At 43.9% G+C, this 112,234-nt stretch overlaps 1 protein-coding gene across 9 annotated transcripts; it reads left to right on the forward strand.

Annotated features, from left to right (window-relative positions):
- The first annotated feature begins 48,545 nt into the window (after positions 1-48,545).
- Positions 48,546-109,338, forward strand: LOC144498872 (uncharacterized). Of its 9 annotated transcripts, XM_078220680.1 has the most exons (9): positions 48,546-48,955; positions 57,204-57,299; positions 69,174-69,217; positions 69,531-69,594; positions 82,135-82,183; positions 100,282-100,425; positions 101,810-102,067; positions 106,349-106,471; positions 107,040-109,338. In XM_078220680.1, the coding sequence occupies exons 7-9, from the start codon at positions 101,848-101,850 to the stop codon at positions 108,482-108,484; spliced, it is 1,788 nt and encodes a 595-aa protein (XP_078076806.1). In that variant the 5' UTR covers positions 48,546-48,955; positions 57,204-57,299; positions 69,174-69,217; positions 69,531-69,594; positions 82,135-82,183; positions 100,282-100,425; positions 101,810-101,847; the 3' UTR covers positions 108,485-109,338. The 9 variants fall into 9 exon arrangements, with proteins under 9 accessions (XP_078076806.1, XP_078076804.1, XP_078076808.1 ...); XM_078220678.1 differs by lacking the exons at positions 69,174-69,217; positions 69,531-69,594 and adding an exon at positions 62,818-62,895; XM_078220682.1 differs by lacking the exon at positions 69,174-69,217.
- The last annotated feature ends 2,896 nt before the right edge of the window (positions 109,339-112,234 follow it).

A 112,234-nucleotide genomic window follows, 5' to 3' on the forward strand; every position in this document is an offset into this window, starting at 1 on the left:
AGGTCTGTACTGGAGTTCAGGGGCTTTTAAACATTTTAAATCTTTGGGTCTTTGTTAGAATGTTGCGTGCACAGAAGGGTGTAATTACCACATGATACGTTTACATATAAAAATTGCATTAAAAATATGGACGTAGTGGCCTCCATATATCCATTGCCCTTCCAGCATACTGCTGCTATAACTTCAGAAGGACTCGACTGGAAGGGTTAGCAATCTGGTCGGGTTTGGGATAATGACAGGACCATCCTTTTGTGGATGTGGAATCCTACAAGATTATAGTGTAGAGCCAGTAAGAAGGAGGGGAAGCAGTGACTCCCCATGTGGCAGTTCTTATGCCTTTATCCTTCAGTACTTTACAACATCAAATTTTTTAAAAACACCTTTATAAAGGGGCCATGAGATAGTCTTGATATATTTCTAGGCATCATCAACAATCATAGAATACCATAGAATACCTACAGTGTAGAAGGAGGCCCTTTGGGCCCATTGAGTCTGCACTGACCCTCCGACAGAACATCATATCCAGGCCCAACCACCGTCCTATCCCCGTAACCCCATGATTTACCCTGATAATCCCCCTAACCTGCATATCTTTGGACACTATGGGACAATTTAACATGGCTAATCCACCTAAGCGGCACATCTTTGGATTTCCTGAACCAGTCACCTTTTCATAGTCTGAAAATATGCAGCCTTTTTCTAAATTGGTGTCCGAGTTGTGCCCCAGTAATGCAGATGTATACTGACAATAACCTCTCCCTTACTTGGGCCAGCAACAGAGCTTGTCGGAAAGTGCATCTCAGCAGGCCATAAAAGATTTTCAGGATCTGTAATGTATACCAAAGAAGTATAAATACAAACAGGTTAAACAAATTTAAAACAAGAACTGAAAAACATCGACACGCCCTCATCTAAATATCCACTGGCCTCAAACCACAACTCTTCGCATGAAGACTGCATTTGGATTTCCCATGTACAATATTAGGACAGATCAGGATTTTTTTAATGGGGCATGAATGGTTAGTGTTGATCTCACATTTGGATGGGCCTTACCTCTGACTCCGCACCTCCCAGAGGTATTACAAGAATTCATCTGAAAGGGAATTCTGGGCGATGTTATCAGCAGCTTGGGCAGTGATCCAAATGATGCAAATTCCAATTCTCTTCCCACACCTAATTGTGCACTAAGGTAGACTTTCATCTGTTTCCATAGCTAGTAATTCCTGGAACAGGTCACTAGTCTGTCGCCAGAGGTTTATAACTTGAGGGCTGCCTCTCCACATCAAGTGTGGCTGACCAGGGATCTCTCCAACACTTACTGCCAGCCATTGGCATGTTGGAAGGAATTGCAGGCTGGCACTCAACTTGTTTGGCTGCGTTATGAATGCATCTTCCTTTGCCATCAAGCAATGGATGGGACTCGAACCCAGAGCTTCTGGCTCAGAGCCAGGGAAGCTACCCACAGTGCCTCCTGAATGATGCAAAGCAACTACCTTAACGACTATGATATAAGACGTTAGGGGCGATTCTCCCAAAAAAATTCTAAGTCTCAAATTTGTGTAAAAACTGGAGTAAATCCCGCTGGTTTTTTCAGCAGGAGTTTCAAAATGAATCTCCCACTCTGTGCACTGCAGAGTGCAGTAGCTTAAATCTCGCAAACAATTAGTGGGCAAGGCCTATTCCCACTGGAGAGGACGGCAGCATAGCGCTGAGCAGACCACTGCGCATGCACCAATCTGTCAGTGCCAAGATCAGCACATGCACAGTAGCTCTGCACTGCCAGCCTCCCGATCGTATGCCCTGCGACCACCCCCCGCCTCCTCCCCCCACCACGATGGCAAACAGCAAACACGTCCGGGCCAGCTTCGACGCCCCCTCACCGCCGGCCCACCCCAATCTCTGCCCCCAGCCTGCCCTGATCTCCCGATCCCCTCCCCTCAATGGCAGCCCAACCCTCTCACTTCCAGCAGCCTGGGCCACTCCCCGCAGTCCTAACAACACCCCCTCCCTCCGGCAGGCTGACCCCACCCCTTCCCACCATGCCAATGCCCAGCTCCGATAGCTGACCTCCCTCCCTCTGCTCAAGATCTCTATGTAGAGTGGCAGTAGGATCCCCCACCCCCAGCGATCTCACCCCAGAGGGCACGACCCCTTAGGCCACATCCCCATTAGGCCCCACCCCTTTGGCATTGCACGTTGACTGGTGGGCAATGCAAGATGCCCCCTTGGACATTGCCAGTTTGCCACTTGGGCAGTGCCAGGGGGCCAGGCTGGCACTGCCAAGATGGCAATGTCCAGGAGGCCTTCCCCCTTACCCTCAACCCTCTGGAGGGCCTCAATTGCCCCCCTTCACTCCAGCGAGGTTGGGCCGCTAGCTCCCCGCAAGTGGGAAGCTATGGTAAAATCCGTTGGAGTGAACTACTCCTGGCAGGGGGGAGAGATGCTAGTGGGCCTGGAGGCTTCAGTCCCGGGCCCGCTAATGATATTTAAATTACATCTAAATGCGTATTTACATAAATTATGCAACTCTGCACCGATTTCTGCCTTGGAGATGTCGACGCTGGAAATCTGGCTGCCGGAGACTCGCGGAGGCTGTGGTACCCAGCAGGGAGCCTGCGAAATGGCCTCCGCTTGAGTCTCCCAGCCCGCTGTGCTACAAACGCAGTGCAGCGGGCTTGGAGAATCACCCGCACTGATTTAAATATTTGAAAGGAAGAAAAAGGTTGATTTTGCAGAGCTAATAAACCATTATAGTCAATGATGAAAGCAGAGTAGAATTATTTTAGTACATATAATCAGTAGAACTTGATTTTCTTTTTTTAGTGAATAACTTGCTATTCTATATGACACTTTCTTAACATCACCATAGGCAGGTTTTCACCAAAAAACGAATTCTTCTCGATTTAGATTTTGATTGCTAAAATAAGCTCTTCATTTCATAAAGGCAGATAAATATTTGATTTGAGTTGATATTGTCACACGTATTGGGGTACAGTGAAAAGTATTGTTTCTTGCACGCTATACAGACAAAACATACCGTTCATAGAGTACATAGGAGAGAAGGAAATGAGAGGTGCAGAATGTAGTGTTACAGTAAATGCTAGGGTGTAGAGAAAGATCAGCTTAATGTAAATGTAATAACTCCACGAAGGCGAAGGTCCCGTCACCAAAAGTTCCTTTATTTACAAGACAGACTATACAACAGAGTGCTTGCTCCCTGTGTGCTCCCTGCTTCAGCAGGCAGAGAGACTGACACACCTGCTTTAAATAGGGAACATGAGGCTCCTTGATTGGGCCATCAACTAGGACTCAATCAGGGACATCTTTTGGTGAGGACTCAATCAGGGACATCTTTGTTGAGAGGACTCAGAGAGTTCATACTCCAGCAGGCCAACCTCATTCAGCCTGACTGAAGTCATCACAATACGGTAGGTCCATTCAAAAATCTGATGGCAGCAGAGAAGAAGCTGTTCTTGAGTCGATTGGTACATGATCTCAGACTTTTGTATCTTTGTATCAATCCTAGTATTCTTCTTGAAACTTTATTTTGCAATTCATTTTTACTCAGTGCATCGCAGTGTTGAGCACTGAGGTGACTCAATCGAGAAACAATTATATAAAAAATTATAAATGAGATGTATGTTAGGACTGTACAGACTTCATGCCTGAGGCTCAACTATCCATTATTAATTGGCGGATAGTTATTAAAATTACTCGATCTGTTTAGCTGACAGTTGACTTGAATCTCTAATAAGAGTTCTGCATTTGAAGAACTTAATTACATAATAATGATAGGGAAGGAACAGAGTTTCCGGTTCAGTGCTTCAGAACAAATGCAAATCCTGTGAATATCCAGTCACTGGAATAAATTGGACAGTTCCAGAGGTTTCTATAATTTTCACCTGCACTCACTGCATCTTCAGTCCCGTTTTCATGTTTTTCACTGTCCTGGTTATAGATTTGCCAAGATAGTCATTACACAATCTACTGGTGCTCAGGACCCCTGGGACTCTGGTCAGAGGAATTCATTGCAAGTGAAAGTTGCAGGGTGACAAGAGGAAGCTGACAGCCCAGGGGACTGCTCAAGTGACAGATAACAGCTGGTGACTGCACCAATCACAAAATGCCTGGTACCACAGTGTCTCTGTGAGAAAACTGCTACAGCACCAATAAATGTTCAACTGCACCTAACTGCCTAGCACTGAGCAGTCTTTGGACAAAGAATAAACTCCAACAGTTCTGACAAAAGGTCATCTACTTCAAATTTTGGGCTGAAGTTTCCCAGGAAAATAGGGTAAGCAGCATCAGGAAGCTCCCTGGTACTTTCCTGCCTCAGGGAAACTTTCCCGGGTTGGGCTGGGAACAGGGTTGGCTGTACACCCCAAAAAGGCAGACAACAAATTAATCTAATTACGGTCCCATATAGACCATTTCACATCAGCAATTTATTGACACTGGACCATGTTTTCCAGATCCCTCACCCCCCTACCCACCATCCCACCAGCCCCTCCCCCCTCCCCCCCGCCCCCTCCCCCACCATATCCCTGTCATGTGTCATAGAATTTTTACAGCACAGAAATAGGCCCTTCGGCCCATCGCGTCTGTGTCGGCCATCAAGCACCAGTCTATTCAAATCCCATTTTCCAGCGCTTGGTCCATAGCCGAGTAAGCTACCGTGTTTCAAGTGCTCATCTAAATACTTCTCAAATGTGGTGATCACTAGCTTGGTCAAGGCAGCCTCCCATGTCAGGCTATAGGGGTGGGTATCAGAGCCAGAAGCTCTATGGCTCAATGAAGTGGCAAAAAGGGTGCAAGGCTTCAGCCTTCTCTGTGACCAGTCCTGCAGAGGGATTTCCCTTTCAGCCTACAGGCTGGGCTGCCTCATTTCATGAATTCTGATCAAGCAACCCGTTATGAGGGCCACGAGGGATCATCAAAAGATCTCCCCGTAGATCTTGTTAAATATGAGCTCCCTATTAGGCAAGTGGAGGCTCGTCCAATAGAGGAGGAGCAGCGGGGAGTTTAAAATCAGCTGGCCCTACTCAGACCGGCAATCGATAGACTCGGGACTGCTCTGCACTCCCATTGCTCAAGTATCACTGTAAGTAAAAGGGTGATTGGTGATGGAAGATTGGCCGTGATAAGATTATTACATTGGTGACAAGGAGTAAAGTGAGTTTTTTTTATTCCCTTCAGATCATCTTTACTATCAAGACAAGTAATCCTCCTGTAAGAAACATGCCTCTTTTTGGGAAACTTGAAGCCTACAAAGCAAGCATAGAAGGCTGGTCCCAGTACGTAGAGCACATGCATTACTTCTTTCAGGCCTACAGTACTTAAGGCGTTCAAGAAACAGAAAGTGATTCTGTTGACACCATGTGGCATCCCGACCTTCAGTGTAATAAAATGTCTGGCCTATTCGGATGCCCCTCCAAAACCGTTCATGAATTGGTGGACTTGGTTAAAAGCTATGATGACCCTAAACCTTCGATCATACTCCAACGGCACTGCTTTAACACAGTAGGGTGAACCCCTGGGGAATCTGTTGCCGAATTTCTGACCAGGCTGCGAGAATTGGCAGAGCACTGTGAATTCGGGCCTCCCCAAAATGACATGTTGTATGATAGATTGGACTGTGGAATTAACGAGGTGACAGTCTAAAATAAATTATTGGTGGAATCCAATTTGGATCTAAAGACAGCCATTAGATAGCTCTATCATTGGAGGATGCAGAGAAAGGCACTCAGGAACTACACGGAACGCCAGATAGCAGTTTCCTCCAATTGGGGGGAGGGGCCTCATGCAAAAACCATCCCTCATCCGAAAAAGATGGTATCAGTAAAATATCCCTGCATTCCTGGCACCAGTGAAGCCCAGGTTGCATCACCAGGCAGTCAAAGGAGTTAGGGACAGTCTTCAGACTCCTAAGAAGCATATTCCACAATGTTATAGATGCCAAACTATTGCAAGCATTACACAGTCAAAGCTAAGATACAGGGACAGTCAAAATGCATGCTATTTTGAGAAAAGGCCAAGGCCAGTGCCGGAACATATCTTGCACATAGGCCCACCACCAGGGACAATGAACTAAAATTGCATCTCCATTACAAAGGTTGCCCCCATAATGGTGGAGTTGTTAGTAAATGGCCAACCGTTAAAAATGGAAGTGGATATGGGGGCTGTGGTCTCCGTTATCGGGGAGCAGACTTATCATCACTTCCAGATTGTATTCAACTCCTTGCAGCTCCAACAGTTCTGGGATGCCTGGGCCCAGGGGCACAACTTCGATCAAGGGTCAGCAGAGTCCTGGCCTCTGACATCCCTCTGGGTGCCGGTTCCCTGGGACATCCCTGCCTCCACTTGCTGCGGATCTTCAGCAGTGAGGTGCTCATCAGTGAGTGACCCAAAAGCCTGTCTGCTTAGTGATCGCACTGAGGTGTGAGTATCTGCACTGGTGTTGGGTATAGGTGACAGCTGTGATACCTCTACAACAGTGGGTCTGAGAAGTCTCCCTCAGAGCGGCTCGAGTCTGTGGCTCCAGGGGGCTGCAAGGATAATCCGGCCTGTTCACCTGCTTTGCCTGCAAGCGAAGGGAGATGGCATTAGCGCATTACAGGAGATAAATGTGGGGACATTGATTACTCACTTGAGACTTGAGGAATGACGGCATGTCTTGAGGAGTCTCACGTTTTTCTGCTGCCCCCACTTCACCATCAGCGCAGGTGTGCTCTTCCTCCTCCTCGAGCCAGCTCGAGGGCTCCATCCCCGAAATGCATGAGGGTTCTTAGCTCCTGCATTACTGCGACTGGGCGTGCTTGTTCATGCTTGTTGTGGTTCAGATAGTCCTGCATATATAGGGAGAGTGTATGCGGCAGAGTTGACATTTAAGATGGTGATGAGGTGTAGCAGGCATAGGTCTTGAGTGGAAGCTGGAATGTGAGAAGCATGACAGCGAGTGGGGCGGTGGGGCAACATGATGATTGGGGGAGGGGGGAGCAGGGCCTCCTTACTGGTGTTGGCAAAGGCTAAAGTGGCTGGATGAGAGATGATGGTGGAGGTGCGAGGGCTGTGTGAGGGGGTCCAGAAAAAGGCTGCATGACGCTGACTTACCCTGGCTGAGCACAGAGATTGTTCATCTTCTTGCGGCACTGCTGCTCATCCATTTCTGCAGCGAGCTTGTACTCACCAGAGCTGCCACTGCATCCCAGGCAGGGGTGGTGACCTTGGTGGGAGGTCTTCTCCTGGAGCGTGGATTGAGTGCATCCCGTTTCTGCCCAACTCCATCAAGCAGTCTGGTCTGGGCCCTCTCTGAGGAACGTGGTGTGGACTTCCTGGCTGCCATCCCCTGGAGTCACTGTGGAGCCAGTGCTGGGGGGTGCTGGGAAGCTGGTTATATGTAGCTCCCCAGTGACCGGCACGATTAAGTGAAGTTATGGCAGGCGAATCAGAGGGAGGCCGTCACAGGCGGGGCGTTATTCTCGTGGCCATTAGCTGCTTTGTCAATGAAGCTCAAGATTCAGTCAGAAATTACACGGGAGCCATTGATGCAATTCACTCCAGTTTACTCGCTGGAACTGACACTGCCAAATGCTGGTAAGATCGCCCCATAGTCTCTAAGGGATACAGCCATCAAATGCTTCACAATTGTTTCAATTTTTTATTTCATAGGCTGCAGTAAGATATCACCAACCTGAGGAGTGCTTCTGATATCATTGGCTTTTCACTAGCGAACTCCACCAGGTCTGCACTTTTCAACTCTGATTTTAATGTCAACAAACAATACCCTGTTCCAATGGCAGTTCCTCTTTGTTCCTTTTTACTTCAATCTTCCTCGAAATTTCTCTTCATTCTCTAGTTTCTAGAACTAACTGTCCTTTAGATTCTGGACTTGGTTTCTTGCCCATTACTCCATTGTATGGGTTTCCTGCTTCTAGAAGGGCTGTGAGAGCAACTCTGTCTCTCATTGCTAAGCTCCAACTGCAATGAATTCAGCTAAAACTAAACTCAAAAAAACCTCCTACCCTAAAGGTGCCTCAGGTTGCTATGCAACAGCTCATTCTTTCTCCAGGCTCATGTTTACTTTTAACATCACAAACTCTTTAAGCACAATACAGACACAGCCTGAACTGAAACCAAAAACCCCATACATACCCCCATACACCACTTTTGTTTGACATGAATCTAATTAGAATTTTACCCTTTCTTACACAAAAACACTAAATGAAACACATTTAAATCTATACCTAATTTCTAATATCCAACAAGACAACCAAAGATCACTTAAAAACTACCTGTGCTTCCTGACAACAGAAAATGCTGGAAAAACTCAGCAGCTCTGGCGATATCTGTGGTGAGGGTTACAGTTAATGTTTTAAGTCAAATATAACTCTACTTCAGAATGTTTTCGGAAGTCAGTCCCAAAGTAGACTCATATAGGCTCAAAACAGTAATTTTGTTTCTCTCTCCACAGATGTTGTCAGAGCTAGTGAGTTTTTCAGCATTTTCTGCTTTTCTATTTGAAAAACAAACTGTCTGATATAATTTGCTGCAGTTAACGATGTCAGGCCATTTATACTCCAACAAACTTCTGAAGTTTATTATAAGGATGAGGTTCGATTATAAGGATGAGGTTCGATTCCCGGCTTGGGTCACTGTCTGTGTGGAGTTTGCACATTCTCCTCATGTCTGCGTGGGTTTCCTCCGGGTGCTCCGGTTTCCTCCCACAGTCCAAAGATGTGCGGGTTAGGTTGATTGGCTATGCTAAAAAAATTGCCCCTTAGTGTCCTAGGATGCGTGGATTAGCGGGTAAAATATGTAGGGATATGGGGGTAGGGCCTGGGTGGGATTGTGGTCGGTGCAGACTCGATGGGCCGAATAGCCTCTTTCTGTACTGTAGGGTTTCTATGATTTCTATGATTCTATGAATTACTGCAGATGCCTATGTGGTCACTCAAATAATTTGGTTGCTAATAACTGGAGTTTCATTTTAAAAAGAATGTGTGGCTAACTTGCCAATATTAATGGAAACCACCACTAGTATCTATCACTGCATGCAACATACGGTATTGTGGTGGACCTCCTACCTTGGCCCTGCTGAAAACAAAACGTGCCTCTCCATCCAACTCCAGCGATGATACTCATTGGAAATTGGGTGCAGTTCAAGCATTTGCCACTGCTCCTCGTGATCCGACTGGGGCAGAAAGCTCTTGGAGGCCAGACTTCCTGTCCATCTGAGTTGGATATTGCGCCCTGAGCCTCTGAACACCCCTCTAAGCATTAAACAGCTGGGGGGTAACTTGCTGGAACAGGGGCAGTTTTGCCATTGGCATTTTCGCCAGAGGGTCTGAGAATCGGCAGCACAGTGGTTAGGGTGGCACAATGGTTAGCACTGCTGCGTCACAGCGCCAGGGACCCAGGTTCAATTCTGGCCTTGAGTGACTGTCTGTGTGGAGTTTGCACGTTCTCCTCGTGTCTGTGAGGGTTCCCTCCGGGTGCTTCAGTTTCCTCTCAGCCCAAAGATGTGCAGGTTAGGTGGATTGGCCATACTAAATTGCCCCTTAGTGTCCCAAGATATGTTGGTTAGGGGGATTAGTCAAGGCAGATGTGTGGGGGTAGGGCGGGCGTACCTCTGGATGAGGTACTCTGTGAGAGAGTCTGTGCAGACTCAATGGGCCGAACAGCCTCCTTCTGCACTGTTGGGATTCTATGATTTCACCCCCGCCCCGCCAGTATTACATTAATGGATCCATGGATTTCAATGCCAGTAAGCATCAGGTAACGCACTTAGGCACAAAGATTTATGGCAATAATTATGCTCTACTTGGAAGTATTTTTTGTTTTTGGTACATCTTCCACTTCAATACCTGACTCGACTGGTTGGAGCGGGAAAAATTAGCCAAGATTGGTTTACCTTACCCAATTTTCTTGGAATTGCCACTGCTCTGTAGCCACAACATTGCGAGAAGTGCAGCAAAAACTCCATTTACATTTATGAAAGAGTTTTTTGTCACACTTCCATCACAGTTATGGTGGAAAAGCGGAACTGCGTGGAAATTTCCTCTTCAATTTTAAGGGCAGGAAAAGGAAGGCAATAACATAAATGCAAAATAGTGCAGATACTGGAGATCTGAAATAAAAATTGAAAGTTGTTGGCCAAACTCAGCTGGGAAGGCAGCATCTGTGGAGAGGAGACGGAGTTAAAGTTTTGAATTAAATATCTTCTTTGGAAATGACCGCTTCCAAAATCCACAAACAGGACTGCCCTGGTAGACCCATCATTTCAGCCAGTTCCTCTCTCACTGAACGTATTTATTCCTGTCTGGACTCTATTTTCTCACCCATTGTCTAGTCTCTTCCCACCTACATTTATGATTCTTCTGATGCTCGACATCATCTCACCGATTTCCAGGTTCCTGACTCTAACCCCACCTCCTATTCACTGCAGACGTTCAATCCCTGGGGGAATCTCCACTTCTTCCTTAAACAGAGGCCCGAACAATCCCCATCCACCACCACCCTCCACCACCTGGATGAACTTAATCTCTCGTTGAACAACTTCTCCTTTAACTTGTCTCGCTTCCTTCAAATAAAAAGTGTGGCAAGGGCCCTCGTTACATCTGTCTTTCTGTGGGGTATGTGCAACATTCCTTGAGCCTGTCCTACTCAAGCCCCCTCCTCCCACAACGCTTTTTACCAGTACATTGATGAGTGTATCGCTGTTGATTCATGCTCTCTCCTGGAACTGGAAAAAAATCATCATTCAATTTCCACCCCTCTCTCACCTTCACAGGGTCCATCTCCAACACTTCCCTTCCCTTCCTTGACCTGTCTCTATTACTGGAGGTGGACTGTCTACAAATATTCATTACCCGTCCTCAGACTCCTACAGCTTCCTCAACTATGCCATCTCACACTCTGCTTCCTGTATTAAAGCAAAACACTGCATCACTCTAAATTGAGAAAAACAATAAACATCTGAGATATGTTCTTTGAACATGGAGGGAGGAGATTTCTGGGGTGTTCTCCTTATCTCAGAAGAACAAGAGTAGATCCTTCAGCCCTACAAGTGTTTTTTGTCACTCGAATAGATCTTGGCTGAACTGTGCATCAACTCCGTTAACCTACCTTGATCCCATCTCTTTTAATACCCTTACCCAATTAAAAAACTTTCAATCTCAGTTCTGAAAATCTCAATTGACCTTACAACTGCAACCTTTTGGGGTAGAGTTTCATATTTTAACTGCCCTCTGTGTGAAAACATATTTGCTGATTTTCCTCTGAAATGGATTACCGATAATTTTAAGATTCTGCTCACCAGTTTTCACCACTGGAGAAAATAGCTTTGGTGTATCTATCCCAAAAAATGATTTTATCTCAGTGAAAGATTGGTAAAAAGATGTGGAGACATAGGGAATAAATGTTAATTTTAAGTCATTTTGAACTATTCCTCAGGGAGTTCTATGGATCACCGACTGATGAATCTTTGTGAATCTTCCAGACGTAGGTATCAAATAAGAGCCTGTGGAATAATTTCAGGAGACTAAAATCTGAAGGTACACAAGCTGAGCTTGCATTGTAAAATGTGTGAAAGCAGGAGAAAGTAATGTCTTCCGATATTGAATTGAATTATTGAATCATTGAATCCCTACAGTGCAGAAAGAGGCCATTTGACCCATTCGAGCCCGCACCAACAACAATCCCACCCCTGTAACCCCATGTATTTACTCCGCTAATCTCCCTAACACTAAAGGGCAATTTTAGCATGGCCAATCAACCTAACCCACGCATCTTTGGGCTGTAGGAGGAAACTGGAGCACCTGGAGGAAACCCACACAGACACAGGGAGAATATGCAAACTCCACACAGACAGTGACACAAGCTGGGAATCGAACCCAGGTCCCTAGCGCTGTGAGGCAGCAGTGCTAACTACTGTGCCACCATGTTGCCCATATCACGGTGCCTAAATATTAGCCGGAACTGTCCGGCTGTTTATGCCGGCAGGATCTTCTGGTCCGACAGTACACCCCCACAGCAGATTTCCCAGTGGCGTGCGGTGGAGTCAACGGGAAATTCCATTGACAGCCGCGGGATCAGAAGATCCCGCCACCAGGAAAGGCGTGCCACCTCCTGCCACAAGTAAGAAGCCACAGGGAGGTCAGAGGATTCCATCCATTATATTCAATTGTTTGATTGTTCAGTGTTCTCTGTTCTGTCTGCTATTAGTCAAGGCTGAGTGTGGCCAAAGAGAAACTGAAACTAAACTGAAGCAGGCAGCAGTAAGCATGAGAGCAGACATTTTAAAGCATTGAATAAAATGCCTGTTCATACACAGCATCTAGTGTGTCATCTCTGCATATCTCCAAGACATAAAACACAATGGCTAGCAATGAAAATGATGGAGAAACGTTTAAATTTACTGGTTCCAGCATCATTCCTTTCTTCACCAGGAGATACACAGATGATGATGCGGAAATGATTGATTTCGAGTTCAAGGCAGACATGCTCACACCCTGGGATAGAGAGCCCAGATGTAACAAAAAGTATCGCAAGAAGGCGATACTCATACATTGTCTCAGAGCAGAAATCCAGTGAATGTTCAGGCAGCGAACAGAAGATACATTTGATAGGGCAGTTAGTGCTCCTGGAAAATACTTTGGGCCAAAGAAAATTGCCTTGATTGAATGACATATATTTCGTCAGAAGTGCCAGAGAACCCATCACAGTCAAATTAAGGAGGTTCCCAAATTAAGGAGGTTCCGAAAACCACATCCAGCTCAAGAGAAGAATAAATGTAACTCGTGCTCAATGTGGAATCACTTTGCAAAGGTATGCACGTTGAAGAAGACTTCATCAGTTCAACACATGAAGGAGTCTCTACCTGAGAGGTACAACATGTGTATACCACCATGGACAGTAAATTACCAAGTCATCTTAAAGAACACTTTGTCAAGCTGGCGGATATCTCAGTGTTGTTTCCAATCAAAGTTGGTGCGAAAGTATCTACATTAAACGACAAACTCTACTATTGAGATTTTTTGCAACACCTGTGACACTCTTCAAGCTATTGATGACTTACCTATTCTGGTTTTGGAAATGATTGCAATTTCAGTGCACAACAAAAATGTCACCCTGGAAAGGCTCATGATAGCCAAAGGTAGAAACCTTTTTGGTAAACTTGGCTAACTCGCAGACCCCGCCAGAACATACATTAACGGGGTTAATGACACAGACTGTTCCCAATGGTTTCCTCCTTACTTACTAGATTTGAGATTCAGGAGTACTATCAAGTTCCTTGCACTGATCCATTAATTTTGCAAAATTTGAGACGGTTGCCATTTGTAATTGGTGCAGAAGGGTCACAGGGGCTGAAACACTGAGTAGCAGATTATGTCATTGAGCGAATCAATTCATTGCCACAGATGTCGAACCTAGTCAGTGTGTGATGTAAGAATTGCCCTACTTGAAGGTCAACCCACAGAAAGCAACTGGCCCGGAAGGGGTACCCGGACATGCACTCAGATCCTGCGCGGATCAGCTGGCAGAGGTATTCACAGACATCTTCAATCTCTCGTTACAATAATCTGAGGTCCCTATCTGCTTCAAGAAGACAACCATCATCCTGGTACCTAAGAAAAACCAAGCAGCGTGCCTTAATGACTATCAGCCGATGGCTCTGACATCCATCATTATGAAGTGCTTCGAAAGATTAGTCACGAATCAATTCCAGCCTCCCGGACTACCTGGATCCACTACCGTTTGCCGACCTCCAGAACAGGTCCACAGCAGGTGCCATTTCCCTGGCCCTGCACTCAACCCTGGAACACCTAGATAACAAGGACACCTATGTCAGACTCCTATTTATTGACTACAGCTCAGCCTTCAACACTATTATTCCCACGAAGCTCACCTCCAAACTCCGTGGCCTGGGCCTCGGCACCTCCCTCTGCGACTGGATCCTGAACTTCCTAACTCACAGACCACAATCAGTAAGGGTCGGCAACAACACCTCCTCCACGATCATCCTCAACACCGGTGCCCCACAAGGCTGTGTTCTCAGCCCCCTACTATATTCCTTATACACCTATGACTGTGCGGCCAAATTCCCCTCCAATTCGATTTTCAAGTTTGCTGACGTCACCACCGTAGTGGATCAGATCTCAAACAATGACGAGACAGAGTACAGGAATGAGTTGGAGAATTTGGTGAACTGGTGCGGCAACAATAATCTCTCCCTCAATGTTAACAAAATGAAGGAGATTGTCATCGGCTCCAGGAAGGTAAAGGAGAACATGCCCCTGTCTACATCAAGCGGGACGAAGTAGAAAGAGTCGAGAGCTTCAAGCTTTTAGGTGTCCAGATCACCAACAACCTGTCCTGGTCCCCCCCTGCCGACACTATAGTTAAGAAAACCCACCAATGCCTCTACTTTCTCAGAAGACAGAGGAAATTTGGCATGTCAGCTACGACTCTCACCAACTTTTACAGATGCACCATAGAAAACATTCTTTCTGGTTGTATCACAGCTTGGTATGGCTCCTGCTCTGCTCAAGACCACAAAGAACTACAAAAGGTCATGAATGTAGCCCAATCCATCATGCAAACCAGCTTCCCATCCATAGACTCTGTCTACACTTACCACTGACTCGGCAAAGCAGCCAGCATAATTAAGGACCCCACGCACCCCAGACATTCTCTCTTCCACCTTCTTCCGTCGGGAAAAAGGTACAAACGTCTAAGGTCACGTACCAACCGCATCAAGAACAGCTTCTTCCCTGCTGCTGTCAGACTTTTGAATGGACTTACCTTGCATTAAGTCGATCTTTCTCTACACCCTAGCTATGACTGTAACACTACATTTTGCATTCTCTCATTTCCTTCTCTGTGAACAGTATGTTTTGTCTGTATAGTGCACAAGAAACAATACTTTTCACTGTATGTTAATACGTGTGACAATAATAAATCAAATCAAATCAAAAAATCAAATTACAAATTTAAACAATATGTCGACCTTAACGTGGTGAAAAAGGCAATTGTTCCAGGCAAGCATTTACTTCCTACAATCCAAGAACCATCAGCATCATTTGACGCCACAGTATTCGCGAAGTTCAACATATGACATACCACTAGTGAAGCAAAGCCAATACCTTACAGCTTTTGTTACTCACAAAGTTGGGTTTCAGTATTGCAGATTGCCCTCTGGACTAAGTTCAGCACCTAGCATTCCAAAAGATAATTTCTTCAGTCTTGTCAGACGTTGAGGGGACGTTCAACCTATTCAACAACATCATTGTCCATGGAAGGCACAAAGCAGAGGAAGATACGATCAGCGACTTTCAGCAGTGCTCACTCGACTCGCACAACATAATTTGATGCTTAACAAGAATAAATTCACAACCTGGCTATTGGGTATAGTCTGTGTCATTAATCCCATTAATGTGGTGTCTGCGAGTTAGCCAAGTTTACCAAAAAGATTTCTACCTTTGGCTATATATAACATGAGCCTTTCTAGGGTGACATTTTTGTTGTGCACTGATACTGCAATCATTTCCAAAACCAAAATTTTGCTTAACAAGGATGAATTTACAAGCTGGCACCTGAGAATTATTTTCGAGTCAGCAGAGTGACACAAGACAATGTCAAAATTATCTTATTTATGGCTTCCCAGCCATATCTAATGTGAAAGAACTGACACAATTCCTCAGTACTACCAACATTTACAACAAATGCATTCCTAAGCACCCCAAGATTGTGGAACATCTTTGAAAGCTAAAAATGCACAAATAGAATGAATAATCACAAAGCAAAAAGTGTTTCCCATATTAAAGGTCAAGATAGCATCTCCACCAGTCCCCACGCATTTCAACCCACATGCAGAAACACATGTCACAACAGATGCATTGGGTAATGTTATTGGGGCTATATTCTCTCAATGCATTGAAGGAGTCGAACAATTAATCACTTCAGTGATTCTGACCCATTGTCAGAAACTGAAGGCAAATATTCTACAAAAATTTTAAGGCTTGATCTACTGGAGGAATGCACTCCCCAGTACACTAAAACCCTGGCGTAAACACAATGCTGGATCTCTCACCCATTTTTAATTGTTTCATAATTTCCGTACAATAAAAAATAACATTGAAGTATGATCCTGCCTCTGAAACTTTTACTGCTGTCAGATAAGGAAACTGCATTCTCATCATCTTGAGTTGATAAACAACCTGCAATGAGATGGAACATATAACATTCATAAACCAGTTAAAACCCCAGTTTCCAATATTATCTATACGTTGCCATAGAATTCTCTGCAAATACAATTTTGTATTAAATGGCCACCCTATATATTTGGGACTTCTTTGTTTCGTTCTTTCTTTTGACAGACAAAAGAAATGGATGTTGTATGCTGTGCAGTAATCATATAGCTGGAAATTAAATACAGCGGGTCACATTACTAATGGATGGCATCACATTAGAGGCTAACACACTCCACTTATAATTGTGCTTTTTTGAGGCTGATACAAGATCATAATTAATCATCAACCTTGATTATCAGGAATGTAACCTAAGCTGCAGGAATGTGGAACAATAGTAATGATTTTTAAAAATTTATTTTGAAAATCTTTATCCTCGATACAAGAATTTCACTGTGCAATACTCCTGTGTAATCACCACAATTGATTGTCAAAAATGTTCCCTTTTTCCTATCTGGGATCAAGCTTGCTACAGAAACTTATGTCATTGCCAGGGCTCTTCAGCTGCAACACATGGGAACAGCTTTGAAAGTTGCAGGTCAACATATAAAAGCTGTTGCATTCTGCTTGATATAGCTGGCACCAAACAACCCCATCCAAGTCTCAGCCGACATTCACCATCTTCCTACCAAACAGGATCATTTTAGCCCTGACTAGCAATATAATCCTTCACACCTTTCCCTGTATAATCTACATGAACTCGATAGGTCAAAGCCTTGACTCTATGAGCTCAATTTTACAGCAGCCTTCATTACCCTGCGTTAGGCTGAAGGCATGTCCCGAGCCTGCACTTGCCAGCAGCAGAAGCTGCTTGCAAACCTCCTAATTGGCTGCCGGCGGGCCCCACATGCAATTAAGGATGGTGGGTAAGCTCCTAATGCTGCTAGCCCAATCTGAGGGTTGACAGCTCTGAGGCCTTGGCAGTCCCGCTGGAATAGATCTGTGCTGCTGAGGCAGCTCAATAAGTAAAAATTAAAATTTAGGAAGCAGAGGGCAGCACTGGCCAGGCCAGCATTTATTGCTCATCCCTAATTACTCTTGAGAAGGTGCTGGTTAACTACCTTCTCAAACCGCTGTAGTCCATGTTGTGTTAGCAAACTAGAGTGCTGTTAACAAGGGAGGTTGAGGATTTTAACCCAGTGACAGGGAATAAACAGCAATATATTTCCAAGTCAGGATGTGAGTGGCTTGGAGGGAAACTTGCAGATGGTGATACTCCCATGTATCCGCTGCTCTTGTCCTTCCAGCAGTTGTGGGTTTGGAAGGTGCTGTCTAAGGAAGCCTTGGTGAGATCCTACAGTGCATCTTGTATACACATACAGTGCTGCCACTGCGTGTTGATGGTGGAGGGAACGAATGTTTGTGGATGTGATATCAATGAAGCAGGTTGCTTTATCCTGGATGGCTTTGAGCTTCTTGAGCATTGTAGGAGCTGCATCCATCCAGCAAGTGGAACGGATTTCTTGTAGGTGGTGAGCAGGCTTTGGGGAGTCAGGAGGTGAGCTTCTCCTCACCAGACTCCTGACGTTGTATCCGTTTGATATAATGAAGTCACAACAGCAACTTTCGTGTTGCCTGCTCATTATCGTGATTTCTGTGTGCAGCCAGTTCAAACCACATTTTACACTAGCTACGCATAACAGTAGGGGACCGAAAATCATAATTTGCAAGCACTACTTCAAGCTAGCATGCGCTGTTTAAAGCTGGCCTTCACCTCTTAAAGAGGTGAATGTGGCTGGAGCAGATGCTGGAAATCCTTTATAAAAAATTATTTCATGGGATGTGAGGATCGCTGGCTGGCTTGCTCATCACTAATTGTCCTTGAAAAAATGGTGGTGAATCACTTTCTTGAACCGCTGTTGTCCATTTGATGTAGGTACACAGAGAGTGCTGTTAGGAAGAAAGTTCCAGGATTTTGACCCAGCGACAGTGAAAGTTCCCCTCCAAGTCAGGATGGTGTGGGACTTGGGAGGAGAACTTTGTGAGCTGAATCTAACATGGGAAAGAGAGATGAGCAGCTAAACATGGGAGAGCACTGGGCACCTAAGTTTTCAGGCACTGCACTAGAGGCCTTGATGGAGGAGGTGAAAAGAGGAAGAGATGTTCTGCATCCATTGTGGAGCAAGAGGCTCTGCAGATACAAGATAAGAAGGCAGTGGAAGTAGATAGCCACAGAGCTTAATGTCAGGCGTTTAGCCCTGAGGATCTTGATGCAGTGCCACACGAAGTTTAATAATCTTACACAAGCGGTGAAGGTCAGTGAACGCATCTTCAAATGTATTATCTTAACAAAATCACTGCTCAATTAATCACATTACCATCACTGAACTACCAACAAAGTTGATAGGTCAAGACGTAGAGCTAAGATTCATTTATTTCACCTCGACCGTACATACTTTGCATGATTGCAAGCCTTCCATCCACATCTTACAGATTGCATCTACGGCCAGCTATTCAACCATGACAGATTGCATGATACTCAGAGACACACTTCACTCTCTCTCCCTCTAAGTAGAAGTGGTCAACATTCTGAGGCAGCAGGAGTTAACCAGAAGTGGAGAGCAGTGCCTGGTGTTTGAACCCCCATGGAGGTGTCAGTGCATTATCAGAGGGACGTCACTGAGGCTGTGGCCAGCAGTGGGGCTGAATCTGTTGATGATGCGAGTATCCTCATACCTCATCATCCTCCTCACATCCCACTTCTCCCACATTCCACAATCTCTCCTGATTGTAATCTGCAGGTGGTGTAAGCATGCACCTCTTCCCTAGCCCTCTCCACAACCCTCTCCTTGTCCTTGAGGCAGAATCTGCAAGTAGTGAGATAACAGACATGAGTGGCCCGAAGCCAGGTCAGGAGATGAAGGTGGTGCATGTGCCAGCTTACCAGCAGGCTGAGTTACACAAGTTCCACCTCAGAGGGTTCAGGTGAGAACTTTGATCGACCAGGAATAATAAAAGCAAAATACTAAGAATGCTGGGAATCAGAAATAAAAACAGAGAATGCTGGATAAACTCAGCAGGTCCGGCAGCATCTGTGGAGAATGAAACAGAGTTAATGTTTCAAGTCCATGTTATCAGTGGAAGGGTCATACGGACTCAAAACATTAACTCTGTTTCTCTCTCCACAAATGCTGCCAGACCAATGGGTCTAAACATGGAAATGTTTTGTGCACTGGGAAACCTGCCAGAAATCCTTCAATGTCAAGGAGCACAGAGGAGTCGAGCACACATGGGCCACATGGGTTTGACAGAGCTTGTAGCCCATACTTTCCATCATGGCAGTGATACTTAACACCAACATCCTTGTGGTCCCAACCATGATGCAACATCTGACAGCTGATGTCTCAGCTTCCCTTGCAACCCAATGAGCTGCCACTGAAAGTCAGAGTGCTGCAGTTATCATGGCAGTACATTACAGTGTTCAAAGGGCTTGCAGGGCTGGTTTAAATTGCTGAGGTGCAGCTCCAGGGGCATGACAGTGGCTCGGCGACAGCACAGTGGTACAGTGGTTAGCACTGCTGCCTCACAGCTCCAGGGACCCGGGTTCGATTCCTGGCTCGGGTCACTGTCCGTGTGGAGTTTGCAGGTTCTTTCCGTGCCTGTCTGGGTTTCCTCCGGGTGCTCCGGTTTCCTCCCACAGTCCAAAGATGTGCGGGTTAGGTTGATTGGCCGTGCTAAATTGCCCTTTAGTGCCCCGGGATGTAGAGGTTAGAGGGATTAGCAGGGTAAATGGGTGGGGTTGTGGGGATAGTGTCTGGGGTGGGATTGTTGGTGCAGACGTGGTGGGCCAAATAGTCTCCTTCTGCACAGTAGGAATATATGATGACCACCCCCCCCCCCCCCCCTCCACACCAAACCATCTCTCTCAGCCAGTGTCCTTGCTGTTGTCTGTCATCCAGCCAGCCCAGACTTCTGCTGCCCAAACTAAAATGATGCAGTCTGAACCTGGGGCATCAAGGCCCAAAGAAGCTGAAGGTCATCCTCCAAGGCCACCTGCAGTTCCACTGAAAGACAGCAACCTTCCATCAGTCATGCTGTTGCCATTGGGGAGGTACTGTATAGGAGCTCGAGGAAAGGCACAGGAACACAGAAGACAGGGAAAGCACAATGCAAATTAGTTTCATTTTCAATGTAAAATGGCCTGGATTAATTGATAAATTTGGTTTGAAATGCCTATTTAGTACTGGCTTTATTTTTTGATTCCCGGCCGAGAGGACGATGTGATGGTCAGTGACACAGGAAGGGTGAGGTGTGTGGGAGGGTCAGTGGATTGGAAATTGGGGTCGAACAAGTTCTTCAAATATAATCCAGGAAGAAATGGACTGTATAGGTTGCAGGTTCCCTTCTTTCTCCTCATTTTCTGCTTTCTCCTTGTCTTTTTTCCTCCTCATGGTCCTCCTACTCCTCAGCTTCTCACTGATAGCTGCTGGCAAGGATGGCTCCCCTATGATGTCAAGATTGTGCAACACACATTGCGTTTTGAACATTGAAAGAATCACGCAGTTAGTTCAATATTCCATTATGTGACGTTAGTAACAAATGCAATAATGATTAGTGCCAAACCTTGTGATTCATAAGTGATTACTTGTTAATCTGCAGCTAACAAATAAACACAGCACAAACTTCATCATTAAAGCAGCAAGATTTGGATATTTAACTGATATTTTGTTTCATAGTTACTAGAAATGGCATGAAGAGTAACAATGCTGCCAGCGGTCAAATTTCAATAAAATATTATATAACTGACATCAAACTCTAAGGTTTGTAGCGGATAAAGACAGCTGGTTTGTAGATAGCCACTTACAATCTTTCAAACAATAACTCATCTGTTTCCTCCAGCAGGACTACCATATACATAAACTTTAAATATGCACACAGATAGGAATAGCTTTGATTCACAGTATTTATATCAATGCTATCACAGACATAAATCACAATCTAAATTACAGTAATTTCTGGCGCATGGTCATGTGAGGGCAGTAAAATTATAATGGAGGACCGAGAGTAAAGATATTGCAATGAAAATTTAAGGGTTTATGTATTTTCTGGTCCATCATCCTAAATAAATCCAACAATCCCCCACCCTACTGAACTTTGAGGCCTAGGAATTGGACCAAGCCCACGATGGCATGGGGTGAGGGGGCCTTCCTGTAGGCTGGTGCTTTGCTGCGATGGATGAGTGAGATGCATGAAACACGGAGTGGCCCAAGAATTGCATGGGAGAAAGCAGAAATCCACTGAGCAGGTCAAAATCAGGAATCTCAATTCAACTGTACCAATTATTTTTGGATAAGTGGCCAGTCCAAACTGCAATTAAGTATAGTCACATATAGGCTAGACCAGATAAAGACAGCAGTCCTCCTTCTGAAAGCGCCAGGGATCCGGGTTCAATTCCAGCCTCGGCTGACTGTCTGGGTGGAGTTTGCACCTTGTCCCGATGTTTGCGTGGGTTTCCTCCGGGTGCTCCGGTTTCCTCCCACACTCCAAAGATGTGGGGGTTAGGTGGGTTGGCCATGCTAAATTGCCCCTTAATGCCAGAGTGATTAGCAGGGTAACTACATGGGGTTAAGAGGATAGGCCCGGTGGGAATGTTGTTGGTGCAGTCTCGTTGGGCAGAATGGCCTCCTTCTGCACTGTCGGGTACTATGATTTTATGATTCTATGAAAGGGAATTAGTGAACCAGTAGTTCACGTGGTCATCATTACTGAAACTAGCTTTGTATTCCAGGTTCAGTAATTGATTAAATTTAAATATCCCTGCTGCCACAGTGGGATCTGAACACATGTCTCTAGAATATTGGTTCAGGCCTCTGCAATAATAGTCCAAGAACATAACCAGTATGCGACTATGTCCACAGGATGTTTAGAATAGATAGTGATGATGAAGTAAGAACAGCATTCAGATTTAATGCTGACTCAATGGAATTACTGTTGAATACAGTCAGGAGCAGGCAGTATATACTTTCTCCAGCAACGAGAGGGAGAAACCTCCAGCTCTCATTAAGAAGACGTAGCTCAAGGTAGCCGACGAGGAGAAGAGCAGGAGTGTGGTGCTCAGGGAGTGGATTTGACAGGGGTGACAGATGAGTCACCCCCGCCCCGAGATGAAAGCCAGTCGACAACACACCAACTCGAAATCCGCCTGTGCTGCGGCGATAACACATTGGGGGCAGCCTTTATAGGGTGAGAATGGGACCTCTGTCTCTCAGGGATAGGAGGTCCCACCCTAGGGATTGGCCAGCAACTCTGTAGCCCCCTATTCATGACAGAAGAGAGTAATGGTCACTGTTGAGGCTACAATCAATGTCCAGCAAAGAACAGAAGGTGAATTCCAGACTTAGTTAAGTCCAGGGATGTTGGGAGGGCTTAGCTGGGAGACCCCAGCAAGGAGAGGAGAGATGGGGATCAAGTTAGAGAGGCGAGTGGGGAAGGACAAAGGGAGGATACCATCTTGTTCGGGGGGGGCGGGGGGGCGGAGGTTATCTCAAAGGAGGTACTCCTCTCCCTCTTCCTGCCCACCAGCAGACATTAAAGCTTCAAGCTTTTAGGTGTCCAGATCACCAACAACCTGTCCTGGTCCCCCCATGCCGACACCATAGTTAAGAAAGCCCACCAACGCTTCTACTTTCTCAGAAGACTAAGGGAATTTGGTATGTCCATTATGACTCTCACCAACTTTTACAGATGCACCATAGAAAGCATTCTTTCTGATTGTATCACAGCTTGGTATGGCTCCTATTCTATCCAAGACCACAAGAAACTACAAAGGGTCGTGAACGAAGCCCAGTCCATCTCTCAAACCAGCCTCCCACTGATGCACACTATCTACACTTCCTGCTGCCTCAGAATAGCAGCCAGCATAACTAAGGACCCCACGCACCCTGGACATACTCTCTTCCACCTTCTTCCGTCAGAAAAAAGATACAAAGGTCTGAGGACACGTACCAATCGACTGAAGAACAGCTTCTTCCCTGCTGCCATCAGACTTTTGAATGGACCTACCTTGCACTCAAGCTGATCTTTCTCTACACATTACCTGTGACTGTAACACTACATTCTGTACTCTCTCCTTTCCTTCTCTATGAACGGTATGTTTTGTCTGTGTAACGCGCAATAAACAATACTTTTCACCATATACCAATACATGTGACAATAATAAATCAAATCAAATTTAGTGAAAGTGTAAGTCTGGTTGCATTCCTCCCGTCTTCCCCTGCAGACCGAAAAATTGTGGTGGAAGTGGGATGAGACCTTTAATTGGGAGTTTGATGTCCACTCAATAGGTATAGGGATGGAGGGGCTGCCTGGTGCCTTACCTGCCCACTGTAATATGGGGGACAGGTTGGACGTGGGTGAGAAGGCAGCGGGTGCTCATGATAATTGTACCCATGAAACTTGGAGGTGAAAGTTGTTGGAGAGGATTTCTGACCTACCCTGCATGAATAAAGATTAGCATATTGTGGAACTCTGTTGTTACATAAAGCCATACATGCTGAAGGGAGATGCTAGTGGTTGTGTAAGATGTATCTTTGCTTAAAGTGAAATTTACCTTTCTATTTAAAGTATCTGTTAATTTATGTTTAATTAGCAGTGGTTCTGATTCACGTTTCAGAAAAAGTTATGAAAAGTTACAGGTGCTCTGGTTTCCTCCCATGCTCCAAAGATGTGTGGGTTAGGTTGATTGGCCATGCTAAATAGTCCCTTAATGTCAGGGAGATTAGCAGGGTAAATACCATGGAATTACGGGGATAAGGCCCAGGTGGGATTGTTGTCGGTCCAGGCTCGATGGGCTGGATGGTCTCCTTCTGCACTGTAGGGATTCTATGATATTCCATGATGATGATTCATTTGGGGCCATTCAGTAAATATGGTTATTTTAGTTAATGGTTTCCCCACAGGGAGCAAGCATATCATGGGGAACTCAGTGGCTCCCAACCCAGAAAGCATGAGCCAAAAGCATCTCAACTGTCAGGACAGGGATCTGAGCAACCTGCCTCTATCTCTGCTGAAGCAACACAGGATGTAACTGAGGGAAATAAGGAGGAAAGTATAGAGAGTCCAACCATAGTCTTCCAAATTTCCTTGGATATTTGGGTGGTACCAAAGGAATGGAGAATAGCAAAAGTCACACCCCTTTTTAAAAGGGGGAGAAGGATAAATGCAGTAACTATAGGCCAAAATTGATTAATATTAATGGCGGGGAATATTTTTAGAGACAATGATGCAGGACAAAAATAATTGGCATATGGAAAATTAAAGCTCCGATTTGTTAAAGGAAAATTGTGTTTGAGGAACTTGATTGAGCTTCTTGATGAGGTGATGGAGAGTGTTCATGTGAGTACTGCGTTTTATGGTGTGTATATAGACTTTCAAAAGCCAAAGAATGGACTTGTTTGCACAATTGAGGTGCATGAGATTGAAGGGATGGTGGTAGCATGGATACAAATTTGGCTCAGGGATAGAAAGTTGATAGTAGTAATGAATGTTTGTTTTTCAGACTAGAGGGAAGTATACAGATTGTGGAACTGGAGGAGATCACTGAGATAGGGAGGGGTCAAGGCCATGGAGAGAGTTGGAAACAAGGATGATAAATTTAAAGTCAAGATGTTGCTTAACTGGGAGTCAATTTCTCTATCAGTATACTTTTTTAACTGCCTTCAAAATCCTGCCACCTTGCTGTTCTCCAAGAGTCGGTAGTAGGATCACTTTTCGCTTTGTTAATATTAATGACGGGGACTCGGATGTGCAGAGTATAATTTCAAGTCTTGCAAATGATACAAAACTCGAAAATGTTGTAAACAATGAGGAAGATGATAATGGACTTCTGGAAGACATAGACTGGTGTAATGGGTGGACACAGGACAAAATAACTTCTAACAAATAGAAGTGTGAAGTGATATGTTTTGGTAGGAAGAATGTGGAAAGTTAATAAAAAATAAACTGTTATGGTCAACAACAGAGACACCTGGGTGTATGTACATATATGAAATGGCAAGGCTTCAAAGGCAGTTAAAAAATATGCCAGATCTTTTTCTTTATTCACAGAGGAATTGGCTCCCAGTTAAGCCACGTCTTGATTTTAAATTTATCGGCTGGAATTTTACTGCCCTGCCCACCACGGGAATCGGGGCGGACGAGCGGCGAAATAGGCTTCAGGGCAAGCTAGGCCATAAAATCCCAACCATCATCATTGTCTTCAAATTCTTGATGGCCTTTCACCCTCCCTGTCTCTGTGATCTCCGTAAGAAGTTTAACAACACCAGGTTAAAGTCCAACAGGTTTATTTGGTAGCAAAAGCCACACAAGCTTTCGGAGTCTTAAGCCCCTTCTTCAGGTGAGTGGGAATTCTGTTCACATCTGTGAATTCTCTCCACATCTGTGATCTCCTCCAGTCCTACAACCCTTCAAGATATCTGCTTCTCCAATTCTTGCATCTTGAGCAGCCCCGATTTTAATGCTCTACTGTTAGTGGATCATGTTTTCAGTTGCCTGGGCCCTAAGCTTTGGAATTCTCTCTCTACACCTCTCTACCTCACTTTCCTCAAAAATACACTCCTTAAAACCCACCTACCTATTCAAACTTCAGGGTATCTGACATTGGGTGTGATCTTACCTGCCATTCATGCCACATTTCTGCTGCAGCGAGATCGGAGAATATGGCAGCTAGCCAAATCTCTGTTCACTGCGGCGGGATGGGAAAATCCCACCGGCGTGAACGGTGATAAGATTCCGGCTATAGTATGTCCTTGGCTTGGTGTCATATTTTGTTTCAAAATGCTCCTGTGAAGCATCTTGGGATGTTTTATTACATTAAAAGCACAATCTAAATATAAGTTGTTCTTGTTGGAGCAGAAGTAAGGAAGTTATGATAAACCTTTATCGAATATCGCTTAGGCCTCAGTGGGAGTTTTGTGCCCAATCCTGGGCACCACACTTTAGGAAGGATGTTAAGGCCTTTCAGAAGAGATTGACTAGAATGTTACCAGAGCTGAAGGTCTTTAGTTATGTAGAGGGACAGAAATTACTGGGGTTGTTCTCCTAACAGCAGGGAAGGTTAAGAGGAGATTTGAGAAAGGTGTTCAAAATCATGAGTGGTTTTGATAAATAATGAGCGACTGTTTCCAGTGTCAGCAGCATCAGTAGCCAGAGGACAAGATAATTGGCCAAAGAACCATGAGGAAACATCCATTTGGCACATTGAATTTTGATTTGGAATGCATTTTCTTAAAGATTTCTGCAAGAAGTTTCAATAGTAACATTGAAAAAAGCATTGGATAAATACCTGAAGGAAATAATATGCAAGTTGGGAAACAGCAAGCGAATAGAACTAATTGGATTAGTCTACCAAAGAGCTGGGTTGAAAGGCCTCTTTCTATGCTATAACATTTTGTAATTCTATGATCCTGGGCTCCTATCTCCTGTGCATGTGCTGATCCTACCACTGTACTACTCAATGTGAAATCAACCAAGATTGAAAAAAGCTGCATCCACAAAAGCCTTCTCTGCCAAATGCTTGCCATGGGAACTGAGGCAGCAGCTGCAATAAATTAACTTTTATTCAGATGGGACAATGACAAGTTTAAATATCCACCTGAGCTGTTGTATAAATGCACCTCCGTTTTCCCTGGTCAGTTTCCTGATTCCGGGGAGAAAAGACTAAACCAATTTGCAAAGACCCCCATTGACATCTAAGGATTCGTCAATAAGCAACCCCCGCAACTGCAATAGTTAAATCCCTGAGCCAAAAGCAAAAATTCTGTGGGTGCTGGAAGTCTGAAATAAATACAGCAAATACTGAAAATAGTTAGCAGGTCAGGTAACATCCGTGGAGAGAGAAAGAGTCAACATTTTAGGTCTGTAACCTTCCATCAGAACTGGAAAAAATTAACCAGTTTTAAGCAAGTACAGAGACAAGGAAAGGCGTGTGGTGGGTTGCCGTTGAAAAAACAAAAGGAAAGATTTGAGATAGGGTGGAGAACAGGAGAGATTAAGTGAAAACAGGGGTGATTATGCAAGTTTAAATGAAATGTTATTGGGATAAGAAGAGAAACAAAAGATTGGTCTGGAGCAAACATAAATAGCAGAATTATGTCTAATTGTAGATGTCTGAATAAATGAGGACAGAAAATACTGAAATCAATAAGTCCAAAAGACTATAAAAGGGCCCAACTGAAAGATGATGTGATGTTCCTTGAATTTATGCTGAGCTACATTGGAACAATGTATGAGAAGAAAGGACAGAGAAGTCTGATTGGGAGTGGATGGAGAATTGAAATGACAACTGACTGGATGCTTGGAGTCATACATATGGACTAAATTGAGGAATTTCTCCCATGAAGAAACAGACAAGAGATGTAACTGGATGGTCAAATGTTGGAAGGACTCCCAGGAAGATAGATTTGTAAACTGCAGCATGCAGAAAGAATACTTTCAACTGCGAGTCACATTTGGTGAGTTTTGTCTCCCTGTCCCAGAGGTGATTGCATTGTGATAGGCAAACATAAGAAAATTATGAAAAATTACAAATAAATCACTGTTTCACCTGGAAGGAGTGTTTAGAACCATGGATGGTGGGAAAGGAGGAGGTAAAAGGGACGTTGTTACTTCTCCTGAGCTTGCATGAGGAGGGAAGGAGTTATTGGGGATCATTAAGAAGTGGACCGGACTCAAGTTGGAAGACTGAAAGAGGAGGGGAAGATGTGTTTGGCATTGTGCTGGAGATGGCAGAAATGGCAGAGGATGATTTGTTGAATGTGGAGTCTGATCGGTTCTGTAAGGCTTGTGGGGAATAGAATGTACATGGCTGATGATCCTGTCAACCAGGGTGGAGAGGAATCCTTGGTTGAGGAAAAAAGAAAAATGTAACAAAGATATGGCAAATGGCATCATCAGAATAGGTGCGATAAGAGATGGGGAAACTGGGAGAATGGAACAGAATCCTCAGCAAGGTATGAGGAACTGTAGTCATGGTAACTGTGGGCTGTTGGCAAAATATTGGCAGAAGGACCATGAATACTGATCAAATGGAAATGAAAGTCAAGGAAAGGAAGGAAAGAGTATGAGATGTGGAGGAGGAAGGGTGAAAATTGGAAGCAAAGGTGATTACATTTACCAGTTTAGGGTCAGAGCAGGAAATGGCATCAAGCCATCAGGTGCCAAAAAATCTTACACTTTGCCATGTTTTCACTATTCCCTCTCACCATCCTCTCTCTGATCCCAATTAGTCCTAAAGAAAGGCCACAGTTTTGTTACCTCATGTCCTCACCTCAAGCCCGATGCGATATGCACCTGTAAATTACCTCCGTGGTGTAAGATGTCAAAATTCCTTAATTTATTCTCTCTATTAGACATCATTTCTGTCAGTGTAATTTGCATGAATATAGGTAAGACATCACATCTCACAATGTGATCTGTTTGTCAGAATTAATTCATTTCATCCAGAAATCTTTGCCCATTTTCAGGGCTACCTGCATATTGGGTAAATCTGTTTTTGTTGCTTTGGTGAGCGGGTATGCTGCAATTTAAACTACCAGGGTGACATGCTCTCTGGTTGCTATCACATCTTCACTCTCAAGCTACAGTAAGGGTATTATGAAGCAGCATGGCTTTGGCTTGCCCTTCTCTTGATTATAGATGAGGGGGAAACAAAAAGAGCAATGGACAGCCAGGCAGGAAAGAAGGACGAAATCAGCCTACTTTTAATATTCACCCCCATTACCACCACCCCAGTGCCCGCCCTTCATCTCCACTGCAACAATAATAATAGGTCCTGCAGATCTTGTGAGGAACTCTGTGATAAGCTCTGCCTTCAGCCATATACTTGTTTAGGAAAGTACTAAATGAATTATGCAGCCTTCTATATTGTAACCAGCTTCCCCATTCAAATGTCAGAACTGTTCTGCCCATGATGGTCAAAATCTTCACACTTCTCAACTTCGTCACAGGCACTCTCTAAACTGTAGGCATGGAATCTACAATACCAGTCAAGGCTCCCAGAAGTCAGCGACAGCCGACACTGGAAATGAGTGATGACCAAAATCGCTTCTCTTCCCTGGATCATCGTAGCCTATTCGTTGAAATATATTAACTCAGGGTTACGGGATGCGAGCACGGGAATAGATGTGTTTCTGTGAGCTCGGGTGCTACTCATCCTTTAATCCTTTCATTTATCGCCCTCATGCAACCCATACTTACCTAATCTGGGAGTGAGAACTCTATATTAATATCTCTAGAAGAATTCAGGCTGAATGTTTTGTGATAAAATGCCGAGAAATATTAAGAAAATCACCAACAAAAGAGAGCAGTCAAAATGAACTGGGGTGGAGCCGACTCCTCAACATGGTGACTTAATCTACAGTCTTTCGATCTGGCACTCTATAAGGCTTTACAGCTGATGACTGTGAATATTCTTGTCATTGATGAAAAACTTGGCTTGTTCACGCAGAGTAACAGTCCTCATGCTATCGAACAGTAAAATACTTGTAAAAGACTTGATGAAGCGAAGTAGAGAATCCTAACTGTCAAAAATGCAACTTCCTCATTGAGGCCCACTTAACATTTACAATCCTTGGAAAAACAGCTACAAGGCATGTCAGAATTCCAGGACAATCTGGAGAACCGAGGCCAGAAGAAAAATGTCCAGGTTCTTGGTTTACCAGAAGGAGCTAAAGGTAAACTCCCAGTTCAATTCTTGGCTACCATATGTTCTTAATCTGGATACGAAATCTGGACATATTAAGTTAAAAAGGCGCACCATATCCTATTGCTGAGGCCAAGGAACAATCAACAACCCCAGCCCATAATTATTCATTTTCATAACTTCAGAGATCACCAAGGAGTATTGGAGGCAGCTAGAGATAACGGGGATTTGCTCTATGATGGAGCAAGGGACTCTTTCTTCCAATATTTCTCAGCGATACAACAGAGGCATAGGGATTTCAGTAAAGTTGGAAAATGGCTGAAGGCTACTGGAGTGCCCGACTGGATCCTGCCACACTGAAGGTGACATTTGACAACTCTATAAAGACATTTGACAATCCATCTAAGGCCATGGCTCTTGTGAACTCCATGGAAGGCAATACTTTGGAGCAACAATCTGCAGTTCACTTTAAATTCTGGACTCTATTCTTGGTCAATATAATGCCTTCTGATTCTGTGTTGTTCTTTATCATGCTGACAGGGGTGATCGAGTAATTGAGCGCTACAGTGAGTTTTTTAATCCTTCAGAATACCAAGGGCTTCCATTTGTCATTAATGGAAAACACTCCTCAGCATGCTCCTTCTAGTTAAAGTGTGCACTGTGCAGATATCCAATGAACCTAAGCAACTAATCAGCAAGTTTTATGACACTTTATGTTCCAGGTCCTATGTGAATGTATTAAATACTCTGCGGTCTTGGGAAAAATACTTTGCAGTGAAAATTGGTGAGGAGACTTGGGGCGATATATGGGAAAATGCCAATAGAATCTCAGTCTGGAATAGAATGAAGGAGACTTAGCTTAAAGTATTACACCATCTGCATGTTACACCAAGCTTAAGACACAGAATTGACCCTACCATATATTTGCTGTGCCAAAAGTGCAAAGTAATCAGGGGAGACTACACATATTGCTTCTTGCTTCTTGGAAGTACAGCAGAGAGGGAGAGATTCGCGAGAGGAGTGCTGCGGGTAAGCGCTTTTATTTTTTAACTTACTTTTTCGCGGGTTTTTTTTTAAATATCTAAACCCGGAAGTGGTCGCGCAGGGAGGTCTGGGAGAGAGAGATTTATTTTTTTTCCCCAATAAATTGGAACAGAGAGGAATCCCGATACTCTACACTTGTAGAGTATCCCACCCTCCCTCCTCCTCTAACCTAAAAAAAAAGACCCAGTGAGAGCAGGGCTTTGGAGAAAACAGGAGGAGGAAAGGTAAGTTTAAAATTTTCATTCACTTTTTTTTTCCCTGTGTGTTTAAAAGGGCAATTATGAGTGTGAGGCCAGTATGTTGTTCCCAATGTAGGATGTGGGAGGTCCTGGAGGCTCCTAGCCTCCCGGATGACCATATCTGTGCTGGGTGTGTTGAGCTGCGGTTCCTAAGGGACCATGTTAGGGAACTGGAATTGCAGCTCGAGGACCTTCGCCGGGTTAGGGATAGTGAGGAGGTCATTGACAGGAGCTATCGGCAGGTGGTCACACCGGGACCACGGGAGGAGGGCAACTGGGTAACAGTGAGGAAGGAGAAAGCTCGGTTGATGGTGAGCACCCCGGTGGATGTGCCCCTTAATAATAAGTACTCCTGTCTGAGTACTACTGGGGAGGACAGCCCACCTGGGGGAAGCAGCGGTGGCAGTGTCTCTGGAGCTGAGCCTGGCCCAGTAGTGCAAAAGGGTAAGGAAAGGAGGGTAGTGCTAATTGGGGACTCTACGGTGAGGGGGTCAGATAGGCGTTTTTGCGGACACAGACGGAACTCTCGGATGGTGGTTTGCCTCCCTGGTGCAGGTGTCCGGGATGTCTCTGGTCGAGTCCCAGAAATCCTGAAGGGGGAGGGAGAGGAGCCGAAGGTCGTGATGCATATAGGTACTGCTGACATAGGTAGGAAGAGGGAAGGGGTCATGAAAAGAGAATATAGGGAGTTAGGTAGACAGCTGAGAAAGAGGAATGCAAAGGTAGTAATCTCGGGATTGCTGCCTGTGCCGCGGGAGAGTGAGAACAGGAATCGGTGGAGAATGAATGTGTGGCTGAGGGACTGGAGCAAGGGACAAGGATTTGGGTACTTGGATCATTGGGACCTCTTTAGGGGCAGGTGTGACCTGTTTAAAAAAGACGGGTGGCACTTGAATCCCAGGGGGACCAATATCCTGGCGGGAAGGTTGGCTAAGGCTACTGGAGAGACTTTAAACTAGAAAGGTTGGGGGGAGGGAATCGAAATGAGGGGACTGAGAGCGAGGAGGTTAGCTCGCAAATAGATAAGGAATGTAGACAGGGTAAGAGGGAGGTTAGACGAGTGATGGAGAAGGGAAGTGCTCAGGCTGAAGGTCTGAGATGTGTCTATTTTAATGCCAGGAGTGTAGTGAATAAAGTGGATGAGCTTAGAGCGTGGATTGCTGCTTCGAATTGTGATGTGGTGGCCATTACGGAGACTTGGATGTCTCAGGGACAGGACTGGGTGCTTCAGGTGCCGGGTTTTAGATGTTTCAGGAAGGACAGGGAGGGAGGCAAGAGAGGGGGGGGAGTGGCACTGTTGATCAGGGATAGTGTCACGGCTGTAGAGAAGGTGGACGCCGTGGAGGGATTGACTACGGAGTCTCTGTGGGTGGAGGTTAGGAACAGGAAGGGGTCGGTAACTTTGCTGGGTGTTTTCTATAGGCCGCCCAATAGTAACAGAGATGTTGAGGAGCAGATGGGGAAACAGATCCTGGAGAGATGTAGGAATAACAGAGTTGTCGTGATGGGAGATTTTAATTTCCCAAACATAGATTGGAATATCCCTAGGGCTAGGGGTTTGGATGGAGAGGAGTTTGTTAGGTGTGTCCAGGAGAGTTTCCTGACACAGTATGTGGATAAGCCTACTAGAGGAGAGGCTGTACTTGATCTGGTGCTGGCTAATGAACCTGGACAGGTGGAGGATCTCTCGGTGGGTGAGCATCTTGGGGATAGCGATCATAATTCTATCTCCTTCACGATAGCATTGGAAAGAGATAGGATCAGGCAGGCTAGGAAAGTGTTTCTCTGGAGTAAAGGGAAATACAGTGTCATCAGGGAGGAAATTAGACGGGTAAATTGGAAGGAGGCATTCTTGGGGAAAAGTACCGAAGGAAAGTGGAGGATTTTCAAGGAATGTTTGTCTGGAGCTCTGCATGACAATGTTCCGATGAGACAGGGGGGTGTTGGTAGGGTACGGGAACCGTGGTGCACGAAGGTTGTGATGAACCTGGTGAATAAGAAAAGAGAGGCGTACAGAAGGTTCAGAGAGCTAGGAGGTGTTAAGGATTTAGAGGAGTATACGGGATGTAGGAAGGAGCTTAAGAAGGAAATTAGGAGAGCGAGAAGGGGTCATGAGAAGACCTTGGCGGGTAAGATTAAGGAGAATCCCAAGGCTTTCTACAAATATGTCAAGAGTAAAAGGATGAGATGTGAAGGCATAGGACCCTTAAAAGGTGAAGGGGGAAAAGTTTGTGCGGAACCGTTAGAAATGGCGGAGGTGCTTAATGAATACTTTACCTCGGTATTCACGGTGGAAAGGGATCTGGGTGGTTGTACTGCTGGTTTGCGGTGGACAGAAAGGATCGAGCATGTGGACATAAAGAAAGAGGATGTGTTGGAACTATTGAATGGCATCAAGGTTGGTAAGTCGCCGGGACCGGATGGGATGTACCCCAGGTTACTGTGGGAGGCGAGGGAGGAGATTGCGGAGCCTTTGGCGATGATCTTTGCATCGTCGATGGAGACGGGAGAGGTTCCGGAGGATTGGAGGATTGCAGATGTGGTCCCTATATTCAAGAAAGGGAACAGGGACAGCCCGGGAATTTACCGACCGGTGAGTCTAACCTCAGTGGTTGGTAAGTTGATGGAGAGGATCCTGAGAGACAGGATTTATGATCATCTAGAGAAGTTTAGTATGATCAAAAGTAGTCAGCACGGCTTTGTCAAGGGCAGGTCGTGCCTTACGAGCCTGGTTGAGTTCTTTGAAAATGTGACCAAACACATTGACGAAGGAAGAGCGGTGGATGTGGTCTATATGGACTTCAGCAAGGCGTTCGATAAGGTCCCCCATGCAAGACTTCTTGAGAAAGTGAGAGGGCATGGGATCCAAGGGGCTGTTGCCTTGTGGATCCAGAACTGGCTTGCCTGCAGAAGGCAGAGAGTGGCTGTGGAGGGGTCTTTCTCTGCATGGAGGTCAGTGACCAGTGGAGTGCCCCAGGGATCTGTTCTGGGACCCTTGCTGTTTGTCATTTTCATAAATGACCTGGATGAGGAAGTGGAGGGATGGGTTGGTAAGTTTGCTGACGACACCAAGGTAGGTGGTGTTGTGGATAGTTTGGAGGGATGTCAGAAGTTGCAGCGAGACATAGATAGAATGCAAGACTGGGCGGAGAAGTGGCAGATGGACTTCAACCCGGATAAGTGTGTAGTGATCCATTTTGGCAGATCCAATGGGATGAAGCAGCAGTATAATATGAAGGGTACCATTCTTAGCAGTGTAGAGGATCAGAAGGACCTTGGGGTCCAGGTCCATAGGACTCTTAAATCGGCCTCGCAGGTGGAGGATGCGGTCAAGAAGGCGTACGGCGTACTTGCCTTCATTAATCGAGGGATTGAGTTTAGGAGTCGGGAGATAATGCTGCAGCTTTATAGGACCCTGGTTAGACCCCACTTGGAGTACTGCGCGCAGTTCTGGTCACCTCATTACAGGAAAGATGTTGAAGCCATTGAAAGGGTGCAGAGGAGATTTACAAGGATGTTGCCTGGATTGGGGGGCATGCCTTATGAGGATAGGTTGAGGAAGCTTGGTCTATTCTCCCTGGAGAGACGAAGGATGAGAGGTGACCTGATAGAGGTTTACAAGATGTTGAGAGGTCTGGATAGGGTAGACTCTCAGAGGCTATTTCCAAGGGCTGAAATGGTTGCTACGAGAGGACACAGGTTTAAGGTGCTGGGGGGTAGGTACAGAGGAGATGTCAGGGGTAAGTTTTTCACTCAGAGGGTGGTGGGTGAGTGGAATCGGCTGACGTCGGTGGTGGTGGAGGCAAACTTGTTGGGGTCTTTTAAGAGACTTCTGGATGAGTACATGGGATTTAATGGGATTGAGGGCTATAGATAGGCCTAGAGGTAGGGATATGATCAGCGCAACTTGTGGGCCGAAGGGCCTGTTTGTGCTGTGGCTTTCTATATTGTGTTTGGCCCTGTGTCAAAATTAAATCTGACTGTCTGGCATACTTAAAGAGTTTGAGAAGATATTTGAAATGATTTAGAATTTGATTCTTTGTTTTTAATTCTGGGGATTCCAGATAGAAAGATAATTGACATTAATGAAGACAGCTGTATAATATCCTAACATTTGCAACTCGCAAGAATATCTTAGCGATAAATCTCCTTCAGTTCAGAATTGGCAGAAAATTATAATGGAATGTATCTCAATGGAATTCCTAACCTGTATACTCCAGTCTAAATCAAATGCATTCCAAAACGTATGGGGGCCCTATCTCAAATATATAGGTTCTGGAATGTCCGCTTTGCTCCTACAAGGTTTTTCATAAGCTATGTAGTATTGCCTTTAACATGCTGTGCTCGAAGGTGTGCACTATTTTGACATGTTTTCATGGCTTTATCCTCCTTTCCATCCCCCCCCCCCCATCTTCTCACTTGCCCTTTCAATTGTTTTTGTATAAATGGAAGTGCTGGGTATAATGAACAAGCTGGACCAATTACATTGGTGTCCTCCTGTATTTTTCTGCATTCACATATGGAGAAATGATTGTGCTGTACTGTACCAGTTTTGAGGGTATGTTGTGTCATTTGTAAAAATTGAAAAACTCCAGTAAAAATATATAAAATGAAATATATTAACTGCCCTCTGAGGTCTCGTGGGCTGCCTCACCTGGGCATTTGTTGTATCTTCTACTCTCAACAGGAGTAGCTGAAGGTAAGCATCAGAAGGGAATCTCCCATGCAGTAACAGGCAGGGGGTGTAACTGGAAGGACTCCCTAGAAGATGAATTTATAACTTGGCACTTGGTTCCCCCATTCCGGCTGTCCAGCATGCGCATCCCCCCCACTCCACGCCCCCCCGTCCCCGTCCCCCCCCCACCCCGCCCAGCCTATATGCTGCCAGCTCACCCTGAATATTTATGTGAGGGCAGAGGAATAATTTCTTGTGATCCTTCAGCCTCCGACTTTGGGAACTATGCAATATCTACCCCATCCGCTTTGAGATACTCGTCGAGTACCATAGACACGAGGCCACCCTGTGCTCTACAATAGGCTTTCCCATTTAGTCAAAATAAAGAGCTTAATTGGTGTGCTATTCTGCAGGATTAGTGAATTTGTACTAATGTTTCTGCTGCCCAAATCCTTCCAATATTTAAACATAAAATTCTTAATGTTGAAATATCTATGAATTATTGATTAAGATGTGGAGCTATATCCTGGTTATTAGCAGTACTGAACAAGAAATGCTATCTGACTGCTGATGTGTGTGACAAGATACAACATTTCGATATGCTCTGTATGTTACACTTACTGAAAGTGTCTGAAATTTACATTAATTTTACCATTGTTCTTGCACGATAGCAGTTAAATATATATAGTTTTAAAATCATTAAACTGGCATCAATCATCTTCTCCGAATTCTAATGTTTCAGTTAACAAATAGTGGTGAAAGTGAAGTGATACTTGACTCAAGCAGGCAGCTTATAATGAGCAGTCACCACTTCATTCCAATGGCCCTTTTGCACTGGAAACCATCCAGAATTCTGCCAGCTCCTGCCAGTGCCAAGCACCCAAATATATTGCAGAGCCGGATCTGCAAAAATTGAACAACCGTATGTTTCTGTGGATCGTGATCCCTATGGTTATGTTGGGATTCAGTTTTTGATGCATTGACCTTGCCAGGGCTTTTATATGGGGTTGGCGGCAACCCATGCAACTGGAACAATCTCCTGCATCCATCTGCTCCCCCGGTCATGGGGTAGTGTTGCACCCACCCCCCCCACCCCACCCCGCCCCCCGCCCCAAGACGGAGTGGAGGAGGGAATGGTCCAAGTACCCCTGTACACTTATAGAGAGAGTGACTAGAGAGCAACCAAAGGGTCACCACAGTGGGAAAGAAAAGCCAGCCTTGCCTCACTGGTTCAGTTCCTGCAGATCTGCACAGTTGAGGAAATTCTGCTCCTTACAATTAAGACAGGTTGGAGAATTCCCAAAACAGCAGAGACCTGACACAATCAGATTCCTACAAGTTTTTGCCCAACACAAGTATGGCATGAATCTGGTGTAAACTCCAAGGAAATTCATGCAAGAAAGGCAAAATCTGTGTTCAGCTCACCAATAGCTCAGACCCAGCTATAGGTCATAAATAAGCAATATCAAACCTAGATTTTATCAGCCACTGGCAAATATAAAAAATGCCCAAAGGATTTGGCTAGTAGCGCAATGAATGAGTATTTACAAAACCGTAAACAAACACAGGGCATTCTCTTCAAACTAGACTTGACTGCAGGCAAGCAGGTGCGGATTACATTATTCTCAGATCCTTGAGACAAAAAGAGTTGAATCATTTTCTCATTGATGAATTAACAATGTGACTGGACCCCACCCACCTCAAAGAACAAAGAACAAAGAACAGTACAGCACAGGAAACAGGCCCTTTGGCCCTCCAAGCCTGTGCCGTTCATTGGTCCAACTAGACCATTCGTTTGTATCTCTCCATTCCCAGACTGCTCATGTGACTATCCACGTAAGTCTTAAACAATGTCAGCGTGTCTGCCTCCACCACCCTACTTGGCAGCGCATTCCAGGCCCCCACCACTCTCTGTGTAAAAAACGTCCCTCTGATATCTGAGTTGTACCTCGCCCCTCTCACCTTGAGCCCGTGACCCCTCGTGATCGTCACCTCCGACCTGGGAAAAAGCTTCCCACTGTTCACCCTATCTATACCCTTCATAATCTTGTACACCTCTATTAGGTCTCCCCTCATTCTCTGTCTTTCCAGGGAGAACAAGCCCAGTTTACCCAATCTCTCCTCATAGCTAAGACCCTCCATACCAGGCAACATCCTGGTAAACCTTCTCTGCACTCTCTCTAAAGCCTCCACGTCCTTCTGGTTGTGCGGCGACCAGAACTGGACGCAGTACTCCAAATGTGGCCTAACCAGCATTCTATACAGCTGCAACATCAGACTCCAGCTTTTATACTCTGTATGGAGACTGTATCTCCATCCTGTTCTAGTTTCCTGGTCTGGCCTCATTAGTTTTCTGGAATGGAAACAGTAAAACCACTGCTCATTGTTTGCCTGCTGCGAGGAGGGAGAAATTCAGCAGGGCTGCTGCTGCATTTAAACCATTGATGCTGATTTAAAGGGTACACTCTTTTTGGCAGAAGGTGAGCAGCAGAGAGTGAGGAAGGAGCAGCACTATTGGAGTCAATAGCAGTAAGGGGTTCCTAGTTTATTGATGCCTTGGAGAATTTCCTTCTCACCAAAATAAGATCCAGATGTGAATTTTTGGGGGGAACTGAGGATGGAAAACACTATATTTAATGGAGAAGGATGGCAGAAGCAATGGCAGAAAGTTCAACCATCCCATGAATTGCAAACGATGCAGAAAGTGGTGTAATGACTTCAAAGTTGGCCAAAGTGATTGAAAAGACCGTCCTGCACTCAAATCCAGTAGAACAAATAGGATATGACAAACTTCCTGAGCTATCATCGCCCAGGTGACAAGAAGGAGATAGTCATCGACTTCAGGAAGCGTAGTGCAGAACATGCCCCTGTCTACAGCAATGGGGATGAAGTAGAAATGGTCGAGAGCTTCAAGTTTTTACGTGTCCATATCACCAACAACATGCCGACACTATCGTTAAGAAAGCCCACCAACGCCTTTCAGAAGCTTTTCAGAAGACTAAGGAAATTTGGCATGTCAGCTACAACTCTCACCAACTTTTACGGATACACAATAGAAAACATTCTTTCTGATTGTATCACAGCTTGGTATGGCTCCTGCACTGCCCAAGACCGCAAGAAACTGCAAAGGGTTGTGAATGAACCCCAGTCCATCACGCAAACCTGCCTCCCATCCATTGACTCTGTCTATACTTCCCACTGCCTCGGAAAAGCAGCCAGCATAATTAAGGACCCCACGCACCCCGGACATACTCTCTTCCACCTTCTTCCGTCGAGAAAAAGATACAAAAGTCTGAGGTCACGTACCAATCGACTCAAGAACAGCTTCTTCCCTGCTGCCATCAGACGTTTGAATGGACCTACCTTGCATTAAGTTGATCTTTCTCTACACCCTAGCTATGACTGTAACACTACATTCTGCACTATGTCCTTTCCTTCTCTATGAATGGTATGTTTTGTCAATATAGCATGTAAGAAACAATACTTTTCATTGTATACTAATACATGTGACAATAATAAATCAAATCAAAGAAAACCAACCAATTCACAGGGAGTATCTAGATACAATGATTGATCTTGTTAAACCTAAACCACTGTAAGAACTTACATTGTGTGCAACAATAGGTTTTGCTAGCATCGAAACAGAGGTGTTTAAAGGAGTCTCCATCTCTAGTCGGAGAGCAATGGTCTCCAGCAGGAATATGGTGTTCTTGCCAGTCACATTGTTTTAACTCTGCCTTTTCACATTCAAAAGGAACAGGTCACACATAACCAGTGTTGAACAAGTTCTATTGGTGGAGGAGCATCAAAAACGTTAAATCCATGTGAGAATTAAGTTTTCTAACTCACTGGAAGCCAAATAGGGGAAATACTCTGAGACAGAGAAATAGAAGGCTGCACAGATCAGGTTATTAGGGGCAGAGCAAGGAGAAACAGAGGTCCTTTCAGCTTCATGTGGATTGTCAAAATATATCATTAGTGGTGCACCTAGCCAATGAATCATATAACTATTTGCACTCTTTAAATCCTAAGACCTGATTTAACAGAAGAAGTCAGATGGTCAGATAAGTTCACCAACTCTGTATAGCCTCAGCACCAGCCTGGATACACCACCACCTTGAGAGAAAGTGGTTGGTGAGTCACTGAGATAAAGGCAAAATGCAGTTGGAATCTGAAACAAAAACAGAAAATGCTGGAAAATCTGAGCAGGTCTGACAGTATCTGTGGAGAGAGAATAGAGCCAACGTTTCGAGTCAGGATGACCCTTCGTCAGAGCTGTTGCTGTAGTGAATCACTGAGTCTGACTGAGAAGGTTGAAACGGGAGTGGAAGTTTGGGACAGTGCATTCCTTCAGAGTGGTTGGAGAAATTACTCTCCTCACTGAAGAATCTAAGGATCCAGAAGACAAGGGCACAGTTTTAAAAAAGAATAATGATTCAGAGCTCGAGGTTTTATATGAAGCCGGTGAAGACAGTTTACACGGTAATGATTAAGAGAATGGAGAATGAGGAGGAGTCCAATACCCACATTTAGAATATATTGCAGGAAGCCTCTCATGAACACCTGGAGACTGTAACAGCCTGGGAATTTCTGAAGCAACAAAATCCCAGAATGAGTATTGCAGATTTAGAATCTGCCAATTGACTATTTTATCCTTATGTCCAATTTGAAAAATCTTTATGTCCTAATTTGTGCTCCTTCTTCTTCAATTTCTTTTATATGTTCATTCAAGGGATGTGGGCTTTGCTGGCTAGGCCAGCATTCATCGCCCATCCTTGAATGGCAGACATCTCATCATCAGAACTGTACAGCAAAAAACCCCAAAATCTGACTCCTGTTTCCTTTTATCCCTATTTTATAAATGTATGGAACTGTTTTGCATGTAAAAGTTGCTATATGAATTTTGGCTGCTGATTCACAACAATGTTCAATCTAAAATCATAGAACATAGAAAAAATACAGCACAAACAGGCCCTTCGGCCCACAAGTTGCGCCGGTCATGTCCCTACCTACCTAGGCTTCTATATAGGCTTACCTATAACCCTCAATCCTATTAAGTCCCATGCACTCATCCAGAAGTCTCTTAAAAGACCCTATCGAGTTTGCCTCCACCACCACTGACGGCAGCCGATTCCACTCACCCACCACCCTCTGAGTGAAAAACTTACCCCTGACATCTCCTCTGTACCTACTCCCCAGCACCTTAAACCTGTGTCCTCTCGTAGAAGCCATTTCAGCCCTGGGAAAAAGCCTCCAAGAATCCACCCGATCTATACCTCTCAACATCTTGTACACCTCTATCAGGTCACCTCTCATCCCTCGTCTCTCCAAGGAGAAAAGACCGAGCTCCCTCAGCCTATCCTCATAAGGCATGCCAACCAATCCAGGCAACATCCTTGTAAATCTTCTCTACACCCTTTCAATCATTTCCACATCCCTCCTGTAATGAGGCGACCAGAACTGAGCACAGTACTCCAAGTGGGGTCTGACGAGGGTCTTATAAAGCTGCATCATTATCTCCCGACTCCTAAACTCAATCCCTCGATTGAAGAAGGCCAGCACACCATACGCCTTCTTAACTACCTCCTCTACCTGCGAGGCCGATTTAAGAGTCCTATGGACCCGGACCCCAAGATCCTTCTGATCCTCTACACTGCTAAGAGTCTTACCCTTGATATTATACTCCTTCATCCCATTTGACCTGCCAAAATGGACCACTCACATTTATCCGGGTTGAAGTCCATCTGCCACTTCTCCGCCCAGTCTTGCATCCTATCTATGTCACGCTGCAGCTTCTGACATCCCTCCAACCTATCCACAACACCACCAACCTTCGTGTCGTCAGCAAACTTACCAACCCATCCCTCCACTTCCTCATCCAGGTCATTTATGAAAATGACAAACAGCAGGGGTCCCAGAACAGATCCCTGGGGCACTCCACTGGTGACCGACCTCCATTCAGAAAAAGGCCCATCTATCTACAACCATCTCTGCCTTCTGCAGGCAAGCCAGTTCTGAATCCACAAGGCAACAGCCCCTTGGATCCCATGCCCTCTCACTTTCTCGAGAAGTCTTGCATGGGGGACCTTATCGAATGCCTCGTTGAAGTCCATATAAACCACATCTACCGCTTTTCCTTCGTCAATGTGTTTAGTCACATTTTCAAAGAACTCCACCAGGCTCGTAAGGCACGATTTGCCTTTGACAAAGCCGTGCTGACTACTTTTGAGCATACTAAACTTCTCTAAATGTTCATAAATCCTGTCCCTCAGGATCTTCTCCATCAACTTAGGCTAGACTCACCAGTCGGTAATTTCCTGGGCTATCCTTATTCCCTTTCTTGAATATAGGAACCACATCCACAATCCTCCAATCCTCTCCCGTCTCCATCGACGACGCAAAGATCATCGCCAGAGGCTCTGCAATCTCTTCCCTCGCCTCCCACAATAACCTGGGGTACATCCCATCTGGTCCCGGCGACTTATCTATCTTGATGCTATTCAAAATTTCCAACATATCCTTTTTCTTAATGTCCACATACTCAATCTTTTCAGTCTGCCTCAATCCTGTAGTACAACCACCCAGGTCTTTTTCCACCGTGAATACCGAGATAAAATATTCATTAAGCATCTCTGCTATTTCTTCCGGTTCTGTACAGACTTCCTCACCTTCACCTTTTATTGGTCCTATTCCTTCACATCTCATCCTTTTACTCTTCACATATTTATAGAACGCCTTAGGGCTCTCCTTAATCTTACCTGCCAAGGTCTTCTCGTGACCCCTTCTGGCTCTCCTAATTTATTTCTTAAGTCCCTTCCTACAAGCCGTATACTCATCTAGATCCCTATCATCGCCTAGCTCTCCGAACCTTTTCTAAGCTTTCCTTTTCTTTCTCACTAGGTTCAGCGCTGCTTTCGTGCACCACGGTTCACGTATCCTACCAACATCTCCCTGTCTCATGGGAACGTTGTCATGCAGAACTCCAGACAAACATTCCTTGAAAATTTGCCACCTTACTTCAGTACTTTTCCTCGAGAATGCCTCCTTCCAATTTACGCCTCTAATCTCCTGCCTGATGGCTTCATATTTCCCCTTACTCCAGATAAACACTTTCCTAGCTTGCCTGATCCTATCTCTTTCCAATGCTAGCGTAAAGGAGATAGAGTTATGATCACTATCTCAAGATGCTCCCCCACTGAGAGATCCGACACCTGTCCAGGCTCATTAGCCAGTACCAGATCGAGTGCAGCCTCTCCTCTTGTAGGCTTATCCACATGCTGTGTCAGGAAACCCTCCTGAACACACCTAACAAACTCCTCCCCATCCAAACCCCTTACCCTAGGGATATTCCAATCGATGTTTGGGAAATTAAAGTCTCCCATCACGACAACCCTGTTATTCCTACATCTCTCCAGGATCTGTTTCCCTATCTACTCCTCAACATCCCTGTTACTATTGGATGGCCTGTAGAAAACACCCAGCAAAGTTATCGACCCCTTCCCGCTCCGTACTTCCACCCACAGAGACTCCGTAGACAATCCCTCCAAAGCTTCCACCTTCTCTACAGCTGTGACACTATCCCTGATCAGCAGTGCCACTCCCCCCCTCTTTTTCCTCCCTCTCTGTCCTTTCTGAAACACCTGAAACCCGGCACCTGAACTATCCAGTCCTGTCCCTGTCCCCAAGTCTCCGTAATGGCCACCACATCACACTTCCAAGCATCGATCCACACTCGAAGCTCATCCACTTTATTCACTACACTCCTGGCGTTAAAATAGACACATCTCAAACCTTTGGTCTGAGCTCTCCCCTTCTCCATCATCCGTCTATTCTCCCTCCCACACTGTGTACAATCCTTCTCTATTTGCGGGCTAACCTCCTCGCTCTCAGTCACCTCATCACGATTCCCTCCCCTCAACCTTTCTAGTTTAAAGTCTCCCCAGTAGCCTTAGCCAACCTTCCTGCCAGGATATTGGTCCCCCTGGGATTCAAGGGCCACCCGTCCTTTTTGTACAGGTCACACCTTCCCCTAAAGAGGTCCCAATGATCCAGGAACCTGAATCCCTGTCCCCCGTTCCAGTCCCTCAGCCACGCATTCATCCTCCACCTCACGCCATTCCTGCTCTCACTTTCCTGTGGCACAGGCAGCAATCCTGAGATTACTACCTTTGCGTTCCTCCTTCCCAACTGTCTACCTAACTCCCTATATTCTCTTTTCATGACCCCTTCCGTCTTCCTACCTATGTCAGCAGTACCAATATGTACCACGACATCTGGCTCCTCTCCCTCCCACCTCAGGATATCTGGGACGCGATCAGAGACATCCCGGATCCCAGCACCAGGGAGGCAGACCACCATCCGAGACTCCCGTCTGCCTCCGCAAAAACGCCTGTCCGACCCCCTTACTGTTGAGTCCCCGATTAATACTGCCTTCCTCCTCCTTTCCTTAGCCCTCTGAGTTACAGGGCCGAAATCTGCTCCAGAGACACGACCACTGCTGCTTCCCCCAGGTGGGCTGTCCCCCATGTCTTGATTATGTTGTGGTTGCCAGGAGGATCTATAACTCCATCTGAATCCAGCTCCAAATTAAGTTTAATAACACCTTTCCCAAGTCTTGAGAGCATGATTGGGGGGTGGAGAGGTAGCATAACCGTTTAAAATGACCATCCTTCAAACTGCCCATCTGAAAATGGGATTTTGTTATTTAATTAAATATGGTGTGGATTTAACGCCTTAAAAATGTTAAAATCTGCTGGGTGCTGTGTTTATATTCTTGAATATAGGGGTAAGAAGCAATCGGGAAGACAATCCCCTGGGGCGGTTCCCCTCCATAATAGGTTTTCGGTGCTGGAGGCTACAGTTGAGGAGGAATCAACTGAGCATAGAGAGCAGATCTCTGGGGGTGAGCCGAGTGAGAAAGCTCAGGTGGTTAGGGGCTGTAAAAGACTGGGCCTTGTGATTGGGGACTCCACAATTAAGGGGACAGATAGGAGGGTCGGAACTAAAGGTAGGGACTCAGGGTTGGTGTGTTGCCTACCAGGGGCTGGGGTCCGGGATGTGTCTGACAGGGTATTCAGGACTCTTAGGGGGGAGGGAGATAAACCACAAGTTATTGTACATGTGGGGACACACGACATAGGGAGGATAGGGGAAGGGGATATTAGGCAGGGATTTATGGAGTTGGGGTGGAAACTAAAGGCCAAGACTGACAGAGTGGTTATCTCTGGACTCTTGCCTGTACCACGGGATAGTTTAGAGAGGAATAGGGAGAGGGAAGGTTTGAATTCATGGCTGAGGGGATGGTGCAGGAGGGAGGGGTTCAGGTACTTAAGCAATTGGGGCTCGTACTGGGGAAGGTGTGACCTCTATGAGAAGGATGGTCTACACCTTAATCAGAAGGGGACCAATATCCTGGGGGGTAAATTTGCTAAGGCCATGCAGGGAGGTTTAAACTGATTCGGGGGGGGGGAGGGATCCTGAGTAGTGGGGCTGAAAGTGAGGGATGCATGGATGGGGACTGCAATGCACGGCATTGCAGAGGTGGGGTGGAGCAGGGTTTGAAATGTGTATACTTCAATGCCAGGAGTATTCGCAATAAAGTGGGTGAACTTGCAGCGTGGATCAGTACCTGGGACTTCGATGTTGTGGCTATTTCAGAGACATGGATAGAGCAGGGGCAGGAATGGATGCTGCAGGTCCCGGGGTTCAAATGTTTTAGTCGAAGTAGGGAAGGAGGTAGAAGAGGGGGAGGGGTAGCATTATTGGTCAGAGATTGTATCACAGTGTCAGAGAGGAGGTTTGATGAGGACTTATCTGTTGAGGTAGTATGGGCGGAGATTAGAAATAGGAGAGGAGAGGTCACCCTGTTGGGAGTCTTTTATAGACCTCCTAAAAGTTCTAGAGAGGTTGAGGAAAGGATTGCGGAGTCAATCCTGCTTAGGAGTGAAAGTAATAGGGCAATTGTTATGGGGGATTTTAACTTGACTAATATTGACTGGAATTGTTATAGCTCTAGCTCGTTAGAGGGGTCAGTTTTTGTTCAAAGCGTGCAGGAAGGTTTTTTGACTCAGTATGTAGACAGGCCAACTAGAGGTGAGGCTATATTGGATCTGGTGCTGGGAAATGAGCCAGACCAGGTGCTAGAATTGGAAGTTGGTGTGCATTTTGGTGATAGTGACCACAATTCGGTTACGTTCACCTTAGTGATGGAAAGGGATAGGCATGAACCTCGGGCCAGTGGTTTTAGCTGGGGGAAGGGTAATTATGAGGCTATTAGGAGAGAATTAGGAAACATAGGTTGGACTAGGAGATTACAGGGACTGGGAACGTCCGACATGTGGAGTTTTTTCAAGGAGCAGCTACTGCGAGTCTGTGATAGGTATGTCCCTGTCAGGCAAGGAGGAATTGGTAGGGCTAGGGAACCGTGGTGCACCAAAAAAGTTTCTTTGTTGGTTAAAAAGAAAAAGGAGGCTTATGTTCGGATGAGACGTGAGCACTCGGGTAGTGCACTAGAAAGCTTTAGATTGGCTAAGAGGGAGTTGAAGAGCGAGCTTAGAAGGGCTAAAAGGGGACATGAGAAGACTTTGGCGGATAGGGTTAAAGAGAATCCTAAGGCGTTCTATAGGTATGTCAAGAACAGAAGGTTGGTTAGGGCAAGTTTAGGGCCAGTTATAGATGGCAGAGGGAAGTTATGTGTGGAACCGGAGGAGATTGGTGAAGCATTGAACCAATATTTCTCTTCGGTGTTCACGCAAGGGGACATGAATATAGCTGAGGAGGACACTGGGTTGCAAGGGAGTAGAATAGACAGTATTACAGTTGATAAGGAGGATGTGCAGGATATTCTGGAGGGTCTGAAAATAGATAAATCCCCTGGTCCGGATGGGATTTATCCAAGGATTCTCTGGGAGGCAAGAGAAGTGATTGCAGAGCCTCTGGCTCTGATCTTCAGGTCGTCGTTGGCCTCTGGTATAGTACCAGAAGATTGGAGGTTAGCGAATGTTGTCCCATTGTTTAAGAAGGGGAACAGAGACTTCCCCGGGAATTATAGACCGGTGAGTCTCACTTCTGTTGTCGGCAAGATGTTGGAAAAAATTATAAGGGATAGGATTTATAGTTATTTGGAGAGTAATGAATTGATAGGTGATAGTCAGCATGGTTTTGTGGCAGGTAGGTCGTGCCTTACTAACCTTATTGAGTTTTTTGAGAAAGTGACCAAGGAGGTGGATGGGGGCAAGGCAGTGGACGTGGTATATATGGATTTTAGTAAGGCGTTTGATAAGGTTCACCATGGTAGGCTTCTGCAGAAAATGCAGATGTATGGGATTGGGGGTGATCTAGGAAATTGGATCAGGAATTGGCTAGCGGATAGGAAACAGAGGGTGGTGGTTGATAGTAAATATTCATCATGGAGTGCGGTTACAAGTGGTGTACCTCAGGGATCTGTTTTGGGGCCACTGCTGTTTGTAATATTTATTAATGATCTGGATGAGGGTATAGTTGGGTGGATTAGCAAATTTGCTGATGACACCAAAGTCGGTGGTGTGGTAGACAGTGAGGAAGGGTGTCGTAGTTTGCAGGAAGACTTAGACAGGTTGCAAAGTTGGGCCGAGAGGTGGCGGATGGAGTTTAATGCGGAGAAGTGTGAGGTAATTCACTTTGGTAGGAATAACAGATGTGTTGAGTATAGGGCTAACGGGAGGACTTTGAATAGTGTGGAGGAGCAGAGGGATCTAGGTGTATGTGTGCATAGATCCCTGAAAGTTGGGAATCAAGTAGATAAGGTTATTAAGAAGGCATATGGTGTCTTGGCGTTTATTGGTAGGGGGATTGAATTTAGGAGTCGTAGCGTTATGTTGCAACTGTACACAACTCTGGTGCGGCCGCACTTGGAGTACTGTGTGCAGTTCTGGTCCCCACATTACAGGAAGGATGTGGAGGCTTTGGAGAGGGTGCAGAGGAGGTTTACCAGGATGTTGCCTGGTATGGAGGGGAGATCCTATGAGGAGAGGCTGAGGGATTTGGGATTGTTTTCGCTGGAAAGGCGGCGGCTAAGAGGGGATCTTATTGAAACATATAAGATGATTAGAGGTTTAGATAGGGTGGATAGTGATAGCCTTTTTCCTCTGATGGAGAAATCCAGCACGAGGGGGCATGGCTTTAAATTGAGGGGGGGTAGTTATAGAACCGATGTCAGGGGTAGGTTCTTTACCCAGAGGGTGGTGAGGGATTGGAATGCCCTGCCAGCATCAGTAGTAAATGCGCCTAGTTTGGGGGCGTTTAAGAGATCCGTAGATAGGTTCATGGACGAAAAGAAATTGGTTTAGGTTGGAGGGTCACAGTTTTGTTTTAACTGGTCGGTGCAACATCGTGGGCCGAAGGGCCTGTTCTGCGCTGTAATGTTCTATGTTCTATGTTCTATGTTCTATGAATGTAATGTCTATTCTCGGTGTTTAGATATTATAGGTTTATAACACACCTATAATGAAGGTTTCAGTGGCTACACTTGCAGAACTAGACTATTCCAGATCATTCTCTCCAATAGCCCCTGCCTTGAATCTTGCTGGCAGCATTCGCGCGGCCCTGCTTAAAGGGCAGGCCGGGAACAGGAATCTATCCCTGGGAAAGAGGCAGACGTGTGCGTCCGGTTCAAACGTGCTGCAATTATTATTCCTAGACGTAATTGTCGTGCGTTGAAAATACAATCGTTTGGGAATCAGAACGGGACAGGGAAGAGCCCAAGGCTCCCGCGCACACATTTCTCCATATCCCTTAAATCGCACCAAGCCTCGCATTGTTTTGACTGCTTTGTTCAGTTTGGTTACCTCAGTTCCGCTGGCGCTTGCGGGACTGCTGGCGATTTTTTTCTCTCTCTCTTCACTTTGACAATCCGAGTGCAGGCATGCGATGACGTTGCAAGCTTTCCGAAGCCAGAGTGCAGAAAGCAAAGCTTCCTTCAGAGGCTGGGTCCACATTCACCCGATGTAAACTGCGGCTCCTTCTTGTACCCCCTGTACCTGAAGGGGCAGAGATAGCCTTGCTGCTGCTTGCTGACTGACTGACTGCAGTGTGACTTCGCTCAAGTTGGAGACTTCGATTCACAGCAGAAATGGTAAGTTACAGTCAAAAAAAAAGTTAAGACCTGAAAGTTTTGCCTGGCCTAGTTCAAGAACTTAATTTACAGAATCTAGGCTGATCACATAAATGCTTCCCTTAGTTGTCAATGATGTACTTTAATCTTTCAAAGGCAATCTGGTTTAGTAATCAATTCTGTATGTATGACATGATGGCAGTTCATGAATGTTTTTATTTTCTACAATTTGCAGTTTCGTAGTATATGCCTCCCCCCCTCCCTATTTCCAAAGTAAATATACTAATATGTTCTGTATAAATCCTTGTTTGGGGGTTATGAGATGTCGAAGTTCAAGGACATGTATTCACTGAGTGATTTGACCAACACACTCATGAGCAAATGTTGATCAGTTGAATATTTCAGGTAACCCATACTTGCTCTTCCTCTTATTATACCATGAATATGCCATTTTATCCATACTTGTTGCTGATGCATGGTTAAAGTACTGCTTCTGAGTAATTGGCTACTTGCCTCCTTGTTGTAACATGCTATTGGGTTCTATTGCATAGAAATCATAGAAATCATAGAAACCCTACAGTGCAGAAGGAGGCCATTCGGCCCATCGAGTCTGCACCGACCACAATCCCACCCCACATATTTACCCGCTAATCCCTCTAACCTACACATCCCAGGACTCTAAGGGGCAATTTTTAACCTGGCCAATCAACTTAACCCGCACATCTTTGGACTGTGGGAGGAAACCGGAGCACCCGGAGGAAACCCACGCAGACACGAGGAGAATGTGCAAACTCCACACAGACAGTGACCCGAGCCGGGAATCGAACCCAGGACCCTGGAGCTGTGAAGCAGCAGTGCTAACCACTGTGCTACCGTGCCGCCATCTCATGCTGTCTCATGAGTTTTTTGTTCATTCATGGGTTGTAGGCATTGCTGCCAAAGGCGACATTTGTTGCCCTTCTCTAATTGCCTTTAAGAAGGAAGTGGTGAGTCACCTTCTTAAACTGTTCCAGTCCTGCAGTGTGGGTCTGTCCATAGTGTTGTTAGGGAGGGTGTTCCAGGATTTTGACCCAATGACTGAAGGAAAGGTAATATATTTCTAACTCAGGATGGTACTGATTTGGTGAGCTTGCAGATGGTGATGTTCCCTGCTGCCTTTGTCCTTCTAAAAGGCAGAGGTCATTTGGAAAGTGCTGATGAAAGAGCCTTAGTGAGTTGCTGTGGTGCATTTTGTAGATGGTACACACTGCTGCCACTATGCTCCAGTGATGAAGGGAGAAAATGTTTAAGATGGTGGGTGGAGTGCCAATCAAGCAGGCTGCTTTGATCTGGATGATGTTGGGCTTCTTGAGTATTATTGGAGCTGCATTCATCCAGGCAAGTGGAGAGTATTCCATCACAATCCTGACTTGTGCCTTCTTAATGATGGAGGCTTTCAGGAGTCAGGAAGTGAGTTATTTTGTGCAGAATACCCAGTCTCTGCTATTGTAGTCACAGTATTTATGCGGTTTGCCTATAATTAAGTTTCTGGTTAATTGTAACTGCAAGGTTGTTGGTGGGGAATTCAGCAATGGTAATGCCATTGAATGTCAAGGGGAGATAGTTAGGTTCTTTCTTGTTGGAGGTGGTCATTGCCTGGCATGTGTGGCGTAAATGCTACTTAATTAGTGAAAACATGAATGTTCTTGCTGCATGAGGGCACAGACTAATTAATTTTCTGAGGAATTACAGATCAGACTGAATACATGTAATAAGCAAACACCCCACTTCTGACCATAGGATGGAGGGATGAAGATTGATGAAGCAGTTGAAGATGTTTGGACCTAGAACCTCCTGCAGCAATGTTCCAGATTTTGGACACTGAGGGACAATTTAGCATGGCCAATCCACCTACCCTGCACATCTTTGGTAGAAGGAAACAGGAGCACCCAAAGGTAACCCACGCAGACATGGGGAGAACATGCAAACTCCTCCTGGTCACCCAAGGCCGGAATTGAACCTGGGTTCCTGGTGCTATGAAGCAGCAGTGCTGACCACTGTGCCACCATGCCACCCTTTTTCAATATTGTCCCTTTATTCTAGAGGCAGCTGATTATGTTGCAGCATGGCTTCATCATGGTGGTCTCCTGCCAATACATTATCCAAAAATATATGATTCACATGTGAACTCTAAAGTGAGTGGTAGTGTTACCCTTTTGAACAATGGAGGGGATCATAACCTGATTTCCATACAAGTGTTCTTTCCAGCACTGATGACTGGATAACAGTAGTGGGACACTTTGTTTCTTTTTTTTTCTCTCCTTAACTTGTAACTGAGGCCAATTGAAATACTCTTATAAGCAATGAGTTTGTACTTGGGTCTTTCATGATCTAGATGACTCACTACCAGAATGGGCAGTACTTTTACAAAAAAGCCTGGTTTTTAGTGGAACAGTGTTGATTTCTTGATGTTAATAAACATGTTCTGCTTTTAAAGGTTCAGTAACTTCACAAACCACTGTTTGAAAAAAGAGTATTTGTGTATTTGGTTAAACCTGTCATATTGGATTCTACTTTCCTTTGTGAATTAATGTTGCTTCTGCAGAAATTCCTGCAGTTGTGTCCTGACAGCCAGGTTAATAACATTTCTGATGCTCAAATTATAAGGTGTGACTTCCATAATTTGCTGTTTAATGCACATTAGTGCTCAATAATTGGTGTGGAGATTGGCATTGATGCAAATTTACTCCCTTGCACAATTTGTGTTATCTATTTCCACAGGAGTTGATGAACATGTATCTTTTGAGTATTAATGTGATCGATGTTCATCACGGCATAGTGATATACAATCAGGAGTGAGTGCAATGGGAGTCCTCAATGTTGAAGTCTCATTGCATGTCAGAGGGAGGCAAGGAAGCCAGCCTCCTGCTGCTTTACCACCACTGCTCTCCGTCATGATGAACTGAACTTCTAAGAAGCGTTGAGGGTAGCCCGCGTGTAATGTATTCCAGGTGGAGAATCTTAGCATCTATCATCAAGGTTGGATTGGTAGCATTACTACTGACCAAATCCTGAATGAAATATCTGCTAAACTGGGCCTGTGTTAAGCGATTAGATGGAAAAACTGTCAGATTTTCAATTTGAGATTGAGTCATGACTGATTCAGGACCACACAGGTATATACCATGATTATGAGTGACAATAGATTTATTAAGCAGCACAAGTTAAACTATGTAGCACTTAACATTAGGTAGCCAGTTATCTACAACTCCAGTCCTTGCCCCCTGGATAGCAGTGGCACCGTGTTTTCAAGTGTTCTATTGCCTGACGATCTTTGATTCTTTCTTTGTTGGTGTGCACTGATGTCTCGAAGTGTATTACTTTTATCCTTTTCAGGATACTGGTGCCTTGTCATACTAATATGTTTAAATTTGGGTTATATCTTTGTTCCTCTATGACCATTTAACGACTCAACAAGCTAACATGATTGAAATAGAATTAGCAACTTTGAACTCGCACTTGTTTCTGCTGACCTTCCTTATCTCTGCCATTATTTGTAATGCAGAAAAACGTGGTTTTTCAGTACTCAGTCAAAGGTCGAACTTTTCTCTAACACAAGCATTTATTCAAGTATATCAAAATCATATTTAATTATCATAGTTACCTCTTACATTCAGCAAGGCTTCAGTTACTTTTCTAATATTAAAGCAACATGTTACTACTGTGAAGAAAGCACAATTCATCTAAACTAGGGAACTTCTACCCATGTAAATTAATTTTAATAAGTGTCTGCCACCACTCCAGTTGTTCCAGAAGAGCTCCAATACAGGCATCTACCCAACAATGAGGAATATTGCTTATGTATGTCCTGTCCACTGAAAGCAGGGCAAGTCCAGTTCAGCTAATTGCCCATCCTGTTCATATATTCAGAATCATTAGTAAAATGATGGAGGTATTATCAACAATGCTATCAAGCAGTAGTTACTTAACTAATAAACTGCTCACTGATATGCAATAATGGGGTCCTCTAGGAACTCTTGGCTCCAGACTGAATTACAGACTTGATCAAAGCATGGGCAAAAGAACTGAATTCCAGAGATAAGGTGAGAGTGACTGCCCTTGACATCAAGGCAACATTTGACCAGGTATAGCATCAAAAAACCCTAACAAAATTAAAATCAACAGAAACTGGGGAAAACTCCCCACTGGTTGGGTCATACCTAGTACAAGGAAAGATGGTTTTGGTTGTTTGAGAAATATCATCTCAGCTCAGGGCTTCACTACTGGAGTTCCTCAGGGAAGTGTCCTATAATCAACCATCTTCATCTGCTTGATCAACGACTTTCCCTCTATCATAATGTCAGATGTGGGGATGTTCGTTGATAATTGCACAATGTTCAGTTTCAGTGTAATTCCACAGTGTAATTCCGCAGCAAGATCTGGATAACATTTAGTTGGGCTGAGAAGTGCCAAATAATATTTGTGCCACACCAAGTGTCAAACAGGACCATCTCCAATAAGAAAGAGTGTAGCCCCCTCCCCCTGACATTCAGTGGTATTACAATGCTGAATTCCCCACCATCAACATCCTGAGGGGACGCCATGAATCAGAAACTTAGCTGGGTCACCTGATAAATACTGTGGCTAAAAGAACGGGTTAGAGATTGTGTATTCCAAGACGAGTACTCGCTTCTGGACTCCCCAAAGATTTCTCCCTCTTCTACAAAGCACAAGTCAGGACTGTGGTGGAATGCTGCCTGGATGAGTGCAGCTCCAACAACATTCAAGATGCTTGACACCATGCAGGGCAAACAGCCCTTGTGATTGGCACCCCATCCATCACCTTAAATAATAACTTCCTCCAGCACATCATGGCTGCTATGTGTACCATCCACAAGAGGCACAGCAGCAACTCACTAAGATTTCTTCAGCAGCACTTGTCAAACCCTTGACTTCCATTGCTGGGAAGAACAAAGGCAGCAGATAAAAGGGACCACCACCACCCACATCTTCCATCTCAAGCCCCAGCACCCTAGCTTGCAAAAATATCACTGTACTTTCATCATGGCTGGGTAAAAAGTTTGGAACCCCAAGCATACCAGCACTGTGGGTACACCTTTTACCAGATGGTCTGCAGTGCTACCTTTTCAAGGACAATTTTAGAATTAAGGATGATGAATGCAGCCTTGCAAGCTGCGCCCACATCCCATGAATTTTTAAAAAGCACGAGGAAATACAGTTTGAACCATACAATCAAGCATACCTCTATTTCGCAATAGCAATAAAATCTTTGTAATCTGTTCTTACTTTATTCACTTAACCTGTGGACACTTATCTTGACATCAAGGAATGCAGATGTAATGCTGTGCAATAAATGCAGACCTTTAAACTTTGAGGTGCCTGTGTACAAGGTTCAACTGTTTAATGTGAAGTAGACATTTAAGGTGTTTCTGTAATCTCAGAGTAGGCACATCACCTCCTCTTTTGCACTATCTGGACAAGTTTCTAAGAGATAATTCTTTTGGCTCCCAAGAGCTTTCTGCTGATGAAACTGTACTGACCTCGTTTAGCATTTAGCTTTCCCAGCACCGAATACCCCACCTATTGGAAGCAAAACAACATTTTCTGTTTTTATTCAAGTCAATCGTGCAGCACCGCCGTCATTAACTCTGTTTTAACTAACACCAATAATCTTTCCAAGGCTTTTAAAAAATTATTGTTTGCATTTAACAAAATTACCCCCTGCTATATCTTGTCAAATTCTTTTCATATGTTGACATAATTTATGCCAGACTTCTTTGTTCTTTTTTCAATGTTCTTACAAAGCTTAAGGGACTTATGGGTTGCATCATCCTAAGACCTGGAACAACCTAAACAAAAGATGAATTGATAACTCATAGTAACATTTGTGATACGTAATTGCCCTCAATATATTTCTGTCTTTTATTTTCTACATCTGTGAATCATTTAGAATCGTTTTGTTTCCAAACGTGAAGAGGTCTTCCAACACAAGTCCAGATATACTCACCTCTTTGGTGTTGAGCTTCATCAACTTTAATTTTGCAGCTATTTTGAAATCTGACAACTGTTGTTATAAAAAAGCAATGTGTACAGTTTTACAAATTATTGACTGTCATCTGCAGAATTTAGAACACTGATGTCTGCTTGCATGTGTTCATAGAATCATATAGCATAGGTGGAGGCCATTTGGCCCCTTGTGCCTGTGCCAGCTTTTTAAAAATTCATTTGTGGACATGGGCATCACTGGCTGGCCAGCATTTATTGCCCATCGCTAATTGCCCAAGGGCAGTACAGAGTCAACCACATTGCTGTGGCTTTAGAGTCACATGTCGGCCAGACCAGGTAAGGACAGCAGATTTCCTTTCCTAAAGGATATTAGTGAACCAGATGGGTTTTTACAACAATCGACTATGGTTTCATGGTGATCAGTAGATTTTTAATTCAAATTCCACCATCTGCTGTGATGGGATTCGAACCCGGGTCCCCAGAACAGTAGCTGAGTTTCCTGGATTAATAGTCGAGCGATAATACCACTAGGCCACTGCTTTCCCATAGCTCCCTGAAAGAGCTATCCAATTGTACCCAAAGAGAGGTTGGAAATTGGATGGTAGTTTGCAAGGACAGCTCAGTCATAGAATCATAGAAACCCTACAGTGTAGAAGGAGGCCATTTGGCCCATCGGGTCTGCACCAATCACAATCCCACCCAGGCCCTATTCCCGTATCCACACTTATTTACCCTAGCTAGTCCTCCTGACACTAAGGGTCAATTTAGCATGGCCAATCAATCTAACCTGCACATCTTTGAACTGTGGGAGGAAGCGGGAGCATCCAGACGAAACCCACGCAGTGGGCCCAACACCATCCAGCACCCGCCCCTCTGTGGAATGAAGGCCCCATTTGGAGACGTTCCTCCTGAGCCAGGTGTTGGGAAGTTTCCCAATTCGTGCTACCTGCCTTGGGAGCGAAAATCCAAGCCTAGGTTTAAGAACATAATCATTAAGTGCCAACAAAAAGGAAGCACAATGGAAACAAACATTAGGTGCTCAAGCATATGGCACATCAGATTAACATCTGATTACATTGAATTATTTGTGTGAAGTGTTGCTTCAAAGATTTGAGTCTGTTTCATCATCATGAAACATTTGGGCGTTACCTGTGAGATTTAAGGTACCATTGGCAGTGGGTATGGTGCATACAGGATTGTTAGTACAGTGGCAGCCTTTATATGCAAAAGAAGACCTTTGAACAAAGAAAATAAAATTACAGCATAGGAACAGGCCCTCCAAGCCCCACAAACTTTGTGAAAGTTTGTCAAATAGCTACCAGAACCCACATTTTATTGTCCTGTGCAGCATCTTCAGGCTTCTCCTGTCCCCATGCCATGGGGTCCTTCTTCCTTCTAGGTGACAATGCCAGTGCCTGATGGCCTTCATCATCCTCCTTGTAGGATGAAGTTGTGCAGAATACAGGATAATGCAGCCACCCTTACATGCAGCTTTATAGGACAGAACAGATCCAGCCTGGCATCTGAAGTAAAAACAGAAAATGCTGGAAAATCTGGGCAGGTCTGGCTGCATCTGTGGAGAGAGAACAGGGTCAACGTTTTGAGAGAGCCCCTTCAGGTTTGTAATGGCTTAACATTCAAAAAGCATACCTGTTGGTGAAAACTCTGGTGGGTGTTTACAGCTCAGTATTGAACTGACATTTTGGAGTATCACAAAGTTATCAGGGACCATAACCTTGATTAGTAAGGGTTTGTTGATCTGGGTCAAATATTGGAGTGGACTGTCATTGATGGTGATAATTGTTTCTGTACAGTGAGCAACGTTGTTGGGGAGAAAAGTAATTAAAGCTTGAGAGGTTTTTTTTTACTCCACCCTTAAAGTTACAAAGCCAGTGCTCAGAATGGACCGGGCAAACTGAAATCCATTCCTTGCTTGCTCCAAAAACGAATTGAATCCAATTCAAGGTCCCCACAAAAGAAACAAATAAGATCCAAGCTAATAAGATCCAAGCTAACAAGATAAGGCATTGCGCTGCATCTTGGGCTTGATCCAATGATGCTTGAGCTTGGGTAAAATTGGCTGAAAAACAGGGTAAGCACACATACTGGCTTCTTAAATTGCAGGTACAACTCAGGCCCTAACAGCCAGAACACTAATACTATGTGAGGGAGTAGATAGTTCAGAGGTAGTTGTATACATATATCTAAATGATGTTATTAGAGCTGTATTCAAATATTCAAATCAATTTTCTGTCTTTTGCAGATTGGAGCTATTTGCATGCATACATTCCCCCAATGAAAATATGCAAAATTGGCAGATATCCCATTTGTGCTGGATCTCCACCCCATTTTCTTTTCGGTAAGGCTCATTTTACTCCCAAAAATCAATTTTAACAGATGGAAAATCTGGGATGAATATCTCTGAAAACCAGAGGCCAAGATTTTCAAAACTAACTATAGGTACTTGCAAGTGAAAGAGTTAATGTTTCTTCATAAAACTAGAATCTGTGACTCTAGTAATGTCATTGTGAGCTTTCTGGAGCAGAAGATCTGCTTTCTGCATGGCAGATATTTTCTGTGTGCACAGCTAACTGCAGGCTTGATTTTTATCTACTGTTCAGTAGCACAGTTGCACTTGGTGTACGCACTAGTAAGGCAAGTTATTATTTGCGCAAGAATGCATTTTCTGTGATAAGTTTGTATCCTAAGAATGTGTAAATAATGAGTAAAAATTCTCACATGAGCTCAAAATTTTACCCTGAAGGAATTTCTGATATTTTATGTATAGATGTCAGCTGCATTGGAAGATATAGTTGTATCTTGGAAGAAAGAACTGCTGATGTGTCAGGGATAGGTGTGGAGTAGTCCACTGAGAGATAGTACAGTCCAAACTGACCATATAATTTTCTAGTTGGCTTTAATGATAGCCGTGGAAGATGCTTGGGTGATGACCCCGACCTCTTTTTCTTAACCCTTCCCATTTTGGAGGATGCTCAGATGTCCAATGTCCAATCAGGGATAACAGATTATATTGTCCATTAATTTTCTGTAGCATTTACTCATATATTACAGTCAATTAACCATTAGACTGTTTAATAACCTAAAACTTAGTGTAAGCTAAGGATTATTTTGAAGCAAATGGAAATTCTTTCTTTACATAGCTTCTGTGTGTGTGTGAGCACTACCCTTTGGAACAGAATAATTGTTTGATTGAAAATTGCCTGCAGCCCTGGTGGTTGAACAATTGGAGCTGTTAACTACAGCTCCTCTGTTAGGTTCTGGAACCTTATTACAGTTACAATTATGGAATCAAAAGGAACGTAAAAATGCACATCTAACTATCCATTTTTACCTACATCCAAAATACAAACGCTCACTTGGATGTAGCATTTGAAATTCAAGACGTCGGTATTATTTAAATGTGACTAAATTGATTTATCCAAATTCGCACAATTTAAAATTATTGCTTGGTGTTCTCTCTGGTCATTTAATTCCATTTACGAGTAGCATTTCACTGAGTACCTTCTATCAGGGTTAACAGATTACATTGTCCATTAATTTTCTGTAGCATTTGCTCATATATTATAGTCAATTAACCTTTAGACTGTTTAATAACCTAAAGCATAGTGTAACCTAAGGATTATTCTGACGTGATTGGAAATTATTTCTTTACATAGCTTGTGTGTGTGAGTTATGAAGTCCAGACAGCAAGATATTTAACTTCCAGTGAATCATTGAATAAATATACCTCACTGTGTGGTACATAATTGGGCACCTCCCAAATCTGAAATAAAAACAGAAAATGCTGGATAAACAGGTCTGGTAGCATCTGTTGTGAGAGAAACAGAGTTAACTTTTTGAGTCCTTATGACTTTTCTTCAGAGCTGGAGTAGAAATGTGATGGATTATATGGATGGAGAAGGTGGAGCAGAATAAAAGGTAAGGGATAGATGGAAGTGAAGGAGGGATTGGCAACGATGTCATGGACACAAGACAAAGGGAGTATTAGTGGTAGCATTGAAGACTAAAGAAGGTGCTGATAGTGGCATATAGGTAAGATAGCAGAATGTGTTAATAGGAGAACAAAGGTCGGTGCTCAGTGAAAGCAAAACTAAAGAACAAGTGACAGATGGCCCAGAGAGGGATGGGGCTTATATTGGGACAAACAGAAAAAAGGGGGTCAAGATGGAGGAGAAAGTTCACAATTTTTGGTTGTTGAAACTAATGTTGAGTCCAGAAGGCTGTAATGTGCTATTCGGAAGATGTCTTGGCAAATTTCAGTTGTAACAGCAATAAAAGTGTCATAATTAGTTGAATTAGCTGACTAAATACATTAAAATATTAACCTGAGTTCATACTTCTAAATCACTATCTTCTGTAATGGAACATGTGCAACGGGTGAGGACAAACTCTGATCCGCTTTCCCATGATCAGCAGCTCACACATACAAATCTTAAGTTGCCACAAGGTCCTTTCCATCTGATGCATTGTCCTAAGCTTAAACCATCTCTTTCGAAAGAAGAGGAAAATTGGAAGAACCAAAGATGTCTAACCTGGTCACATGAATTCTGCACAAGCTAAATGAAAAACAAATGTAAATACTGGAAAATGGGAAAGATAAACACCAAGTCATTTTCAATCACACAAAATTATGTGTGTTTCAGGGCCAACCTCTCAGAAAATACGAAGATTTCCTGATTTAATTCCAAACAGCTGAATTCTATTTGGGTCTGTGTATCTGTATGTTTGGTAAAAGTAGCCTTTGGTTTTAAGCATGAGTCTTTTGGCCTTGACCATTCCATTGTTATTCATGCAAAGACACAAATAGATCTCTTGGGTATTTGCTCACTAATGGAGGATTATGTACATATGAATTAGGAGCGGGCATAGACCAATCGGCCCCTTGAGCCTGCTCTGTCATTCAATAAGCTCATGACTGATCTGATTCTAACTTCAACCCACATTCTCACCTACCCCTGATAACCTTTCACCCCTTGTTAATCAAGAATCTATCAAGTTCTGCCTTAAAAATATTCAAAGACTCTGCTTCCACTGCCTTTTCAGGAAGAGAATTCCAGAGACTCGATCAAAAGAAAGGCTTCACTGGTCTTACTTTCCCATAATGGTGCTAATGGACGAAGCATTAGCAGTTGTAACACAATGAGAGAGGCTGTTTACCAACCTGAAAGCAGTGTCCCCTAGAACAAAGGAATCCTGACTCCAGTTAATCACATAAATTCCATCCTTGGGATTATACACCCTGTGTCTAACATTGAAGAGGTATGTCAAATGACCTCCCCCAAGCTTCACTGCCATATCATCCAGTGGAACTAAATTCTTGCAGTTACTTTTGACCTCCAACGTGAACAGAACTCCAGGCAACAGCCTGTGTTGTCTAATCATCAAGCTGGTGGCAGCAGAAAGAACATTGACCCTCATCAAACCTGCTAACAGTTGGAACCTTGGAACTTGTCCCTCCAGACTAACTCACTCTGTGTGCCTTCTCTTGTTGTGGTAATCTCGTTCTGGAAAGATGGAGCATTCTATGACCAGTCAACCACCCCTTGGAAGGAACATTACAGTTGACTTCTGATTCAGCACTCTGGACACATGTAAAACCGATACTTGTAATATGATTTCAAAATTTATGGATGATACAAAGATTGGAAGCATTGTCAACTGTGATGAGGATAGTTTTGAACTTCAAAAGGACATAAACATGTTGGGGATCTCTTAGAAACTTATCAAATTCTAACAGGGTTAGACAGGGTAGATTCAGAAAGAATGTTCCCAATGGTAGGGGAGTCCAGAACAAGGGGGGTCATAGTTTGAGGATAAGGGGTAAACCTTTTAGAACTGAGGTGAAGAAAAATTTCTTCACCCAGAGTGTAATGAATGTGTGAAATTCACTATCACAGAAAGTAGTTGAGGCCAAAATGTTGTGTGATTTCAAGAAGGAATTAGATATAGCTAAAGGGATCAAGGGATATGGGGGGTAGAGGGGATCAGGATATTGAATTCAATGATCAGCCATGATGAATGGTGGAGCAGGCTTTCAGGGCGGAATGGCCTACTCCTGCTTCTAGTTTCTATGTTTCAAAGGTGGGTTGAGCAGACAAGTGACAGATGAAGTTCAATGAAAAGAAGTATGAGGTGATTCAATTTGGCAGGAAGAACATAGAGAGACAGTACAAAATAAAGGGAGGAACTCTAAAGGAGGCGCAGGAGCAAAGGGACCTCTGTGTAGATGTACATAAGTCATTGAAGGTGGCAGGGCATGTTGAGAGAGCAGTAAATAAAGCATATGGTATCTTAGTTTTTATTAATAGGAGCATTGAGTGCAAGTAGGGAGGTCTCGTTGAGCTTGTATAAGACAATAGTTAGGCCTCATTGGAGTACTGCATGGAGTTCTGGGTGCCATACTTGAGGAAGGATGTGAAGACATTGGAGAGAGTACAGAGAAGATTTGTAAGAATGATTCTGGGATAAAGAAGTGTAGTTATGAGGATAGATTGGAGAGGTTGGGTCTGTTTTCCTTGGAGGAAAGGCTGAGAGGAGACTTGAGAGGCATGGACAAGATAAATAGTGAACTTTCAAGAGTATATCAGTAACTAGAAGGCACAGATTCAAAACCTTGGACAAAAGGAGTAGAAGTGATATAAGAAAAACTTATTTCACCCAGAAGGCGGTTAGAGTCTGGGACAAACTTCCTGAGATGGAGGTGAAGGTAGGTTCGATTTGAGGTATTGAAAAGGAAATTGGACTGCTATCTGAAAAGAGAGTGTGCGCGGTTGTGGGGATAAGGCGGGGGAGAAGGACTCAGTGGAATGCTTTTTCAGGGAGCCAGTGCAGAGTCGGTGGGCCGAATGGCTTTCTTTTGCACTGTAAAGCTTCCGTGATTTATTTTCAGATGCTTTCTTCAATGCAAGTATAACACAAAAATTGCATTAATGACAAGTGTGTCAGGCATATCTGAATAAAAATGTCTTAAATAAAAATTGGTTGTCAGACATTTGATGTTGTATTGTACTCAGGCCATAATTATTTTGCATGGAAGTCAGAAACCATTGGAACTTTCTGTCTTGGAGCTGTATTTATGATATCTTACTAGAAGACTGAGGTCTTGAGTTGCTATTTGTTCATGAATTATACCACTACCACATGGCAGGAATGTTTCAGGTATAAGACGAGACAGCATGATTTGTGTAGTTTTGTTATCAAACTGCTCTGTTGTAGAATTCCAATCTGTCTGGCTGTTTCCTTTCTATGAAATCATAGAATCCCTACTGTGCAGAAAGAGGCCATTCTGCAACAACTCTCCGAAAGAACTTCCCACCCGGGCCCTCTCCTTTGCCCCATCCACTTAACCCCGCGCATTTACCATGGCTAATCTACCAAACCTACACATCTTGGGACACTAAGGGGGAATTAACATGGCTAGTCCACCTAACTTGCACATCTTTAGATTGTGGGAGGAAGCCGGAGCACCTGGAGGAAACCCACCCACCCAAATGTGCAAACTCCACACAGACAGTCACTCAAGGCCAGAATCGAACCTGGGTCACTGGTGCTGTGCGACAGCAGTGCTAACCACTGGACCACCACCCCACCTATTTCATAATGAAACTTGTGAGATTTAATGCATTTGACTAGCAAGAGATTTTCACATAATTAAGCTTAGTTAAATGAGTTGTTTTAAGATCAAATTTGCTTCAATTTTAAAAAAAAGTCTATAATACGTATTGTTGACATTGAATAATTAAAATCAATGGTTAATTACTTGTAATCATGTCCAATTTACTATATTACAACTGATCTAGAGGAAGGAGCTCAGGTTATGCAATTCCACTTGTCTTTCTGCTCTGTTTCCCTTGTAGATTACTGTATCAGAATATGTGTAATTACCTCATTGCTCTGCTGCCCTGCCTGTCTCTGGAGAAATAGTGACTGACTGAGTAAGTAAGATAAAAGATGCACTACCTTAAAATATAATTTTTAATAAATGATCTCTAGTAGAGTATTTTGGTATACTAATACCATAACATCATAAGAAATAGGAGCAGTAGTAGGCCATTTTGTCCCTTGAACCTGCTCAGCCATTCAGTTATATCTTGGCTGATCTGACTGTGGTCTGAACTCCATTTTTCTCCCTTGTAGACCAAAGATCTGCCTAACTCGGCCTGGAATATATCCAATGACCCGGCCTCATGGCACTCCACTAGTCACATCCTTACAACTTGAAAATGCTCCATTTAGCCCTACTTTCTGTCTTCTGTCCATTAACCAATCTTCTTTCCTTGTTAATTATATATCCCCAACTCCTTAGCCCTTAACTTGTGAGTTAATCTTTTTGTGCCTCACAGCGCCAGGGACCCGGGTTCGATTCCGTCCTTGGGTAACTGAATGTGTGGAGTGTGTCTGCATGGTTTCCTCCAGATGCTCAGGTTTCCTCCCACTTTCCAAAGGTGTGCTGGTTAGGTGGATTGGCCATGCTAAATTGCCCCTTGGTATCCAAAGATGTGTAGATCAGGTGGATTAGTCATGGTAAATGTGCAGGGTTACGGGGGTTGGGGGAGTGGAGTGAGAATCAGTGCAGACTCATGTGGTTTGAATGGCCTCCTTCTGCACTGTAGGATTTTGTGGTTCTATGGAGCCTATGGTATGGCACCTTATTAAAGTTCCTTACTTCTGTTGGTGCATCCTCCTCATCGAGTCTTTCTTTCTCGATGCAGTATATCTTTGCTAAGAATTATGATTTATCTCCTTAAATGTCTGCCTCTGCTTATCTACTGTCTTACCTTTAAACCTATTTTCCCAGTCCAATTCTGTCCTGTAATCTTCTTTATTTAAGTTTGAGACACTAGTTTCTGATCCATGTTTCTCAACTTAAATGTGAAATTCTACCATATTATGATCACTGTTGTCTAGAGTATCCTTTATTATGAGATCATTAATTAATCTTGCCTTATTATACATTACCAGGGCTGAAATAACCTATTCCCTGGTTAGTCCCACAATACATTCTAAGAAACGGTCCCAAATACACTTATGAAATCACCCTTAAGACTTCTTTGCCAATTTTATTTGTCCTAACTATAGGAAGATTAAAATTGCCCATAATCATTTCAGTACCTTTCTTAGAAGCCCCCATTATTTTTGATTAAACTCTGTCCTCCAGTGTAGTTGGAGTTGGTAAGCCTATAAACTACCCCCACTTGTTACTTCTTTCCTTTGCTATTTCTTATTTCCAACGATCCAAACTAATTCTACATCTTGATCTTGCAAGATAATTTCTCACTCTGGACAGATCTCATTCTTTATTAACAGAGCTACCCCACCTCCTGTTCCTTTCTTCCTGTCCTTCCAAAACGTTAAATACCCTTGAATATTTATTTCCAGCCTTTGTCACTTTTCAACTGTGTCTCTGTATTAAATCATAACCATTTATTTCTATTTGGGCCATCAGTTCATCCAACTTGTTACAAGTGTTATGTACATTCAGATAGCAAATTTTTAATTCTGTCTTTTTATCATTTCTTCCTCCTCCGACCCTATTGGTTGGTGCGCTCTTAGGATTGTATGTTCTGTCCTTTCCTGTCACACTCTGGTCATCATTAACCATATCGCTACCCTATTTTATCCTTTTTGTATTAAGTTTCTAAATCCCCTCTCACGTGAACCTCTGCCCCATTCCTCCAAGCCCCCAATTTTGTTTAAAGATTTCTCCACAACCTAGTTATAGGCCAGGCATTGGTCTCAGCTTGGTTCAAGTAAAGCCTTTCCAACAGTAAACTCCATCTTTCTCCAGTACAGATGCCTGCACTCCATGAATCAAAACTAATTTCTCCCACATCAATCTGTGAGATATGCATTCAACTCACTGATCTTGTTTACCCTTTGCCTATTTGCTCATGGCTCGGGTAGTAATCTAGAGATCATTAGCTTTGTGGTTCTGCTTTTTAATTTAGTTCCAAGCTACTCATATTCCCTTAGCAAAACCTGTTTTTCAGTGCTACCTATGTCGTGGACCACAACTGGGTCCTCTCGTTCCCATTCCAAGTTCCTCTCGGGCAACACAGTCTTGGAGACTTAAACCTTCGGCTGCTGAGAACAATATCTATTCCCTGAACAATACTGCTACTACCATCACTGCTACTACATTCCTTGAACGGCTCCCCCTGTGTATTGCGGTGCTGTGGTCAGTTTGCTCATCCTCCCAGCAGTCCCTGCTCTCATCCACACATGATGCAAGACCTTCAAATTGTCAGTGTTGTATTATAAAGCATAGGCCTGGATCTTCCTGTCTCCGGATGCTCATACCCCACAGGGTACCCTGGAAGATGCGCTTGGAAGTCCCAGAATTACCTGGGAAGTTTCAACTTCCAATGGGTAGTTACCCTGTCTCTGGAACCCTCTGAAATTCTGAGCTAAAATTGGAGATTTCAGATTGTTCTGACCTGCTTAGCAGAATAGCTATGCAGGAAAAGTTAGAAGGATTAGTTCCAGTTCTAGCTTTTGGGTAATTATAGTACTGATCCCCCGACTACCCCGCAGAATCCCCATTGGACCCCCTAACTATCCCCGCAAACACCAATCACTTTTCTGACCACTGAATAACCCTGACCACTCTCCAATCCCTGAAAAGTCAATCACCTCCCCAGACCCCTCCTTGACTACCCAGCCTGGCCACCTGACTATCCCCCATAACCTGTATAAACACTGCGGCCAATCCTACCCACTCGCCCACTTAGCTTACTAGCTTGTCAATGTGGCCTTGGGCATTTAAACTTATCGAATAATGGCAGTTAGTGTTTTCAAAACGGGGCATTGCTTGGCTACCCTCAATACTCCTGCACTGCGAGGGAAGGACTCCAGGAGAAAGAAATGCTCCCCATTTCTCAGGAGGCCTAGTTCGGAAGTCCAGCCGAGAAATGTGGAACTCCAGGACAGGATAAGTTAATAGGAGTGGGGTGGCCATCCAATGGTGTTTGCTACTCATCAGAAGATTCAGCCCCATGTTACTATCCCTATACAAGTAAAATAACTAAAGAAATTACACTGTCAGAAACTTTTTAACCCACATATCCCTGGGTTTGTTGCCTACCCACCTTCATATGGTTGGACAGCAGCCAGACGACTATGTTTGTATTGTAGATCAAGTTGTTTGAAATTGGAACCACTATACTGCATCGCTGGCCAAAAGCTATCCAGTGCTATCATTAAACATGAAAAGTCTTCTGTAAATATAATTTTTAAAAATCCCTTTGTCAGTGTCGGTGTGCAATTGAACTATTTAAGTGTTTAATTTGGTATTTAATGGAGAATAGGTTTTTAAACACAACTTTTTGCAAGGTAAACTAAATGAGAAGTTCTTATCTCGAAACAAAATAATCTTTCAAAATCTGCAACTGTATTGAAAACTGTAGCCTCAAAATTACTGTTGGTGAGATGAATGATTACTATCTGATATATTCATGTGAAGTTTCTCCGTCTACTATTTTACCAAAGGTGGTAACCTGTTTAACTCTACTGATTTATTCCTGTGTTCAAAGAGAAATTGAATTTGATTTGATTTATTATTGTCACATGTATTAACATACAGTGAAAAACATTTGTTTCTTGCACGCCATACAGACAAAGCATACCGTTCATAGAGAGGGAAACAAGAAAGTGCAGAATGTAGTGTTACAGTCATAGCTAGGGTGTGGAGAAAGATCAACTTAATGCAAGCTAAGTCCATTCAAAAGTCTGACAGCAGCAGGGGAGAAGCTGTTCTTGAGTCGGTTGGTACATGACCTCAAGACTTTTGTATCTTTTTCCCAACAGAAGAAGATGGAAGAGAGAATCTCCGGGGTGTGTGGGATCCTTAATTATGATGGCTGCTTTGCCGAGGCAGCGGGAAGTGTAGACAGAGTCAATGGATGGGAGGCTCTTTGCGTGATGGATTGGGCTGCATTCACGACCTTTTGTAGTCCCTTGCGGTCTTGGGCAGAGCAGGAGCCATGCCAAGCTGTGATACAACCAGAAAGAATGCTTTCTATGATGCATCTGTAAAAGTTGGTGAGAGTCGTAGCTGACATGCCAAATTTCCTTAGTCTTCTGAGAAAGTAGAGGCATTGGTGGGCTTTCTTAACTATAGTGTTGGCATGGGGGGACCAGGACAGGTTGTTGGTGATCTGGACACCTAAAAACTTGAAGCTTTCGACCCTTTCTACTTTGTCCCCGTTGATGTAGACAGGGGCATGTTCTCCTTTACACTTCCTGAAGTCGATGACAATAGAAACACGCTGGTCTGCTATCACTGCCTGTGCTAATTTCTGGGCTTTTGTGTATAGTTTCCATATTACAACATAAAATTATTAAAGACTTGGGTATCAAGGTTTGGTAGGAAGCTTTTATCTCGGTGATGCTTTCCATTCTTCTTCTTTAGCAGCAGCATGTGATCTTGAATTGCCAGCTGGGGAGTTTCATGTCAGCTACATAAGCCATATGGAGTTGTTGAGGCAAATCCTTCATAATCCAGCAGCAATTTAGAGAATTTGCAGATAAGCCTTAATCACTTCATTTCTTTTCACAGAAAGAAAGCAAATGAATTTTAAATATATTGAACTAAAGTTCATTGAGATAAAATTGCATGGTTAGACTGCTTGGCCATTTTCACAGTACCGGCTGGTTAATTAGAACACGCAGCCACACCGGAGACAAGATTTACGTCAGATGTTACACATTGGTCATAGTCATTCTATTTAGAACCAGTTTACGGTTCTAAATTCTGCTTTCTGCATTCTGCTGACACCTACTATACTCAGGACTCGGCATTTAAACTTGGCGTAGTAATTAATTGAACTAATCATTATGGGTGACATGGTGGACAGTGGACTACTGCCTCACAGCGCCAGGGACCCAGGTTCAATTTCAGCCTTAGGTGACTGTGTGGAGTTTGCATGTTCTTCCTGTCTCTGTGTGGGTTTCCTCCGGGTACTCTAGTTTTCTCCCACACTCCAAAGATGTTTCACGGCACGGTAGCACAGTGGTTAGCACTGCTGCTTCACAGCTCCAGGGACCTGGGTTCGATTCCCGGCTTGGGTCACTGTCTGTGTGGAGTTTGCACATTCTCCTCGTGTCTGCGTGGGTTTCCTCCGGGTGCTCCGGTTTCCTCCCACAGTCCAAAGATGTGCGGGTTAGGTTGATTGGCCATGCTAAAATTGCCCTTGGAGTCCTGGGATGCGTAGGCTAGAGGGATTAGTGGGTAAATATGTAGGGATATGGGCGTAGGGCCTGGGTGGGATTTTGGTCGGTGCAGACTCGATGGGCCGAATGGCCTCCTTCTGCACTGTAGGGTTTCTATGATTTCTATGTGCGGGTTAGGTTGATTGGCCATGCTAAATTGCCCCTTAGTGTCAGGGGGATTGCAGGGTATATACATGAGGTTACAAGGATAGGGCCTGGGCAGAATTGTTGTCTGTGTGGGCTCTATGGGTCTAATGGCCTCCTTCTACATTGTAGGATTTCTATGATTCTATCTCCAAAGATGAGCATTCCCTTTTGAAGTAAAGAAAATAACCACTGACGTACCCTACAAACAAAAAAGTCATAAGTTAGATTCCTGGCTTGTGGTGAGTCAGCTGACCAAACTGGAGCTGGCAGTTGGAACACAAGAATTGGTGCCTTGTGCCCTGGCAAGGATCGCACCCATGTTAGGTATACAACAAGTGCCTTTTGACAATGTACATATATGTAGATACGAAGTGAGAATAGTTTGAAGCTCAGATGTGATGCTGATTATATCTCCAAGCTCATTCACGAAGAGTAGCCACTTGGAGAAGTTACTGGAGAACTGCAATACCGTGGTTATATATTTCAACAAGGGTAAGATTTCCAGGAGAGGAGAAACTGGGGAAGATGAGATTTCTGTCAAAATGTGAAGAAAATTTGGGAAGCTAGGAAAGAAAGACCTTGAATAATACTTTTACAGAAACTCTGCGTTAAAAGGTATAACGAACATCAGGGCAGGGAAAGAGACAAGTAATTCTTTTAATTTAGTTGTTTTAACTAAGTGTCATTTACAGCACAGGAGGAGGCCATTTGGCCCATCCAAATTCTTGTGGGCTGCCACAATGCAATCTCGTCAACCCCGCTTCCCAGTTCAGTCCCTGCAAGATTATGTCCTTCCAGTGCCCATCCAATTTTCTTTTTAAATCATTGATTGTTTTCACTTCTATCATCCTCACAGGCAACAAATTCCAGGACTTGTCAGTGAAACAATCCCATATTAACGTGAATTTGGTGAAAGTTCTTTCAATATAATTGCCATATTTAAGTTCTCTCTCAGCTCTACAAAACTTTAACTCAAATCCGTTTTGAAGATTACAATGTATTTGGTTCAAAGGTGACCATTAATAAATTGAACATTATTCAAAAAATACAGTAAAATCAAAATGTTCTGTCACAAAACAAAAGGAGATTTATTTTGATAATCATTTTACCAGCATCTTTCCCTTGCTGAAACACTCTGCAGAATGTTATAGCTGGTAGATATTTGAGAGTGGCTCATAGACTGATCTTTTACCATTATCTTAATTATCAACAGAGTGCGGGCTTTCATCTGTGAATAACCAGCACAAACCTGACTCTGGCTACTTTATGCTATTCAGGTATTTTCTCCACTTCTTTCATCTTTGTGCCCAACACCTTCCTTGACTGAGAGGCTGTGTTGGAGAAATGCTACCATGCTATCAGTGTTACTGGTCTGAGCAGCACACGCACAATGCATGTTGGCGAGCTGTCTGATCTACTCTGCCGCAGTCTGGGTAATTGCGTCTTCTGCATTCAATGTCCCTTATGGCAACACTGTTATGAGGACTTTACTGTGACGCTGTGTGTTTTGGAACTTCAAAATAGTGCAACTCAAATTCCTGGTTTGACCAACATTCACTAATCTCATTTTTCAGAAAACAACATTCACTTATCACATTTTTCAGAAAACAATTGCTGAAGATAGTCTTATCAGACATGTACTTTGAATGTTCCAGAGGATACCTGCTATCTGTAGATTAATCAACGTAATTACATCCCAAACAACATCAGTGATGCAAATAATAGTTGTTTTGTTCAGCCACTAATACTGTGCATGCTCCTTTAATCAATACTTTGCTTGGTGCTAGGCTGTGAAAGTCGGAGGGAGGCACTCATCTGCTAGTCGTCACGCTGTATTTTATCTGACTGGCACTTTCTACAATACAGTGACTATAACTTCATGCAGCATCTTCTAGAATAAACAGTTCACACAAAGGCTAGATTTTTGTTGTGACCACAAACTGAAAGCACAAATTCCGTGCACACTCAGGAAGATCAGAACTTTGCATTGGGGCTATGATACTGTCAGCATTGTCACAGCACTAATTACACACACTGTATGTTCTGGCCAAGAGTGAGCTAAGATCAATATCCTCAAATACTGCTGAACCAATAACTTAAGACTGGTATCTTGTGAGAAATTTCTGGCTTGTAGCATGAGCAGAAATATTTATCATCCTGTCACGATGTACTTGATTTATAAGCCTGCACAAGAATTTCAAATGGAAATCTACAAGTTCACAAGTATATTCTTGAAACCCTCTTTTACATTCTTTGCGAGTATATAGTAATTTCATTGCGGAAGGTGTATAAATTCCCCATGTGAGAAACAAAAGCAACAAATCGTTCACAGAAATGATCAAACACTTATCAGAATTCTTTACCATTGGTCGCGAACGGGAAAATGAAGCTTTTTCTAAACAGTTTCCTGTGCAGTTTTTTTTTGTCTCCTCCTCATAAATATTATAGATAACCCTTGATAACTTGAAGGATTCACCACTTAGTGGGTACAGGTGCATATGGAATTGCTCCCTTATTCTCCCCATAACGTTCCTTAGTTAATATTGGAGGTTGCCGTTCAGATTCTGCCATTGTTACTGTCAAATCACCTGAAAAGGCTTTGCTTACACCAGAGTTTTTTACAGTGGGACTGAATTGTAATGATAGGTTTTTGCTGATCAGGTAGGTAGGTGTGTTGACCAAGACAGCTCTTTATAATGAAATAAGCACAAGAAGTGGTACAATGACACAATTTTACTGGCAGCAGTGAAGTCCTGACATTGGGCCTAAAGTGAGTGACATGGCTACACAGGGAGGGAGTGGAAATCAGAGAAGGATATAGCGGTATGGTTGGGGCAATCTAGTTAACAGCTCACAAGACATTTCCCCATGATTCCCATTGACTTCAGTTTTGCTAGGGCTCCTTGATGCCACACTTGGAAAAATGCCTCCTTGACATCAAGGGCAGTCACTGTCAATTCACCCCTGAGCTCTTTTGTCCATGTTTGGACCAAGACTGTAGTACGGTCAGGAGCTGAGTGGCCCAGGCCTAACTCGAGTGACAGGGAGCAGTTATTGTTGTATAAGGTCAGCTACAGCAAGAATCAATACTTATGTCCCAACTCATTGTAATTCATATCAATGACTTAGCTGAGGGCTTGATTGAAATGTGTCCCAAGTTTGCTGACCATACAATAACCACAATAGGTGGAAGAGTAAGCATTGAGCAGGAGACTGCAGAAGGACTTAGACAGGGTAAGAATATGGCAGATGAAATATGTGGAGAATTGTGAAGTTTTCCATACAGACAGCCACCTGAGGCCAGAATTGAACCCAAGGTCTCTGGCGCTGTGAGGCAACAATGCTAACCACTATGCCACCATGCCACCCTGGAGTTTAAAGGAAGAGGTGATCTCATTGAAACATATAAAATGCTTGCCAGGACAAAGAGTATGTTTCTCCTGGCTGAGGAGTCTAGAGCTAGGAGTCACAGTCTCAAAATAAGAGGCCAGCTATTAAAACTGAGATGAGAAGAAACTTACTTGCTCAAAGGATTGTGAGTCTTTGGAATTCTGTATTGCAGGGAACTGTCTAGTCGGTGAGTGTATTCGATGTAAAGGTTGAATGATTTTAGATACTAAAGCAATCAAGGGATGTGGAGCTGGTGCAGGAGGGTGGAGTTGGGGGTAAGAAAATCTAAATGAATTATGGAACAGTCTCATAGGGCCATCTTTGTTCTTGTGCTCTTATTACTTTATATATACTGTACAATGAAACAAGTTAATCTCAAAATCATATTCCTGAGAATGGGAAAGCTGACCCAACCCACTAAGTGCACCAACGTTTAGTTTGACTGGGACTATATGGGTGAGATTGGAGGGGCTGGACAAATAATCTGCTCTCGGGTGTTGGTCAGTGAGTTTAATATGTTACTGAGGCTGTGTACCTTAGATTTCAACCATCATTTTGATTGAATAGCTTCTGATAGGATTTATCTTTGCTTTTGAAGCCTGCCAGATGAACTCCCCTCTTGTAGTTTAATAATGATGTGCTGCTGTGATTGGCACGGTGGCACAGTGGTTAGCACTGCCGCCTCACAGCGCCAGGGACCCGGGTTCGATTCCCAGCTTGGGTCACTGTCTGTTCGGAGTCTGCATGTTTTCCCCGTGTCTGCATGAGTTTCCTCTGGGTGCTCTGGTTTCCTTCCAGAGTCCGAAAGACGTGCTGGTTAGGTGCATTGGTCATGCTAAATTCTCGGCTGATTGACAGCTCCAGAGCAGATGAAAGAGGGGATTAGCTGAGGTTTATTTACTCCTCAAGGAAATAATGGCCCATTAGCTGCCTATAGCTGTTCTGAAAGCTCCAGGGCAGATTAAACAGTTCATTGTCGATACAATCAGTTCACGCTTCATTAAGCCTGAAATGGATATTGTGTGGAACACTGAATTAGTCATGTAATGAACTAAATATTTGGGGAGCAGTTCAGTTTCAAGCTTCAGTAACCTTTATTTTGGGTTTTTGCTGCATTAGAACTGTCAGAGGTAAATCCGCAGTTACAATTGAAAAAGATTGGTCTCATAAAACACTGAATATGAATTGCTTCCTGCATTAATGTGAGACTGGATTATTCTTCCTTCAGTTATTCTCAGAAGAAAAAGCCGGAAGCATTCTTGAATGTCAGCTGAAAAGCTGATCACTGATTCAGGAGCCTCACATGCCTGGCGTGTTTGGCTCGGTGCAATTCACGTGGGGGCATTTTTTTAGTATTTAAGTTGTTGAATCCCACCTCTGTAGCACTACCAGTGCTGGCGAGAAATGCATCGATTTCCCCGCTGGCGGCAGCACTTCAATGCCATTCGGGAGAAGCGTGACCAATATATATGTAGCATTGGAGGTGTTTCTGTGATGTTCGTTCATACTGATGGATCTGTGCCACAAAACTAATAAATCCTTGGCCATAGACGAGCTAGATTTTAAAATTCTGTCAAATTGCAGTTAGTTTCTATTTGACAATGGTTTTTAAAAAGGCTGGCTTGTTGCTTGCCTCTTCTACTTTATCCCTCCTTCACCTCTCTTCTCCCTATTTCCCACCTCTCTCCTTTCCCCTTCCAGCACCCCACCCCCATCCCGGCAATCATTTCCCTTAGGAATTGTATAGATGGGAAACTTTGGATAGACTGTGTAATTCTCTCGAATGACTGTCAGTGCTGATTTCTAATGAAAATTTGGATAAACCTGACCAGATAGTTGGTACATTATGGTGAAGGTAAAAATCTAAGGGCTGTAAATGTCTCTTCCTAATTGGCTTTGAAACGACAAACAGACTTTGGAAGCTTGAGACCATCTGGCTCGAGGCAGGCAGTCAGTAACCTGTGTCGCTGGGTTGCTCGCAAAGCCATTTTCTTTTCATTCAAACCATAAATAATGTAACTATTGTTTATATGAAACAGGGAAGGTTTATCACATTGGGCGCCTCTTTTTTGTAACTTATTTTGCTGTCTTGAAGGAAATTGTTTCAATAAATGAATCTTTTTAAAAAAAACATTCATAATTCCCATAGTTGTAAATAACTGAAGCATAAAATAGGGACTTTGCCTTCTGTTAATATAACCAGCTATTGGTTCTCATCTTGAAATTTCCACAATTATTCTTCCATGCAAGTTATACATTTGCACAGAATTCAGTCAGAAACACAAATTTGGGTTTAAAATTGTGCAATTTCCTTGTTTTAAAAAAAAGCTATATGGCAGTTAAAACTGACTTTAGTGTGAGCCTTTATTCTCTATATATTCTGTCTCAAATGGCTAAAATGTGTTAATGTGCTCATATTTAGGTCTTTGACACAATTACACACCGTAAGACAACACTTATTTTCTTTACTGTGGTTGTAGTATACAGTGGAGGCTGCAGAAAGAGTAGAACAGTATTCTTTGCTCATGAGCAGTGAGTGGCCATTCATCTGCCTATAAAGAATCCCGGTTGATTCTGACTGATTTTTACCAACATTGAATCGATTTTTTTTTGTTCCTGGCGTTGAATCAAATATTCTCAGAACCATCCAATCCATGGAATGTAAAATGGTTTTGCTTTCCTATCCAGCTTCTAATGAAAATGTATCGTGCATGGATTAAAAAGAGTTTATTCCCAAGTGTGGAATGCCTTTTGTTGCTTTGCGGTACCTGCAAATGTTCAGTGACTCACAGAATATTATCGCAGGCCCATATCAACAGCACAATATTCTATTTTTAAAATACTGTAGTTATTTTGTGTAGTCAGAATAAATCCAATAATTTTATGTGTGAGTGATGCCTTTTTCTTCCTGATGTATGTTTGAAATAGGCAGGACAAAACGTTAACACACGCTGTTCTTAACAATTAAAGGTTTGGACTGTATGCCATCATTCTACAGTATTCTGAAAGCAGTCAGCTCTCCTTAATTGATTCTATTTTTTCAGTATTCCCTGGGGTGTGTACCGTTTACAGCTGAGACAGTCGATAGGAGAGGCGCTCCCAGAGTTTTCCCAGCTTCAACTCTAGATTTTTTAAAAATTCATTCATGGGACATGAATGAATTGCTGGCTGGCCAGCATTTATTGCCCATCCCTAGTTGCCCTTGAAATTGAGTGGCTTGCTAGGCCATTTCAGAGGGAAGTTGAGAGTCAACCATGTGTGAGAGTAACCCATATTAACTGTTCTTTATGACTGTGCTTTTTGGAGGGAAATAATGTCCAGAGCTCCTATATCACCTACAATGGTAAAGAACTGTTAAATGCAGGGCAACATCCTGCCCATCAAGAAGCATCGAGATGAATACGTGTTCAGCAATGTAAATAATTGATAGTGGTGGCTGCTGGTTGGCCAGAGGGAGGCAGAATACTTTGCCTATCTACACCAGGTTGACAATGTCGTCAGTCACAACTTTTCAGTTTCCAGATAAGGATTAATCTCGGGTGTGGTAGCAAGAGAATTGTGGTTTAAGGTATGATGCTGCCTGGCAACTGCATTAACAACAAGTTGCATTTGGACAGTGTCTTAAGCATAGTGAAACATGTCAAGATGCTTCACAGACTTATCAGACAGAATCTGACACCAAGCTACCCAAGGAGCTAGTAGGACAGGTGATCAAAACCTTCTTGTGAAAGGCAAATCTTAGGGAGCGTCGCAAAGTAGGGGAGAGAGAAGTAGAGAGGTGGAAAGATTTAGAGAGGGAATTCCAGAGCTTGGGATCTAGATACCTGAGGGTGTATTTTACAGTGGTGGAGAGATGGAAATCGGGATGCACAAAAGGCATGAATTTGAGGAATGCAGAATTTTCAAAAACTGGAATAAATTGTAGAGATAGGGACAGACGAAGCCAGAGATTTGATCACAAGGAGCGAGAATTTTGAATTTGGCTCCCAATTTGCCAAGTGCCTCAATGTAGGTCAGCGACCAGAGGAGTGATGACAGAAGAGGACTTGGTGTAAGTTAGGATACAGGCAGCAGTGGAGCATGGAAGAGCTCAGGTTATGAAGGGTGAAAGATAGACTGACAGCCAATAGATCATTGGAATAGTTGAGACCGGATGCAACACGCATGGATGACAATTTCAGCAGCAGATAGGCTGTGAAAGAGGCAACAGATGGCAATTATGTATGGGAGTGGAAGTAGATGGTCTTGGTAATGGAGTGGATTTGTGTTTTGGAACTCAACTGGGATCCAGTGGGACTCCAGGGTTGTGAACAGCCTGTTCGGCCTCAGTCAATGACCAGAAAGAAGGAAGAAATCAATGGGTGTGGAGCAGATGTTGTACCAGAAGCTGAAAATTATGGCTTTGATCTTCCTAATATTTAATTGGGGGACATTTCTGTTTATTCAACACCGGAATTTAGACGAGTAGTGTGGACAAACACAGGCATTGGAGGGGATGAGAGAAAGGTGGTGTTGAGGGAGAGCTGGGCATTGTCAGCGTACATGTAGAATCTAATATCTGTTTTCATATGATGTTGCTTCAGGCCATCATGTAGATGAGAAATAGGATGCTTCAGTTTTGACCACCTGTCCTACTAGCTCCTTGGTAGCTTGGTGTCAGATTCTGTCTGATAATGCTCTTGTGAAGCATAGATCCTTGGGAGAGTCCAGTTCTGGTTTGTCAAACATTATCTTCCAAAATCTCTGTTGCCTGCTTTTAATTATTTTCTCTTCCTCCTAGTTATGTAGTTGTTCCATCTTCAATTTAGCATTCCAATTAAATATAAAGAGTGGAATCTATTCATAACTTTCTTTTGACGAGCCCATTCGGAAGCCCAAACTGGCACAATGGGCAGAATTTTCCCAAAATCTGGCAGAGTTTCGGCTTCAGATTGAGAGCTGAGTTTTCACTCCAGATTTTCTGGCACTCAGTGCATAGAGAATCTGGGGGTGTGGGTTGTGCTGTCACTTTGGCGGGGCAGGCCTGATGGAGCTGGCCAGAGTTCAGGGCACTAATTTAATCTGAATTTAAAATAAACTTTCCCCCACCCACCATGGACATGCCCATAAGCATTGAGGCACTGCAACCCTCCCCACCCCAAACACCCAAGCATCAGGGCATTCGCCTCTACTCCCCGCCCCCCCGACACAAGGGGAACATCCCCAATGGGGCTTCCCAGAGAGCCCGCGCTGACACTGGATGGCAATCCCAGGGTTCCAGGGCACTGCTCAGCCATGTCCCTCACTACCCGGGGCATATACTCAACTGTGCACCCCCAGCGTGGTCATCATGACTGGTTTTCATTTTTGAAAACCACTGGTGAACCGCGTTGGCGTGACATCATGCTGGCTCGGTGGGACAATACAGAGAGGGTGGAAGTAGTGGTGTTAAACCTGCGAATGACATTTAAATATAATACATTTTAATTTATATATTATAATTGGGTATGTTATAGTACTCGAGGGTAGGGGAGAAATAAAACTAGAGGGCATAGGTTTGAGGTGAGAGGGGAGAGATAGAAAATGATCCAGAGGGGAATTTTTTTTCACACAGAGGGTGGTGAGTGTCAGGAACAAGCTGCTAGAGGCAGGTACAATCTTGTCTTTTTAAAAAGCGTTTAGACAATTACGTGGGTAAGATGGGTATAGAGGGATATGGGCCAAACATGGGCAATTGGGACTAGCTTAGGGGTTAAAAAAGGGCAGCATGGACATGTTGGGCCGAAGGGCCTGTTTCCATGCTGTAAACCTCTCCGACTCTATGACATGCTAATCAGTCTCATACCCTTCCTGGGCATGAACCTGCTGGCATTATCGGAGGGGGGCTGGGAAGATAGCGTTTGGAAAAATGTGAGGTTATGCACTTTGGAAGGAGGAATGGAGGCATAGACTATTTTTAAATGGGGAAATGCTTAGGAAATCAGAAATACAAAGGGACTTGGGAGTCATTGTTCAAGATTCTCTTAAGGTTAACATCCAGGTTCAATCAGCAGTTAGGAAGGCAAATGCAATGTTAGCATTCATATTGAGGGGGCTAGAATACAAGAGCAGGGATGTACTTCTGAGGCTGTATAAGGCAATGGTCAGACCTCATTTGGAGTATTGTGAGTAGTTTTGGGCCCCATACCTAAGGAAGGATGTGCAGGCCTTGGAAAGGGTCCAGAGGAGGTTCACAAGAATGATCCTTGGAATGAAGAGCTTGTCGTATGAGGAATGGTTGCGGACTCTGGGTCTGTACTCGTTGGAGTTTAGAAGGATGAGGGGGAATCTTATTGAAATTTACAGGATACTGCGAGGCCTGGATAGAGTGGACGTGGAGAGGATGTTTCTACTAGTAGGAAAAACTAGAACCAGAGGGCACAACCTCAGGCTAAAGGGACGATCCTTTAAAACAGAGATGAGGAGGAATTTCTTCAGCCAGAGTGGTGAATCTGTGGAACTCTTTGCCGCAGAAGGCTGTGGAGGCCAGGTCATTGAGTGTCTTTAAGACCGAGATAGATAGGTTCTTGATTAATAAGATGATCATGGGGATGAGAAAAATATCAGTTATGACTGAATGGTGGAGCAGATTCGATGGGCTGAGTGGCCTAATTCTGCTCATATATCTTGTAGAAATTTGACCAGCGCAGATCCTGTTTTCGGCCTCACAATATTTAACGGCCATTACGGGATTTGTGCCCACAGCTAGCACGACAGCTAAGTCACAGCCAATGACTCCGACACCTGTGGTACCTGAAAACTAATTGCACTCGATACTTCAAAGGAATATTACTATTTGGCTTTTGAGCCCAGTGACATCCAACAGAATTTGTCATTAATTGGGTATTTATGATATTTTGTAAAAACCAAAAATACTTTAGGAAAACTTTGAAAGAGTTTAAGACAAGTGGAACAACACCGAGGTTTTTAATTACAGGCTTTAATTGATTTATTTGTGCTTGGATTTAGCAAACATTGGGTTGCCTTGCATGTTGTGTGTCCCAAAATTAGTTTTCAATATTTTATTTAAAGACAGATTGGTATTTTTGTGAGAAATTTAAGAAATACCAATATTGTAATGTGCTAGTGGCTTTGGAAAAAATATATAAAATCCAAGCTTCTTAAGTGCAAGTAAGTAAAGATGGGCCAAATGGCCTCTTCTTCTATGATTCCACGAAAGTTGTGGTGCACCACCACAAGAGGAGTTTTCCCTCTCTTTTCCCATCTATTCATCCTATCCCCTTCCCTTCCTTGAAAGTGTTGATTCTTTGCTGGGATATAATTGTGTGGGTGCCGAGCATCCTTTGGTACATTGTAAAAATATTCAAGATTATGGGTCCGATTTTACCATTTTGAATCTAAGTGCTGGCCGGACTTGAAACTGGGAGTGTTTCAGATCTGACTTTTAGATCTGATTGTTCTCAGGCGCCCCCCATACACACTCTGCCTGAAAAAATATCAGCGATTCTGAATCGCGCTGCGGAAGCCTGTGGGTGGCGCTTAACATGCCCAAAAACCTGCAGCTCCGATCGGAGCCTTCAACTGTACATGCGCAGTAAAAAAAAATAGAAATACACTCCCCTGCCACATTGCTCCCGGGCCAGATAATGCCTTCCCACTGGCCCCCACAGACATTGCGCCCACCCCCACAACATAACTGACCCCCTTATCCCTCCGACCCTCCGCTACTCAGACCGATCACATGCAGAGTGGCAGCGGACCTCCCTTTCCCCCCCACTGATCGCACGCAGAGTGGCAGCGGAACCCCCCCTGCACCCGCCCCCCTCCTCCAGAGAACGGTCTGACCTGCCTCCCTCCCCCCCCCCACCCGAAAGCCATCTGACCCGCCTCCCCTCACCACCACCCATCTGAGTCAGAGAGCCGCCAGAAGCTCTGAACTTACCTCCTCAGAAGCTGGAGCACCCGAATCAGACCTTTGTGGGCCATGTCTGATTCGCGCCGAATCTGGACGGCCGAACGCAATGGTAAAGGGGGAAGTGCCGGTAAGTTTAGACATGCAGCCCATTAAGTCAATTTAAATACATGCAAATGCATTTAAATTGACGTCATGCCCATTTCGGGCACGGTCCAAACAGCAGCCATTTTCGGCGATTGGTAAAGGGGAAATGGGCGCAGAGACGGGCGCGGATCGTGCTACTCGCCTCACGCCCGACTTTATTACGTTTTCGTGCCAGAAAATGGGCGCAACTTGATGGGAAAATCAGGCCCTATGTGTGCATTTTGACAGTAGGGATGGCATGTTCCACTGTGGTTAGCACTGCTGCCTCACAGAGCCAGGGACCCAGGGTTCAATTCCCGGCTTGGGTCACTGTCTGTGTGGAGTTTGCACATTCTCCCCATGTCTGCATGGGTTTCCTCCAGGTGCTCTGGTTTCCTCCCACAGTCCAAAAGATCTGCTGGTTAGGTGCATTGGCCATGCTAAATTCTCCCTCAGTGTATCCAAACAGGTGCCAGAGTGTGGCGACTAGGGGATTTTCACAGTAACTTCATTGCAGAGTTAATGTAAGCCTACTTGTGACACTTTTAACTTTTTAAACTTTTAAATTTGGCAGGCTTTGTTACGCATAGAAAAATCAGAGCCAAACCAGATCATGCCCTCACTCAACATTCCCATATACTCACCAACAGCAAGGATCAGTGAAGAGAGATCAGAAGCAACCAATTGATTACATTCTTCAAGAAAAGTAATCTTTTAATTCAAAATATAAATCCACCTGAAGGCCTGTTATTGTTGTTAAGCGTGTTTGCAGATAAAAAAAATCAAAGGTTAAGATTGAACCTGATTTATACAGAAGATTGTGAGATGGATGCCTGGATTATGGTGGTCTAGTCCATCTCGCTTAAGGCAGCAATATTAGACGTCTGAGGTTTTCCAGGAATGGATGCCTGAAGAGGTTAGGATCAAGCTCATCTGTGAAGTCATGTAGAATGATATTCCAATGCTCATTTTTTTTGAGGGAGTCACTCTAAGGCTGCTTGTCCGGTGGAACTGAATCGGAGCAGCTTCAACACTTTCAAATAGTGTGAGGAAGGATATCAGAAGGAAGAAGTGGCTTGTATCTGGCGGCTTATTGGGATCCTAGTTGAAATGGTAGGGCTTTGGTTAGATCCAGTTGCTGATGGGTTGGATCTAACCAAGCACAATTAACTTTATATTAGCACAAAATTGACAATTTCACTTGGAGGCTGTGAGTGATAACACGTGTGGACTACATGTTTAGCAATAGGTCAGAAGTGGGGATGTTCACAAAACATGTTCAGTACTATTCACGACTCCTCAGATACTGAAGCAGTCTGCATACAGTAAGACCGTGGCAACATATGGGCTTGGCCTGATATGTGGCAAGTGCCATACTAATGCCTGGCAATGCCAATCACTAACAAGAGAGAATCTAACATCTTCCTTTGATATTTAACAGCATTATCATCACTGAATTCCCACCATCAACAACCTGGGGGTTGATTACTTTTGGCCAAAAACTGAACTGGGCTAGCCATTTAAATGTGGCTACAAGAGCAAGCCAGAGGCTGGGAATCCTGCAGGGAGTAACTCACCTCCTGACTCCCCAAAGCCTGTCCACCATATTCAAGGCTCAAGTCACTTGGAGGCTATGAGTGATAACATGTGTGGACTACCTGCCTGGGTGAGTGCAGCTCCAACATCATTCAAGAAGCTCGACATCAACCAAGACAAAGTATCCACCACCTTGAGCATTAACTCACTCCACCACTAGCGCACATTTACAGCAGTGTGTACCATATAGTAGATGCACAATCCATCAAGTCTTCTCCAACAGCACCTTTCAAACCACCTCTACCAGCTAGAAGGACAAGGACATCAAACATCATCACTGTAAGTTCGCCCCCCCCCAAGCCACACACTATCCTGAATTGGAATTATATTGCCATTCTTCATGTTGCTGGCAACTCCCTCCCTAACAGCACTGTGGATGTATTTACACCAGACAGACTCCATCACCTTGTCAAGGGTAATTAGCGATGGACAAAAAATATTACCTTTGTCACTTATGCCCACACCCCATTAATAATTATTTAAAAATCATTTAACAACTCTAAAGCTGCTTAAAACTCAGGATTTGTTTTCACATTGGAATGATCACACTGGAAGCTTTTAATATTAGATATGTAGGCTTTTAAAATTTAATTAAATTTGGGCTTAATAGAAAATAAGAACAACTTTATCCTATTCTAGGAACCTGGTTAGGCAATATACTGTCTCTGGATTGTAAGCTGCCTCTTTAGGAGCTGCATCACTAACCTGCAGTTCTATGACCCCTTCCAGTGTCAGTAGGATTGATGATCAACGCAGTATTTATGAATACTTCTGTTTGGGAAATCAACTCACTTTCTTTCTCTTGTTGTTAAAGCATAAGACGGATGAAAGATCCCTACAGTCATCTAGCCTAAAGTAAATCCGTGAGTATATTTTAAAATGTTTAAAATGAATTTGTCCTTTCTTGAATTAATTACTGCCTGTAATGGACTAGTTATTATCAGTGGTGCTCCATGTTATTTCCTTGGTAGGCTTCCAGGAAGACATTAAACCTGTCCTTTTATTTTATTTTTCTGGACTCTGTACAAAGCTGTATAAATGAACAGAATGTGAAGTAGGCCTGCTCCATTTCAGAATCCTAGCGATGATCTGTCAGTCTTTCATTAGCTAAGAGGTGGAGTGGCACCAAAATAATTGCTCACTGCTTGTCAAAGCTATTTCTTTATCTTAATAACCTGTAGATCCACATTACTATTCTGCACTGATCTGAAACGTCGGCACAGACTACCAGTGCTGCAGCTTCAAATATTGATTCTGCTGCCTGTGGGTTCTCTCCAATAGTACTATTGACTGGAATTCACTTCTTTCTGCGTTCATTCAAATTCAGGGTTGACATTCATTCACTGCAAATATAGGCTAGTGGAAGATTAATGACACCATTAGTACTCTTAACTTAGCCCCACTTTCTTTGCTCTCACACCAGTCACCAGCTGATGTGGCACAGCACTGCCGCCTCACAGTGCCAGGGACCTGGGTTTGATTCCTGGTTTGGGTCATTGTCTGTGCCGAGTCTGCACGTTCTCCCTGTGTCTGCGTGGGTTTCCTCCGGGTGCTCCGGTTTCCCCCTACAGTCCAAAAGATGTGCTGGTTAGGTGCATTGGCCATACTAAATTCTCCCTCATTGTACTCCCTCAGCCTACTTGTGACACTTATTTATTAAACTAAACCTACTTGGCCAACATAGGACGTGGAAGCTATTTTGCCAGAGACCGGTCACAAGTTGCATTCAAGTTTCTGTACTGCTCGTTTCTTTTCCACATCCCAATTACAGCGCGAAGGGTTGGTATTGCAGATTGCCATTTTGCTCCATTTAATAAATTAAAGTAAGAAAACTGTCAAAAACAATTGCCAAAGAGAAAGTCAATAAAATCCAGGTAAGAAAGTTGATCGTGAAGCAAACTAAATCAGTGGAAAGTATTTGACCTTAATAAATGGCAACTTGGAAATGCCATTAATGAAAATTTAGCTATTTAAGGAAATTTGGGCTGAAACAATTTACATTCTTTGGAAGGAACTGCAATTGTTACCCCTTTGTGTAAGGATAAGGTGAACAACTACGCACCAGTCACCTTAACCTCAGTGATGGGGAAATGTTTAGATTCAAGAACAGTTTCTCCCCTGCTGCCATCAGACTTTTGAATGGACCGACCTTATATTAAGTTGATCTTTCTCAACACCCTAACACTACATTCTGCACCTTCTCCTTTCCTTCACTATGAATGGTATGCTTTATCTGGATAGCGTGCAAGAAACAACTGTATACTAATACATGTGACAATAAATCAAATCAAAAAAATGATAATCCAGCACAACATTAACAATCACTCAGTGAAATATGGATTAATTAAGGAAAGCCAGCAGTTTTTATAAAGGCAAATTTTGTTCAACTAACTTTGCTGCAGCTTTTTGATGAGGCAACAAAGATTGATGAGAGTAATGCAGATGACGTGGTGTAAATGGACCTCCAACATAACCAGCTTGTCAGCAAAGGCCATGGAGTGAAAGGAACAGTGGCAACATAGATACAAAGTTAGCTGAGTGAGAGGGAACAGAGTGTACAGTTAATGTTTTTTTTATCAGACTGGAGAATGGTTTACAGTGGAGTTCCCTGTGGGTTAGTATTAGTCTTACTTTCCTTGATCCAGATTAATAACCTAAACTTGGGTATGCAGGGTACAGCTTCAAAATTAGCAAATGATACCAAACTTGGAAATATTGTGAACTATGATGAGCAGAGTGATAAGCTGCAAGAGGACAAACAAACTGGTAGAATGGGAGGACACTTGACAGATGAAATTTAATGTGGAGAAGTGTGAAGTGTTACGTTTCATTTGGAAGAATGCAGAGAGGCAATATAAAATAACAGGTTTAATTCTAAAGGTGGTGCAGATACAGAAGGACCTGGTGGTCATTGAAGGTGATAGGATAGGTTGAGAAAGTGGTTCATTCGGCATATTGGCTCCTGGGCTTTATAAATAAAGGCATAGAGTGCAAAAACAAGGAATTTCTGGTGAACCTTTTTAAAACCCTGGTTCAGCCTCAACTCGGGTATTGTGTCCAATTCTGGGCACCAGACATCAGGAATGTTGTGAAGACAGTAAAGAAAGTGCAGAAAAGATTTACAAGGATGGTTCCAGAGATGAGGGATTTTAGTTATCTGGATAGATTGGGGGAGCTGTGGTTATTCTCTTCAATGAAGATAAAGAGGAGATTTGATAGAGGTGTTCAAAATCAGGAGGGCTCGGAACAGAGTAGCTGGAGAGAAACTGTTTCTATTGGCAGAAGGGTTGAGAACCAGAGATCACTGATGTAACGTGAATGGCAAAAGAACTGAAGGTAACATGAGGAAACATTTTTACACAGCAAGTGGTTAGGATCTGGAACGCACTGCCTGAGAGTGTGGTGATGGCAGATTCAATTGTGGCTCTCAGAAGAGAATTAGATAAGCAACTTAAGAGAAAAGATTTGCAGGGCTACGGGATAAAGACGGGGTGAATGGGACTGACTGTGTTGCACGTTCAGAGAGCCGGTATGGTTATGATGACCAAATGAGGTGTTGCATTTTGGAAAGTCAAACCAGGATAAGACTTACACAGTGAATGGTAGGGCCTTGGGGAGTGTTGAGGAACAGAAGGACCTAGGAGTATAAGCACATAGTTCGTTATAAGCAGCGTCAGGTAGACAGAGTGGTGAAGAAGACGTTTAGCACACTGGCCTTCCTCAGTCAGGGCACTGAATACAGGAGTTGGACCATTTTGTTACAATTGTATAAAACCATAGAAACCCGACAGTGCAGAAGGAGGCCATTCAACCCATCGAGAGTGCACCGACCAAATCCCACCCAGGCCCTATCCCCATAACTCTATGCATTCACCCTAGCTAGTTCCCCTGACACTAAGAGGAAATTTTGCATGGTCAATCAACCTAACCTGCACATCTTTAGACTGTGGGAGGAAACCGGAGCACCCAGAGGAAACCCACGCAGACACAGGGAGAACGTGCAAACTCCACACAGACAGTCACCCAAGCCAGGAATTGAACCCGGGTCCCTGGAGCTATGAGGCAGCAGTGCTAGCCACTGTGCCACCATGCCGCTCGGCTGGTGAGGTCGCACTTGAAGTATTGTGTACAGTTTTGGTCACCCTGTTGTGGGAAAGACATTGATAAACTGGAAAGAGTGGAGAGAAGATTTTCAAGGATGTTTCCAGGACTATAACGGGCTTGCGTTTTAGGGAGCAGTTGGCCAAGCTAGGGCTTTATTCCTTGGAACGTAGGAGAATGAGGGGTGACCTTATTGAGGTGTATAAGATGATAGGGGCATAGATAGGATAAACATACATCGTCTTTTTCCCAGTGTAAGGGAATTGAAAGCTAGAGAGCATAGGTTTAAGGTGAAAAGGGAAAGATTTACTGAGGGGCAACTTCTTCATTCTGGTGCGTATATGGTATGAGCTGTCAGAGAAAGTGGCTGAGGCAGGTTCAATAGCAACATCTAAAAAGCATTTGGATAAATACATGGATGGGAAAGGATTAGGGGGAAATGGACCAAATGTGGGTAGTTGGGACTAGCTGGGAGGGCACTATGGTCAGCATGGACGAGTTTGGCCGAAGGGCCTGTTTCCACGCTCTATTGCTCAATGCCTCTGAGGCCGGAATTTTACTGTCCTACCCGCCACAGGAATTGGAGCGGCCGAGGGGCGGACATGGAAAGGTCTATTGACCTCGCGTGGGATTTTATGGTTTCGGGACGAGCGAGGCTGTAAAATCCCGTCCTATGAATCCAGCTTCTGCTGCAACCATTCTGAGATTCTATGTTAAAGGATACTTTTACTGGTGCAGGGGGTGAGTCTCATAGAGCCGAAATCATTGGCTTTCTTTATTGTAAGCATACTTTGGAAGAGAAACTTCAACACACAATCTTCCCTCGCATTGCATTCGGTCAAGAAAAGAGAAGTATGATCACTTTCTTATCAATCTTTGATGACTTATCTGTCCACCTTGTCTTCAGACATGCTCGCTCATCTTTTTCTTTCTTTCTCCTATGTTTCTGTCTTTTGGATAAGAGGTGGTGGGTAGTTTGGCATAGTCCAATAGGGATGGAACCACCTTTGACTGCAAGCTGTAATGGAAAGAGTACAAGAGTGGACTTTAACAGTTTCTTTCTCATCACTCCCTATCTCTCAAGCTTCAACAGCAACAGTTTGCAGTTTTCTTCGGCCTTTAACGCAATAAAACATCCTAATGGCAAGATCCACAGAAATAAGCATTGCTGTAAAATAACAATCTCTACTGCCCATGGCTGGGATCCTCCGGTCCCACCACAGTGAATTGAGTTTTGGCTGAGCGTCAAATTCTCTGTTCTCGCTGGGACAACATCGAAGAATTCTGGCCATGTTCACTAAACCTGATAGTGAAATAGGTTTCAATAACAAGTTAAAGATAATGAACAGAAAACTGTCCTTCACCATTGGATTTATCCTATGCCTCTGCAAGAATTGAAGGAAAGGGGAAAGGTTGGTGAAATTGGTCTACATGCCAGCAGGCTTGTAGCAAATCAGCAGCTGAATTTTTACAGTGCTGTTTACTTTCCATTGACCTGGAAAATGTTGCCAAAATGTTTAATTTCAAACCAAGTAAAAGTGACAGTGAGACGAGAAAATGAAGCTTCAAAACAAGTTTGACCTATTGTTCTGTGAACTTCAATGGAAAGAAGATTGGGCATGGTGCAGAATCAACTGCAGATTCACTGAGTCCATTTCATCTGATGTAGTTCAACTTAAACTTCTTTTAAAGTCGCCACCTACTCCTGAACGTGTTTGTGACTCTCTGTCCAGCATTGTAATATTCTCCCTAATCAATACTGCTACCCTTCTTCCCTGCCTTCCTTCCCTATTTTAGCTGAACATCTTGTATCTCGGAATATTTAGTACTCAGTCCTGTCTTTTGTTGAGTCAGATCTCCATTAATTGACTTTACAATCTGCTTATGAGTACATGTTTGACTGCAGGATGTACATACTCAAAACAATGAGAACATGGCCTATAAATTAAGCCAGATGTGCACAATCCACCATAGCAATAGAATAATGCAATATACTTTATGTAATATAAGCTCCTATCCTTACAAAACAGTGTATCCTTACAAAATTCTCATACATTCTAATAAACAACTAATATGTTTCTGGTCCATAATTAAGAGTACCCACTAATTTAAACCAAAATTGTCTTCCTCCCTTCATCAACATTATCTGCTGTCTTTTTCATTTCCTCTCCTTGCCAGGTAAGAGACCACCAGATGTTAAGTGCCCTTTGGTACCTCAGGCAAATAACCATTCTCCAGAGTTAGTAGGCGGGTCACCTGGACTAGAAACTGCAATCGAACCTGATCCTGCCTCAGTTGATCTCCACACAAGCAGACTTACAGTCAGTATATGACTGATGTTCTTTCCCTTTTCTGTTTGTCCACTCGTAACCTCGTCTCAGCAAAATCTCCCCCTCTTCCCCCTCCACCCCCAATTACTAGGGTGAGGCGAGATTTAACATCCTGATCATGCCATGGTTGAAATTAAAAGAAAAAAAATCACAACAGGTGATCTGCCCAGTTATTTTGCTTTCATCAATTAATTTATGATTTTGTTGCAAAGTGAACAAATGGACACCTTGGTCTGATCCTACACTCACATCCTTATTTAGCTGGCAGCTGGGTACATTAGGTACTCCCAAAGTTGAACTCCTGTTTTTCCCTCAGCTGCCATGGGAAATGCTGCAGTCATCATGTGGTCCACCACAGATCAGACACCAAGCAGATTCTGAAAATGAATATACACCCTCCTATTTTGTGACGCCAAGGTTGCTGCTCCTTCATGCCCTGTTACCATTCAACTGCAAAGCCTTTTATATAAGAAAGGAATGATATCAATAGATTGCCAAAATTTACAATGGAAGAGTACTCTGTCTGGTGATCAGGTCATTTTAAAATTCATTGTTTGAACTTGAACAGTTTTCGACACTGTGGCTTTCATTTCCTTGGAGATTTAATGACAGGAAAGTAACTTAACCCGTTCTCTACTCTGAAGAACTGGTTGTTGACCTGTTGTATGTATTGTTCAATGGAGATGTAAGCTGTGAAAGATACGTGTAAGAACTGAAATCCAAGCCAGCAAAAGGGAAAACCTTCAAATTTTGATCAAAGATCATAGACCTGAAACATTAACACAGTTTTCCCCTCCACAGATACTGCCTGACGTGCTGAGTATTTGCAGCATTTTCTGTTCTTATTTCAGATTTCGAGCAATGGCTTTCTTTTACTTTTAAGTTCCTTATTTTTTAACTGAATCTGTTCAAACAATAGAGAAAACAAAAAATAATAATTTCAAAATAGTTAACAGGTTTGTTCAATGATTCATTATGCAATTCAGCCAGGCCACAGAATTGTTCGGAACCAAATACTATGAATAACATTTATTTCATGCAATTCAATTTTTATACTAAAATCAACATGCAGGATGAACCAAGTTTATTAATAAAGTTTATTTATTACTGTCACAAGTAGACTTGCACTAATACCGCAATGAAGTTACTGTGAAAATCCCTTAGTTTCACACTCCGGAGCCTGTTTAGGTACACTGAGGGAGAATTTAGCATGGCCAATACACCTAACCAGCTTGTCTTTCAGACTGTGGGAGGAAACCGGAGCACCCGGAGGAAACCCACGCAGACGCGGGAAGAACATGCAGACTCCGCACAGACAGTGACCCAAACTGGGAATCGAACCCGGGTCCCTGGCGCTGTAAGGCAGGGTGCCACCCGATAACTGAATATAAACCCTGTTTATTCTCACTGTGATCTTCTTGACAGGATACATTTCTGGATCCCATGATTTAGGGTTAAGTTACATTGCTGCTGCTCTTCTTCAGGGTATGGACTATAGAGACTATATTCAAATCACAGAAGGTTACTGTTTACACTCTTTTGCACTTATTGCTATGACTACAAGGATATTTGTTATATGTATGCAAATATGGAACATAGACCAGTCTGTAAATCAAGATATAGGCAGAAAAAACTGAGAAGGGCGCAGTCAAATTATGCAAATAAATTTGCTGCCAAACCTGGATAGGGATTGATAAAATCTGAATGGGTGCAGGCTGCTCGAGTTTTTGATTTCTTGTTGGTTCAGTACCCATTGTCTATTTTCTCTTTCATTCATTAATTCATTTGATTATGTTCTTTCTGGATGAGTCTCAATTGCAGGCATGTTGCATATATTTCTGTATTCAAAAACTATTGGAGTACAACTAACCAAGAAATAGTTTCTGATTGGCTTCCTATCTCTTCCAAATTTTTTAGAAATGTCATTATTTGTAATTGGGCAACATTGACAAGGTTGATTTGCCTATCCCAAGTTGATCTAAGTTTATGTTCTTGGACCGCTGAATGGCTTGCCATTTAATGCCCCCCACCCCACAGCAGCAGGTTGGGAGGCTTGTGGTGTTGTATAACGGGCTGGGTAAAGTTCAGAGTGGAATGTCCATCGCCTTCATGACTCACCCCAATGAAGAACAAAGAAAATTACAGCACAGGAATAGGCCCTTCGGCCCTCCAAGCTTGCACGGACTATGCTACCCAACTGAACTAAAATCTCCTACTCCTCCAGGGACCATATCCCTCCGTTCCCATCCTATTCATGTATGCATCAAGACGCCCCTTAAAAGTCACTATCCTATCTGATTCCACTACCTCCCCGGCAGCGAGTTCCAGGCACCTCTGTGTAAAAAAAAAACTTGCCTCGTATATCTCCTTTAAACCTTGCTCCTCGCACCTTAAACCTAGTAATTGACTCTTCCACCCTGGGAAAAAGCTTCTGACTATCCACTCTGTCCATGCCACTCATAAGCTTCTAGACTTCTATCAGGTCACCCCTTAACCTCTGTCGTTCCAGTGAGAACAAGCCAAGTTTCTCCAACCTCTCCTCATAGCTAATGCCCCCCCCATACCAGGCAACATCCTGGTAAATCTTTCCTGTACCCGCTCCAAAGCCTCCACATCCTTCTGGTAGTGTGGCGACCAGAATTGAACACGATATTCCAAGTGCGGCCTAACTAAGGTTCTATAAAGCTGCAACATGACTTGCCAATTTTTAAACTCAATGCCCTGGCTGATGAAGGCAAGCATGTCATGTACTTTCTTGACTACCTTCTCCACCTGCATTGCCACTTTCAGTGACCTGTGTACCTGTACACCCAGATCCCTCTGCCTATCAATACTCTTAAGGGTTCTGCCATTTACTGTATATTTCCTATCTTTATTAGACCTTCCAAAATGCATTACCTCACATTTGTCCAGATTAAACTCCATCTGCCATCTCTCCGCACAAGCCTCCAACCTATCTATATCCTGCTGTATCCTCTGACAGTCCTCATCACTATCCGCAAGTCCACCAACCTTTGTGTCGTCCGCTAACTTACGAATCAAACCAGTTACAGCACTGATCCCTGAGGAATGCCACTAGTCACAGCCCTCCATTCAGAAACGCACCCTTCCACTGCTACCCTCCGTCTCCTATGACCGAGCCATTTCTGTATCCACCTTGCCAGCTCACCTCTGATCCCATGCGACTTCACCTTCTGCACCAGTCTGCCATGAGGGATCTTGTGAAAGGCCTTACTGAGGTCTATGACAAGATCTATTGCCCTACCCTCATCAATCATCTTTGTTACTTCCTCGAAAAACACGATCAAGTTAGTGAGGCACAACCTCCCCTTCACAAAAACATTAGCCTCTCGCTAATACATCCAAGTGAGTAAATATTGTCTCGAGGAATCCTCTCCAATAATTTCCCGACCACTGATGTAAGGCTCACCGGCCTGTAATTACCTGGATTGTTCTTGCTACCCTTCTTAAACAAAGGAACAACATTAGTTATTCTCCAATCCTCTGGGACCTCCCTTGTGGCCAGTGAGGATACAAAGATTTCTCTCAAGGGTCCAACAATTTCCTCCCTTGCCTCTCTCAGCATTCTGGGGTATATCCCATCAGGCCCTCAGGACTTGTCTACCTGAATGTTTCTCAAGAACCCCAATACCACCTCCTTTTTGATCTCAACATGACAAACTATCTACATACCCTTTCCCAGATTCATCATCCACCAAGTCCTTCTGTTTGGTGAATACTGACGCAAAGTACTCATTTAATATCTCTCCCATTTCCTCTGGCTCCACGCATAGATTCCCTCCCCTGTCCTTGAATGGGCCAACCCTCTCCCTGGCTACCCTCTTGCTCTTTATACAAGTATAAAAAGCCTCAAGTCCAGAGCAGAAAGAGTCAAAATAGTCTTCTAATCAGAGGTGAATTAAAACTCTTAATTGGCTACTTAAGGGCCTCCGCCAACTGCCATTCATATTCAATCAGCAGTGAAAGGTGGAGGCCATGTCATGTGGACATGCAACCAGGAAGCCTTCAGCCAGCTGGGATGGTGGGGTCCCACCTTTTCAGGCATTCTGTACCCAATAGAGGAACCGGCTAGCAGCAAGGGCTGCCCACACAGTAAGACCTGCCTAGCCTTTACACCAACCCTGGCAAGTCAGCCGCAAATGTCTGTGTTCCAGGGTTCCAGCAATGACCCTTCTCCTTGGGCTTGCTGCTGTACCATTTCTCCCAGTGCCATTGCTGATACTGAAGAGTTTTCAGCCTCTGATTGGCCTGCAGCTTTCTGCCCTGCAGTCCTACAAACTCTGACAGCAGACTGCCTGACTGGGATTTAATCCCATCAGGTCTTCCAGAAATGGCTGCGGCAGTGTTGCCACTGGCTCTCGAGCCAATGGACAGGCCCAGCATCTTGACCATTAAATTCTGCCCATTGTGTACTGGAGTCATATATGAGCTAGATCTGACTTCCCTCGCCATGTCAGTCGTGGCTTAATTGGTAGCACTCTTGCCTCTGAGTCAGAAGTTTATTGATTCAAGTTTCACTCCAGGAAGTGAGCACAAAAATCACGGCCGCCACTCCTGTGCAGTACTGAGGGAGTGCTGCACCATTAGATGAGATGTTAACCTGAGGCCTCATCTGCCTTCTCAGTTGGACATAAAGATGTATGACACTGTTTTGAAGAAGGGCAAGGAAGTTATCCCACATGTCCTGGCCAGAATTCCTCTATCAACATCACAATAACAGAGTATATGATTATTATCACATTGCTGCTTGTTGGAGCTTGCTGTGCACAAATTGGCAGCTGTTTGCAACAGTGACTACACTTCAAAAGCACTTTGTAAACCAGTTTTGAGACAGTACGCACTCACCTGATGAAGGGGCAGCGCTCTGAAAGCTAGTGGCTTGTGCTACCAAATAAATCTGTTGGGCTTTAAACTGGTGTTGTGAGACTTCTTGTTGAACTCAGTCAGATGTCGAGGATGTTGCAATTATTCCCAGATCTCAGTTCGCTAGTAGGTTTCTGGTAGGGTTGGCTTCTTAAACTGGGGTGACGTGCTTATTCCAGAAGGGAGGGAGAGCGAGCAGTCCTCAGTTTGCTTCCTCTGCCGAAGGCTTTCCGGAAACTGCCTGTTTCACATGCAACCTCCCTCTAGTGGCTATGAAGCCTTGCCTCGAAGTATCTCACCCATTGTATATTTCCAAGAGGTTTTAGTGCGTCTGTCTGAGACAGCAATTGTTTCAATATCCAGCACGTTGCATTTTTAATGTCCTTTCCTGAGACAGTTACGAGTTTCGATGCGTGTCTGGACTATAGGAAATAACTCTCTCTTCACACTCCCCTGAGGGTGATTCATTGGCTTCTCACTTCACCTTGGAATGTAGCCTTGCATTTTTCTGCAATTTGCTCTCTCTCAGTTCAGATTGCAAAGGTTCCAGTCGGTTGAAAGTTGACAAATCATATTTTCAACAATAAAGGGTACAGCCGCGGAACAACTGTATAAATGCAGGTCTTTCTTTCTTCAGAGGAAATTAGCGAATGACAGTCTGACACCTTTCACTGAAATAAGTGTTTTATTTCCAGATTTTAAAGAAACAATTAAAATTGTCAAACAGCGGTTGTAGAATTTGAATTCATGTTTTCTGTATTACTAGGCTCGTGACATAACTGCCACAATACTCTGTCCAGACTAAAGATATTGCCCCCAGAGCAATGAGATAATGTCTGCAGATTAGGGTTTCCAGTTTGAACTGCAGCCCTACTGTCTGTGTCCGGAAGTCTCCCTAACCACCATTCTGATCCAATAAATGGCATAAATGAATTTTATAATGTTTGATCTATAAAGTCGTGATCTTGAGTTTTGAGGTTGCTTGAAACTCAAACCCAGTTCACTGCCTCTTTTAACAGGTTGTGTCAATCTTCAGCCTGTCTGCCTCAGGAAACAGCTTCAAAGAAATGGCTGTTTCCCTTTTTGCAGGGTTGGCAATACTAATGTGGTTGTCAGTGATTTAATTTCATGACATGGCGGATGTTTGGGTAAAGATTAGGGCTGGGATTCTCCCAAAGGAAAACTTAGTGCCCGACGGGCGAGAAAACTGGAGTATTTCCTGCCCGTTTTTTGGGCATAATTGCCAGAGCGTATCTCTTGCACTCTGAGCATTGCAGAATGCCCTAGCAGGATTCGCTCTGGAAATCAGGGGGTGGGACCTATTTCCGCTGGAGGGGCCGGCAGCGCAGTGCTGGATGGACCACTGCGCATGCGCCGAACTGTCAGAGCAGAAATTGGCACATGCGTAGTGGCCAGCCTCCGATCGCTGGCCAGCCCCATAACCCCCTGATTGCTGGCCTTCCGCCCCCCCCCCCCCCCCCCCCCCCCGCCCCCACACAACAACCCCAGTGGCCTACTGGACCTTCCTGGGCTAGCCCCGATGACCCCCTGATTTTTTTCCCCTCCCCCCATGCCCACCCTGATGAACAGGTCTGACCACCCAATGGCCAGCCCCCTTTGGCCCCCACCCCTTGGGCACTGCCTGGTGCCCAGTGGACAGGCCAGTTTGCCCTTGGGCAGTGCCAGTCTGGCATCCTGGCACTGCCCAAGGGGCACCTCCTCTCCCCCCCCCCCTTTGCTTCCGACCTCCCAGGGAAGGCCTCAATGGCCTCTGTTCCCTCCAGCAGGGTCAGGGTGCCTGTTCGGGAGCAGTCAGGGGGGGGAAGAGAGAATGCTACTGGGCCTGGAGAATACTGTCCCAGGCCTGCTAATCATATTGAAATCCTAATTTCAATATGATGATCAGCTCCACGCCGATTTCCGCCATGGTGCTGATTGCACTAAAAAAAATGCTTGGGAGACTTGCAACCAGCCTAACGCCAGTTGTGAACCTTGCTAAAGACCCCCACGCTGGTGTATCCCAGCATGCTGCACTGCTTGAGCACTGCAATGGTCCGAGAGAATCCCGGCCTACATCCTGGACTTGCAGTTCACCAGCCAAAACGATGCATTTAGAGCCACAAGGCATGTTGAGGGGGTGGTGCTAGGGTGGGTGGTGAAGTGATTAAGGAATTTTTTAATGTTACAATTGGCAACTAAAGTTTTAATAACCTCATGTATTTAAGATATGAAGTGACAGCAGCATTTTATCTGTGTTAAGCTGCTAAAAGCATCTTAAGTAATCAAACCCCCCCCGACATGTTCAGTGCCATATCTAGCAGCTACTTTCCAGTTTAATAGCAGTAAAACACCACACTGTTGACAGACCATAACAGCAGAAATCTGTTGGAACATCTTTTATCACGTTGGTTTGTTCAACAATTTTCTTTCATCATCAACAACGACTTAGACCATAAATAAAACATCGGAACAGAATTAAGCCACTCGGGTCTGCTCCACCATTCATTCATGGCTGATATTTTTCTCACCCCCATTCTCCTGCCTTTTCCCCATAACCCCTGGGGGGGACTTGCATTTATATAGCAACTTAAAACATCCTAAGGTGCTTCAAACGAACATTATCAAACACAGAGCCATATAATGAGATATTTGGATAGGCCAACAAAGGCTTAGTTGAAGAGGTAATTTTTAAGGAGCATCTTAAAGGAGGAGAAAGGTAGATTTTTAGGGAGGGAATTGCAGAGCTTGGGTCAAAAACGTGTGATGAATGAATAGGACTTGATGTGAGTGAGCATATATGGGAAGTAGCATTTTGGATGTTCTCAAGTTTATAAAGGATGGAAGATGGGAGGCTGCAGAAGAGCGTTGGAGTTTAGTTCAGTTTTAGTTTATTTATTAGTGTCACAGGTAGGCACATGTTACTGTGAAAATCCCCTAGTTGCCACACTCCAGCGCCTGTTCTGGTACACTGAGGGAGAATTTAGCATGGCCAATGCACCTAACCAGCACGTCTTTCGGACTGTGGGGAGGAAACCAGAGCACACGGAGAAAACCCACGCAGACACGGGGAGAATGTGCATACTCTGCACAGACAGTGACCCAAGCCGGGAATCGAACCCGGGGGACCCTGGTGCTGTGAGGCAGCAGTGCTAACCACCGTGCCGCCATATTCCGCCATGCCGGAATATTCAAGTCGAGAAGTAACAATGGAACGGATGAATGTGTCCACAGCAGAGGAGCTGAGAGAGGGACAGGCATGGTCATAGTCACAAAGGTGAAAGTAGGCAGTCTGGCTGATAGAGTGGATATTGGGTCAGAAACTCAGCTCAGAGTCAAGTGGAATGCCAAGATTACAAATAGTCCATTGCAGCCGCAGACACTGGTCAGAGGGACTATTGGAATTACTGGTTAGAATTTGTGGTGGGGACCAAAGAAAGTGGTTTCAGTCTTCCCGATTGTTAATTAGAGGCAATTTCTGCCGGTCATTACTGGATGTTGGCCGAGCCATGTGACAAATCAAAGAACAAAGAAAAATTATACCACAGGAACAGGCCCTTCGGCCCTCCAAGCCTGCACCGACCATGCTGCCCAACTGAACTAAAACCTCCTACCCTTCCGGGGACCATATCCCTCTATTCCCATCCTATTCATGTATTTGTCCAGACACCCCTTAAAACTCGCTATCGTATCTGCTTCCACTACCTTCCCCGGCAGTGAACTCCAGGCACCCACCACCCTCTGTGCAAAAAGACTTGTCTCGTACATCTCCTTTAAACTTTGCACCTTAAACCTGTGCCCCCTCGTAATTGACTCTTCCACCCTGGGAAAAAGCTTCTGACTATCCACTCTGTCCATGTCTCTCATAATCTTGTAGACTTCTATCAGGTCGCCTCAGCCTCCATCGTTCCAGTGAGAATAAACCAAGTTTCTCCAACCTCTCCTCATAGCTAATGACCCCCCAAACCCGGCAACATCCTGATAAATCTTTTCTGTACCCTCTCCAAAGTCTCCACATCCTTCTGGTAGTGTGGCGACCAGAATTGAACACTATATTCCAAGTGCATCCTAACTAAGGTTCTATAAAGCTACAACATGACTTGCCAATTTTTAAACTCAATTCCCCGGCCGATGAAGGCAAGCATGCCGTATGCCTTCTTGATTACCTCCTCACCTGTGTTGCCACTTTCAGTGACCTGTGTACCTGTACACCCAGATCCCTCTGCCTATCAATACTCTTAAGGGTTCTGCCATTTACTGTATATTTCCTATCTTTATTAGACCTTCCAAAATGCATTACCTCACATTTGTCCAGATTAAATTCCATCTGCCATCTCTCCGCCTAAGCCTCCAGCCCATCTATATCCTGCTGTATCCTCTGATGGTCCTCATCGCTATCTGCAAATCCACCAACCTTTGTGTCGTCCACAAACTTACTAATCAAACCAGTTACATTTTCCTCCAAATCATTTATATGTATTACGAACAGCAAAAGTCCCAGCACTGATCCCTGAAGAACGCCACTTGTCACAGCCCTACATTCAGAAACATACCCTTCCACTGCTACCCTCTATCTTTTATGACCGAGCGAGTTCTGTATCCAGCTCACCTCTGATCCCATGCAACTTCACATTCTGCACCAGTCTGCCATGAGGGATCTTGTCAAAGGCCTTACTGAAGTCCATGCAGACAACATCCACTGCCCTACCCTCATCAATCATCTTCATCACTTCCTCGAAAAACCCGATCAAGTTAGTGAGACATGACCTCCCCTTCACAAAACCATCTTGCCTCTCGCTAATACGTCCACTTATTTTCAAGTGGGAGTAAATCCTGTCTCGAAGAATCCTCTCCAATAATTTCCCTACCACTGACAAAAGACTCACCAGCATGTAATTATCTCGATTATTCTTGCTACCCTTCTTAAACAAAGGAACAACATTGGCTATTCTCCAATCCTCTGGGACCTCCCCTGTACGTGGACTGGGATAAGTACAGTAAGAAGTCTCACAACACAAGGTTAAAGTCCAACAGGTTTATTTACCAAGCACAAGTTTTCAGAGTGTTACTCCTTCTTCAGGTGAGTGAAGAGTTGTATTCACAAATAGAGCATACTTAGACACAGACTCAATTTACAAGGTAATGGTTGAAATTCGAGTCTTTACAGGTAATCAAGTAATTGCTGTAAAGACTTGATTACCTGTAAAGATTCGCATTTCAACCATTATCTTGTAAATTGAGTCTGTATCTATGTATGCCCTGTTTGTGAACACAACTCTCCACTCACCTGAAGAAGGAGTAACACTCCGAAAGCTTGTGCTACCAAATAAACCTGTTGGACCTTAACCTGGTGTTGTGAGACGTCTTACTGTACCTCCCCTGCAGCCAGTGAGGATACAAAGATTTCTCTCAAGGCCCCAGCAATTTCCTCCCTTGCCTCACTCAGGCCCTGGGGACTTGTCTACCCTAATGTTTCTCAAAAACCCCAATACCTCCTCCTTTTTGATCTCAACATGACTCAAACTATCTTTCCCAGATTCATCATCCACCAAGTCCTTCTCTTTGGTGAATATTGATGCAAAGTACTCATTTTATACCTCACCCATTCCCTCTGGCTCCATGCATAAATTCCCTCCCCTGTCCTTGAGTGGGCCAACCCTCTTGCTCTTTATATATGTATAAAAAGCCTTGGGATTTTCCTTAATCCTGCTGGCCAATGATTTTTCGTGACCCCTTTTAGCCCTCCTTACTCCTTGCTTAAGTTTCTTTCTACACTCCTTGTATTCCACACTTGCTTTGTGTGTTCCCAGCCTCCCAGCCTTGACAAATGCTTCCTTTTTCTCTTTGATCACTCGTGCCCTACACAGAAATTTGCATCATCTGGCTTTGGAAGCATATTCTCTATCCAGATTAAAGGAAATAAATAACTATTTTTCTGTGTGGACAGATGTTTAGCTGAGAAATAGTGAGATCATTTGATGTGGCACAGAAACAGGAAGCTGACTTGAGTGAAGATTGTGATGGGAATTGGTGCTTTCCTGCAGGGGGCACTCTTGAGTCATACACGATTGAAGTGTTGCAGATGACTGCAGTGCTGAATCAAAGTATGTTGATTGGACTCATGCAGTTGCTGTACCTTTTCTCTTTTTAAAAAAAAACAAAGTCTACTTTACACTCAAGGTAGTTTCGAACAAATCCGATCGGAAACTCGATTATAGCTTCAAACATCGTTCTTATTCCCTAACCCCCTGCCTCCATACTGCATACCATTTCCCTGCTAGAATAGGCAGGTTCCGGCATATTCTGTCCTTTTTAAACCGCTGCTGGAAGGTGTGCCAAAAGGCTTGGGGTGACTCACCTGTTGACTAAATTTTATTTTTATTTGTAAGGAATCATGAAGCCTTCTGTCCTGGTTCAACAACATTGCCAAGACTGGTAAAACTGGTGTTTGAATCGTGAGTGTGCACTGTGGCACAATCCATTGCACAATGGGGGGGGATTGCTCATGTGTTCTTTCAACTTACAAAGAAATTACATTTAAATTTGTGCAAATATGCTCAAGAAAAGCCAAATTCAGGCCACTTTAATGCAGTTCTTCAGAACTTTGAGTCATCTTTCGCCAAGTATGTGTCTGACAAATACGCAGCCCAAATATTGTCTGAAGTAGCCAGTTGTATTATTGTATAAAGGACCCGGAATAGAAAGCTCAATTTCAAGATCCTTTTAACTTAGAAAAATTCTAGATACTGGGTGAATTGTGTTTGTGTAGCTTCTGACTGATCCTCTGCTGCAGCTCCTCAGCCTCAGCGTTTTGACACAAACTTAAAAATAGTAGAAGTTTCTCGCTATCATTAAGGGTACAGCAGCAATGAAGATTGCTATGAATGTACCGTAGTGTTTGTGCAAATATAAAGAACACAAAAGCATAAGTAGGAATAGGCCATATGACCCTTCGAGCCTGTTAAAAGTTTTTATTTATCAGTCACAAGTAGGCTTACATTAACGCTGCAATGAAGTTACTGTGAAAATCTCCGAGTCGCCACACTCTGATGCACTGAGAGAGAATTTAGCATGGCCAATGCACCTAACCAGCACGTCGTTTGGACTGTGTGAGGAAACCGGAGCACCTGGAGGAAACCCACGCAGACACGGGGAGAACGTGCAGACCACACAGACAGTGGCTCAAACCAGGAATTGAACCGAGGTCCCTGGCGCTGTGAGGCAGCAGTGCTGACCACTATGCCACCACCATTCAGTAAAGTCATGGCGCCTCTTCAACCTAATTTCTGTTTTCCTGTTCTATTCCTCTATCCCTCGATTCCAGAGATGCTGTTTTAAATAAGCCTGCCCCGATACCTCTTATTATGAATTGTAGCTATTTCAGTCCTGCATGATTTGTACCTAGATGAATTTGTTTGTTGCCCAGGTTGAAGCCACAGGTAATGCAGCTAAAATTGCCTTTCATGTGACAGCACTTATGTCTGCACACTGCTATGCATATTCTGGTCATGTTACTTATCTTGAATATTTTTGGACAAAAACTATTTGCTAATGCTGTCTTTTGCTCCACAAATGCTGACTGACCAGCCGAGTATTTCTCCGAGCTTTGTGCTTATTTCAATATTTATTATTTATTTATTCTTTCATAGGATGTGGGCATCACTGGCAAGGCCAGCATCTGATGCCCATCTTTAATTGCCCCTTGAACTGAGTGCCTTGCTTGTCCATTTCTCAGGGCAGTTAAGAGTCAACCACATTGCTGTGAATCTGGAATCACATGAAGGCCAGACTAGGTAAGGACAGCAGATTTACTTCCCTACTGGATGTTAGTGAACCAGATGGGTTTTTGTAACAAAATTAATAGTTTCATGGTCACCATTACTGTGACTAGCTCTCAATTCCTAATTTATTAATTTAAATTTAAATTGTGGCAGCTGCCTTGGTGGGATTTGAACCCATGTCTCCAAAGCATTTGCGTGGGCCTCAGGGTTACTTGTCCAGTGACATTACTACCATGCCACTCTCTCCCTGAACGGTTGTTTTTTTCTTTATCTTCCTTTATTATTGTGAACATGGTGGGTTCAACTGAGAGCCCAGCCACTCCATAGGAAGTTTACTTTTGTACTATAATTCTCTTCCATTTTCCAGACTAAATTGCACTTATTTATACGACAATGTCAACATTGCCGCCAAACAGTTTCCACTGCGCAGCAACAACAGAAATTCTGTTATAAATCCAGAGTCAAGGTCCAAGAGGATAGAAACTTGTGAAACTGTCTGGAAGTGAGGTTGACAGTGACAGAGTATCAAACTGGGTTAAAAAGTCTCAAAGGAATTGAAAGGACCTCCTGGGCACTTTTTAAACATACCCGAAATTGATATATCGGGTGGGATTTTCCGACCTCGCTCGTCCCGAAACCGGAAAATCCTGCCCAATATCAACGGACCTTCCCATTGTCTGCCCCACACGCACTCTGATTCCTGTGGCGGGCGGGGCGGTAAAATCCCGGCCAAAAGCTTTTACTGGTGAGAAGGAGCCACTGCTGCCCATGCTGGGTGAGATTAAAACATAAAGATTAACGGGTTCCTGTAGATCAGCTGAAGTTACAGTAGATTATTAGGAGACCAGTCCCCTCCTCCTCTGCCTCCCCCCCCCCCCCCCCCCCCCTCCCCACACAACAGGAAATGCTATCCCTACAGTTTTACCTGCAGTATTGGTAGATTATAAATGCGTCATCCATCTGCCGTTATACTTTTTGTAATATTAACAGAAGGCAGGATATTTTCTCAAAGTAGTTTGAAAGCACATGTGGTGCCATGTCACTAAGGAACCCCATGGAGGTATGGAGCCATGCAATCAAGGACACAGATCTTTCCTTGGCAGACATTTGTGTCCTTATTGTTTGACAACAGGTGTGATTTTCTGGGTGAAATTGGTTTCGTCTGCCTGTCAGAGACGAGGGTAAATTGGTGCTGTGAGGCACTTTGTTTGCAAGCAGCCAAGCTGAGAACTAGAAAACATTCCCCACTGGGACGAACCGTAATCAAATATTTATCAGTGCTGAGATTTGAACTTGGCTTCACAGCCTGCGCTTCACATATAGATTGTCAGGCCCCCCAACAGCAAACTGAAAATCAGTAAGTGTGTTTTTATTAATGTTTATTTTTTTCTTTCAGATTTGACAAAGAGCAAACAGAATTAGATCAGTCCACCGATGACTCCTTCATGCTGCAGTTCTGGCCAAACCAGGACTTTGTTTGGATTGTCCCCAAAAATGTGGACTCCTCTTGGTCTGATTCTCTACATATCCATTTCCTCTTTGACTGCGAGCTCAATGTATAATTTACAAAATAATCGAATCAAAGTGCTGAAGTCGCTTCGTGTCAGTGATGCAGAAGAATGTAACCTAACTTGTGACAATGTGGCAGACCAAGGTAAAGAATGTCAGTGTGCAAAAATATGAGAGCGAGAGAATACTGTCAGAGGATGTTTTATCCACCGTTGCCATTCTGCTAACCTGTGTATGACCTCCTTTAGTATTTTGCATTCCTCCTCAGTATTTGCTAAGCCCCCTACATATGTGTTGTTAGGAAATTTTGACGTTGATCGTTCAACTCCAAATCAGGAATAAGGATTGAGTCCTAGTATACATCGCCAGTCCAAGGAGCATGCATTAACCCTAGCTCTTTCCCGTTTATTAAAATGTACAATCACATTTTTTCTTTTGTACGAAATGCTTATTTTGTTGTAACACACCTCTTGAGGTACTTAATTCGACACCTAGAACTACATATATATCACATCATAATAAAGCAGCTGTATTATTTGACCTTTTATAATCCCGAAGATGTACCTGTGTAGAATTCTTATATAATCCATAGAGTAGAATCTCTAGGATAGTAACTTTAGGATAGTAATGGACAAGGATGAGTGCTGTCCTACGGGCAGGGTGCTAAATTGGGGGAAGGCTAACTATAGCCGGATTAGGCAGGAATTGGTGGATGTTGATTGGGAGAGGATGTTCGACAGTAAGTCCGCGTCTGGCATGTGGGAGTCTTTTAAGGAACTATTGATAAGGCTGCAGGATAGGCATGTGCCTGTAAAAAGGAAAGATAGGAAAGGTAGGATTCGAGAGCCGTGGATAACCAGGGAAATTGAGGATCTGATTAAAATGAAAAGGGAGGCGTACGTTAAGTCCAGGCAACAGAAAACAGATGGAGCTCTGGAGAAATACAGAGAGAGTAGGAAAGAACTCAAATGGGGAGTTAGAAGGGCAAAAAGAGGTCACGAGATGTTCTTGGCAGGCAGGATTAAGGAGAATCCTAAGGCATTCTATTCATACGTTAGGAACAAAAGAGTTGTCAGGGAGAAAATCGGACCTCTCAGGGACAAAGGAGGGGAATTATGCTTAGAATCCAAGGGAATTGGGGAGATCCTAAATGAATACTTTGCATCGGTATTCACGAAGGAGAGGGGTGTGTTAACCGGGAGTGTCTCGGAGGGAGGTGTTGACCCGTTAGAGAAAATCTCCATTACAAGAGAGGAAGTGTTAGGTTTTTTAGGGAACATTAAAACTGACAAAGCCCCAGGGCCTGATGGCATCTATCCTGCTCAGGGAGACGAGAGATGAAATTGCAGGGCCTCTGACGGAAATCTTTGTCGCTTCTTTGGACACGGGTGAGGTCCCTGAGGATTGGAGGATAGCGAATGTGGTCCCGTTGTTTAAGAAGGGTAGCAGGGATAACCGAGGAAATTATAGGCCGGTGAGCTTGACGTCCGTGGTAGGGAAGTTGTTGGAGAGGATTCTTAGAGACAGGATGTATGTGCATTTAGAAAGGAACAATCTCATTAGTGACAGACAGCATGGTTTTGTAAGAGGGAGGTCGTGCCTTACAAATTTGGTGGAGTTTTTTGAGGAAGTGACAAAAACGGTTGATGAAGGAAGGGCCGTGGATGTCGTCTATATGGATTTCAGTAAGGCATTTGACAAAGTCCCACATGGCAGGTTGGTTAAGAAGGTTAAGGCTCATGGGATACAAGGAGAAGTGGCTAGATGGGTGGAGAACTGGCTTGGCCATAGGAGACAGAGGGTAGTGGTCGAAGGGTCTTTTTCCGGCTGGAGGTCTGTGACCAGTGGTGTTCCACAGGGCTCTGTACTGGGACCTCTGCTATTTGTGATATATATAAATGATTTGGAAGAAGGTGTAACTGGTGTAATCAGCAAGTTTGCGGATGACACGAAGATGGCTGGACTTGCGGATAGCGAAGAGCATTGTCGGGCAATACAGCAGGATATAGATAGGCTGGAAAATTGGGCGGAGAGGTGGCAGATGGAATTTAATCCGGATAAATGCGAAGTGATGCATTTTGGAAGAAATAATGTAGGGAGGAGTTATACAATAAATGGCAGAGTCATCAGGAGTATAGAAACACAGAGGGACCTAGGTGTGCAAGTCCAAAATCCTTGAAGGTGGCAACACAGGTGGAGAAGGTGGTGAAGAAGACATATGGTATGCTTGCCTTTATAGGACGGGGTATAGAGTATAAAAGCTGGAGTCTGATGATGCAGCTGTATAGAACGCTGGTTAGGCCACATTTGGAGTACTGCGTCCAGTTCTGGTCGCCGCACTACCAGAAGGACGTGGAGGCGTTAGAGAGAGTGCAGAGAAGGTTTACCAGGATGTTGCCTGGTATGGAGGGTCTTAGCTATGAGGAGAGATTGGGTAAACTGGGGTTGTTCTCCCAGGAAAGACGGAGAATGAGGGGAGATCTAATAGAGGTGTACAAGATTATGAAGGGGATAGATAGGGTGAACGGTGGGAAGCTTTTTCCCAGATCAGAAGTGACGTTCACGAGGGGTCACGGGCTCAAGCTGAGAGGGGCGAAGTATAACTCGGATATCAGAGGGACGTTTTTTACACAGAGGGTGGTGGGGGCCTGGAATGCGCTGCCAAGTAGGGTGGTGGAGGCAGGCACGCTGACATCGTTTAAGACTTACCTGGATAGTCACATGAGCAGCCTGGGAATGGAGGGATACAAACGATTGGTCTAGTTGGACCAAGGAGCGGCACAGGCTTGGAGGGCCGAAGGGCCTGTTTCCTGTGCTGTACTGTTCTTTGTTCTTTGTTCTCCACAGTGCAGAAGGAGGTCATTCGACCCATGAAGCCTGCACTAACAACAATCCCAACCAGGCCCTCTCCCGTAACCCCACGTATTTACCCTGCTCATCCCTAAGGGGCAATTTAGCATGGCCAATCAACCTAACCCACACATCTTTGGAATCCAGTTTTGATAGTGACATTTACACAATAGATATTTTACATTCATCTTCCTTTTAAAGTAAAATCCTCTTTTCCTAAACTGTACTTTAACTGTGTGTCAGAATATGCACTTTGATGAAAAATAAGGCATGAACAAGAAATAAATAAGAGTACAATTTCTGGGTGAGAGAGTCACTGAGCCAAGGGGTTTTCCTGCGAAGAAGTTGGTAGTTGGAGGTGGGGGTGTGAATGAGACAGTGAAGGGGAAAACAACATGTAGCTTGATGAATGAGACTGGGCGTGGTAAAGTTGCTGAGGATAGGGTTTTGTCATGGGTGGGAGGGACACTAGTGGCAGGGATTCTGTCAAGATGGGGGTATTTTCTAAAGCATTTCTGCAGCACTGACTTGGAGAAACCTGCTTTATTTAAAATTGATTTGGCTGAGTATGATTACATAAAAGAAACAATCTCACTTTTTCCCCATTACCACCACAATTGGACATTACCTCCCAGTCACAGCCAGGTACATGTTAGCTCAAAGGTGGAAAACCTGATTACAGGCAAGGCGATCAGGCAGAGTGTTCTGGTAATGGTAGGGGCAAATAAGGGGGTTGCAGGGACAACATTGCAAGCATCAGGCCTCAGCCCTGGTTTTAGCTACTCCAAGACTGGACCCTTGTGAACCCAGCAACCCCTGTTCTTGGAAATGCGGGGAAGGTAAGTGAAGAATTGTGCCACGCCCCTTTAGATAAAGCTCAGAGGACTTGAATATTAAATAAAATGAATACTGTAACTGCAGCTCCATTCCTTTGTATGGACAGATTACCTTGTGCCCTCCCTGTGAGATGCAGCAGAAGTCTATCCTGCAAATCCAGGAACACACCGCAGCAACTCCATGGTGCTTTCAGACATTTGACAATATCAGAGGCTTTTCAATATCACCCTAGCTGCAAGTTGGTTGCCAGTCCCTTTACATAATGTTAGTCACAGGAACCTTCTTACAGCTGAACAATTGATCTTTGGTGAGTGCCTTGCAAATTTGTTGAATGGACCTGTGTGGTCCAAACACATCAGTTGCTTATCAAATGTTTGCCTTACCAGTGACGCTCACATCCCATGAAAGAAATAAAAGCAACTGAACTGGTCTTATTGTGCTGTCACATAAGCCTACTGGCACCTACTTATCACAAGATGATGAACCCCAGGGGCTGTGCTGAAAACAGTTGGTGCAACATGCACTCTGTGAGAGAAATCAGTTGTTAACAATCCAAATTTCAAATCCTTCATTTGATGATGCATTCACTGACTTTGACCACCCACTTGAGACCAATAGACTTCTTGTAGCATAGCTGCTGGCTCCTGAGGGCCAGGAATTGTCTTCATTGGCTACCTGCTCCTCAACTTAACAGGTTCAAAGCAATGCACATGATGCATACTTTTCACTTTCGTTGCAGATGGCTTGCAGTGTAACTGGGTGGTGATTGAAGAAAAACAAAACATTTGTTTTTATTTACACTGTCTTGATGTTCGGATCTGTAAAGGAGTAACTGTGGAAGATGTTAAAGCTTTGCAAATAGGTATGAACAAAATCAATTTACTTTTTAAGGGCTCACTGCATAAAATTACCACTTGTTAATGCAATTGACAATTCCTAACAACTGTGTAAAATATTTTGGATTATAAGTCCGGAAACCTTTTGATAAGTTTATTGCTTTTTCCTTTGACTGCAGATTACATGGTCGATGGATCCTCCAGAGTAATTTACACTTTTTTGTCCTTTTTCTAAAATTAAGTACATTTCAATGCTTTAATGCTCTGGCTTTTTAAGTGCATGATATTATTCAGTGACTGAAAGGAGAATAAGCCTCTGCCAATACCAACCAGCTGAAGATAATCAAAGTAGCTCAGTCCTGTGTGGAAATGGTTCGCCTCCAATTGTTCTTTTCAATGCTGCACAGTATTGGAAATGACACTGGTTTAACTTCCTGTTTATGTGGGTTGGGTAGAAGGATCTTGAACCCACGTAGACCCATCATATATCTTAATGTGAACATTCTGAGTAACAGTTCAGGAATAATGTGTGCCGAGTGAGAAGTTGCGTAGCAGTACTAAACATTTTTAACTGAGTTTTTTTGTGTTTTCTAGAGCAAAGTTTACCAATCAAGATTTTTTTAAATCGTGTACGAAAGAGGAGAACAATTAATAAAAGGCTTCCACGAGGTGCTTCAGACACACCTAGATCAGAGGTAACTTCTTCAGCATCGTCAACAATCACCACTGCATCTAATGTCACCAGTACAACCACCACTATAATACAACCAACTGTCACCAGTGCAACCACAACTACAATAAAACCAACTGTCACCAGTACAACCACAACTACAATAAAACCAACTGTCACCAGTACAACCACAACTACAATAAAACCAACTGTCACCAGTACAACCACAACTACAATAAAACCAACTTTCACCAGTATAACCACAACTACAATAACACCAGCTGTCACCAGTACAACCACAGCTACAACTACAGTATCACCAGCTGTCACCAGTACAACCACAGCTACAACTACAGTATCACCAGCTGTCACCAGTACAACCGCAACAACAGGAATATCAGCTATCATCAATAAAACCACAGCCACAACTACAGTGTCACCAACTGTCATCAGTACAATCACAATCAAAGTAACACCAGCTGTCACCAGCACAACTGCAGCCACAACTACAGTATCACCAACTGTCACCAGTACAACCACAGCAACAGGAACATCAGCTATCACCATGAAAACCACAGCCACAACTATGGTGTCACGAGAAGTTATAAATACATTCACAATTGTTAGTGCCACATTGGCAACTTCAAACATTTCAAGTGCACCATCAGCTATAAATACAACAATGACAGCAACCCTCACTACAGAAAAATCATCAACAAATGCCACCGAACCAACTTCAATGATACTGACATCTTCAGCTGAATATACCACACAACTTCCCACCACTAGTTTAGCGGAAACCACTCGACAAGCGTCAACTGGTCAACAGACTACGCCAGCTCCAACAACTGTTCATCCAACCACAATGGCAAATGTATCATCTACAAAACTACTTCCAAATGTCACTCAACCACATTCCATGAAACCAGCAGCCCCATCATTGACCCCAAAACTGACCACCAAAACCTTTACATTGACTGTGACTCCAACAAATGGATCGCCAACACCGCTCACCCAGGAAGCAATGACACTGCAGAAAATAACAAGTGGAAGCAAAATGAGTAGTTCAACTCCTGGAACCATCCTCACAATGGCTGGAGGAGCATCAAAGCCACCAGAAACAAAATCCAGAACTACACTTGCTTTTAATGATGGGAAGAATCACATCTTTCCTTCAGTGCCTGCTGGATCCCTAATCAAGTATTTAGCTGATACCAGTTCCTTAATAGCTGTGCTAATATTTGGGCTGCTGTTTTTCTTAGTGAGTATTCTATTGTTTGCTCAAAAAGCTTTTGAAAGCTATAAAAGGAAAGACTATGTGCAAGTGGACTATTTAATAAATGGAATGTATGCAGATTCAGAAATGTAAGAAAAAGGGAAGGGAGAAATATAGGAAACGTAACACTTCTCCATTACGGAAATGAGAGTGTTTCTGTCATCAAACTAAGCACATTGGTCGAAAGTATGGTGCACATCAGCAGTAACTTGTGCCATAAGTCAAACGGTACTGTCTCATTCTGGAACATCTGAGGGGCTTTCGGAGGTTCAGTTGCTTGAATATCATGAATTTCCACGTATTACTATGATGAAAATAGGTATTGTGATTCTAACTTGGGGTATCCTGAGATTAGCTACTCCCATTTGTTAATATTGATTAAACATTTTTGGGACTACCCTCTTTGACTGAATTGCAACAACAAAACAATACTGCTTCAGCCACTGTCTCATTTAAAAATGTCCTTGGTGTATTTTTGATTAAAAAGGAATTTTGCAATAAATTTTTAAAGAGTACAATGCAGTAACCTAAAATAACCTTCCCAGGAATACAGTACAAGAAACAGTGCGACTGAACACTGAGCCAGAATATACAATTGTAATCTATCACTATGCAGTTTTCTTGCCTTAAAATTTAATTTTTTAAATCATACATTTCTGAAATCTACATCTCTTTTCTGGGAGATGCTTGTGTATAATTTTGTGATTCCTGTGTTTTAGTTCATCGTATAACTATTAAAATAGCTCCTGTATATTAATTACAGAGATACGATTGTATCCCACTGCCAAAAATGCTCTGCTCTTTTATAATACAGTATTACTTTAATGGAAGACCAAAACTGATGCACATAATAGTGGAAAGCTCACACAATTTCACTTGTACTACATTAGTATATGTCTTTCACATGGTGTCTCTTAACAGCAACTTAGTCGCAACAGAGCAAAGCCCCAGCAGCTATCAGGGCAAAATTGTTACATGTTGGATGTCTGTTGCTCTTCCCCTCAATTGCACTAATGTGTGTAGCCCATAGATTTTGTGAAAAATAGATGCATTCTATAAGCAAGACTAAATGGTGAGATTGGGCTCAGTAACACCCATTTTGGGGTGCGATGAGAGCCCTTATGGTTGTAAAATTTGTTTCTGCAGCACGTGTTCTGATACAAGGTGCGCTGGATGCTATATTGATAAAGGAGTTAACACGAATACATACCGGACGTGCATCAAAGCACTCAGAGCAGGCAGATCATGATATGCTGATTTGACACCAGTGCTGCCATTTTGGTGCTCCATTATCCAGTCTGCACTTTTCTTAACCTTCCACAGCTAAACCATATTTAGCGACATAAAGGCATTGCCCAGTGCTATTTCAAAAGAACATTACCTACTTACAGATCAGTTGTTGGATTATTTCTTCCAGCTGCTATAATTCTGTGTTTTGGATGCGATTTTCTGAATTGTTAATATTTTCAGTAATATATATGGTGTGATCTGGCTGATGCTGATGTACATTTTTGCAGACTTACAGGCTTGCACACAAAACAAATGCTAACAGACATGGTGGCCTTATAGAGCTTCTTCTTGATATTGAGCATAATGACTGGGAGAATAGGCAGAAGCCATATAGAGCAGGACAAACTGCTAGAAGAGGGAAGATGAAGAGCCCTCAGCAGGAGGGCACAACTGCAGAAGATTTTGAGAAAGCAAACCTGTTGAAGAACAAATGCTTGAGTGGTGCAAAGCCCCTTTACTAGCTGATTTTCAATGTCATGATGGCACCTGTCTGAGTTTCCATGGGAGCAGTGGTGGGTATTGTTTGGGCTGCACTTGAGGCTGAGGTATTTGTTCTTTCTTTTAGGCCGCACTTGGAATATAGTGTTCAGTTCTGGGTCGCCACACTACCAGAAAGATTTGGAGGCTTTGGAGAGGGTACAGGAAAGATTTACCAGGATGTTGCCTGGTATGGAGGACATTAGCTATGAAGAGAGGTTGGAGAAACTTGGTTTGTTCTCACTGGAACGACGGAGGTTGAGGGGGCGACCTGATAGAAGTCTACAAGATTATGAGAGGCATGGATGGAGTGGATAGTCAGAAGCTTTTTCCCAGGGTGGAAGAGTCAATTACTAGGGGCCACAGGTCTAAGGTGTGAGGGGCAAGGTTTTAAAGAGATGTACGAGGCAGATTTTTTACACAGAGGGTGGTGGGTGCCTGGAATTTGCTGCCGGGGGAGGTAGTGACTTTAAAGGGACGTCTTGACAAATAGATGAATAGGATAGGAATAGAGGAATATGGCCCATGGAAGGGTAGGGGGTTTTAGTTAAGTCGGGCAGCATGGTCGGTGCAGGCTTGGAGGGCTGAAGGGCCTATCCCTGTGCTGAAATTTTCTTTGTTCTTTGTATATCAGCCACTAGCTGCTGCATCATGATTGGATGCACAAGTGTGTTGATGGAGGGGGTCACCTGTTCCAATTTGGAAAAGATGGCTTCCAAGCTCTGTGCAACTTGATGCTGGACTCCTCCCTTCTCCTTGACATGGAAGGCAGGCTTTCTGACAGACTTACAGTGCACCAAACATTTAGGTGTGCACACCCACCAGCTCCCGGCAGTAGCCTACCCAATCAACGTCATCACCTGAGCCTTCCTGGAGTAGAATTTAGTGTGTGACCTCTGGTGCGCTGACCCTGTGCTGTCCCTTCAACCTGCCTTGCTGCATTGAACATCTGCCTGACCTGTCACCCATGTGCAGATCCCATCTCTATCCTATCCTCTTGCTGTCACTATCAGAGCTGGTGGCTGCAACTGTGAAATCATCTTCATTTTCACCACTTTCCCCACTGCCTGGTGGATAGGTTGAGGTTTTTGGATATCTGAAAGAAAAGAGGGATAAAGTTTGGGATGTATTGAGGGAAGCGGCAAAAGTAAAAAGTACATGCTTACATCAGCAGTTTCTCAGTCAGACCAGGCTCTGAGATGAGAGAGAAGTGGGATGGAAGAAGGGGGGATTAGGTATGTGGATACTGCCAGCCTCAGTGGTTTCAGCCCTACCATTGGTCACAGCCTCAGCAATGGCCCTTCCAGTAATGGTAAGTGTTATGATGACCACGAAGGCCACAGGGGATCATCAATAGATCTAGCCGTGGGCTTTGTGGATTACCGGCTGCCTTATTGAGCAAGTTGAGGCTCGCCCAATTGGAAGCAGCCTGCAGAGGTTTTTTAGACTGTAACGTTACTTGGAGTAGAGTTGTAGGTCTTTTCCTTTGCTGTACAATAAAGGATGTTGGTGACAGGAAATTGGCATTTGGCTGAATTACTACAGTGGTAGCCAGCAGCCCATGGCTGCCTCTGAACACTTGCCGGGGTCGGTGGCCCAAATCCTGTTACAGATCTGCCCTTCCAGAACAAAAATGTGAAAATTTAGGGCATTTTCTCCTGAGCCAGAATTTTACTGAATCCGTGTTTCCAATTAGGGAGTGGAAATTTCAGCCCTTGTCCAGCTTCAAGAGTGAAATCTTGCCACTTTAGACTCTGGCACAAGATCAAGACCATCGATGGATCATAAACGCAACCTCCCAATTAATGGGCCTTTACCAAAGCAAACCAACTGAGAGCCTTCCTCCAGGCTCCCCAACTACTGAGGGAGTGCGGATGGGATGATGGAGTCATTTTGTCAGAAGAAGGATCTCTATTTAAAGGAAACATGACATGTTTCAGAAAGGCTCCACAGCACTTGTATTTTTCAAGTTGCAGCACTCATAGGAATAGAAAGTTGACCTGGGAAGGCTGACCTTGCCCACACTTTTCCCCACTACTGCACACCCTCCTCCTCCCATTCCCCAACCTCCCCTGC

Source organism: Mustelus asterias, chromosome 9 (genome assembly GCF_964213995.1).
Source record: "Mustelus asterias chromosome 9, sMusAst1.hap1.1, whole genome shotgun sequence".
Lineage (NCBI taxonomy): Eukaryota > Metazoa > Chordata > Chondrichthyes > Carcharhiniformes > Triakidae > Mustelus > Mustelus asterias.

Bases quoted from the DNA above. Each gene is read 5' to 3' on its own strand.
- LOC144498872 (XM_078220678.1), top strand. From the start codon at position 101,848: ATGACTCCTTCATGCTGCAGTTCTGGCCAAACCAGGACTTTGTTTGGA. The intron at 102,068-106,348 runs GTAAAGAATGTC...CTTTCGTTGCAG, and splicing joins TGACAATGTGGCAGACCAAG to ATGGCTTGCAGTGTAACTGG. The intron at 106,472-107,039 runs GTATGAACAAAA...TGTGTTTTCTAG, and splicing joins TGTTAAAGCTTTGCAAATAG to AGCAAAGTTTACCAATCAAG.